Genomic DNA, 121,052 nt, shown 5'->3' with positions numbered 1-121,052 from the left:
TGCTTATCTGCACTGCATACAGGCTTAGTGATCATCTTATTGTTTTATGAACTGTTATTTTACTGTTGTTTAAGCTCCTGCAACAAAGCTCTTCAGTCATTGTATGCCATAAAACAATTTAAACAGTTCACCGGTTACACATTAGACAAATGATCAAAGCATTTCATGATCATTTAAAAAAGAATGGCAGCTTTGGGTTACAGTAAAGACAAATGTTACTGTAAAGATGTTACTGCTGATGTAGTTTGGCAGGTGGAGCTCAGAGTGGGCCTTCCTGGAAGCTTATGAGAGAGTTTTGTTGCTGGAAACTCTGATATGTTTGGCATTGATGGCCGTCTCCATTGGGGATGATGACGCTGGCATTTTAGAGTCAGTGCAGACATATAAAAGATAGACGAAGGTGCAGTGATAGAGAACCAACACCATGGATTATGCTGTAGGTTGAAATTGTTTAGTTTACTGGAACCTTTCTGTACTCAAAGTCAAGCACTACTTTCTTTATATAATCCAGTGGGGGTTTGTTTTTGTTTGCACAGAAGAATAACATTTACAGTTTCAGTCTGCAGAGAGAATCTAATGATACATCACTCGTGAGTGAAGGCCTGCTTCCTGACCTGACCTTGCAAAGGCCCATGTGTATTTTGGCAGCTGGTTGTGGCAAACGAACCTGACGTGTCTCTGATAAGAAATGTGTCTCTGCATGTGCCACGTTGTCGAACAGAAAACAGGCTTGTTGAGTCAGACCCCCTCATTCATCTCTTTTTGAACAGAAACAGCAGGGGACGGCCGATGTGAGCCATGTCTGGACTCAACGCATCTCTCGGATACTTTGTGGCCGTTGTGGTCTTCGCAGCCTCAGTTCGAACGCTCCTCAGGAAATGGCCAAGGTTGAGCTTCATGACAGAGTTTGCTTCCGCTTTCATGCTGGTGGCATGTCGGCTGGAGGTGCAGACCATTGTGGAGGTGGGTGAGTGGGCTGGAGGCCTCGGCCCCGATGTGACTGTGACCATTCTGTTTGTGGTGCTGTTGACCCACGGTGTGATCTGTGGTGGCGCCACAGGGAACACCAACCTGGTGTTGCTGAAGTTCCTGCAGATGGACGCCACCACCCTGCCCACTCTCCTTGCTGTAGCAGCCCAGTTTCTCGGGGCCTTCCTTGGCCTCCTTGCAGCTGGATACTACTGGGGCCTGGAGCTGACAGACATGCACATGATCAAAAACCTGATGGCGAGAGAGTGCAGCACCTCCCTGCAGGTCTCTCTGCTTCATGGGTTTTTCACTGAGTTTGTTTGCGCGCTCATCTTTCATCTGATCCACTTAAACCTGGAGCGCAGATCCGCTTTGATCCAGGTGCCCCTGATCGCTGTCCTCCTCACTTTCCTGTCCCACACAGGTAAGTTTGAGGTGAACCAGGCCCCACTTTTAACAACCAAGAGGCTAAAAAGTGAACAAAGAAAACACTCCAAAAAGAAAAAAAGGGCAGTAACAAATACAATTTTAATTTTACAACTTTAAAACATAAACATGTGGAAGCTCACTGGGATATCAGGGCAACATGACACCTTCTCATTTTGCTATTGATCAATGAATGCACAGTATCATCTGTGGTCTGCACAGTCACTGTAACCTTGCAACATCTAGCTGACTCACCAATCATGCATCTCTTTATGAATTTGGCCAAAGAAAGCTGAAGGGATATAAGAGAGGGAAACAGTGTATCGCTCATTAAAGGGGCAGCATGTGGTTATGGAGAAGAAATTCAAACTCAGAGTTTTAATACTTACAACATCAATGAGGTAATAATGCAAATTCATGAATATTATTTTTTTTCCAAAGCTGTTCTCAAGAGGAAAATAAGGTCTAAATGAAGCTAGAAAGGTGGCAGGGTCCGCCACATATAAACAAAGTAAAACAGTATGAAACTGTGTCATCCTTTAAGGTCAGTTTGTTTATTCAGTCATGAAAAATTAAGAGTTTGTATTTAGACATAAAAAAAAAAAAATAAATCAGTCAACGAAGGTCTTTCTCTTCTGATTAAGTATCTCCCTCAAAGCTACACATTGCTCCTTTGGATGGTATTTCATTGATAGTCTTTGTTGATCATGATCAGTGTTTCTGCTTGTAAACAACACTAAATTATGAGGTCATGGAACTCCACCTTGGTATAACTCATCCTCCAACATAACATTTGTTGTTGTCTGTTGTCTTATGCAGGTAGAGGCTACACCTCAGCTTACATAAATCCATCCCTGGCCTATGGCCTCACCTTCCATTGCCCTGGATTTACCTTCACAGAGTATGCTGTGGTCTACTGGCTGGGCTCTCTCACAGGTAAATTACATTACGATGAAACATACAGTATGTGCATTCTTTGAACCAGCCCTTTAAAAGTGAACACACTGAATGTCTGTTTTCCAGGCATGACACTGGCTCTTCTCCTGTACATGGGCCATATCCCGAGGATCTTTGCCAAAAACCTGCTCTACAGTCAGAAGACACGTTTCAGAGTGCCAAAGGGGGACAAAGGAGAAAAGAAGAAAATGTGAAAAGAAACTACAAAGTCTACAAACTCTTTTAAATCAACCTTCATGGGAAAGTATTTGGCAACCAATTGTTATCGGTCAAAAGATGTTTACTGTTGCCTGTACAGAAAATGTAACATATTAAGCATTAAAGAAAGGCAAGTTAATGCATTTTCCATTCTTGTTGGCAGTTTTTAATAAAACTATTGGTATCAATGAAGTTTTCCTTTAAAAAACACCCCCCCCCCCAAAAAAACACTACATCCCGACCAACATTTTCTTCCTTTAACTCTGTCACACAAATGCTGCCATCTGCTGGTAGCACCAAAAATGACACGCTGACAAACGGATGAACTTAAAGAGAAAAACTAAAAAAGATCTCTCAGAGGCCAAAAGCTCACTGAATCAATAAATTACTAAAATACAGAAGTGAAAAGTCTGGATTCAAATATTATCAGACTGCCTCCTCGGATACTGGAGATAAGTAACACAATAAAGCTACAAAACAAAAAGGATAAATATCAGTCCTTCATATTTCACAGTGAGAAGAGGGGAAGTGCTGCTAGGTGCTGGTGCTGCTCGGGGCAGCGCTGGGCTTAGAAGAAGGAACTGAACCATCACGCCTTTTGACTTTCGGCTGATTCTTACGAGAAGGCTCTGTGGGTGAGAGAGAATAAATAGTCAGAAACGTACATTTGCCCTTTTTCCAAGTCATTTTGGTCTTAATGGGAGTTGAGAAGTCTGAATTTGAGGCTTTTTAGGTTCCAGATAAATCATTCAAATTGATAACAAAAAACCTGGTTTCACACCATGAATCTTGATGCCTCAATGCAGAGTACAGTTTAGATATTCATGGTATTCGTATGGAAACAATCCTCTGTGATGCTGCTGTACAGCGTCGAGTTGAGTTCTTGTCACCTGGCTGCTTTTGTTGCTCCATCTGAGCCTCGGGACGGTCCACCCACAAACTGTAGTCTGGATTATTCAGTAACGTCTTGCTCTGCCCACAGCTGAGGCACCTCATGACCGTGAAGCGAGTCTTGTTTTTTTTCCCTGATGAGAAAAAAAGGAAGTTCAATTCAGATGAAGCACATACAGCAACAGTTTAACATGTACTGAAAGGTAACATGGGGAAAGTAAACATCAGGAGCCGGACCGTCACTATAACATGATCAGTGACTTACTTCGCTGTCTTGTCGTAGCAGTGACACCTGGGATGAGCAATGAGCAGCACTTCTTGCATAATGTTCTCTTCACTGATGGATCCCTGCAATCAAATTAACAATTCACTTAATTAATACAGCTTTTAATCCTGTGAAAAGACCAAAAACAACAGTATGTTAGTCCATCTGTCATTGTCTCATCCCACAGCCCTTTGGTTTGAACTGAGTGGGGCACTGTGGTCTGGAGTAAATGTTTGTCAAACAGGAGAAAGTAGAGCATCTGCTGAGGACTATTTTATATTTCTTATCTATGGATTCATATACATTTGATGCTCAAGCGAATATTAACAGGGTGGTGTATGTGACTGACCCAAATTAATCTACAATGCTCAAAGCTCACTCATTTGTTTTTAATAGTTTTTGAACAGAAGGAGCTCTAAGGGTCATAGAAACATGATTCATCAGGCTGTGGCTACTCAGACATTTGTGAGTTAGCTCAATTCATTGTGGGTTTTGGTCTTTTTCATGGGATTTGTGGTTTAAATCCACAAATCCCATGAACAGTAGGCCCATTTGTTGCATAAAAAAACATTAAAATGTCACCAGTTACGAGCTCATCAAAATAAAATGGGGGTCCCAATAGCTTTATTAAGCCGCGTAAATGCTCATGTATTAATAAATCCCTTGGCAACAATGGAAAACAACAACAAATAAAAATGTGATGCAAAACAATTAATCATGTGAGACCGACAGGCCCTGCTGTGACTCTGCCTTCAAAATAAAACTAATACTTGGTGACATACACGCCTCTTGATAATACTGACACATAATTAACTTACTGCCTGAGGACTAATCGTCTCGCAATAGTCTTCTGTGTGAAGCAGTAGAAACGAGCCAGCTCCACATTCTCCGGGTTTTGCGACAGAACACAATGTGCAGCCTGTGGAGGGATAACACCGGTAAAGAAAAGTTGTTAGCCAGGTAGCTAGCATGTTAGCCATGTGACTACTGCCGATGACATCACGACAGCGAGTAGCTTTTAATGTATTCTTCACTTCCCACCTGGTACAGATAGTTCAGTCTTTGGTAGGCTTCTTTGTCTTTCATTTGGGCTGCCATTACACACGAAGTCCAGACAAACAGAACAGAACCGCAGTTTCGTCCCGGTGACTGCTTTTTACAGCAGCCGGAGATCAGAGGAACACTTCCGGGCAAAGACTTCAGAATAAAAGTACACAATTAAATCACCAAAATATTTTCTCACATTTAAAAAAAATGCTTTTCCACTTAATAATACAAAATTTAAAACAACCCAGGCTCACTACAAAGCCAACACTGATATTAAATGACTTCCAATATGCAGTAAATAAATAAGAGGTTTTTGATCTTATATTGCATCACTTTCACCAAATATACATGTAAAAGGTTACTGATGTTATATTGCATCATTTTTTTCAGTCTAGTTTCATGTTTGTTTCCCTGTGTGGCTTCAGATAAGGTGACATTTCTGCACACCAATCATTTTTAGACCCAGATCACAAAAGCACAAACAGTTGCATTTATTTGAGTGTGCAGACAGAGTTGTTAGTCATTCAACGGAGAAAACTAAACAGTCAGCAAATTGTCCTTACCATGCCTACGACTGCTAACTATCATGATATGGCCACCCTATTATTTAGTACACAATATACACAACACGGGAAAAGCGCATTTGTTTAGTCCAGAAGAACACAAAGGACAGAGTTCGACATACAATACTCATTTTTAATAACAATAAGGAAGAAAGTATAAACCCTGTCAATCTAACATTTAAATTTGCCTGTAAGGTGCACCTCTGGTATCAGAAGACTAATGATACAGGGGAAGAACTGGTACAGTAGGTCTTTTGTCAGCTGTGGCAATCGAAGGACGACACGATCACAGCAAATGTTCATAATGACGACTGTACTGAAATGTTTCCTATAAAAACCGGTCAGAGAAAATGTCCATAAAACACGAGTCAAATGTGGAAATAGCAAGAGTGTTCATTAAATGAGACCAACTATATAACAAGAAGGGGGACACATGAAATTCAAGTATCAAAATAACTAAGACACTGACGAGCTGAAAAGGTCAATTACAAAGGTAGTAAAAATCATGGGAAGAGAAACACTGACACAATCAACAATACATTAGGCAACATTTTGCATTTGTTTAAGGCAGTTGATTAAAAAAAACTAAGTAGAACTAGGCATCTTCTTCATTCCAAGTTAAATACAAGCCTAGCCCTAACTAGTCACCAGGAGATTCGTTGTACAAAATAACTACGCCCGACTCTGAAACTACGCACTTGAGTTTGACTTGTCTTCTGACGTCTGAGTGACAAAAGAGTTCATATGGACAGCGGTGGAGTTGTGCTCTAGATTTTTGGTCTTCTTCACAGTGAGGTTTGTCAGGGCTTATAAGGCTGGTGCATCAAGAGTGGCGAATCACTCTCAGCCTATTGTCTGGCACGAAATCTAAATGGTTGGCACGTATCTGTGCACAGCATGGGAAGGCAGGGTAGCTCTTTATCACCAGCTAACGGTTGCCCTTCATGGCCTCCTTGGCTGCCAGGATGAGAGGTGTGAGACTGGAGAGGGGCTTTGCCAGCTTCAGGAACGGATGCTGCACAAAGATAAGAGAGGATAAAACCAGTGAATTGTGTGTCGATTTAATCAAAACACAAGAGACGTTCAATGGAAAAAAACACTGAGGAGACTGAAGAGCTGTATAACCTGCAGCAGCTCTTTGCCTCCGCCTCGTTTCTCTACGTCCATTTCCAAGCAACGGTTGAGGAAATCTCTGAAGACCGGAGACAGCTTCTCAGGGTTCTGAAGCTCGGGTGTGCCGTTTGTGGCAATCAGGTATAACGCCTGCCAAAGGGGAAGAGACGACAGAAAAGGGAACATCAGGAACTGTCAAACCTAGTTTCAGGAAACAACCCACTTGCAGCAACTGAATCAGGTCTAACAAATAATTAGTCTGATCGGTTTAAAAACTATTAATTCTGTTGTATAAAATGCACACCATTTTCCAACACAGCGTTCACATAGCCATCACATTGTCCTTTCCAGCGCTTCATTACAGTTGCATAATCCGACTTTACAGAAAAACAGACAGCAAACTGTAGGTGATATCAGATAACACTCCCTGGGGCTAGTTTTTTTTTTTTTTTTTTTTGAATCATTATTTCCAGATAGAATGAGTGTGATCTGTAAACCAACAGTGCGTTTTGGTCCAGTTCCTTGTATATGTAAACAAAGAACGAATCAGCTGATAAAGCCGTCAAACTGGACAGAAATATGTGCATCTTGACAACTTCAACTAACAACAAGTCAGCTGTGTAGGGCCTGGCTGTTGTGAGTGCATGTGGAGAGCAGGGTGATCTCTCATGGGACTTGTCCTGCTTCTGTGTTGAGTCATCACAGTTTGAGGAGTGCAGTTTTTCAGCAACTTTGCGCAAGTCTGACAAACTAATCCATGATCCAATTAATCACCTTTTTGACCTTTTAGCTGTATGTGAATTTGTTAAATAAATGTGTTCACTGTACAGTTGGGAGAGTTTCATGTCATAAATTGTAAATAAACGACATGTAAAGATAACTAAAATAAACAGAGGAAAGTTTAAGAACCAAGAGGGTTCCAACTGTTATCACTCACTCGTAGTGGGTTCTCGTTCAGGTAGGGAGGCTCTCCTTCAACCATCTCGATGGCCATAATACCCAGTGACCAAATGTCTACTTTAGGCCCATAAGCCTTTCTGGTCACCACCTCAGGAGCCATCCAGTAAGGCGTGCCTACCATGGTGCTGCGTTTACTCTGCTCTGGAGTGATCTGGGCACAGAAGCCAAAATCGGCTGTTGAGGAGATGGATAAGAGTAAATACACAGTTATAGTGAAAGGACGTTTAACAGGCTGCTCATGATAACATCAGTACAGGACTTACTCAGCTTGACAGAGCCATCCATTCCAAGCAACACATTGTCACTTTTAATGTCTCTGTGAATGACCTGGTTCGCGTGCAGGAACTCCAACGCTTGTAAACACTGCAGAGGAGATGGAGAAGTAAGCTTTAGTTTTGTCTCCAACTTTGACACAAAGGATCTCAGATTTGATATCTTTCATGTGGCTCCTGTTGCAAAGAGTGCAGTGTACCTCTCTGCAGACAGCAGCTATCTGGGCCTCGTCCATGCAGGTCTCTGTAACCACATCTGTCAGCGAGCCACCGGCCAGATACTCCATCACTACAAACAGCTCCTCCCCCATCAGGAAACTGACATACGAACACAAACACACGCCGTCACACACTGGTGTCCATCCATGCTTTTGTGACAACATGTTGGATTTGTTATATTTAATATGAGATGTTATGCTGCAGGTTTACTGTGAGTCTTACCTGTCTAAAAAGTTGACAATATTGGGGTTTTTCAGCTCCTTCATCACTAGAATTTCATTGATGATCAGCTCCTTCTTCGGCTGCTTTTGTAGGTTGATCTGTTTAATGGCGACCTTTAAACGGACAGAGAGAGGGAGAGAGATCAGAGATTCAGAATGACCAAATCTGACAAATGACCCCAGAGACCATGTTAGTATAAAGATCTTTTTCCTTTGTCTTTATTATGACTGCCAAAGTGTTATGTATTACAAACTTTCAAACTGCTTTCTCTTATTGACTCCTCTCTTTAATGGTGCAGTAAGTGATTCTAAAGAAAGATGGCAAAGGTCGTCAAATACTGATGTTGAAGGTATTCAACATGTGTCAGTTTATTTAAAGCAAGACTAAGTTACCTTTTACAGAAGAAACAGTCTATTTGTCTTGTTAGAAATGAAAAGTTGAACTCACTGAACTCAACACACCCTTACCAGTCTAGTATGACTTATGATGACTATTGTTAGCTAATGTCCGCTCATGTTAGCCAACTTAAATAACTATTGTTGTGTACTGTTACTCACAGCACTGAGTCATTTTGCTAATCTGATTACTCCTAATGTTAGGAGTGCTACTGATACAGCAAGTTTTCAGTGTCACTTGTGGCCACAGTTGCAGCTGTTCTGCAGACATTACAGACTCATTTTAACTGCTGCTGTATTTCTTGTAGAAAATGTGTTATATTGATAAAGCATACTGTAAGTTAAGTGTTCACTTTCATGTAGTGAGCCCTACAACTCTACTCTGTACCCCGTCAGTCCACATTTCCTCATCTTTTACTCAGTCACTCTTTACCTCTTGTCCTGTGGCAACATCGATGGCTGTGAATACTGTTCCTGATGCCCTGTGAGAAGAAAGAGATTAGCAATTTACCTCGATGCACATTGTAACAAACAGTCCACTCAAACATGTCTGCAAAAGTATTACACACAGACGTATTCATGTTGCCACAATTTCACACAAAAGATGTGATTCATCTAACAGAGTCATGACAAGATGCTTTGTTTGTATGTTACTGACTGAGAAACTCGAGAACGATTCTTCAACCGGGGATCTAGGATCTATCTCAGAACATACTTAGGGTTTCACTGAAGACAGCTTTTTTTTTTAACCCAATCAAGCAATAACTTATTCACATATTCTGCAAAAAAAACTTTATAGGAATCAGGAGGGCATCATTACAGTGTTTCTGACTGCTGAACAAGTTGACTTAATACAAAAAAAAGAGCAGATTTTGTTGAAAAGGTTGAGACAATTAAGAGCTTATCGTTACTATAAATGCATTATAACATAGCATAGATAAAAACTTAAATCCCAACATGCAACAAAAGGACCCGCACTCACCCCTGACCAATTTTTTCATATCTGGTGTACTTCTTCTTGGGATCTCCAATGCTGACGATGGTTCCTGTAAGCCACATAACAATAACATAACATGAAGGAAACAGCTGGGGTTTAAAATGCTGTTATGTTGTGACAACAGATTTGTGAGATTATTTACTCAGTTTGTCCATGATCTCCTCGTCAGACATCTTGCCCTTCTTTTTCTGTCTGTCTGCAGCCTTGGAGGCGACGTCTCCGTCCACACACGTGCTCGGAGCAGGGATGGGGTCAATAACGGAGCGAGTATACACCTGCTCCACACGACAATAACGTAAGTCAAACAAAAAAAGTAAATACAAGTTCGCAAAGAAAGCTAGCTGTATATGAATAACCATTATGCCGTCAGGTCTACTTAAAGCCGGTGACTTACACTCTTTGTATGTTCTGGCCTCGGTGCCACAACAGGAGGGGGAGCTTCATCATCGTCATCATCATCAATGGCTTTGATATTTGGAGAAGAGGGTTCGGTGCCTTTTTTGACAGGCTAATATGGGGTGAAAAAGAAAGTTGTTAGCTTTTTATAAGACAAAACACTTATTACAACAGTTTAACCAGTCTTAAAATACTCACCGACTGTGGCCCGGGGGTGAAAGCGTCTTTTTCTGTGAATGAAAAAATAAAAAGGAACAGACTGAACAGTGTTCAAAGTGTTCATGAAGGATTCAAAGCTGACACACTGAACTGTTTTGTTCATTGTAACACCTGATTGATTACTGAGTGTTTTACAGCAGATCACATTGATTAAATTCCTCTTCATGAGAAGAGAAAAAATTTTATGTTAATAATCAACTTTCACCTACAAAGACAGCGCAGACTTTGAATTTGAACTTAATGTCACAAGTTAACTCGGGGCCTCACCAGAGGATGAGAAGCTGAGGTACTTCTGGCGACCATTGCCTGTGGAGTCGTAGAACTTAAGGACGTCGAGCACAGCCTGCGGGTTTTTCTTCTGCTCTGACTTGGTGATGTTTGAGGTCTGGAGCAGTCGAGCCCATTGCTCTGGCATACCCTGGGTTGGACAAGGATGACATGGTGTCAAACTGTTATGTAAATGTGTGTTTAAGTTGACAGTCAAGTGTCAAAAAGCAGGGGTTACTGGCAGAGAGAGAGAAAAAAAAAGTGTCAGTGCCAACAAACTCACAGTAAACTCCCCCGTGACAGCATCGAAACCAACGTGTATGGTGTGTTCAAAATCTGAAGGTGGTGAGATCTCTGGTCGTTCTTTGTCTCGATCTTTCTTTCGACCACCTGAAAGAAACCAAACCCTCATTAGAATTACACAACTACATAAGAATGACTTTAAAGTTAATACAGTTCCCCGTCGAACTCTTCCTCTCACCTTTTTCAGCCCCAGAGAAGATTGAGATGATCTTATTACGAGGTTTTCTCTCCTCGGGCACAGACGGCAGAGGTTTAGAGCTGTGGTTGGCTGACAGCGAGTCTTTGCTAGAGCCAGTGCTGAAGATGGTGCTGCTCATCCTGACCGGAGGGGCTGGGGGTTTATCCTCAGGGTCTCCGTTATCACACATCGCTATAGGTTGTAGTTTGTTGGGAGCCTAACAGGGCTAAAAGGGCTTGGGGAGCACAGCGGGCGAGGATGGACAGGGTGACAGACAGACTGGGGAGCGAGGCAGCGCTCACATCAACACAAGGCACGGGTGTGCTCATGCGCCACGGGATGATGTGCCGAAAATGACAGCAGAAGAGAAAGGAAGAGGTACCTGGAGGAAAATCAGACACTGATAAGAATATAAATTACTAGTGTTTTAATAAACATGGAACTCCTTTCTACTATGAATCAATACCATGCAGCCCAACAATGTAAGGGACTGTTGGAGGGTTATATATGTAAAAGTAGTTCAGTAATAATGAAAACAACATCATCTTGGGACTTGATTGTTTGGGACAGAAATCTAACTCAACACACAGCCTGCAATGTTCAGTCTCATCCCTTTATCTCAGCATTAAAAACTACATTCTGACAGAATTAAAAGCACAAAAAAACTACAACAGACCAACAAGAGTGGATGAGAGGGTGAGGAAAGTAGTTGGCAGTATGTAGCTAACTAAGAGCTAATGAAGGGGAGAGCAGATACTGTTACACTTGAGTAGGTAATAGCGGAACAAAAACAGTCACCACAGCTTATTTAGACAAATTACTCGTCCTCTCAGACCACAGCATAAGTCTGAGAAATGTAAAGAGCATTTTCAGAAAACGCAGTTTCTTCTTTGTGTCCCATTTCGCAGCTAAAGAAGACTGTAAAGTAGCCCAGATGAGGATAAAAGAATAATGCAAGTTCCTATTGTGCTGGTTCACATGGTACAGAAAAAAACAATGTGGACACTTCAGTTGTTTCTTGTTAAGATAAATAATGCCAACATACCGAAATTCAGCCGATTATCTCCCCGTATAACTGTTCTGTCTATGCAGAAGTGTCCTTCAAATGAGCAACAACAGGGGCGGCTAGCAAGCTAACGTTAGCATTAACTACTTGGCCAACAAGTGTGCTAGCTATAAGCTAGCTAAGGTTAGCACGACAAGCTACCATAACGCTTGCTCTCCCAGGAGCTCGGTGATAAGCTCTCAGCTAACTAACGCTACCGAGCCTGCCAACAAAACTTAAAAGGTGTCCCCGGAGAAGTTAGCATTGCTAAGAGTTGGTTTAAACGACACTACAGGAGGCTGCAAAGTGCCGAACGGTTCGGTAGCAGGTTGCTTTATTTGCGGGCTAACGAAGACGACGCAGGAGCGGCGGAGCTCACCGGAGGTTCCACACCACTTAAACTTGAATAGAACTTGACTCCCGGACGATCCTCGACGGGCAGGAGAACGACTGTAAATCCGTCAAAAAGTACTTCATCTGTCACATGGGGCCGTGATGGTACACGACAAGTACAAATAACTTAGTGAAAACGTGACTACAACTATTTACAATGCAACTTTTCTTCTATCTTTTCGGCCCTTGGATAATTCCGCTATGGCGAAGGGGAAGCGGAACTACCGACCCAGCCCTGTTCAATAAGTGCTTCAAATGAATGGTGCGTGAAGTCTGTGTGCTGCCTGCGTCCTGAGACCACAGCCAGGGTGCAAACTGCACTGCTGATAACTAGAGATCTATTAACACTAAAAAAAAAAGTGAAAGAGGGGGAAAAAAAACTGAGACTTCAGACACTGGAAGTTACAAGTTGTGAATCAGGTCGAAAAGCATTTTAGGTAATGTAGTTCAACATTTACAGTATGTGAAGATCAGGCTGATTGATACACACTCATCATCAGCTGACTTGGGGCTTATCAATGAGGCATTCATCTACATTTATTTCTGTGTGTGGATATTTAAACCACTTTTAAACCAATGTCCTTTAATTCCGTCTTAAAGGTGCACTATGTAGTTTTTGAGATAAAATCTTAAACAGCAGATAAAAATCTTCATTTCCTGATTCTTCACGTTTAAACAAACTCCCTCTCTGTTTTCACAACTGTATAAAGTGACTAAACAAACTGACCTTAAAGGATAACACAGTTACATACTGTTTACCTTGTTTATATGTGGCGGACCCTGCCACCTGCCTAGCTTCAAACAGTCTTCTGGTGACCTCATCTTTCCTCTGGGAACAGCTTGTTTATTCACTTAAATAAATATTTCTTAGTTTGTGTTATTACCTCATTAATAGTGTATTAAATGGATCTCAACCGGAATCAGACGTAATGGGTCTGAACAATGTGCAGCTGCCAGTGGTGGAGGTGTTCAGATATTTGACTTTAATACAAGTAGTTAAGTGAAGTGTAAAGTGTAAAATTCCTGTTAAAAGTGAAAGCCCTGCATTCAAAATCTTACTTTACTGAAGAATGGAAGTGTTGAAATCAAAATACACCAAAATAAGAGGAGTTCTGTATGTAGAGTGGAGCGTTTCAGAATAATATATTTCATATTACTGAATGATAAACATCAATGCGTTAATGTGGAAGAATCGGTCATGTTGCACGTTGTCATGGTGGAGCTATTTTATAAACTCAATCCATGATAATGCATCATTATTAATCAGTTGATATATAGTTTGTATTAAAAATACAAATCTGCAGTATTATTTACTGTATTATTGCTGTTTACTACGACAGCAAATATGTTTAGTCGGGTAAAAAGTACAATATTGACTTTTCACAATGTAGTGGAGCACAACATGGAGATACTCTAGTAAAGTACAAGTAGCTCAAAACTGAAGTTGAGAACAGTACTTCAGTAAACATTTCACCATTGGCAGCTGTACAATATACTTTGGTACTGACAGACTGTAGAGGTTGAAGAAGGTAATCTGATTACTGCAATGATGTAACACAAGTGTATGACTTGAACAAACTTCTTTACACCCAACATCTGCACCAGTCTACATTATCTGCCCAGTCTCTACTCTGGAGGCATCTGGTGTTGTGCTGGATGTCAAAATGAAATATTTAATAAAAGGACACAGGAGTTGATATCAGGCAAGTATTTTTAACTAGTCCCATCTGTGGTGTGGTGTTTATATGCACTGCAGCTTTATGAGCCTGCAGTTATACTTTTACACAATAGAGTTTTAACACAATAGAGCAAAACTTTATTGCCAGTACAAGACAGGAAAAGTCTTTAGTTCAACAAGACAAAAACCAACACAGATCTTTGCTTTTTTATCATTTGGAGTTAAAATTTATTTTGCAGTTGAGTTAAAAGATGTCTGGCCACAGATGCTCTTGAGTTAAGTGTCTAAATAAATAAATTAGTGCGTCATCTTTCTGGGCTTTGTTCAGATGACAGATCCAAGAAAAACAGAACATTATGAACACAAATTAGAGGACTAACCAAAACAAAGGTTTAGCTGTTTACTTACAGTAACTGAGGCATATTTCAAGAACAAGGTCAACTGAATTCAGAGTAAAACCAGGAACCTGGACTTAATAACAGACCTGAACTTGGTTTATGTCACCTCAGAGGATTCAAGTGATGCCAGAATTAAACCTGCTATCAGACAAAACTGTATAATTATAAGCTCATGAGCTCTTTAAAATATGCTACGCCGACCATCACAGTTTAAATGATTCGATGTTTCCACATGTACTTTGACAGCGCTGCACAGCAGATCATCGTGACTAGAAGAGTTCCACCGCAGACAGGCGTCACCAGAGACCCGTCACCAACTGGAAACTGTAAACTCACTGGGCCTTGATCCTACAGTTTACAAGATATTTTTGAGTGGCAAAAGAAGGAGAATAATAGACATTTAGCATCATAAAGAGATGGACTTCTTTTTTTCATTTAATATTTGAGAAGACTCAGAAAGAACCACCTGCTGATGCTGGAGTTTAACCCATGAACATGTGCTTGAATTGTCGGGAGTACAGGGGGCGTCGACGACAGTATGTGGCTCTAAGTCTTTGAGCTGTGTACCTGGATGGAGGACAGAAGTTTAGATCAAGACAAAGGGTGGCATAAACCTTATGAAAAGAGACAATAGAAAAAGAAATCCATTTACATTTTTCAGTCCGTAGCAGCAGCTCTGGAGCATCTATGTCAACTGATGTATATGTTTTCCCATCAAAAGAAGGCTCATGGTAGCGACCATGTATGGGAATAGTTACTTTTATCAGCCTTGGAGCTGGTCCATCAGGAGTGGGATACACATAGGTGACAAATCCTGAAGCCTTGTGAGCTGGCACCTCGAGGTCAATGGCTGAATCTACTAATATCTTAGAGGTAAATAGATAAATAATTAGTACATACATGGTGTACACAAATGCGGTTCGTAGTGCTTATTTCCACAAACGTGTGAGTCTTACCTGCCAGTCACTTTGATCCCTCAGAGACGCGAGCTGGTACGGATCAACAAAGACGCCTCTGGGCCATCTATGAAGCAGCAAAGCTCTGACACCACTGAGCTCACCAGGGCTGAGCTCCACCGTGGTGACCACCTCCCTGTAAACACATCAGAGATCCCATCCTCTCACTGTGAGCCTTAAAAGACGGTTACTGTTATATGTTTGGAAAAGCAGTGTTGGTACCTGTGAAGACCCTTCTTGTTGATTTCCACTGAAAGTGATGTGGATTCGAGCAGCTGCTTCAAAAGACCACAGGTGTTCTCATTCTTTTCAACTACAAAAATATTACGATTTTATTAGGCAAGAGCACAGGACTACACATAGCAGAGCTTCAGGTGTAACTGTCAAAATACATTTAGAGCATACTTATCTTTGTTAGTTCTAATAAAACATCATTGACACCTTTCATTCTAAACTTAGGAACTTTTCCCCCATTCAGTTCAAAGCTTTGGCGACACACAAATCAGTTTAAGCTAGGAGGTCTAACAATATACCTTACCTTTCTCGGTCAAACAGTGACATCTCGATAGAAAAGCCAGAACAGAAAACAGTTCAAAATACATCAAACCGGCAACGGTGAACTACAACAAGCTTAAAACAGCGTGTGTAGTCTGTTTATCTAGCTATTAGTGTGACACTTTAAAGCACTCTTTCAAAGTGTTTCCGGAATAACAATCTGAAGGACCCTTTTGTAGTTCCAGGGAAGCTTTGACGGTGCCGGACTAGAAAGAAAAATAAACGGACACTGTGGGAAAAGTCGAAGGGGATGATAATGTAAATTCAACGGATGCTACAACAAGAAATCATTAAAAATCCCGTCAGTGTGATCGAAAAATAAGACTTTAATGTTTTTGCTCGAATTATAGTCAGGCTTCGGTGAAGACAGACAGGTCCGCCACCAAGGTAACGTCCAGGAAGCTTCACTTCACATCATCTCCGAAGCTCACAGCCAGTTTCTTAAATTCAGGCTAAATTTCCCAACGTCCGTAAATAAATACATTAACTATTGTGGTTTAAGTTATGTAGTCGTTTGTCTCTGAACTCCAAGTGGAGACCAGTTGATAAATAGTTTGCTGCAGACAGAAACAGAGGATGAGTTTCGAGGCAAAACGATGTGGAGTGCAGTTCAGTCCTCCCTCTATAGTGTTAATTTATGAAGACAAGGAAACCAAAAGGGTTCGAAAAAGAATAATACCTGTGAGGAACTTCTCCAAATATTCTGGTAAGGCGAGACAATTATTTTGTGAGTCATACACGCTCAAAACCTCTTTACTTTACTCTTTACCTATTTGGCAAAATTGTGGTATTATTGTTGTCCAGGGTCCAGTACCAAAACCCTGATTAGTTTGATTGATGTCTGCTGTAAATCTGTGCTCAAATAAGCCATGTTTTCTGGGGTCCTAGGGGAAAAATGAATGTGCCAATTATATTCAGTAATGTGTACTGGACCTGTTGGCTTCTTAAAGAGTAACATCACCAATTTTAGTGTGTTCAAAGGTCTTTGGGAGTTTTACTGAGTAGGTTTGTAGTCTGAAAAATTCCCTCCACAGATGTCACTCAGTTGCACTGTAGGTAATGAAGGCACCGGGTTTTGAAAAGTAGTCCACTGGTCTCGCTTTGCACACCTAGAAAACTGTTGGAGTCGTTATGGACCCTTTCGAAACAAATAAACAAAAACGTGAACAAGCAATATGGCCCTCATTATTCCACGTGTCCTTTTCTTTTTCATAACCTGGCTCCTACATTGCCCACAATGCAACATAACCACTGAGTGACATCACTGGAGGCAATTTATCAGATTAGATTAAACTTCCTTTGGAGCCAAAAAAGGCTTAATACTACTTTTTTTCCCCCTCATATTCAGAAGTGCTTGCCCCGGCCTGTAAACACAATTTAACATGTAAAATTGGCAGCATGACCCTTTAAAACATGACGGAACATAATGGGGGTCAGTAAGGGCTACTGCAGATTCATATGACCCTGTAGATTTCTGCCTACACTAAGCAGTTTAAATCCTTGATGCCCTCTCCACTCTACCTGCAGACCACAGCATGGCCGCTGAAAGGCTGAAGAACCACCCCCGGCACAGGGACTACCTGGAGGGTGTGTCCCAGAGCCAGCTGGAGAAGCTCCACATCATCCTGCGAGATCACATGCAGGGCTTGAGCTTGGAGGAAAGCCTGACCTCGTTCCGCCTGGACCCCGACGAAGACCTGAACAAACTAGACGATGAGAAGCTGGCTCGCAAGAAGGGCCAAATGGACGAAATGTTTGAGAGGAACCGGAGGCACAAAGATGATCCTGACTTTGTTTACAACGTGGAAAAGGATTTCGCCAAGACGACTCAGGAAAAGTGCAGCTGGGATGAGGAATCCGATGATGGATTTTAACACTGTTCTCTGACCTTTCAGAGTTGAATTTGCAGCTGACCTTAGCTTCAATGATACATGTGTATCTCAACTCACACACAGATGCTGAAAATAAAAATATAGTATTTCTAATAGCAGTAAAATATACACACTTGTTTGCCTGTTGATTGGGTACGCGGTCTAAAGTTTGTTCTGTTCAGTGCAACAGTCCTGCAATAAATTCTACCTTCATAAAGCTGTTAATAGTCAGTTTTTGTTGAGGTAGTTTTGTCAGAGAGGTGTTGATTCAAATGTCTTTTTACAATAGTGATAGCACTGTTGAATTACACCACGTTATACCGATAAATGTTGCCATTACTTTGCCTAAATAATAGAAACACCACTTGGTGTGACACCATATAATTCAAGCACACTGCAGAATAGCCTCCAAAATGCTGATAAAGCCGATCCAACACCTCTGAGACAGTAAAAAAAAAAAATTTAATAACATAACCTTCATGGAGGCAGAATTTAGTGCAGCACTGTTGTATTGGACCTAATTTTATGTTTTTGAGACCAATAAACTTGACAGCTGAATGTATTGCAGCAACTACAATCTTGGATGATTTAGACTGGATAGTTAGCAACAGCCACAATAGCAGCAGCTGAACAGAAGGAGAGTAAAGAAAAACAGTTTTCTGCACCCACTTGACTGCATTCTCAGACAGCACATACCATTTTTCAGTTTTCATAATGGTTTGGCATTTCACTGGAAGCAACAATAGTATTCCCAGTTACCATTCATTATAATCTAGCTCACCTTTTAATAGTTTTCATTGAGAAAATGTAAAGTTTTTGTACTTGTACTGTTAGAAACAAACCAAATATCATTTGCTTTAATACTGAAGTGGACACATCAGACGTCTCTACATCTAATAATATATAGTTAAGATAGCACTGGGGTAAATGGGGAAAATGTGTAAATCAGGTCATTTGTGTGTCCTGTGGTCATTTCAAAACACATGTTCCATTTCACACTGCAATGAATGAAATAATGCATTATTAACAGTGAATATTTATTTGTTATAAAATACTGAATTTACAAAATACAAAGACTTTGGCTCTTTTATTTGTGGCTTACACCTAAATGAGTGATATTCACAGTTGAATACAAAAGAAGAGGCTATAATCCTATTAAATAAAATTTGAGTGCACACCAATATGTAAGCAATACAACAAATATCTTTGGAAAAAAATGTGTCCACAAAATATTGTTTCATATCATACAAAACATATATATATGTATATATATTTCCATATGGTTTAAAGTGAGAGAGTTTTAAATGAGTTAAACTATATCATAAAACCAAGCCTGACTTATCAAACCTCTTCAGGGGTAAATTTCATTCAAAGTGCTTAAATACCTCTTTCAGTTGACAAGAGACACTGACTGACTGACCATTAGTACCACGATACATTCAAATATGTCGCAGGTATTTTTTTCTAAAAAAACAAAAAGAAACAGATCGACATTGCTTTGCTTGTTTGGTTCACACTGATCAAAACAGGTTTTCACACTGGTATCATTTGCAGTCATTTATGCAGTGTTGATGTATTCCCTAAGGAGGTAGGTAACTGAAAATCTGATACATAATTCATTTTACCACCAAAGCTTGGTAAGGACTCAGGTGTTTTAAATTGTAAATTCTCAGCAGGCTATTTATTTAAATTGTTTAAAAAATAGATCTTTATAAAATTGACATTTCAAGTATGCTAAAGCCACAATCCAAGATTTCTGAGTATGTTAGTAATAATATATACACTATATGACTTTAAGAAGAAGGACTTTCTGATTGTTAAGAATTTGTGCATTTTTTTTAAACCCCATTTGCCCGGACTAATTTACCCAGAATACACAAATACAATATAGATCAATTAAATATATTAAAGCTATTAAGACAAAGTCTTAAATCCAATGACACTGGGATTTAACGTCTATAGAAGGGATCTAATGGTGCCACAAGTGTAGCTATACTCCAAATCCAGATTAGGCCTTTAAAATAGCTTCATGACCCGCCATTTCTATGGAGAGTTATAGGAACTGAAATATGTATAGATGTATAACACTATTAAACTACACCAAAAATACATACATTATTCGGTAAGTAGTTCTGAAAGTAATAAATCTCATTTCTTCTTCTTGTCTTGGGTGCACCTCGGACAAAACCTGAGAGATTTAAAGAGAGGGGAGAAGAAAAGATGTGAAGGCCCCGAGGACAAGAATGATGATCGACTCTGGGTTAACATCCTGTGAAATAACTCAAAGTTCTTACCATTTTCCTTTGGGTTTCGTGGCGAGATCAACACAAGCAAAGTGGAACCACTCAATCGGACACTAAAAGAATGAAAAACAACATCAGTAATAAATTCTCTATTCAGTGCAGGCTGTTAAAAATGTGTTGGTAAAGAAACTAAATGTAAACCAACATAAAAGCAAAAACAAAGCACTGTGAAACATACATCCGGGTTATCGCATCCAATCATCTCTCCATATGAAACCTGATGGCACAGGCAGTACGTAGGCTCGTTGGGATCGACCGGCATGTCCAAAACGTCTGATGGCTGCATTGGCAGGAGAGCATCGCTCAAGTCTGGGCTGTAATACAGAGAGCATTATTAGATCTAAACATGATTAAATAGGGTGCAAATCAATGAATCTTTGGTGATCTGAACAAACACTTGTATGGTAACACACCTGTTTTTCATCTTCTTCTTTCTGGGAGACTCTTCATCAGAACCTTTCCTTCCTCTTCCCCTGGATCCACGCTTCTCCCTCAGCCCCCGGGTCTCACCCTCTGTGAAATGTATTGACATGTTTAGATGCATGATCTCTGTTTTGCAATGTGCTAAAATGGACCCCATCAGTAAATTGACTTACTTTTCACTCCTCTTGCTTCTGCACTTTCATAGCCGCTCAATTCCAATTTCTCCTTCAGCTCATTCTCGAACCGTGCCAGATCTGCATCTAGTCTGCGGATATGTTTGTCCACCTGCAGTAAGAGATTTCATGTTGATTAGTGTGTATGGTTTAATTAACAATAAGGAAACAAATTAAGATCAAGAACATGAAACTTTAAAATCCCTTCCCCAACACGCTGACTGTATAAAACTCCAATAACTGTGACAGGAAAGACACAGATATGACAAGTGAACCAAATACCAACAGGTTTGGACTGACCATTTCATACGTCTGCATTGCGAGCTGGACTTTGTCATCACTGAACTCTTTGCACTTGCTGTAGGCATTTTGGATCTTCTGCAGGTGTTCCACTCTCTGTTCTGAGGCCAGGTTCTTCACAGTCGCAATGTACTCTTCAGCCAGTTTGTCGATCTCTACTTTCTTTTCTGCACAACAACATAAATATCACAGTGTTGGAAACACAGTATTGACTGCACAAAACTTAAGACTATTGGTTTAAGATGCTACACCTAGAGGCCTTGAGCACACTCTCAACTGTTTACAGTTACTGTAGCTAATAGACATTTTGACATGTAAAAGCAGGACAGGCACAATCATTTAATACAAATGAAAATAATGACTTTATGAGACTAAAGTTTCACCTTCAGTCCTGTTGTCCAGGTCCCGCATCAAAGTAAAGTTTCTCTGAAGCTCACATGGCAGGTTTTCAATACCTAGAGAGGAGGTTGACATGAAGATGAGCGAGGATAAAAGGAGAACCTCCTGCCTAAAACTTTGGTTATTTATCCACTTCATTGATGTAGTGTCACTGCAGTTAAAATGCAACCAATGTCCATGGGTTTTGGATTTTTTTTTATTACTTTTCTATTCCCATCTATTCCTGTCCAATTACTTAATCAGCGAATTGATTGAAGCAACACGCAAAATGCAGAATTTCCATGTTGTTTTTAATTTAATTGTGAATAAAATAATGTCAATCATACTCTGGTGTGTGCTTAAATATTGAATTTTCGGCTCTCAATAACTAGTACGTTGATGATGAAATTAAAACAAATGACCATGTGATGTAAAAAGGGTTATTCACAGTGCCAAAATCAACCAATGTCGCAGCTCTAAAGGGCTATAAAACCTATACAGCAAGAATCTGTGCAGCTTAGACACACAGCTGCAACTGAATGCTTAAAAATTAAATATGAAAATTGATTAATGCAGTTTTTGACAACACAAGACAATAAGTCAAGACTTTTATAAGATTATTTGCAATGAGCTGTCACTTAGATACAAAAAACATTATTCTACAGAAATGAAATGCACTGAAACTTCAAATAACATGAATATTCTCTATTATTTACTGCTTAAAATATTTGTGTCTTATATATAAAAAAAAAAGAAGCAGTGTGAGGATTCTTCTTCAGTATCTTACAACATATCAACCATTATTGACATTTAACAAGCACTTAATTTAAGGAGGTACAATGTAGTTTTGGGGAGAACGTTTTAAACCAGAAGAGAAAGATCTTCAATGACTGATTTTATGCCTAAAGTAACTTAAACAAACGATCTTTGTATTCATAACTGAATAGGACAGGAAGACATCATCCTGCATTTGTTTATGTTTGGCGGACCCTGCCACCTTTCTAGCTTCAAACAGTGTTCTGGGGATCTTGGTTTCCTTTAGAGAACAGCTTGTTTATTGAGTTATGGAAAAACAAATATGTCTGAGCTTGTATCATTACGTCATGGATAATAATAAATTGTAAATAATACCATTTTGAGTTTAAACTTCTTCTCCAAAACTGCATAGTGGCTTTAAAGATATGGCTATGTGCAACCAATAAGCTCAAGCCTGACGTTGAATATATGCAAGGTGAATGATGCCATGGTGAGTCCAGTGTTTACCATAAACAGGCATAATGGGAGAGCTTTCCCCAGCTCACAGTGACAGGAACACTGCCCTCCCTCTCTGTGTGTTGTGTGCCTGTCCTTACATTATGTGACGCACTTTAAACACCCCGCCCCGGCGCGTAACTGCTTACGGGAAACGCGGTCACCAACAGGTTGCAAATGCACGATGTCCACAGACATGTTGACCAAAATGGGCACGTTTTAAAAATTTTTTTAAAGCTGCGTATGACATTAACATTTTAAAACAACGTTAACAAACCACTGCTGGTTGCTAACACACCTAGCTGCTAACAGTTGTGTGTGACAGATCGCGAACCGCTAACTACAAACGGTTAAGGCTTGATAAAATGCTCCACTTGTCCAGCTAACGCCAACACTGGTCTCTGGGGGAGTTTAACACCACACATGGAGAGTTTGCCCAACTTTATCCCAAAGAAGGCTTTGCCGCTATGCTAATCAGTGAGCTAACGAGCTAGTGACCGCACAGATAGCCTAGTTGCTAACTCACTGTAATGCTACCTGTCAGTCAGCCGCCAAGAGGGAGAAAAAAAAGTCGTCGATACTGTAAAAACTAAACCTCAAACAGACGTAAGATGCTCAAACTGTTCCCACCAGCTCAGTATATCCCAGGATACTCACTGTCAAGGTAATGTTCCAAGTATATTGCCGTCGCCATTTCAGGTTAGCTGTGTAGCTTCTGCGTTGTTTTCGCTAGCTGTGACAGTCCTGCAACTGGCCGGAGGGTTTGTTTTATAACCCTGGGTTGCCCGTCGGTCAGTGGCTTGCAGACCCTTGTGTGGAGTCGCAGGCACTTCTTCTGTGGGCGGTAATGAAACGACGCTCGCTCTCAGTCAGTCAAGTCAGTCACTGCTGCAGAATCAGTTTCCCTCCAACAACACACACGCACATTGCACTAGGAAACTGTACAGGATACAACTTTTCTGCTTGTGTGAGCTTGTGACTCGCATGCGCAGCAGATATCCGCACGTTGTGTGCACCGCACTGTTTGGATCAAATAAAACCTCACTGTTGACGTCAGTACACTTATTGTCTCCATGGCTACATGGATTACGACAGTTCTTGCAATTTATTCCCTTAATTTAATTTAACTTAATTTAATTTAATTCGCACAACTAACCCCGCCTTTGTGTGCACTTTTACTCGACTGGCAGTACATTTGTTTCACCGCGCAGAAGTTAGCTCACTTAGCTATGCTTGCAATACACCACCGGAACAGCTATACGCTGATGGCTTGACGGCTGTTAAATTGCCTTAAACCATGTTGATCACAGATATTCACCACCCTGCACCCTGCCATGTGAGCGCGGAGGGGAGACAAGCACAAGCGTGCCCTCGCTGCGTTTACTGGCACTTTCCAGCGCTGTCAGCTGATGGCTTACGTCATTCAAAACAAACGCCTCCCTCTCCAAAGAGACTGAACGCTCGTGAAGATGCTCGGTGGGCGGGGCTAACGGCAGCTGTCGACCGGCACCCGTGGCTGTCTCCTGGATGTGTCCACTCCGTTCATTGGTCAGGCTTTTTTTGACTCCGAGCAGGGCATCGTCTCGTTCCTTTAACATCCCACTTCCGTGTTTGCTGTAGCCTCACTAAGCCTCACGAAAGAATTCATCTTTTCTGAAAACAAAGCCTTAAATAATCAAGTAAGTAACCTAAATGTACCAATTTATGTTGGAAGAAGCAGCATTAGGTGTTTTATTTACCTATGAACGCTGTGACGTGTGAACTAGCAGGTTAGCTGCTCGCTACTGACACGTTTAGACAAACAACGTTAGTTAAGGCTAGCTAACTTCGACTGCGTTGTTATCAGAGAAGATACACACAAGTCAAACTTACATTTGGTTCAAGTGATGTGCTTGACGTTTTATAATCAGTATTTAACACTTTGCCTCCATTCTTACTTGTATTAATATGTTATGAGGATGACCTGTTCACAGCTGGCCTACTGTTGCATGAAGCCGTTATCTGTTACCGTTAGGTTAGCTAGCTAACATGCTGTGACAACCACAATAACTGACCAACAAATCGATTCGTTAATCAAGAAATAAAAGCCAATTAGTTATCCAGTTTTAGCCTTAGCGTTGTAATCAATAACAACATATGATGCAACGTTTGTTATCATGAGATCATGAAGTTGCAACGTCTAAACTCGTGATAAGGTTTTTTTTTTTTTTTTTTTTTTTACAATGATTTTAATCTTAGAGTTTAGATAATTCAATAACGTGTCAGACATCTGCTGAGGAGATCCTTGTGTTCACTTCCTTGTAGCTTGTCCATTTTCTTCTGCAAATGTGATAGTGGACTTAAGCTGAGTGTCAGTGCTAGTAGTCACGAGGTTTGTTTTGCTTCGCCACACCCAGTCACAGTCCAAGTTTGTTTGTCTTCATGTGTATATTTTTATTGTTCTAGGTGTTTGCCTTCAGGATGGCTATGGTAAAGAGTGGCTGGCTTCATCGACAAAGTGAGTAGCCATGGATAGCCCTGACAGTTTTAACAGCATTTAATAATCTACTTTACACTTGTAAGATGCTGTTACATAGTATCAAATCCTGTATGAATACATTTAGTTTGAGCTTGATTATAACATATTGTGATTTTAAGGTACAATACTGCGCCGGTGGAAAAAGAACTGGTTTGACCTGTGGGCTGACGGACGCCTCGTCTTCTATAATGATCAACAACGGCGTGACATGGAGGATGACATCCACATGAGGGTCGACTGCATTAACATCCGCAACTCTGCTGCATGTCAAGGTGCTTGTCATCTGTTGCATGATGATGTCATTGGCTCCCATTTAGATATAAACCAATTTTTGTTAATATATTTTACGTGTGTCACATCTCTATTTGTCCCGCTTGTTTGTTTCTCAGACCTGAACCCACCGGAGGGGAAGAATCGTGATGCCTTGCTCCAGATCGTGTGCAGAGATGGACGGGTCATCAGCCTGTGTGCAGACAGCGCAGATGATGCTCTGTAAGACAGCACATACAGTTCATGCTGAGTTATTATATCAATTTGATGATTTATTCTTGTCTCTCTTTTTTTTAATTTCATGATGGTGAAATTAAGGTTTTGGATTTAGCGATACTGTGTTTATATCTTCAGAATAAACATTATGTTACGACCAAGATGACATATGGTTTCTACTTTGTGTTGCAGGGCATGGACCATGGCACTTCAGGATGCCAGAATTAATACGGTGAGCTACTTTTGATTTGCTTACCAAAATAAAACATAAGACTGGAGGTTAGCGATATTTCACCTACTTGCCTACATGTGGCACAACTTTAATATTGTGTATTTTCTTCATACATTTATGATGGCAACCTGAATGCATTAGAAAGAACTGTCTTTATGTGGGTTTGCCAAATTTATCTCCTATTTCCGTTCTTCAAAAAAATCAAACAGCTCGGTTTTTGTTGGTGTTCGTTCTCAGTTTTCAGGGTGAGTTGGCCTCATTTGTGTTGTATTCCTTACTAAGGTGGTCGCTACTCCTCAGATCGGCTTTGCACAGGAAGTGATGGCATCTGCTCCTCCTCCGTATTCGGAATATGCTCCCCCACCTCAGGTAAAAGGCATAAAAAGTATGCATATGATTAAGCATGTATTTTTTCAATACTGTTTTTTTTAAAAAAAAAAGCTATTTGAAATATTCCTGTGAATTTCAGGTATCAGTATTGTTTCCCCCCCTCAATAATCAGTTCTGTACATATGATTAATCTGATCTAGTTTATACCTACAAAAGCAAACAAGTATTGTAAAAGGATACAAACTGGAAGATTAGGCTATGTACACAACACGGCCTGGTTTGACATGATGCTTCAGGGAAAACTGAACTAATGAGCCGTGTAAAACAAACAAAAACAGATTACTGTATGATAAGAGTTGGAGCTTACTACCATCTACTGGTGGATGTGTTTGAAACCTCCACCAAGCAAAGTAAAAGACAAAGTATCACTGAATCAACTGACTTGCTAGTACTGGCAGCCCAGGGAGGATCAATTGATTATTTTTGATCTTCTTGTCATTTCCTGCAGGCTTACGCCCCGGGCCCGTATGGAGACTACGCTGCACCTCCACCACATGCTACACAGATCGTATACTCTGCTGATGGGCAGCCTTACGCTGTAGCATATCCTTATCAGTACCAAGGTAAATAACTGCACAGGTCATCTCAGGCTCATTTAATGCTTTGACAAACATTATTATACCGTCTATATTTTACTGAATTGTTGTTAAATGTGAAAAATCAGTGAACCTAAACTCTTAGTAATGCTGAAACATGACTTTTTCATGTTTTTTGTGAAGTTTGATTGTCACCAACTAAATATAATGAGACATCTTGTGTCCGATGTTGTGTGCAGGTGGGTACCCTGCTCCTGGAGTGAACCACGTTGTTATCCGGGAACGCCAGCGCGAGGACGGTGGGGACGTGGCCCTGGGCATGCTGGCTGGAGCAGCGACCGGTCTGGCCCTCGGCTCTCTCTTCTCAGTCTTCTAGTGTTTTTTCATGCACATCCAGTAACGCACCGTTCCCCCTGTATTTGCAACATTTGGCTTCTTCTCTGCGCCATCACATGAGTTGGAGTGAAATGTGTCTGTTGGGCTACTTCTATCTATGAAGCATGATTGTGATGGACAGTGAATTACTCCGTACGTGTCCTATAGCCTATAAATATATATAAATATATATACAGTAAGCACTTTCTTCCCACCCCGTTTGTGTTGTCTGAATATGAATGTTCTTAACCAAAAAATACAGTTACTCAGTTTTTATTTAAATCACAGGAAAACACTCCTTTTATGTTGATTTCAGGTCCTCTCAGTATTTCAAGGTTGTTTCTGTTTCACGGAGCACGTTTGTCCTCTATATTTACAGAGTCATCTAAAGAGTTATCTGTGTACTGTACCTCTACTTTGTTTTACATGTATTACTGCCTTTGTTGTGAATAATGCAGTGTTTCTCCGGCTCCTCAGGATATTTGTGGTGGAGGCAGACTGAGGTGGGAGTGCACACACACAGAGCAATAATCACTCACATTGTAGCATTTTGACCGATCCGTTTAGTGGAATCTGGTTGTGAAGGATGTCCGAAGTTTGCCACCACTACAAATAAGTCTTACGTTCGGGGAAACACTCGCATTTACATGATGTGCTTTGAAGTGAAAAGGGACATCACTCCTCCTTACTCTGTTATTTATGTTCTTTTTTTTTCATTGGCAGCTGTTGAATCACACTTTGCATTTGATTTGAAGCGCTTTTGAAGTTATATTTTGGTCTTAATTTCAGCAGGCTTTTTGCAGTATGCACAAATACCAATCAGGTTATCAAGTCTCTTGAGATGTAGTCAGATATTAATTGGCCTGGACACTATTTATTCACTCCAGACTACTTGAATATTGTCAGATTTCCCCATTTTACATGTTAACTATAATCGTTTGTATTCACTTCTGCTCAGTAGAAAAACATTGTATATCTGCCTTTAAACAAACAAATTGCATATCTCTACCAATGACACTAACAGAAGATGTACGACACTTGTATTTCCAAATAATTTCATTTTAGCAAATGATCAGCTTGTCCGAAAAACATTGATGTCATTTTTCTACAGGTCCTAAATTGTATTGAATTTAATGTGAAGTTAACCTATTATATTTCTCTTATCAATTGTACTAATTAAATTATGATCACACTGCATTTAAAATAAAAATATAAGACAGTTAACTAAAAGATGTATTTTAACAATTAAATATATATATATTCACAAAGTTAATAATGACTCCTGTTTGTTTGGTTTTGTGTTGTTTATTTAACCCTGAGACTTTCGTTCACAGAACACGTCAGGTAGGAAACAGCAAAAGAGCAAATGACCACCTTAATAAGTTTAAGTCATGTAACCAGTAAGTCACATCTGTAAACCCCACAAGAAACTCTTAAATAAAGACATATTTCACACCCAGTGACAACACAGATTGATAAGATCTACAAGTTATTCAAACCGTACAGTAACCGACTACTCTAGTCTGAAAGTTGAAACAGTAGAAGTGTATAAAATAAAACTCTCTGGCCAAAGATGATCAGAATTTAGAATAATGCTTTTAAAGTCATTTAACTTTTAACCATAATTAAGTGACTCGATACAAACCCACATGGCCCCTTTAAAGCTGGTATTGACAACATTTTATGTCGTGAAATTAAATAAGTTCACCCAAATATGAAAATTCAGTCATCATCTACTCAGACTTATGTGGATGGAAAGTCTGGTGAAGTTTCATCATCCACAAAACATTTCTGGAGCTTCACAAAGAACAGCTTTGCTGCAACTTAAGTAGATGGGGACTTGTTTTAAATGTTAAAAAACAAATGTAAAATGGCTCCATACTGCTCATGTGGTGGAATCCAAGTCTCCTGAAGCCTCGAGATCCCAAATTGATTTGAAAAGATGTTATTTTTTAAAAGCTGAAATCTTGTAGCTTATCACTGTAGCTGCTAAGCTATAAGCGTTAGCGCACAAGTTTGACCCAGGTCGAGGACGCAAACAATGTCTTTTCAAATCAATTTGGGATCTCGGGGCTTCTGGAGACTAGAGGTTACATCAGACGAGCTGTATGGAGCCATTTTCATGCGTTTTAAAGGGATATTCCGGTGTAAGTTTAATCCATGTTCTAACACACCGTGACACCGAGTAGGACCCCCCCCACCCAGAGATAAAGTTTGCAGACTGCTAGTTGCGTAGTTTTAGCAACCTCAGAAACGACCGCACTACAACAATACATTGCAGTAAATGGGTCCAAGTATAAACCACCATCAAAAAGACACAAATAATGCTCAGAACAGCACCAAACTTCAGCCGAGTGCAGTAGAGTTCCACAGCTCAATGATGATCATTACTGCGGGACTCTACTGCACTTGGTAATCGACTTACAGGGCTTCCCTAGGGCTTGATGGCGGCTTATACTTGGACTCATTTACTGCAATGTATAGTTGTCGTGCAGTCGTTTCTGAGGTTGTTAAACTACGTTAGCTAGCGGTCTGCAAACTTTATCTCTCGGTGTCACGGTGTGTTAGAACACAGATTAAATTTACACTGGAATATCCCTTTAAAAGAAGTTCCCTACTTCAGATGTTTAAGAGAATGCGGTTTTGACCCGAAGCTCCAGATGTGACTACAAATTTGATCTTTTGTGACTACAAAACCTCACCAGGTTTCCATCGACATTGGGCTGAGTAGATAATGACTGAATTTTCATTTTTGAGTGGATCTATCCTTCACATAACCCTGTAAAAGGTAGTTTACATGTTTAAAACTGTTTTTTTCTAGTATAAATTCCCATTTATAAAATCCCTGATTCTGTTTAGTGCATTATAACCACCCTTAGACTATATTAAGAGGTATGTTGTGTTGAAAATGTGCGTGTACCCACTACAGCATCACCAACGAGTGCTCATATTCTAGAACACTGATGGTGCTACATTTGTCTTTAAGAGGATAACGATTAGTGTCACTTTCGTTTGAGATGTTTAAAAATAAGATAGAATCATTAAGTAAAAGAAATATTAAAACTTATAAATGTAAACACTCACAGACAAATAGTGCTGAAACAGTTGATCAGTTAATTAGTCAACTGGCAAAACAAAGTTAAGATTTTGATCATTGATTAATCATTTTAGTCTCCAGATAGAACAGGAAACAATAGCTGTTATGGCATTTTAGTCTATTGCTTGCTTTCTGTTGCTGAACATCTTTGAGTGACATTTTCTATATTTTTGATGGCTAATCAGATGAATATGAACTTTTAGCTCTCTATGATGGACTTTTTTTTAGACACCTTTGGACCAAAAGATTGATCGAATAACCAAAAGCAGAGCTGACAGAGAAAGTAAGTGTTAGTTGCAGTCTTGGTCATGAGTAGAGTGTTATTAGCCTTCTTGACCGAAGTCCTCAGTGAACTTCTTCAGCTTATCCAAGTCGTCCTCGTTCACAGTCGGCTTGGTGCTTGTCAGTGACCTCAGCATGTCAGCCTGCACGCAAAAATATCAGAGTCGTCCGTGTTTATCAATAATGCTGACCCGCAGATGAAATTCTGTGAAATATGACAAAGCCATTCCTCTCACCATGCACACGACGGGCTCCAGGAGTTTCTCTCCAGGAACGTCCATCCACGTCATCGCCATGGCGTTGGGATCACCCGGCGAACACGGAGTCAAGAGGTCAACCACCATGACGTCGGGATTATTCCATGATGAGCCGCGAACCTTAGACACAGAAAGTCACAAAGATCAATATTAGATAGATCATTAAGAGAATTTTGTTGCGTCCAAGCTTCATTTTAATTTACGGTGAGAATGAGGAACTATTTTAAATACCGCTTTGATAAAAGTGTTTTTAGTGTCTCCCAGTGTTCCTGTATTGCAGTAACTGTTCCACTTGTGAGCATTAATATCTATATTTATTATCTTGTTACAAAATAGAAAGTTATTTTTATTGTATATATTAATACCAGCATGGGGGCAGGTGCACTGTTCCTGCGTTTTTACCTTTTTGAAGTGAGTCGCTGACTGAACCTTCCTGACCGGCTGCATGAGGGCGTCCCTGACGATAACACTGATGTCCGCTCCGGAGTAGCCCTGTGTCTTCTTGCCCAGAGTGATGAAGTCAGCCTCCGTCAGGTTGTTGGGGGTGGAGCCCAGATGCAGTTTGAACATGAAGGAGCGGGCGTGCTCCTCTGGCAGAGGAATGTAGATCCTCTTTTCAAACCTGAGACAGACAAAAGGTTCAATCAGCCATTACGAATCATTAAACCTCTTACATCCTCAATGTTTTCCCATCTATTTGCAGTTATGACATTATTTATTAAACTAGTTTGTAACACTCACCTCCTCCTGATTGCTGAATCCAGTGTCCATGGTATATTTGTGGCTCCCAGGACCAGGATCCCTTCATTATCAATTCCAACACCTGAGAGGAGAAGGACATTCAAGGCAAGTTCTGTTGTTCAGCTCGGAATTTCATGCGATCTCTTTTTGCTCACCCTGCATCTGGACGAGGAACTCTGTCTTGATCCTGCGCGCTGCCTCGCTCTCGTTCTCGCTCCTGGAGCCACAGAGGGAGTCGATCTCATCGATGAAAATGATGGATGGCTTGTGTTCGCGGGCTAAATTGAACAGGTTCTTCACCAGCCTGGAGGTGGAGAACAGTAGAAGTTTATTGGCATTTTGTTAGATTCCCAGTTTTATCATCATATAAGGAAGCTGGGCCTCACTTTTCACTTTCTCCCAACCACTTGGACACGAGGTCGGAGGAGGAGATGGAGAAGAAGGTGGAGTTGTTGGCTTCTGTGGCTACCGCCTTGGCCAGGTAGGATTTCCCTGTTCCTGGAGGGCCGAACAGAAGGATCCCCCGCCAAGGAGTCCGCTTTCCTACACAAATAAATACTTTATTATCAAAAACTCTTCATGTTCAGGAGGTTTAGAGTTCACTCTTGTTTGTCGGTACCTGTGAACAGGTGAGGGAATTTGATGGGCAGGATCACAGCTTCTTTGAGGGCTTCTTTGGCTCCCTCAAGTCCGGCGACATCGTCCCACTTGATGTTTGGTTTTTCCATGACAATGGCACCTGTGAGAGAGAGGTGGGTTTGATAAATATGTTGTAGATCAAAGCATGTATTATTTTAGGAAATGTCAAGCAATGGTATGTTGTTCACAGGACGCTCATTTACCTGAGAGTTGGTTTTGGAACTTCTTTTTCTCTGCGTCTTCCCCTTCATCATCCCTGAAATTAAATGACAACAGTGAGCAATAGTTTGTGATTTTTAGTAGTATGCCGTAACACTTTCTTCTACAAAGCACACTGTTTCTTAAAGGAGACACATTATGCTAATTTTGAGGTTCATCATTTTATTTTGGGTTACTACTAGAATAGGTTTACACACTTAAATGCTCAAAAAACATACCGTCCTGTACGATTTCAGTAATAAATGATTGTGTGAGGGCTAAAATGTCAGTTATTCCAATCATTAAGATTTTAGTCTTTTGGAAATAAACTTTTTTTTAATGTTTTTTTTTTATGTTTTCTGGCATTGTTTGCTCTGTCTCTGAACTTTGTCTCTGTTTTGCATATAATTAGTACCACATTACTTTTATAAAGAAATGATTAATATACTTCTCTAGGTAAACTGTAGAAAATGGTCCTTATGAGCCTAAAATTTATAACAAGTCTCCAGAGCAACAACCACTGCCATAATGACTCATCCCACAGTCTCACCCTTTGTCATCAGACTGAGACTCTTTGACAGGTTTGGCTGGAGGATTCTTCTCCTTCTTACTCAGGTATTCCTTCAGCTGCTCGGCTCTGTCCAGGTAGTCTTGACACTTGGCCCTGATGCTCTGTGCAGCTCGCTGACCCTTGTTCTCATCTGCAACACAGGAAGTAACTTACACATTGGTGCTGTGTTGAATTTTTAACAGTAAATGTCACAAAATAGGTGTAAAATAAATAAATAAATGACACAGTGATGAAATTCACAAATCAAACTCCTTACACTTGATAACATGAAGGAAGTATTGTACTGCACTCTGATACAATCTGAGGGCCTCCTCGTAGTTTTTGGCTTTGTCCTCCTCTGCAGCTTTACTGGCGAGATCAATGGCTTTCTGAGAACGACAGGTAACATTTAGCAAACCACCACTTGAAATACATATTTAAAGCTGAATTTTCATAATAAATATTCATATAAATTAATAGTAGCAGTAAAACAGGTGAGTCCTGGGTCACATGGCATGGAAGTTATTGCTGAATTTTCATTATAAATATTCATATAAAATAGAAAAAGCAGTACACTGCAAAAACAACTGGTGAGTCTTATTTGTCCTATCTAGTTATACAATTCGGCATTGATTTGGCGTCATTAGGTCACGTGACATTGAAGCTATTGGAAAATACCTGCTGAGTTTTGATTAAAATATTGATATAAAAAATAAGAAACAGTAAAATCCATTAAAAAGAGGTGTGTCATATGTGGCTGGTGTAGTGATATAATTCGGCATTGTCTGGAGTCACATTTGTCACATGATACGGAATCTAATGGAAAAAATGCTGGATTTTCCCAACAAATATTCATGTCAAATAACAGAAGCAGTAAAATCCATTAAAAACAGGTGAGTCCTATGTGGCCTATGAAGTGATACAATTCGGCATTGGTTTGCGGTCACTGGGTCACATGACATGGAAGCCATTGGAAAGAAATGCGGAATATTCATAATACATATTCATATAAAATAGGAAAAGCAGTACACTGTAATACAAACAGGTGAGTCTTATTTGTCCTGTTTAGTTATACAATTCGGCATTGATTTGGCGTCACTGGGTCACGTGACATTGAAGCTATTGGAAAATACCTGCTGAGTTTTGAATAAAATATTGATATAAAATATAAGAAACCGTAAAATCCATTAAAAAGAGGTGTGTCATGTGTGGCTGGTGTAGTGATACAATTCGGCATTGTCTGGAGTCACATTTGTCACATGATACGGAATCTAATGGAAAAAATGCTGGATTTTCCCAACAAATACTCATGACAAATAACAGAAGCAGTAAAATTCATTACAAACAGGTGAGTCCCATGTGGCCTATGTAGTGACACAATTCGGCATTGATTTGGAGTCACTTTATTGATCGTCCCTAAATCTGCCTCCAGCGCAGCTCGAAGTTCCGGGAGGTGAGCTAACCGTCTTCCTGCTGCCAACACTGGGTGAACCTGAGTACGAGGCGCCGCTGGGTGTCTCCGGAGTGAAAGTCTGTCTAATATAAAAGCTAACTTCACCTCGGTACCTCTAACTGCCAAATATAGTGGAGTTAACCTACTTTATTTCCCCCCTCAAGTTTAGCATTGAAAAGAAGTAATCACGCAAAGGGCTTTTTTTTTTTTTAACGACCTGGCAACCCAAATGTTAACGTCCAGTTTATTCGTAAAACATTAGTAAGTTATTTAATAACCATTAATGACGTCCTTAGTAAGTACATAAAAAAACTTTTACTTCCTTATTACATTTAAATTGACGTACTTTCACTCGCTAACTTATCCAGGAAACTGTCAACCTGGTGTTACATTATGTCACCGAGCAGCTACCAGCTTTAGTAAAACTTTATCACTCACCTGTAAAGCACCACCAGCCATCAGGTTTCGGTTGTCGGTCAAACTTTCGTCTGTAGCTTCAGATAAAAAAAACTTAAAACCCGCTGCCTCAGTTTTTCACTGTCTCCCTGGGTCTTTTTCTTTTAATCTTAGATCGACTTCAATCACAGAAACATCCTAAAGTTTGTCTCTTCCGCGTCAACAACTCGACTGTCACTTCCGCGTTGCGTCACGTGACAATGTTGTTGTTGTCTCATCAGCTCCAGGAAGGGACGGTGTTTTAAATGTCAGTCATGACTTTAAACAAGAGAGATAATAATCATTCAGGGTTACTACAGAGGTTTAAATAATTTTAATTTAATTTACTTTACTTTGCAGAAATTAAAATTATCTCAACCATAATAGAAGTGAGGTCAAGGTGTCAGACAGGTGTACATCAGAGAATACTGACTTACGGTGAGTGATAACTCCTATTTATAGCTAAGTCATATTATCATTTCATTACATAATTTCTGGCTATTACTTTATTATTCAAATACTTTTATTTTAATCTAATGAAAATCAGAACAGCTGAGTTTTCAAAATAAAATGATTCGATCCTCGTTTTTTTAAACAAACGTGCACGCTGCCACTTGTATTGCAAATCTACACTTTATTACATCTATTAAAAAGGCAAATAAAATGTGTGCAAAATATATAGAAATCTTACAACACCCGGGGTAAACAAAAATAAATGCATATACTGTGGAACTACAGAGTAATGGAGATGATGCACACGGCAGATGGATGAATTGTGGTTTGCACTCTGTGCTGCTCTGGAGTTAGTCCAGGTTTATTCAACATATGACAGCTTCTCTTTAGCCGCAATCAAAAGCAAGCACCATGTACAGTACATATTGTAGTTGAGTAGATTTGACACTGTGTTTTCTTTTGCTCCTCAGTATACATCATCAGTAAGGTACAGGCAGACGTGACGGCGGGAGGCTGATGGGACGGTCATCAGCTGTCTCCGTTCAAGATTTTTGGACGTAAAACATTTAGGATGCGATCGCTCTTTGTGAGATCTGCAGGGAGTTCATTATTCTGCAAGGCACAAACACATGAGAAAAATGTTCACAAGCTGAAGTCATCTATTTACGTTCTGTCTGTTTATCATCTTTCAGACTAAAGAATCTCACCTTGTTTGGTAGCGTTGGGTCTGCGTTGGCTTCAAGCAGCAGCAGAACAGTTCGAATATTTCCACCCATAACAGCAGCATGAAGGGGAGAGGAGCCATTCTGGAGAGAACGAATCAAGATATGTATTCATAATACCTGGAGATGTATTCTCCAGTCATTAAGAAATATCCCCTTATTCCCTCTGTTTCCCTGAATTAAACTAGAGGATCAATACCACTCTTGTGTCTGTATGCTACATAGGAGGCTGGAGCCAGTAGCTGATTAGCTTAGCTTAGTATAACAACTGGAAAAACAGGGAAACGATAAAAGAAAAATAATCCATCTTCCTGCATCTCTGAGATTCAATAGCTCTTAATCGACAGGTTGAGGTTTTACGGGAGGTGATGTGCCAAACATGTGACTTCTTGGAGTCTTCTCGTATGCTAAGCTAACATATTCACCATACAAACATGAGAGTTGTAATGATTTTGTTCATTTAACCCCTCAACAATAAAGAAAGCACTTGGCAGCGTCCTGTACCTTGAGAAGGCCAAGAGAAGGAGAAAACTTGAGGAGTTCCTCGATGACGCTGTTGTGTCCTTTAAAAGCGGCTTTGAATAACGCTGTGGATCCATCCTTGAAAGACAACAGAAAAAGCAAACGATTACTTAAAAAAATCTCTTCTCTTCCCTCTGTTTTTATCCACTTGCTCTGAGGCTTTCAACTATATCACATGGTTCCCATCAGCAGAAAATATTTGCTTAGCTGTTGTTGAACTGTGGATTAAAACCTTGAGCAGACAACTCTCAGTAGGCACTTTGGACAGGAGCGCTTCCCTCGATCAATAATGTGCACTTTAACGATACTAAATGTTCAAAGCTGTACACACTTGTCTGTCAGCGTCCCGATCGGCCCCACGCAGGAGCAGCACCTTCACCACCTCACTGTGACCCATCTGAGCTGCCATCCACAGGGGGGCAGTGCCATCCTGGAGGAGACATGCAATGAGGAGGGTGGAACGCAGTGATGAAGCACATAAGATGGAGGAGGTGAAAAGAGAGAAGGGGTGTGAGCTAAAGAGGGAGAAACTCTGCGACTCTCTGTCCTTTAAATCTCTAATTATGCTAACGAGGTGAAGACATTACCTCCCTCGACTGGTTGACTTTGGCACCGGAGGACAGCAGCTGACGAATCACAGTCACATGACCCTCCTGGGCTGCAAGGAACAGAGCGGTGGCACCGTCCTGAAACGTAAATTAATCATTTCAGCTGCACTTGGATTGCTGGAAACCAAGGCCGAAAAGCCTCCAACTAAGCATTAAGTGTGTTACTACCATATGACTTTGTTACAACTGTTTTATAATGTATGTCTGTGCAGGCAGGTTGTTTTACCCGGCCTGAGGACAGACTCTAATCCTGCCAAATGTCAGTCGTGCCTGACTCAGCAGTCTGCAGAAACCTGAGCGGCAGGATTCCAGCTGCTGGTACATTGTGTGCGACTAACTCTCCTGTTCCCGACGTGCTGAGTGACAGCAAGGGGACACGGCTGGTATAAAAGAGGCCAAAGATGTGGCAGCAAAAGGGGGAGCTCACGTTCAGCTGGTCGTGAACATTGGCTCCATTCTTCAACAGGGTGTCCACGACCTTCGTGTGTCCGTACTGAGAGGCGACAGTGAGGGCGGTGCCGCCGTCCTGACACAAAGACACACAAGAGGAAACAAGCCGGCAGTGTGAGGGGAAGAGTTGTGTTACATACTGCGGAGAGAACAACTCTAAAGTAGCCTGAGCTGCATATTTCGTCCCTTATCACTGCACGAAGCACGCCTGACTCTTTGTCAGAGATGATAGCATCGCAGCGGTATCAGTCACACCCAGAATGTCATCACGCGTCACCGTACCCGGCTGCATACCTTCGTCCGGAATTCGGTGGAGGCTCCGAATTCAAAGAGGAGTTTCACGACGTCATTATGACCCTGCTGTGAGGCGAAGAACAAGGCAGTGGAACCTGTCTGGAGCAGACGATGAAAAAAAGACAACGCTTTTATCATTTTCCAAAGCAATAACCTTAAATCTTTTCTATTTGATGTGTAGAATATGAGAGGAAATAAGATGTAACTTTCCTAGGCTTAACACATGGAAGTTTGACTGGCAGCTAACCATACAATCCTGTTGCTCCCTTTGAAACTGTTTGATCTCAGCACCACAAGATGTTTAAACTCATAATTATCCCACAACAGAAGGAGATGAAAACACACAATTATTCTCATTTCCCTTGCAGATTGTCTAGACACGGTGTTAAAAATTTGGCTACATTTAGACGACATCTGGCAACAAACTATGTGTACTGTTGTGTTTTCTTATAGCCATCTTCCTTCAGAACACAAAACAAAGATTTCAGAAGCTTTAGTTAGTGGAGAAAAAGCTTTTTCACACCTTCTGCTCAGAGTTTGATGAGAAAATTGATACAATTTTCATCTCTTTGCACTAAATTTGTCACCACTACTAGACAACTGTTAGTTTAAATATCTGGCTACAACCAGAACAGTTGACTTGGTTATGCAGCTACAACTAGAAGACAATTAGCCTAATTATGTAGCCCATGCCAGCAGACATTTGGCTTAAATATATAGCTACAACCGTTAGAAAATTTGCTTAATTATGTAGCCCATGCCAGCAGACAGTTAGCCTAAATATGTAGCTACTGCCATTAGACAGTTAGCTTAAATATATAGCTACAACCGCACAACAGTTAGACAATTGGCTTAATTATGTAGCTCATCCCAGCAGTGTTAGCTTAAATATGTAGCTAAAACAGCAGACGATTAGCTTAAATATGTAGCTACGGCCAGAAGATAATCAGCTTAATTATGTAGCTATTGCCAGCAGACAGTTACCTTAAATATATAGCTACAACCGTTAGACAATTTGCTTAATTATGTAGCTCATGCCAGCAGACTGTTAGCTTAATTATGTAGCTACTGCCAGCAGACAATTAGCTTAAATATTTAGCTACAACCAGAACATAGTTAGCTTTTGCTGACCACAAATACAGGAAACTTGTTTGTATTATTTTTACAAAAAACTAAAGTGTGATAACAACAGTTTGCTGTATTTTGGGGGTTATATGCCAGATTATTCTTGGCTGGGAGCAGTGACTTCTCTGGTGACTTCGCTGGTTAGCTTAGCTTAGCACAAAGACTACAGTGGGGGCAGCAAAAAAACAAGTGTAAAAGCAACAATTTATGTTTTTGAGAGCAACTTGTGCTTTGGACCATCTCTTGGCGTCTTCTCACGATGCCTCTCAGTTAAACAAGACTCCATCTTGACTGTGTCTTTCAGTTTAGTCGTACAAAGTCTCACACTGTTTTCCCGCCATACCTCTCTCTGGTAGTTGATGTCGGCTCCCTGCATGATAAGGTCTTTGACACAGTCATAGTGGCCGCTGTACGATGCCACCATCAGCGCTGTCGTTCCATACTAGAAAATCAAAAAAAGAAACATGGCAACAATTAACCAGCAGCCTTGGGTGTTTTGTTGTGGATGTCCTGCTTAAAATCACTTTACATGATGTGATGAAACCACTTTATCCTGCATACTTTCCCAACTTAGCACATGGGACCCTCGCCCCCGACTATGATGGGGGAATCAGACATGAAATGGTTGTGAAACTTGTGACGGTACACATGCACCACAGAGGTAAAGGCCCTCGAAAGCTCTCTGCGCCCCTACCACAGGTGGGTTATGGGTAAAGCGTGCAGCCGAGCGGCCGGGACATGCAGCGTCCGTACACTGTCTCTGCAGTCTGCGTCCACGCGCCCACTGTTGAGCAGCAGCTGAAGCAGGGCCAGGTTCCCCTTCCTCGCTGCCCAAAACACAGCATTAGCCAGGGGTGTTTCCTTCTGGAGAGGTAAATACACACAACAAACACCCTGAACTTAAACACCACCATTATAGTATTACAGTACACACTGACAGCAGAGGAGAAACAGTACAGAGGTGTATAGGTTTATAGGTTTAAAGTATCTGGGTGTGATCAGGAGCACCAATAAATAAACAATCACAAACACACACACACAAAACAAACAAACATCACTTTCAGATTCACACATTCACATGATACAGGTGTGAAATTAAAGGAGGGCCATATGATATCCCTATTAAATGTACACACACACACACACACACACACACACACAGCCAGACTGGTATGATTGCATCAAAGCACACAGACAGATCCAGGTCCAGCTCACACCGGTTCAACTTAACAATTAAATACATCACAGCGCTGAATAATCCCTGAAAATGAACACACGTGCACAGGAAGCAGGTGTAATGTGTTTGTGTCCGGAGGCCCGATGCTGCTGCTGCTGCTGCTGCTGCAGGCTGATGATGAGATGGGGAGTAAAAGGTTGCTGCGTTACCTTGAAAGACATCCTGCAGACCTCAGTCGTGACTCATGGTTCTCCTGCGCACTCATTCATTAGACCCGGTAATGATGCTGGGCCTCCTCTCGCCTCCCGGTTTCTTTTCTCTCTGCCGCACTGTGTTTGGGGTGTTGGCGGCGCCCGCTCGCCGACATAATAACAGACAGTCAGCTGAGCTCATCCTCCGCAGTCAGAGGGGCTCGTCAGCGCCGCAGCAGGCCGCAGGAGGGCGCTGCTGAGCGGACACGGTCCTCTGTGAGCGGAGGGGTCAGGTGGAGGGGCTCACCGGACGGGACTGATTTCAATGTGTGTATACATTAGTATTTCTTTTTTATTGCACTTTCTACTCCACTGCATTAGTAAATAGTTAATTACTAGTAATAAAACTGCACCGTTACTCCTCGATACCTCAGTATTTTACTTTATGTCATAGTTACTTAAGCATTTTATTGTATATAGTATTTAATTTTTATTTTTTTTTGTAAATTGTATATAATACTGTATTGTTTCTATATTTGCCCTTGTATTTTGATTGTACTTGTACTGAATGTACCTGCTGCTATGATACCCTAATTTCCCCTCAGGGATTAAAAAAGTTATCTATCTATCTATCCTTCTATCTATCTATCTATCTATCTATCTATCTATCTATCTATCTATCTATCTATCTATCTGTCTATCTATCTATCTACACTGATAGAGATTAAACCAGTGGTTGTGAATTTGTTCAGTCTCTCGTCTCATTTCAGATGAAATCTTAACATGAGTCCTGTTGAGTCCTTTATCTCTCTAAAGCTTCACACATGGTTTCAGTTGTCAGACGATTCATTATTTCACAAAAGCACGAAGATTAGAAAACACAAAACTAATGCAAAGTTATGCACCAGAACCTTTTCTTCTCTTCCTCTTTAATTAAAAACAGTAGCACTGACGAAATTTACATTCAGTGCATCAGTTTGATATCTCAGCTACTCGGCACAAGTCAGAGAGTCGATTCATTTCTGATTAGTTCTTCATAAAACTTCTGTCTGCAGTTTAGAAAGTGATTTCAGTGGAGATGTTTCTCCTCTCATCGCTCACCCTCATCGCCCCAAGTGTGTATTTAATGATCTTGTTGAAGACTTCTGCATCTGAGGTACAAAGACTTACAATCACATTGTAATGCGTAATAAAAGTGATTCTAATGTGTTAAATAATGGTCATAATGTTTAACACTATGAAAATTTTAATATGCTATGATCTGTGCAAAAAACAGTGACAACCAGCAACAATGAAGTATTGATAAATAGTTTATATTTTATAATTATTGAGGCATTTGAACATTTAGTAGTTTATATTCTTCTGTTAAGTGTGCTACAACTTATTGCAAGTTTGTTTTTAATGACTTCGATTTTTTGCTAGGGAGCGTCATAATATTCATGAGTGCTTGCAACTGTGATGACACATACATTACATATTTCACTTTTCTGTCATCGTGAGTAGTTTTGGAAAATTAGCTCACAACACTTTTACCTGAGTAGGCTTCTGAATGCAGGGCTATAATGGAGTTCTCTTTTTTTAAACTTTAAGATATCGACACGTTGACCTCGGTAAGTGGTCTGTGTACTTCTTCCAGCGTTTGCTTTTGGAAAGTTTGATGTCAGGTGTTATGCTCAATTATAAACAGGTATTTGAGGGATTAACAATATTGCAGCTTTAGCGCACTCTAAATGATAATAGAGGTATTACCGAGGAGGAGCATCTTTATTTTTGTCGACTAATGTCCCTCTCAGCTGCTGCCGTAAGTGTTGATTTAGGGGATTCGGCAAAGTATAGTGGAAACATGCACTTGTTGCACGGCTACATAAGGACGGCTGACTGTGAGTCTGTTGCAGTTTGACTGTCCAGAGTCACTTTCAGAACCATGCAAACAAAACAGACTCACAGCCGTGCAGGTAAGCTGAACAGGGCCTCTTTATTTCAGGAGTCTTAGAAAGAATCTTCAAGTTTATCTTTTACTTTAAAGACAATGTGCTTTGTTGTATTGAATGTCATGAGGTATGATGATATGTGGTCAAGAAAACATGTGTTGTGGCAAGTTTTACTGAAGCTTGACGAGAGAATATCGCCTCAAAATCAAAATAAGGGAAGTATTTGAGTTTAGAGGACTCTGTGCCAGCAGTCGGATTAGATTTTAAACATACTGAACCTTTTTACATTGAGAGTTCAGTCGTAGAAATAAAGAACATGGACTTCCAATATTAGGGAGCATGTTAGTAATGTTTTGCAGATGGAGGCCTATAAAAGAGTAACTTCTGTCTCAACCAAACTTTAGAAAAAGAACATCATGTTTTTCACTTTTTGAACAAACCCCCGTGGAGCTTTGCAGCAGGCGGTTTCTGTCTCATGTCTTTGCTCGGAGCACATTTTATTAACAACTGCATGAAAGTTTCCTCTTTCTTAGCCTTTTATTCTTCACTATACAGCTAAATAAATATTGTAAGAATGCCATGGATACAAGTGTTAGCATTTGTAATTTAAAGTTCTCACATGTAAGATCTTACATCCTTAGAAAAATGCATTTCAAGAATGTTTTTATTTTTTTGCCGTTGATTGGCTAAAATGGTATATTTTGGTCCAGGCAGAAGTTTTCAAAGGATGAAAATATAGCAGTGATGCCAGAATAATTGCTGCCACTCTGCATGAAATTACTTTAAAACAAAAAAATCTTAACAACTATTAGGATTACATGCTGTGAAATGAGTGGTTCTAATTGTGTGCTCAGCTCAGTGTAACCTGTACTGAACAAAGGTTTCCGTTCATATAGTTCCTGATCACAAATCCAAATGTATAAAAAAAACAAACAGTAATAATTCTACACAAGTGCCCCAATACTTATTCTACTGATGATGACTTTGACCATTTGATTATTAAGTACAAACAGAGAGGTGTGATGCTCTTGTCCACAGTGCAGCAGGCCGGCCTCCTGCTCTTCGTCCTGCTGTGCTGCCCGCAGCACGCAGCGACCGACTCGGACGAGGCCATCCTGTCCGAGTGGGAGCTCTGGAAGACCAGCCATGGCGTATCCTACGAAGAATTGGTGAGACTGACTCCACACATCTAAAAATACCAGCACTAACAGCAAGTGATTCACCGCGCTGTGTTTTTGTGTTACTGTGCAGGATGACTTGCAAAGGAGGGTCATCTGGGAGAGCAACAAGCGGATCATTGAAGACAACAATCAAGGGTTTTTAATGGGCATGAGGCCTTTCACCATGGCCATGAACAAATACGGAGACCTGGTGAGGAGTTGTGTTTTTCCTTGCTATGTTAAAGTCTCAACGCAAGATATAAAGAGCAGCATTTTAAGTAAATACAATGATTTCACAACATTAAAAAACGAATCACAAGTTTAGAGAGAGAAATCAATGATTGACTAGATTTAAATATCCCAATGGCAAAATTTTGGAAAAAACACTCATCCAGGAGTCAGACCAGAAGATTGATACCTCTTTCATAACTGCTCACATCCAGCCAGCAGTCAGTTGGCTTATTTTAGCATAAAGACTGGAAACATGGGCAAAAGAAACTAGCCTGGCTCAGTTCAGAAGTTCACTGCTCCGACACACAACCTCACTCAAAACCATAATCTGCTATTTTGTTTTTGTTGTTGTTTGGATAAGATGAACAACTAACAACACGTTCAGAGATGCTAGTAGGTGGATTTCATATCCTTTGGACAAAGTCAGGCAAACCGCTTCCTCCTGTTTCTGGTGTTTGTGCTAAGCTAAGCTAACCATCTTCTGGCTCCAGCTACATATACACTCTACAGATAAAAGAAAGTGGTTTCAACCAATCAAGTGAGTGTATTTAGAAATGTATTAAACAATTCTTAAATCATTCTTTGCTTGTTTGATTAAAGCTGCTGTAAGCATTGTTGTTTTTGTTTTGTTTTTTTAGCTGTTCAGCAATTTCAGGAGCAGACAGGACCGTCTCTTTAAATTGTTCTCTGTCCTGATTGGATAAAGTCAGCAGGGCTACCAGAAAATGAGTTTTCTCTGTTATTGCAGGGGAAGGAGAGGAGAGACCCTCTATAAAGTGATTACTGTTGGAATATAGCACTATTCAACCCTTACTTTGAGTTAATGGACTTAATCTCGTTTATGATCTCCAAATGTAGACAAGTCGAGAGTTCAAGGTTTTGCAAGGCGCCAAGATAAATGCCCAAGTTGTGAAGAGAGGGAAGATCATCTCGTCCCGACGACTGCGTCACAATGCTCGCTTGTTGGATGCTAAAGCTGTCGACTATAGCAAGCTGGGTTTTGTCACTGAGGTTAAAGACCAGGTAAGATATTTCTAACTTTAGCTTTAGACAGTTTTATCCAGACTGAATCGTGGCCGCCTTCAAATCTACGACACGTTTTAAATGTGCTTCACAGGGCTACTGTGGCTCCTGCTGGGCCTTCAGCACTACGGGAGCCATAGAGGGACAAATGTTCAAGAAGACGGGTCAGCTCATATCTCTGAGTGAACAGAACCTGGTGGACTGCTCCAAATCTTACGGTACTTACGGCTGCAGTGGTGCCTGGATGGCCAACGCTTACGACTACGTGGTCAGCAACGGGCTGCAGGCGACCAGCACCTACCCGTACACCTCAGTGGTGAGGCGCCACCTGCCGGCTCCGCCTCCATCAGGACAGTCAAAACAGTTCATTACTGTGTTCAGCCTGCCATTAACTCTAAACTCTGCGTTTCTCTCCACAGGATACCCAGCCCTGTTACTACGACAGCTCACTAGCCGTCGCCCATATCAGAGACTACAGGTTCATAGCTAAAGGAGACGAGCAGGCTCTGGCTGATGCCGTGGCAACGATCGGTCCAATCACCGTGGCCATAGATGCAGATCATTCCAGCTTCCTTTTCTACAGCTCAGGTTAGTTATCTTTATTAATGGAGATGGTATTACCTATTGAATGATCAGTAGTAATTCAGGAAGAATTTAAAACGCTGACTACATTTCCCCCCGGTTCTACAGAGCGTTGTATCATCTTTCAGCTCATAGTTTTGGCAAAAAATCTTTTTCTGTTGTTGGTTTAGTCTCACAGCTCTCATGAGCTTTGTCTCCAGCTGCAGCAGGCAGATTTTTACAGCTAAACAATCAGACAAAACAACTGTCCATGACCTGCTCAGCATTAAATGATAGTCACAGTCATCAAGTAGCTCTTGAAAGTGGGGTATTAAGCGGATAAAGAACCACATATTTCCCTTTGGAGTTGGTAGAGAGCAAAACAGATGATAAAGAAGAGTGTATACCTGGCTAATGGTAGGTGTCCACATCTCACGTTGCATTTCAAAGGGCAAGGCTTCATAATGCCTGCTTTAAAGTTAACATGGAGGTTACTGTCCAGCACGACTCGCCGCCTCTGGAAAAAAAAAAAAAATGCCTTAAATGTTTTCAGAAACATGAGAGAAAGTTTCTGAACGAGCCACTATGTTAGTCTAGTTTCGTATCCACAAACCTCCCAAACCTGACACGAATAATTTATGACAATGTTGCTCAAAGTAGCCAAACAATTAATTAATGCAATTCATGCTTTTTCAGGAATCTACGACGAGCCCAACTGTAACCCAAACAATCTGAGTCACGCAGTCCTGCTGGTTGGCTACGGCTCTGAAGGAGGTGAAGACTACTGGATCATTAAAAACAGGTCAGAAAATCTGCATCGGTCGAACACTACGTCTTATTTTACTGTATTTATGACCTGTGGAAGTGTTTCTTGTCATTTCAATAAGATGTTTAATTCTGTTTTAGCTGGGGCTCCAGTTGGGGTGAAGGCGGCTACATGCGAGTCATCAGAGATGGAAGAAACGCCTGCGGCATCGCGAGCTACGCTCTGTACCCCATCGTATGATTCTGACAAGCTGCCTCAGTTGCGCGTCGGTGCTCAACTCTGACGCTGGACTGTCTCAGAAAACAACATCAGTCGATGCTGATACAGCCCATGTCTTCTCTAAAGCACTTCTATCATCCTCATTTTCTGAACCTTCTGCTGAACCTTTCTGACACCGTAGATAATGTTCAAAGACTCATGTAACAGTGAACACATTGCTTCTCTCAGGGACGTATTGATTAATCCATCAAACATGAAAAATGCTAGTTAAATAATTGAAATGAGACTGTAATGTAATGACTAATGTGACTTTTGGACAGAAGTAATAAGACATTACTTACAAACACTTACAAATACAAACTAATTTACAACCATTCTTTGGCCTTTAGCTTATGGTGGCTAATCTTGGCTAACGTTAGCACACATACTGCAGCTGTGTAACAGACATTACTATACCATTAAAACCACTTGTGCCAATGTTACACTAGCTTAGCATTTTAGCCAAATGCTAGCAGTTCAGCATTTAGTGTTATCCCATAACGGCCCGGTCACACCAGCTTTAGCTACTGCAGAATTAAACGCTAGAGTGAATTGATCCAGTGGAATTTTTGCCATTAGCCTGCTGGATTTTAACTTAAAGTTAAGTACAATTTGAACAACGTGTTGGTTAGCCAACCAAAAGGGGAAGTAACAAAGTCCCTCATTAATAAAACTCCTGATGAAATTCCACTAATCAGCTCAGTAAGGAGACAATAGAGAAGATCCTGTTGTGGCTAACATCTGTTCCTGGCTGCCTATGTGTTAGCAATTAGCTCGCCAGCTACAGATGTTCAACCCTGGAGGATTGATTTCGTCCCTTACAGCTGTGAACAGGCCTTAGCTGTAACTCTGTAACATCACGGTGGCTGCTGTCCCACAAGTTACATGGCCTTCTATTTAACAATTAATTGAGTAATACTGTAATCATTTATAGCCATAATGCAACCCAATGAATTTTGTTTAGACTTTGCCCCAAAAAGAGTAAATCAGGGCGCCCTGCATGTGAATGTCACTGTGTGTGTGTTTTTAACGTATGTTATATCTTCAGACTGCAAACCTCTTTTTTTTTTATAACAGTAACACTGATGGACTGGGTTGAACTGCAGTGACGTATTGAGACGGAGGGGTGGGATGGAGGGGTGTTGGGGTACACAAGCCTGGTGATGTCAGTGTTTCAGGCCTCAACGTGAATCTGTTTGAAACAAAACAAATAAAATGGTGCTTTGTGTTTTCAATGCAAACAAATTGTTTCAGTCCCTTTTTTTCTTCCTTATTCTTGCTTATTTTTCTACCAGTTTCTAGACAATATTTCATCAGCTACTCACTGGAGGTCTTAACTTCTGGACTTACTCATAATAAAGTGATAGAAATTGTGTTGTGAAGAGTGTTTGTCACTGCACATGTTCTCACACACCTGCTCCACTGCCCCATGAAGACCTTAATGCCTGCGAGTTCAACCACACCTCACTGAACCTTGAGCCGGTGCGACAGGTACTGTACAGCTTTTCTTCATGTGCCTCACATAAAGAACTCCAAGGTTCACCTGCTCCAGGGTTTACCTGTGAGGAGGAGGAGGAGCCTTCTGGGAAAAAGACAGGGAGACTGCTTCACCTCCAGACTCTTACTGCTTTTTCTAAACGCCTCATCATGCAGCAGAATATGTCTTTGCTTTGCAGTGCGGTGTGGCTGTTTTTGGTTTACTTTGCTCGGGTGTGTCCCTCTGCTCACAAACATTCAACGTGTGGGCATGACAGACACAGTCAGATCCATCACCATCAGAAGACGTTTGGTGCAAGAAAGTTTTGCGATCCTTCTTTCAGCAGCCACACAGCAGGTGCTATCACGCAGGTAAGGCAGCTATTCGTTGGGTTTTCTGCTGCAGGTGCAACTTATCCTCTGACACTTAAGATTGTTCTGACTCATTTGTCCTTTACTCTGTTTCATTGCATTCAAATATCAATCCTAGGCCACATGGAGTACTTGCATATTTCCATTTTTAAACAGGAATACTCTTCAGTGGGCATATCGCCACACGTGTCTCCATGTCACACCCTGATTTACAAACTCACACCAGGGTAGAAAAAAGCATTTTCTCAGTGACGAGTGTGTAATAAATAAGATTTAAACACACATCTTGCTGAAGTTAATCACTTTGTGGCATGATTACTTAGTGATAAAACACCTCTCTAAGCAGGTTGGTGGCGTTATAGTGTTTACTTTTTGTTAAGTGTCCCACAGTCGACTGTTCAGCTCTCTGTGTTCATCATACAGAAGTGTGGCTCCGGCTTCTACAGAGAGCCAGCTGGACCGTACCGGGGTCAGTGTGTGCCATGTCGCTGCAATGGACTGTCCAATGAGTGTGACGAGCACACGGGGAACTGTGTGGTTGGTGTACACACACACACACACACACACACACAAGCACGCACGCACAGATAATGGTTAAATTGTAGGCCGAACTAGACACGAAACTCCACATCATGTTCTGTTTCATCTAACTGACCCCCAGAACTGTCAGTCCAACACCATCGGGGACCGCTGTGAACGCTGTAAAGAGGGTCACTATGGAAACGCAGCCAGCAGGACCTGTCGTGCCTGTCCATGCCCCTCGACAAGGAACAAGTCAGTGTCTTCACCTCACCCAGCTACAATTTAATTTCCAAAGCTCTGCATCAGTATGGAGGTTTTTATTCCAATCTCTCTGTGTAGCTTTGCGTTGGCCTGTCTGGACATCGGCTCAGGAGTAGTCGAATGTTTGTGTAGACGGGGCTACAGTGGAGCCAGATGTGAGAGGTGGGTCCCCATCGCATTACAAGATTGTCATCAGTGCACCAAAGTGTCAGCATGTAGGTGTGGAGGCTCACAAGGCTCGATCTCTTTCCTTTTCTGTGTTTCCTCCCTTCATCAAGATGTGCATTCGGTTACTACGGCAATCCAGCGGTGCACGGCGGCAGCTGCAGGCCCTGCATGTGTAAGGACGGCACCTTGAACATCTGTAATTCTCTGACCGGAGGTAAATACATAAACACAAAAAAGAGTTGAAGAGAAAAGGCTTGCGGATGAAGATCCCCTCCACTCATGTTTTAAGGCAGACATTAGAGTTTGCTAATGTGTGTCTGACAAGTAAAATTACCACGTTAAAATCCTTAAAACGACACCGACTCCATCTCGCTAACTGAAAAATAGATGATATGAATATGCAGATATTTTTCATTCCCTCATTCACTGTGAGGTCCATTCAGTGTATGCCAGGATTGACTTCCAAAGTATCTGTGATGTCACAAATCATTCTCGTAGGCTCGCATCTTAACATCAGATTTTGAATGAACTCAGAGCAGCAAATGTGAAAACAACCTTTTAGTGTCAATCAGAGCACATCCATCATTCCACACAGTGAAGCTCAAACATTTAACTGTAGGAACAATAAAAACAACAACACTTTTTTAGCTGTAGAGTCGCATGTTTACCACTAACCAAGAGATGTCCATTACAACATTTCATAGTTGCTATATATTGGATTTCGGTAAAGTTGCGAGACTCCCAAGAGACAGAATTGAGAAGAATGAATGGCGAAATCAAGGAAATCTTTGACTTTCAGTGCCCAGGAGCGGACGAGCTCCAAAAACACGTTTATTCCAGGCCTGATAAATACTTATGTGAACTCCACGCTCCACTTTGTAACACACGCTTTCAGGTATAAACTAGTCTCCAACCCCAAGCTGAGAAAATAACCCCTGATGGAGCTGGGGCTATTTTCTCAAGACCTTACAACCAGGACATTATTCAACTTAAAATATCCTTTCAACTTTCCCAGAGTGCATCACATCTGGTGACGGCAGCGGTGGTAATGGTTGCCATGGTGAGTTTGTGTTGAAAAATTCATCTTGCAGTCATGTTTTGAGCGCTGGAGATGTCACCTAACGAGGAGTTTCCTTCACTCCTTGTATATTTGCCAGACTGTGACAGCTGCACTCTCACCTCACTGGTCGACTTGGAACAGATGGACGACTCTCTGGGTCGTCTGGAGAAACAGATGCAGAACATCACGACTGGCTCCGGTTCACTCTACAGGCTGAGCCGCCTGAAGGCTAACATGTCTGAAATCAAGGTGCAGCTCATGCAGGTTTCAGATATAAAAGAAAGTTTGCCAAAAGAAAAAAACATCCCCGCCTCTGTAATATTCATATCACACACGCCAATATTTCTCCGCATTCAGTGCACTTCTCAGCTCCCCTGTTTGTGCAGATTCGGGTCGGCAGCTACAGCACTGCTGTGACACATCTGGATCCAAAGGTGGAACAGCTGGAAGCAGATGTGGATGTCGTCGGAGATGAGTTCAGTCAACTGATTGACAAGGTACCTGCAGTGAATTTTCCTCTGTTAATCAGACTGAAACTTCATCAGAAGTTTTGTTGTGTTATTGCAATTTTACTGAATTATACATGTGGATTATTGCTTGAATGCTGCAGGAGGTGTTTTTTTTTATAATAATATAATATATAATAATATGTGTATGTATAAGTGAGGAACTGTAGAGCTCTGAAAACACATGAGGAGCATTTATACAATATTTAAACTGTTATCCACCTTCCAGGCAGTTCAGACTGGATCAGACCTGGAGACGGTCCTGCAGGATGTGAAGGGAACAAAGTTAAAGGCAGAGGATGTTCTCTCCGAAGCCGCAGCTCTCCTCACGGCCACACAAGGTCAGAATATACCAATGTGTTTTCAGAATGTAAGAAAAGCCACCTAAAATATTAGTCTCACATTAACAAAGTAATGAGCTGTTATCAAGTATCACAAACTTTAATCATTCTTGCTCAGTAACGTCCGACCAGAGCAGCAGGTTCTGTGAGAAACTGGATGAGCCTCGGCCACAGATGCATCATTAAAAGCGGCGTCTTTCTTTCTTCCTTTGTCAGATTTGATAAAGCGGCAAACTGAAGTGAAGCCCGAGCAGTCTGCGCCTCTCTCTGAAAACAACAAAGCCGGGATGACGGAGGAGGCTCGGCGGATGGTGCAGGAAATGAGAGAGATGGGCTGCTCTGTTCACAGAGACGATGCTGGCACAGAGCGAGAGGAGAAACACGCATGTGAGATGTTTTTTTTTTCTTTCTGTTTGTTGGTTTATTGATTAAAAAAAAAAGCAGTGCGGAGCTACTTTGATGTTTTGGCTACCTCACTCTCAACGCCAACCACACGATGTGAAGTAGATGGTGTTTCATAGAGGGTCCTCCACTCTCACGACTCACGGCTCTCTAACTTTTAGAAGCTGAAACCACCAAAACAAACACAAATGTTTTTTTGTTTTCATCACTTCTCTTTTGGGTTTGATCAACACAAACACAAGAAGATGTGTTAGCTTCTCACAGGCACTTTAATGCAGGAAAATAACTGTCATTTAAAAAGACAGAAAATGTTGATTTTGAACTCCCAGATAAGTCTACCCTGACTTCTGGGAAAAAAGATGTATTTATTTTCAGTTGGAGAGTTAGATGAGAAGATCAACAGCACAATAACGTTCCCGGCAACGCTGTAAAAAGGAGGAAACCGATCAAGTTGGCTGAATTGCAGTTACATGAAACTTTATGAAGTAAAGCTTGAAGAACAGAAAGAGGCAAAGAGAGCTGCCCCTGAAACAAGGAAAGGAGTTGTGCGGTTGTGGTGACAAAGAGAGTTTTTAGTTGTTCTTTTAAAGATGCATTTTTCACACGACTGAACAATTAAACAAAATGACACATGGGCCTCCAAGATAAAGTATAATGTAAAGTTATTGATGGACTTCCATTATGTCAGAGACGGATGACACCGATCGGCCCGTATTAATAAATCATCATGATGTACAACAACCCTACAAATGAACACCAGTGTAACTGTGTGAATGTGTGCGTTCTCCTCAGTGTTCATCAGGAACATGGCGGTCCCTGTGGAAACCAGCCCGACTGCAGACTCTCTGATGGAGTCCGACTCCTCTCTGAGGGACGTGGCTGAGCTGCTGTCAGACGCAGAGGACACGGTCGACAGGACGCAGGGTCTTAACTTAAAGAGCCTCACTATGCTACAACAGCTGGAGGTGATATTGAAACACATCTGGCAGTTTCCTGTCATATATGCCTGATATAAACACTATATTGTTTTGCTGGTAGTTTCACTTCTGTTTGTATCATCTTCTAGCATCTTCGCTCTCAGCTGCAGAGAGAAAACCGTACACTCCATCCTGTGACTGAAATGGCCAAAGATCTGCTGAAGAACATCTCAGACATCTTTTTAATGCTGGAGGAGAATAAAAAAGTAAAGAGAACAATTTTACAACTGTGATTCCATGAGACAAGTTTTGGAGCGTGCAAAGTGAGTTTATTGTGTGTCAATTGCAGGAGTTTGAGAATCACGCAGCTCAGCTAAATGGTGCCAAGAGGCAACTCATCAAGAATCTAAACAACAAATATCAAATATTGTCCAAGGTGGATAAAGTGACCAAGGCCGAGGAGCACGCAAGGGAGCTCAGCATGTTGGCAGCAGAGCTTCAACAGTGAGTGTGAAGCAGAGGAACTATTCAAAATGGATGAATGCAGTTTAAAGGACCTACCTATTATGCTTTTTTTTTCTTTCGGTCAGTATTTTATATGTTCTTGTGCATGTAAAAGATCTTTAAAAATCAAAAAGGTCAAAGTCCGCACCAACAGAAGCTCCTCTCTCCCACAGAAAACACTGCTCCTGAAACGCCTCGTCAGTAGTCCCGCCTTTAACTCTGAGACTTTGTGACATCACGCATCATCACAATGTCACACATTTGCATAACTGATGTCTCATGGCTGGTTTTGCTTGCCAGAATTGATTTCGCACAGCTGCTTTATTGTTGTTATTGGTGCTGGCTCAGGCGTGTGTGAGCTGACCAATCAGAGCAGACTGGGGTTTCGGGAGGGGGGGGGGGGTTAAAGGCCCCCACACACCGCCCATACGTCCAACTGCCTTATCCAACCACTCTCCGACCACTCCGTTGCCTCCTGTCTGACCCGTTCGGCAGAAAAGTTGCATTGAACACACCGCTTCAATGTTCTGCCTACTCCACAGTAGCGTGTACGTTCTGCGCTTGCGCGAGATGCAACATGCGGGTGACGCTTGTGTTGTGAGTTGTAAACGAGAGGCTTGTGCACGCAACTCTCTTTACTTTCGATCAAAACGAAACTTAACTATTTCAGACAAAAACAGCTGCATACTAAACATGCAGCAAGGCATTACCAAACGAACACAGATTAATTCGTCCTGAACGGACATAATACCAACTAGTCTGGTGCCACTACTGCAAAACATGAAAACAGGGAATGACGGAACTGAGTGCATAGAAAAACAAAGCGCACACAGTATTCCACCCCTCCCACACACCGCGCTGATTCGCTAGCACACCGCCAATCAGAACGGCTATTCAGCTGGCACACAACCAATCAGAGGATCCAATGGCTCAGACGTCCGATGGCCCTCCTCCTCAGACTTTGCATGCTCAGTCGGATCCGACAACGTCCGCGCGGCTCCGAAAGCTTCCGACGCAGCTGAACACACCAAACATATGTGTTCCCGACCTCGTCCGAGTCTCTCCAAACGCTTCAGACGTCCAACGGTTGGGCTGGTGTGTTCCTGCCTTAAGAGACAGTAGCTAAAACAGAGCGTTTCAGACAGAGGGGGAATACAGAGCTGCAGCACTGAACAGTATGAGAACACTAATGTGTTTTTTGAGCATTAAAGCTTGTAAGCCTGTTCTAGTAGTAACCCAGAATAACATTATGCACCTGAAAATTAGCTTAATATGTCTCCTTTAAATAAATACTGAATACAACTGTGTTTATGTTGACATTAATACACAATGCTGTATGTTATTGCAGAGTGCTTCATAATGCCACCAACAGTACCGACCTGCTCAGTGCTCGGGGTATGGGAGCTCATAACAACATCATACATACAATAGAAAAGGCAGAGATGGCAGCAAATCAGTCCAGAGAAGCCGCTGATCAAGCCTTACAGGTAACTATTAGTGATGCTTGATGCTTGAACCTGAGTTCTTGTCAAAAAATATTGATACGATCCTGTCACAATAAATCAGGATGTGGAAGAAGGTCTAGTCAACGGGGCAGAAGGACTCAAAGACAACTCAACTCGTTCATGGAGAGAAGCCAACAAGACTCAGAGTAACCTACGATGTGAGTCAACAGCATAATATACTGAGTCGGATCCATTATACTGACGTTAAATGCACAAAAGTGAAAAGCTTTTCAATTTCTTTCAAACAGCGCTGTCACAAACAGTGAACACCCACAGAGATCGTGTGAATAAGCAAAAGGAAAAGGGAGAAAAGCTGAGAATGGACATCTCTGCCGTCAGCGACAACTTCAAAAAAACTAAAAGAGGTTGGTGGATTGTTTGGAATTTGTATGAGGAGAAATAAGAGATTATACACTGTAGATTATCTTTGTTTCTTTGTTTTTTGATTTCAGGTGACACAGAAGGCCTGATAGAGTCTGCGAAAACAGCTGCCTCTGCCTCCAACTCCTCTGTCAGTAATGTAACAGACAGACTGAAAAATATCAGCCAGGAAGTGGAGAAAATAACTTTAAACATTGTCAATGTGAATATAGACGATATTTTGATTGATGCTGACCAGGCAGGTGAGTATTTAAAACAGACACTAACTTTAAAGGTTATAGAAAGGATGGTATCCTGTTGTTTTTGATTATTAAACATGTCTAGGTGCTTTATGAAAACTGTTAAAGTATCAAAACACTCGATCCAGGGAGAAAGTACACACAGTCCATATTCAGAAACTGAGCCTTCAGTACTTCTGTAAGGTTGTGATGTCACAGCTACACAGTCACTGACATCAGCCACACCCCCCAGCACCGCCACCACTGAAACACAGTGGGCGGGGCCTGTTCAGGCCTGTGAGAGCTGACCAATCAGAGCAGACTGGGGTTTTCTGGAGCGTTCAGATGGAGGGTGAATAGAGGTGCTGCAGTAATGGACAATAAAAGAAAAATAATGGGACTTTTGAACATTTAGTAGACACCGAAAAGGAACTATGACCCTGATAATGAGCATAATATGGGACCTTAAAGTATAACGTTTTCATTAATGTCATGTTGCAGCTATGTTATACGATTCTATAGTTTGATTTGTGGTGTTTTTGTTTTTTGGTTTCTGTTTCAGTGAAGAACTTGAGCACAGCTCTTCCGGCCCTGAAAGACAAAATCAGACGAGTTGAGGCTCTCAGTGGGAAAGTGCCTCCCAGCGCCAACATGACAGAAACCATCACGGGAATCAAGGATGTGATCGAGGAGACAAGAAACTATGCTAACAGGGTAGATGTACAATTGTTGTCAGCTTTGACATAAAGCTGCTGTAATCCATATTTTGGAAGACAAAAAGATGTCGCTCATAGTGAAGAAGAATATCAGCTGACTGACTGCCCATTGCTCTGATGGCCAATTATCCTGACACCCCCGAATAAAAAAAAAAATGTCTTGTTGTGAGGAAAATACACTCCCTGAAGATTTTAGTTCACTGACTGCCGCCCCTGTTCATAGTCCTTGCAGAGGTTTGGTCCCTAGCTGTTATTTTAAGGTGAAAAAGTTACATCGTGTTGTTTTAACAGGCTAACTTTGTGACCTTTAACAAAACAAGCAAGAGTTCAGTGTCATGGAAAAATGTCCGGAGTCGTGATAAACCAACAACCCACCACCGACACAAGTGTTGTACGGACCAGACAAGGTAGCTAAAATCAGACATACAACAAAACATCAACATTTAGGTGAAAAGTCGACTCAAGTCAGCAGAAGCAGACTGATGGAAAACAAATGCAGAATTACTTTTTTAGAGAAAAAAGATTGAGGTTGGGGGAGAGTTAGGGGTTAGGAACCAAGACGTGCAGGGAGAGTATTTTCAGAGCAATATTTTCATGTTTTCATGATAATGGGCTGTCAGACAAATGGGCTTTCGGTCCCATGGGCCATTTTTCGGGGGTTAGGGTTAGGGTTGGTGTTTTGGAATAATGGGCTGTCGGGACAATGGCGCAGCACCCTTTAAAACATCTTTCAGCTTATTGTTTTGGCTTATGACCTGAAATGTCACTGTTTTGGTTCAGTCTGACAGCTCTCACAGAGCAGAAAAAAGCTGTAAAAACCCACTGTACACCCACTGTGCACCAGAAGCAAAAGCACGTAAGTAGCTGTGGACACAATGGAGCACTTAGGTAGATTTTGCCCTCAGTAGTTGGTAGAGGTGGTGCCACAAACAGAGGTGAAAAATCCAAATGAATGCTGATGTCAAAAGGTGACAGGACGTCAGTTCTCGTCAAATCAGTTACTGCAGGTTTAACAAAAAAGCAACACGACAGAACTTTTTTTTTTTTCCATAAAAACACATTCACATTAATGATTTCCACCTTGGTTGAACTTCTCGTAGCTCTCGCTTGCCACCACCTTCAACGGAAAGGGTCATGTGGAGCTCCATCCGCCGAGAAACCTCCCAGACATCAAAGCGTTTACAGCCGTCGATCTGCTTCTCAATCGCCATCAAAACAATCCCCACGAGGCCGACCACAGACGTAGGCGACGCCAGCACAAACGCAGAGATGCCGACTCCTTTGTTTTCTACCTGGGCAACAAGGATGTGAGTGTGCCTCCAGTTTAGACACAGAGATATCAGCAATTTTAGTGATAGAAATCTGTTATTCTCAGTTGCTTCTCGTGATCTTTTCTTTTACACTCAGGCGTCTGGAGATTACATTGGGATGGCGATTAGAAGCAACGTGTTGTTTTGTGTCTACAAGTTGGGTGGAGTCGTCCATGAGGTGGAAACCGTCCAAATAACAACAACTAGCAATGTGAACTCCTCAGACTTTGACAGGGTCGTCTTCCATAGGTACTCCAAACACAGAAGGAGAAAAAGAACACGGACATTGTCTCTAAAAGTTTCTAGGGGAACTGAGCCGCACTTTCCTCCTCCACCAAGTGTAATCAGAAGATTATCTCTGTGTGTGTGTCAACACTTTCTGCAGAGTTTATCAAGATGCCGAAGTTAAAATCACGCAGCACTTCACATCACAGGAGAGAGTCAGCCTCTATCCTAAACGTAACCTTCCAAACACAACGACTGGCGTCCTTCAACTGGATCCGGAGAGTCTTGTTTTCTACGTGGGCGGCTATCCTGCTGACTTTAAGGTACCCAGTCACTGCTGTTGTTTCATTGTACCTGTATTTATTTAAAGGTCCAGTGCAAAGGATTTTGCTGTAAGAGTTTTCTCCTTCTTTTGGTTCGTGTAGCCTCCAGTGGAGCTGCGCCACCCCAAATACAGAGGAGCAATGAAACTCTCCTACATAAACGACAAGCCCGTCGGCCTGTTCAACTACAAGCGAGCGGTCAACATGGACGCAAAGCAACCTCCTGTGACGTGAGCGTTTAAAAAGTCTCACACAGTTATGATGTTTGGAAAGGTCTGTGCTAATAATGATGACACGATTCCATATTTGTTTAGAATCCGCAGGTCAGAGTTGCACAGTTACTACGATGGAACGGGCTACAGCATGGCGTTCATGAAGGAGCCGCACAGGATCAAAAGAAGGCAGCTCAAGTTTCACACGAACAGCCGAGAGACAAACGCCCTGCTGCTCTACATCGGAAATGAAGTATGATGTTTTCTAAATCAGGGGAGAACAGGTACAGCTGTGACATGTGACTCCTGTAACAGCTTGAATACGTCCAATCAGAAACAGGCTACAGAGGTGTAACTCTCTCTGCACACGCTCAGTTAGATTGTCTTCTTGCTGACAAAGAAGGAGCCACGTTTGAAACGTCCGGAGAAACGTACCAGCAAGAACTTGTTTTTGAGGTGAAATCATATGTTTAGATAACAACATGGCTGATTCAACGATGGTCGTACAACTTGTTACAAGCATCGCTGAATCATCCAAGTTTGATTTATATTTTTCAAACCTAAAAGCCCGATAAACTAGCTAGTGAGCTAGATGGATAGATAGAGTTGTAAATATTAAAAAATTAGCATTTCCAGTGAACTCTGACATATTTTCAGAAATGTTATTAACGTGCATCGTATCCCTGTAAAATAAAGTAATGAAAAAATATAAATACTACCATAAATGTGCTATTTAAAAGTGACATGTCAGAGGATTACATGCTAAATTAATGATAACTGTCAGTGAAAATGCAAAACTGACAATCTTACGGCTTCCCACCTTTTGTAGGTAGTAACTGTTTTTACAAAAGACATGAATAGTCACAATTATCTGAATTAGATAAATTATCTTCTGTCATTTCATTTGACTGATTAATATGTATATTTTAGTCATGTTTACAACCACCCTGTGCAATAGGAGTGGAGTGAGGGTATTAAAAACTATTTTGCAGCCTGTACATATTTCATAAAGCCACTTAAATACATTCCTACACATTTAAGTTAAAAATATAGTAAATTGGCTACTACGGTGTCAACAGTTTTTGAGTTACTGGGAAAATTACGAAAGTGTTACCACCGTCCCTGGTCTCAACAACTATCAGTAAACACAGTGGAGGGGAATGTGTGTTAATGTGTCTTTGGTATGAAATGTGATGTGATTTGTGTTTGTCTGTCACAGGAGTCTTTTTTCTGTGTGTTGGTGGAGAGAGGCTTCCTGGTGCTTCATGGACGGCACGCCGGCCGACAGCTCAGACTTCAAAGTGCTGAACGACTGTCTCTAGTTGTAAGCTGGTTAATTATAAATCTAACTGACTTTAAAAATTGAACATCAAGCAATGCAAGCTTTCTAAACTAAACTTATTGTCTTAGGACACACAATTTGCAGTCACAATTGCAGACAAGTTCACGTTGTACTACGGACGAAAGAATATCTCCACAGATCACAAACAAACAAACTACACGGGTTATTACATCGGGGGTCTGCCGGCACCGCTCAGACAGAGGTAACAAACAGATACAAGCAGATTTCACAGTTCACACTGCTGCTTCAGCTCATCAGATGAGCCTTTTGTCCCTTTTACTTTCTATTAATGTCTGTGAATATTAGGCACAACATCACGGCTCCACCGCTGAGAGGATGTGTGGATTACCTGACAGCCGACTATGAGATCGTCAAGTTCGACGTGGCGATTGGTGTCAGCGATGGATGTCCAGTCTCACTGCTGGTAAACCGCCACGAACAGATGACCAGGAGACACGGCTGCTTTGAGTCTCTTGCATATTAATAATAGGCTCAAATCTATCCATCATTGTGTTTGAAAAAGAAAAATGTGATTGTACTTGACACGTTGTACAGTGTCATCAAGTCATTAAACTCAGTCATTTCAGTTTTACTGACCTAAATGTTGCTAACTCTAGCTAATATGCTCTAGCTAATATTAGCCACTCTAAGCTGGCCAACAGGTTTCCAACCTGGGCTTCCTAAACTTACCATGGCCTTCTTGATTTTAAGGGATGTAAGAAAACATTTTTTGAATTCCTTCTGTCCAAAGCAACTTACAGAAATTCGTAAATACATTCATACACTGATTGCGTTAGCTGCCATACAAGGTGCCAACCAGCACATCAGGAGTAGTTTAGGGTTCAGTATCCTGCCCAAGGACACTTCCACGTGCAGACCAGGGGAATCGAACCAACGAACTTCCGATAACAAGATTCTGGCTCTACCTCTGAGCCACAGCCGCCATAGCTGCCCACATATATGCTATATCAGATATGCAGCATTTCATTAATTACTATGAGGAAACAAATTAAAGTACAATTTTTAAAGTTTGGATTATTGTTTTAAGGGGCTCTCTTATTAAAACTTTTTAATTGGGCATATGTGATTGTAACATATGTCTATATATATCCATATATATATATACATATAAGTTGTTTAATGCTGCTGGACTGTGGATGCCTTTGTGAAGGACCCTGGTCAGGTTTTCTGCAGGTTTTCGAGCGCCTGTCTCTGCAGCGCTACCAGAGAGCAAAAGTAGCTAAGTCAGAAATGGAGTCTGCGAACATAAACTAACGACCGGCCTCCAGAACAACACAGAACGCCCTCAGAGACCCTTTTAAGATATAAACCTCACAGGATAAGGACAGGGCACGGACCTGAACACAAGCCTTTATTCACAGAGCCTCGACTAACAGAACAATGGCCGAACGTTAGCGAAAAGAAAACACTGAATTTTGCAGAAAAAGGAAACCTGAAATACAGATAAATTCAGGGGGAAAATATTCTGCTCGAATTTTAGGTAATTTCACTTTTGTTCTCTGCTGTTATTGTCGCGCATTGAATATATCCATAAATACGTCACTTAGTCAGGGGTCGTCAGTTTCCTCAATGATAGAAAATGGGTCTGTGGATGAAAACGGTTGGAAACCACAGAACCAGCCCATTATTCATACCAGAACAAGTAAAGCTGTAGCAGCAACATCCCTGAGTGTAATGAAAGGAGGAATAGTACATTATTATTTCAACTAAAAGAGGAATTGGTTTAACTTCATACGTTTTGGAATAAAAGGAATAATGTGCAACTTATCTTTATCTTATTCGTCTTGCTTTGAAGTAAATAATTGCGATGACAAACTTCAGACAGGAGCCTGACACTGATGTGCTTCTGACTTGCAGGGCGTCCGTTCAGCCACGTTGCATTCAGCTCTGCCCGCTGATCCTCTGTTTGTCGGGGCCGAGCAGCCACTCAGGGTCTCTCTGGGCTTCAGGAGCACGGACCGACATGGTACTCTTCTCAGGAGCAGCTCTCAGGTAAGACCCGGCATGACTCACATCCAGCTTTCAAAGAGACTGAAGAGCCAAAGACGACTCTATCAGTATTCTCCGATTTTCTGCAGGGCTCCACCTCTGCCCCTGACCTCCAGCTGTCCCTGGATGATGGCTACGCAGTATTAAATAGTGATAATTACACCTTGAGGTCGGATAAAAGGTACAGTGATGGAAGCTGGCACTACATGTCCGCAGTGAGGAGTTCAACCGGGTGAGACACGATGACCTCCTTTTGTCTGCAACCGAGATCTTCATCTCAATTAAAATGCAGTAAAATCACACAACTTGCCTGTGTTGACTTGATTTTCTCAGGCTGGAGCTCAGCATCGATAATATGAAAGTCACTCAGGCACAATCGTCCAGCAGCAGGACACTCCGGAAGAAACTGAAAGGAGGCAATTTCACTGGCTGCATCACTAACCTTTACACAAGGAGGTCTGGAAACCTTAGAAATCTGTTCTCACATCGATGATATCCGCCGGCTTTTTCTAATAATAACATGAATTTATGTTTTTTAAAAAATCTAATCCGACACAGGCCTGGGCAGAGCTTCATACCTGTCGATCTGAGCACGTATTCACTAGCGGAGGACCGAGGCCTTGGCCCGTGTCGTCTCCATCCCCAACCACACACTGAGGTTTTACCAGCACCTGCACAAAAAATACCCGAGACACAAAAACCCGTAAGCGCAAAAAAGCCTTTGCTCCTACAGGATCATGATAATTCGTCTCTTGGGTTTATGATTAGTTACTGATGCAGGTCATTCCTCCGCTGTGTGTCAGACTCCGGCTCCGGCAGGCAGCCAGTGTAAACACCAGGGAGCCCAACAGGGCGAACACCAGCTCTCTGAGCAACACAGCTGGCTCAGTTACACCGTGCCGCAAGAGGACCTGAATCACAGGTAATGGTAGATATGTAATAAAACACCTGGAAGATGTTTTATTCATTCGTTCATTAGAACATTAACACTCTCGGCTCTCGTGTCGTCTCAGGCCTCACTTCTCCCTCGACATCAAGACCAAGTCGTCCAAAGGGCTGATCCTCCACGTGGCGGGGACAGGAGTCATCCCGCTGCTCGCCGTGTACTTGGCCAATGGGAAGATCAGGATGTCACTTGGGCGGGACCGAATCATCCAGCACAAGGAGAAGAGCAACGACGGGAACTGGCACAGGGTAACGGATCATTAGCCATCAGTATTTAAAATGAAAATGGTTGCACAACTGTTGTATCTGTTGGGTCCATTTTCCGCTTCCTTCCAACATTCACAAAGTCACAGTCATTTGGTGTCTTCAATTTAGTTTTACTGGTTGAGGTCTTCTGGTGTTGACAGGTTGTCTGTGTGTGTACAGGTTGAGTTCAGTGTGGAGAAGAGCACTTTTCACCTGCTGGTCGATGGAGTCCGTGTGACTGATGGACTTCTGCCAAACAACGAGGGATCGTCCTTAGAGCTGCGCAACCCCGTGTATCTGGGAGGCGATCCGATCAGCAGAAACACAAACGTCTGTATCAACAGCCGCGTCACATATTTTCCCACATTTGCTTGTGTACATATTGACCCTCTCCTCGTCCTCCCCCAGGGACACAACGTTCCCATGGACAGTGTCATTGGATGCGTACGGGATTTCAAAATGAACGAGGAAGTTATCGAGGGCCCGAAGGCAAGCAGTAAAACTTTACCCTGCTCTGATAAGCTCACTGAGATGGGAACATACTTCGGTGGCGGTCACATCATCTTAGGTTTGGCAGTTTATATAGATCCTAATGCATCATTTCATGTCCCTGTTTACTGTGTATGGGTGCAAATTACAGCAAACACTGACCTCAAACCTCATGAAACCTCATGTCTGTTTGTAGATAATTACTTCAACGTTGGCTCCCAGTTTGTGTTGGCCTTCGAGTTTCGTCCTCAACACCTGACCGGTCTCTTCTTCCATGTGCGAGGTCACAAGACCAGACTTGATGTGTTCTTAATGGAAACCAAGGTGAATCTGTCTGGCAATTTGAAGCTGTGTTTTGTGATCTGTTGTCTGGTTTTGTGATCTTTTGTTGTGTTTTGTGATCTATTGTGTTTTGTGATCTGTTGTTGTGTTTTATGATTGGTTGTGTTTTGTGATCTGTTGTGTTTTGTGATCTGTTGTTGTGTTTTGTGATCTGTTGTGTTTTGTGATCTGTTGTGTTTTGTGATCTGTTGTTGTGTTTTGTGATCTGTTGTGTTTTGTGATCTGTTGATGTGTTTTGTGATCTATTGTGTTTTGTGATCTGTTGTGTTTTGTGATCTGTTGTGTTTTGTGATCTGTTGTTGTGTTTTGTGATCTATTGTGTTTTGTGATCTATTGTGTTTTGTGATCTGTTGTGTTTTGTGGTCTTTAGTTGTGTTTTGTGATCTGTTGTGTTTTGTGATCTGTTGTTGTGTTTTGTGATCTATTGTGTTTTGTGATCTATTGTGTTTTGTGATCTGTTGTGTTTTGTGGTCTTTAGTTGTGTTTTGTGATCTGTTGTGTTTTGTGATCTGTTGTGTTTTGTGATCTGTTGTTGTGTTTTGTGATCTATTGTGTTTTGTGATCTATTGTGTTTTGTGATCTGTTGTGTTTTGTGGTCTTTAGTTGTGTTTTGTGATCTGTTGTGTTTTGTGATCTGTTGTGTTTTGTGATCTGTTGTTGTGTTTTGTGATCTGTTGTGTTTTGTGATCTGTTGTGTTTTGTGATCTGTTGTTGTGTTTTGTGATCTATTGTGTTTTGTGATCTATTGTGTTTTGTGATCTGTTGTGTTTTGTGGTCTTTAGTTGTGTTTTGTGATCCATTGTGTTTTATGATCTGTTGTTGGGTTTTATGATCAGTTGTGTTTCCTGATATGTTATTGTGTTTCGTGATTTGTTGTTGTGTTTCGTGATCTGTTGTTGTGTTACGTTATCTGTTGTTGTGTTTTGGGGTCATGCTAATATTATATTCAGTTAAAGATGTATTTCAAAACATATGAAAATTGACACCAGTTTCAAACACAAGCTTGTCAACTTTCCATATCATTGCAACTACGAGGTAAAATACCACTGTTTAGTTGATAAGAATTATGGGTATAATATAACAATAAGGGTATAATCTTTTACCAGGTGGGCGTCAAAGTGAAGGATGGTAGCGGTGCTGTCAGTGTCTCAGTGACTCCTCGTGGAAACCTCTGTGATGGAAAGTTTCACGTTGTCACAGGTATGAAGTCTCATTCTGACATCATTACACAAACTGCTCAATACACGTCTACTTGAAAATGTCATATTCTTGTGTTGTCGTCCTCCAGTGTCCAGACAGCTTGAAGTCATAAAACTAGCGGTGGACTCCACGTCTGAACAGAAAGCCGCCCCCCGTACACCCACCTCAGACTCTCCACTGGACACACTTTACATCGGAGGTAGGATCCATCATTCTGTTTTTAACCCGTGCAACAAGACATGCTGAAGAAAAATACTACTGCTGGTGTATTTGTGAGTGTGTACGTGAAGATGCCTTTCCTTTTTTTTCCATTCAGGGACAACAAAGACAAACCGGCTCTCTGTGTCTTCACCATTTGTGGGCTGCCTGCGAAATGTGAAGCTTAACGGAAAGCCTGTTTCACTTGAGAAGGGATCCAGGAGGGGCGGACCTGTGAGCGTCCATAAATGTCCTGCATACTGAGGACATGTGATTAATGGGAGACACAAACACCAATGTAAATTCTAATGGTTTATTGTGAGTTGTTCTAAAAAAACAAATTTAAAGACACAGCGTATTCGATTTTTTGGGTTATGAATGATGGATTGTGTAATCTATAGTTTCTAAATGTCCCCAAAGATGTTTAGGAGCTTCACATGGAATCCAGATGTTTTCAGTTATGGTTTGATTGATTGAAAAACACCATAAAGACACTTGAAGGTATTTAAATGTCGCTGAACAAACAGCCGGTACACATGTAACCCACAGTGTCAGACCTCGGAGCAGCGTTACAGCTCAGCACGCTCATCAAACGGCACTAAATTAAATGTGTCGTTCTACTTCTGACCATGAGATGGAGTGCTTAACCTGATGTCATGTATTCGGTCTCAGTGCGCTCCTATTTCACTCTATGGTTTCCCCTGTATAGATTTTAATCACGTCTCCGTCATCCTTCTAGTCACATCAGTGCCTCATCACAAAGCAACAAACCATTATTATTATATTGTTTTTGTTTTTTTGGGGGGGGGCTGATACCTGTGGTTAATTTCCCAATTAGCACCGTGTGTCAGCTTAAAGTTTACGCAATTTACTCTCTACATGCTGTTTTTCCACCTCAGCACTTCCTGTTTTTTACTATTTTATATGCACAAAGTTAATGTAAGTAAGAATTTAAAGGACTATAATGAGTTAAATGCCCCTGTGACTCTCAGTCAGGGTGTTCTGAGGTCACAAAATAGCTTTTTTTTTTTTTTTTTTTGCAAAGCACATGAATATTTCATCAGAAAAACAAATGTTATGTGACCATTTTCAGTGATGTTGTTATTAAATTAAGTTCAGTGTGTTCACATTTCCTATATGTGAATGACAGATGCACTTAGAGAGCTTCTGGCTGTTCAGGGGAAAAAAAATAAAGACATTAGCCTTTCAAAAGAGCCCAAAACCATTCCTGTACTCCAAATGGATTAACAACAGCTCAGAGTTTACTCTGGGAATAGATGGGGATACGCTTTTAAGCATTACTTTACATACAATTTCAGGAATGTTATAAAAAATGCCAGACATTCACTAATTTAAGAATTATCAAATGTGAATGTGAAGACAAAAAAGTCTAAATGGCACAATAAATAAGATTTCTGCAGTACCTGTGTTGTGTTTTGTTGAGTTATGTTCCTATATTATCCCAAATGTTTCCAGCAATATTCAAACACATTTGTGATTTTATTCAATGTAGCAGTTTTTCATTTGGTCTCCCGTTGCGATCACTTTTGGGAGAGAGTCAGAGAGTGAAGGGGGAAGTCGGCGACTGTAGATCACCTCGTCTGTATTATTTTGCCTGAGTCACATCAGATAGATTTTCATTGGCAACTGTGGTTGTCTAACAATAAAGACAACGACTCCCATGATCCCACGCTGCTTCATTATGTCATCAAACTACATCTTTGCCCAGAAGTTACATACTGTGTGTTTTAGGTCACATCAGTCTCAGTTCTGAAGTAATTAATGAATACAAACTCCCTGAAACAAAAGAAAAAAAAAAGAAAAAGGTGTTTCTGTGTTCTGTTGGGATTTTGTTTTACAAACCGAAGCTACTTAAGTCCCACAAGTTCTTGATTATTAATGTTGTGTACTTCATTTTTAAGCCCGAGCCTCTTTTTCTTTTTTTGATAGGGCCTGTAGACAGTGACGCACACCCTCTTCTTTCATTTCTTTCTTTCTTTCTTTCCAGCAATTTAAATCTTATTACACTTTTTAAAGGCTTAACTTTGGAAATAATACAAATGTGTGTAGTGTGTTCTTTTCCACTCAGCATCTTTAATGAATCAAATGCTAGCACACAATCAGAAATGACCTTGAAACTATGTTAAAAGTTTAAATCTTTAAATGAGGCCCACAGTCTATCTAGTCTCTATTTAATACTTTGCAACTTGAACTGTTAAATTAGTTTTCACTTTTTTCGGATTCCTCTGAACTTTGTCTCCCAGGCTTACTTTACATGAATGGTGAAAACACACGAGAATACACTGAAGTGCTTTATTTCGGTTTCCAATAAAATATTTTCAACAGTCTATATTGAGGCAAAACGCTTAGTTTTTTTTTTTTAAACATCATGTGACCTTCTAATCTGCACTCAGCCTCGTCCAGTCTGCGCTACAGGTTGTATGATACACACATTTTAGATTTTCAGCAAAAATATTCATTAACCTCTTCACAAAGATCAATTGTCGTGTTTGCTCTATGAAATACTGAACACGGCAGACAAACCAGCGAACAACACGAGGAAAACAGGAACAGAGTATTCTTAGTGTAAGTGTGATATTGATATAGAAAAGACACAGTATGATTTCTTATGAAGGCTCATTTTTGTACAAGGCAGAAAACATCGGGAGAAATAACATCCACATGAACCTCATTATTAACTGACTGCGAGTGGTTTTGTTGAGTTTGGGGTCCAGAGGAAATGCGAACGACATGATGAGGTCACTGAAGGTCGGAGTTTTTCTAAAGTATATATATATATATACACAGATATACAGCCAGGATCAAAACATTATAATGAACATTTAAAAGAAGAGAGGACACTAAAATCATGAACCCCTTGTGCATCAGCAGCTCCCCGCTGTGCTAAAAGTCCATCGTGAGCAGAAACAATCCCGTCTCAGTGTGAATACAACGGCTCGTCGACAGACATCTTTACATTTCAGAAATGCTAAATGTGGATTATTGACATGTTTACGCACAGTTTTACGATCATAAAGTTGATTAAGGCCACGCAGTTTAGGTACAATGTTTGCATAATGTATTGTAGCTATTCCATTTAAAAAACAGTCAATGCTGCTCCGTACTGAGGACACTGTGCGGTGCAGAATTCCCTACAGGTGCAGGAAGTGTCCTTTAGTAAATGTCTGGCAGCTGGCTGTACTTCCTGTCCCAGTATCCACCGCAAAAGAGCCAGTCCTGGGCGCTGGTGTGTGGGTTTTGGCCCTGCTGAAACCACCTGAAAACCACAGCAGAGACGCATTAGCATTCAGTTTAAGCTCCAACCAAAAATGACACCAGCCAGATGATCAGAACTAACACAAATCAGAGAAAAGGGAGGGAGGAAGGTCGGGCATGCTTCAACACAAGGTTGTGGGTAATTTGCATGGATGTTTACCTCTACTGGTTGTTTACTTTGTTAAACATTTAATTTCTAGAAGGAAGGGACATGATTTTGGAGGGGGGGTGGGGGGGGATTGGACTCCTGTGGTGTTTTTATTCCATCTAGTGCCGGGAAGCGGAGCTGCCATGCTGGTTTGAGAGCAGATTAATCACATCGTCTCCAAACTGATTCCTTCATCAATGATTCTCACATCTTAACAGACAGCAGTTATAGGGGAGTGGATTCAAAGTCAAAGAAGGATATAAACGTGTTTGGTCACAAGATCACATCACAGCACACGACACATTTCAGGCACGTCATTCAAGCAGCTCTAACCTTGGACCCAGGGCAGGACTCCTTCACATCACAGCAAGGATGTGACAGAGAAAACGAGACAAGATAGATAAAATGGAGATTTAGCTTGAGTATTTCAGAACAACAAGGCATGAAACAGTAGAGAAAGGAGTGGAACAAATGCAGCATTAAAGATATGAACTGTATATTTAGCCACAAAGAAGAGCGCATTAAAAAAACTTATATTACAGCTAACCTTCTAGTCGACCTGCTAGTTGGGTTTAGCACAGAGAACAGAGGAGAACGTGAGCAGAGAGGAGATTTGTACCACCCTCATGTCTATATGCTCAACATGAAGCTACTGACAACTGCTAGTTAGCTTAGCTGAAACTGGTGAAATGGCTAGCTTGACCCCATTTAAAGCGTACTATAATCTAAATGTCAGATCTTGTTGAGCTGTCTAATTAACTTATTTACCGTTAAAATTGATAAATAACTAAATATTATAAAAAATAAACCTGACTGCTGGTTAGCTGTTTACCCCTGTCTCCAATGTTTGAGTGGAGCTAAGCTAACTAGCTGCTATCCAGCTAGCTTTACATTCAGTGTGCCAAGTACTTCCTCAAACTTTGGACAATTACTTGTAAAACAGAGATAACATTTAGGTACAATGAAAACTGAATATTAAGTAGAGATCTGGCAAATCTAACAGGATAATCTGAGTGGACGATGTTCAAACTTTAATAAAGAAAAGAGAAATACAAACAGGTTTTCTTGCTGAGGATGAGATGCAGACATTGATAGCACTTCATGTCTGTATGGTCAATACCAGTTAGCTTAGCTAAAATAGGGGAAACAGCTAGCTCGACTCTTTTCGGTAAACATACCAGTCAGCATCTCTAAAACTTTTGAATTAACCTTTTTATATTGATAAATAAGACTGCTAGCCAGATGTTTATGTCTTTCTCCAGTCTTTGAGCAGAGCTAAGCTAACCAGCAGCTAGCCAAAACATGTACTTCCCAAAACTTCAAACAATTCCTTATAAAACAGAAATAAAACCTGAATATAAAGTCAGTTTAAATGATTATTGTTGTGTCGTGCTCAGGAGCAGCAGAGTTGGGTATCATGTGGAGCCAAAATATTTTCACATCTTTCTCAGTTTATGTGTCAAGTTGTATTTTTATGTTTATTCAGGAAAGCATGTTTAATAAATCTCACAGCTGACACTACAAGGGCTATCAGACTTTAGCCCCTTTAGGTAAAATGGCATTATCAGACAGGACAGGCCTTGGCTAGCTGGTTAGCATGCTAACTTTGACATAACTTTAACAGTAAGAGAGGAGAACACTTTGACTCTCACCTCGTCTTCCACTCTTCATCAGATTTGGAGCGGTTTTTGCGAGCAGCTCTCTGCTTCTCCTCAAGCCTTTTCTTCTCCTCACTGGCAAGGTCTGTTTGAAATATATAACATTGTGGAGATTCAGATGCAGTGAGGGTATTTTTATTCATTTATTTATTTATTTTCTTGTGAGCGATTATTACCGATGTCACCGTTCTCCATGGCTCGAATATCGGGTCTCCGCCTGCAGTCGGTCTGAGGAATGACTCCCTCCATGTCCCCCCGCATCTCGTTCAGTTGCATCGCAAAGTTGGTGAAGCTGTACATCTGCAGGTAAACATATCAGAGCAGTTCAAACTCAAAACACATCCTGATTTTAAGACTACGCTCCAGTGTTATCTTATGGCGCACATTAGTCGGTCAGACCTGGGTAGAGTTGGCCGGTCTGGGTGCGATCCTCCACAGCAGCTGGCTGCCCGGGATCACCTCCACCGTGTCTGCAGCTGGAGAGGGAACCTCCTCCTGTGCCTCACTGCTCGCCTGAACACCAGAAACAGAAATCACGCTGCACTGAAAAGTCTACATATCAATCGTGTTCTCCGCAAGATTCATTTTTACAAACTTTTTATTCGACTCCATGTCTTTGGCAATGAAAAATACCCATATTTCCATTCAAATAAGCCACGAAAATCACATTATTGACGTGCTGCTTGAAAAAACTCATCAGTTCATACCGCTTTACTGCCTTTCTTCTCTTCCGCCCCCCTCTTGTCGTTCTTCTTGTGTGCCTCGAATCCAGCGGGGTCAACGACATACAGGCACTCCGTCCACTTCCCGTAGAGAGCGCACAGCTTCTTTTTGCTGCGGGGAAAAAAAAAAAGTTTGGTTGGTTTCAACTTCAGAGCTTTGACAGATAAAAAAAAAACAACGTTCCGGTGCTTCCGCTTAGATAGATAACAAAAGCCCATCAAAACAACAAAAAAAAAGGCACTTTCATGTGTGGCGACATGCTGGTTCATTGTTCAAAAATTCAAATTCAGCCACACAAAAACATTCTTGGTTAAAAAGACCTTTAAATGCCACGCTCAGGCAAAATTAGACGTCACGCCGAGAGAACAAACAAAAGTTCCTGTTTCTCCTTTTTTCCTCCGAGCCTCTTAATGTCTCATGTTACATGTTCCGTATTTTTCTCGCGGTCAGACACAACTTGTGTCCAGTCATCCACGCTGAGTCATCGGCCCTGTTGTGCCAGTGACGGCTTGTATTATTTGATTCAACCATCTGCTCTGCTTTGTTGTTTTTGTCTGCTTCAGTGACATTTAAGGATTAAAAATAACCAAAGATAAGTAAAATTGCAACACTTTAATTTTTACTTTTAATTCTGAGAGAACAGTGCAGGATAATTCTCCCGATGGCATAAACTTGTGGCTCGTAAATCTGCGGCTTAAAGTAATATTTGTCACTGTTCATTCATTCATTTTTTCCCACTCATCCGTTAGAGAGTCTGTGCACGACACTGCTCAGTGTTTATCAGCCTCCTGATGGGGATTGATGCGTTGTGACCTCCGTGACTGACAGAATAAAAATCTACTCGGCAGATTTGAAAGAACCTTTCCTTCAGAACTTTGCGTGTCTCCGGGGCGTCTAAAGATTGTTCAAATATTCTTACTGCTCTCAAGTTTTTCTGCCCATCCAAGGTTTTGATGACTTAAAGGAGAAAATAGTTTGAAGAAATTGTCATAAATTTGCAGAAATTCAGGAGGATTGTGACGCCGGGAGGAAATCAGGAGCAGGCAATGAAAAACGGGAGTCACCTGGGAAAAAATCCAGAGGGTTGTCCACTATTTCCCATCAGCATTCAAGACAAGAATATTACGTTACTTTGGCGTTTTATTTCAGTTTAAGACGTACCTTTTATCCAGAATATACCCTTCGACCTTGTGCAGTTCTTTGCCAAAAAGGCCACACGGTTTGAAATTCAGGCAGCACCTTTCACCAGTTCTGGGTGGAAAAAAAAAGGAGAAAAGCTGCGTATCATCCTCTCACTCTCTGCTCGCTGAGTCACGCAGGACTTCCTCATCTGCTCTGTCTATTTTCCCTCCTTGTTGCTCAAACTTCCTCAAAGTATTTGCAACAACTGTGCGGGGATTGTTCTACTAGATTCATATTCAGTGTATTTGTTGTTCTCTTACTTGTGGTTGATCACCTCCACGTTTCCATACTGCTCGATCCACAGCTGGCCCACGATGATGTTGTGAACACAACATGTAGGGTTTGTCCATGTGTAGGCTTCATTGTGCCTGGAATAAAAAAAAAATAAAGACTTTAAGGTGAATTCTCCCTATTTTTTCCACATTAAAGCTTGTTTACAGATCTACAGATATCACACGAGTCAGTGTGGTTGGGTCTGAAGACTACAGGTTTGAAAATGGAAACATCTGGGGGTGTGGAGTGAGGAGGAAGGGTGCTGACCAGATGTTTGAGGCTCGCAGCTCGAGGTTACATCAGCTGCTAATAGCATGACACCCCTGAATCTTTGACAGAACTCTCTGCGGGAGCATTCTGGGTAACGTAGTCACCACATTTCAACAAGGACGAGGAATTTGTCTTTTTTTTTCAACTGTTGAGAGTCCAACAAAGTTATGGTAGCATGATGCCAGATTGTTGGATTGCTTTTAAGCAGAATGCACACACTCTAAATACAACTGACACAGAGGAACTTTATGAACTTACAGAGACGTGATTCAAAAAATGACATTAATGCTCTTTTTTCAGCGAGAAGTTCTTACTTGGGCAGCTCCAGCGTGATGATGCCTTTCGGGTCCGCTTCCACGCTCTTGCCCCAGAACTTGAGCTTGGGGTAGATGGACCCGTGAAACACAAAGTCTTGTTCCAGGCCTTCAGCGTGGAAGGCGCTGACCGGAGGATGGTGGCTCACCTGCTCCGATATGAGCCTGAAGCCCAGATCGTCTCTGGGATGAGCGGGGAGACGGCAGGAGTGGAACGTTAGAGGATGAACAAAAAACAACAGCCGTGTTGGATTAAAGAGCAATGTTAGGCTTTTTCTTTTTTCCCCTACTTCAGTCTTTTATAAATGTTCTTGTGCATGAAGAAGAAAATATATATTGAAAGTTGAAAAATTCAAAGTCCACACCAACAGAAGCTGCTTTCTCCCACAGAAAACACTGCTCCTGAAACGCCACGTCTGTCACCCTGCCGTTAATTCTGTGACTTTATGACATCACACTACGTCATCATGTCAGATTTGCATAATTTAAACCTAGTAGCAAGTTTGTCACGTAGGAATTGATTAAGAACAGCTGCTCTGTTGCTTTAGGAGGTTCTGGCTCAGGCGTGTGTGAGCTGACCAATCAGAGCAGACCGGGTGTTCTTAAAGAGACAGGAGCTAAAACAGAGCCTTTCGGACAGAAGGGGAATAAAAAGCTGCTGCACTGAAAAGTATGGGAAAACTGATGTTTTAGCATTAAATGAGCATGATTTGTCTTCATTATTTTATTGAGTATATATATATATTATATATTCTATAATTCATCTTACCTGACCAGTTCATAGGTTTCTCCCAGCAGAGGGTTGAAGGGTTTCCCCGTCCGCTCCCACTGGGAGGCCACAGCCGACACCGCAAACGCAGCCACACACTGCCAACAGCCGAGTAAACACACACTCCAATTCATACAAGCTAAACTCAAAAGATATACTCCAGTTAAAGTACGGTTGAATTTGAGGCAATTTAAGTCATTTGTAGGATGTTACAATGCACATTACCTTCATCCTCTCAATTGAGTCTGAGGAGGTGTTGGCCCGGTGGATGAGATAAGTGTGTTCCATGTACTCTGTCAGGCGCTGCAGAAAGCTGAGCGGCTCGTTGAAAATCACCGGCATTGTTATCTTGGAGAGCTCCTAAAAAAGACATTGAAAGGAAAAGAGGGACCGGGTTTCATAAAAAAAAAAAAAAAAAAAGTCATTCATGATGGGGTCGAAAAGGCCGTTGGGAATATTGGTCTTCAAATCTCTAGTAAAGTTCTGTTCCACAAGAGTCTGCCAATGAATACATGTAACTGCAGGGTTTTCTCCACTGTGAAATCCCATGTTCAAATATAAGATTAATAGGAATAATAGGTTTTTGACATTCCATATGCGGATTATGAGCTCGAGCTCTTTCTAATCTGCAGGTACAGAAACGTACACAGTCATATTCTACAAGCTGCTCAGCACATTTCACATTTCACTCGTATTCTCTGAGAAGCTGTTGAGCAAAAGAGTCGACAGCCATGTTTCCTTTTTGATATTGTACTTTTGCGGATCTAAACACTAAAGCAAGCATGTTATCACAATGACAGTGCTAACATATTAAGGTTAAACAGGTATAATGTTCATCATGTTCACCTTTTCAACTTGAAATAACTGATTTGTTTGGCCACCTAAGGCTGAAGAAACAAATTAGCTAAACTTGTTAGCATACAGTCATGTTTCTGGCTTCTTGATCAATCTTGGTCCAATATCAACTCTCTTTTGTCTCTGTTTTTGGTTTCTACCATCTCCCGATGGAAATATCTGGCTCTTTAGCGGCTAAAAGCTTCATTATGTTCACCTGCGAGTTGCTGACTATATCTGTCTGCTGTTTGGTGCTGAGCAGGTAATATACAGAGGATTTTTTTGTTGTTGATATTTTTCACTGAAAATGAGGGAGGTGAACTTTAAGCATGAGTCAGTGCAGAAAAGTTGTAGCCATAACGCTAAACATGGAGCTTAAACTTGTTACAAAGCTCCTGAAAGCTGAGGAAAACTGCAGTTTCAGGTGGAGTGACCTCTTATAAAAACACAGATAAGACACACTTATTTGGTCATAAACCAAAGTAGCAGACAGTTTACAACTTTGACCTGACATTAGGTCTGGATACAAAATCACTTAAAGGGGTAACTCTGCTAATTTTTTACCATTAAAGTGTGTTCACAGGTCTCAGGAGAGTACTACTGCAAATGTGAAAGAAGTAGTACTAGCATTTTTATAAGGAGGAAGAATGCATGAAATACAATAAAAAAATCATATTTCTGGTATGGTTGATTTGATAATTTGTTTTTTAAACTGTCCAGTGTCAGTGCTAGACCAGTAACCTGGTGCTTACATTACCCACAATGCCACTGAGGTACATCATCGGAGGCAATTATCAGATTACATGCAGCTTCATCTGGAGCAACAAAAGGCTTTATACTACTTTTTTCACACATGCAACGTTACTCCCAAACACATGTAAACACACTTTAATGCGTAAAATTGGTGGCGTTACCCTTTAATCACCAATGTTGGGGGACATCCTGAGGGGGATCGGGTTATTTGAACTGAATTTCATGACATTTTACTTGAAAGTCGTCCCGAGTTTGACCTCAAAAATCACACAACAACCAGCTGATGGTGCTAGAGTCATCGTCATGAGTTATTAAACAATATTAGGAGTCATCCTCTGGGGACCATCAATGATTGTGGTCAACCAACTGATAAAAATGACATACGAACATAAATTATACATCATATATTCTCACCATTCCAATGCAGTTCCTCAGGATACTCCAAATACTGAAGTCATTTCTTGAAAACATTGGTGCAGGTAAGCTGGATCTAAAATAACACACACATTAACACACAGTTGGATCACTTCTATAAGGTGTGTATAATGCATCGACTTCGTCCTCCGGCTCTAAAAATAGACACTTTTCATTAGAGTTAATGCATCAGACATATAATAGCTGCAGGCATCATATCTTATTCAAGTGAATATTGTCAACAAAAGCCTGTAATGTATTGTGTGACGGACTGGAACAAAGCCCAGAGAGACAATCAACACCGGTATCAAAGGTGGTCAGCAGCCCTGGAATCATCCATTAGAGGCACTTACGGATGTAACACAGAAGCAGCCGGGTCAAACTGTCTTACTCCAGTTAAACAGGTCTGTGTTAGGATTATATATTTAAAATCACAGAACATAGAACATGAGAGGGGTTGATATGATAATAATTCAATTAAAAAAACATGCAAATAGTCTGAACTGCACCCCAAAGCTGCCTGGAGGGCGAAGCCAGCGTGGGATAATAGTGCAGGCTGATTATTGCATTGCACTGTGACCTTATCAATATTTAACAGCTGAGTTCTTTCAATACACACTCTTTCTTTTTGTTTACCTGACCGGGCCCGACTCTAAATAATTCACACTATGAAGTGGAAAAGACCCGAGGGATGACATGAAAATACAAAAACAAAGATCATTGAGAAAACAGAGCGAGCAGGTTGGGGAACAGACCGCAGCCTGAGACTAATACATCTGGGTTACATGACAGCAAGAAAGAAAATGCAAGAATAACAGTGCGATACGAGGAGACGAGCCCTCTGTCGGGTTTGTTCATCTCGTGATGGGGAGCGGATAAAAGCACGGGTGTTTGGGGGGGGGTCAGCAGTCCATTCAGAAAAAAGCCCCGCTGCTGACCTGTGCTTTGTGATCCCGTTGGGTTGAGCCCCATCCTTGTCTCCATGGTGATCCTCCTGCAACATGCTGGTGGGGCTGCTGCAAGGGCTGCTTAACATGACAGAGCCTTCGTCCTCCTCCTCGTCCTCGTCAAAGGAACGGCTGGCCACCGTCTCGAAGCCACTCAGGGAGAGCTCAGAGTCCGATTCTGTCGTGGGCGGACACATGGAGATAAGTCAAGAGTTGGACTCGACGTGTTTTGAAAGGCTGATTCGCTACGTTTCTGGTCAATGTTCAAACTGGTGGTAGAAGAAAACGACTGTTTTTCAGCATTCAGCATGTTGTCATGTGATAAATAACAACATTCAGTTCAGAACAGACAAAGATACGTCCGAGTTAATATCGAGACAGTTGTCATTACGTACCTGACAGCAAGTTTATTTACCGCTGTCAGATTTACTGCTGAGCACACGTCTTTGTCATAAAAAATGACGCCCCTCATCAAAGATGTTTGTGCATGTAACATGTTTCATAGACAGATTAAAATCGACCAATGAACAGTTTTTTGTTATTCTCAAGTATCAATACTGTGTGAATGACAGTAACAGTCACTGAACAGCATTTTGCTTCAGATAAAAATGTATGTAATGTAACAATCATGAACAATCATAATTTTTCTGACTTCTACTTGATTAGTATAGGAGATGAAAAATGTAATCTGTAGGGACTCTTTAAAAGACTTATAGAATATCATATCTTCACAATACTATAATAATAATGTGTTTATTTGTATGGCACTTATCAAAACCAAGTGCTTCACAATAAACACAAAAACAAAGTAATAAAAGAGAAATAAAAACAATGATTAAAACCATAATAACACCAAAATAAAAACGTTTATAAAGCAAAGGGTTCATTCAAACAGAGCCATGCGAGAGTGCAAGTGCAATGTCGGGAACGAAGTACAGTGTAATTAAAAAGGAGAGTGGTGAAAATACGTCTTTAAAAGTGATTTAAAAAAATAAACTAGCCTCGAAATAGTCATTTCAATGTTAACTAACAAATAATTGCCTTCTAAACTGTTTATTATGCTATAGTAAGATATTATATACATGACTTATAAACATCACTCGCAACTTAATAAAGGCTATCCAAATGTTTATAGAGGAACTACACATGATTTATTAATCATTTACAAAGAATTATAAACATCAGATGCAACTTAACAAAAAACAATTTCTTTATAAATAGTTTTACTTAGTATTACATCCGTTTGTTAAGAGTTAAACAACCATTAACTTAAGTTAAATTAAACATAAATGAACCATTTATTTATGACGGTTATCATTAAGTGTTACCAGACTGGTAAATGGTATTTCTAAATATCTATACCGATATCGGCATCAAGTGTCAGACACAGGCCGCAATGGAAAGACCGGACACGACAACAACAAAGCAGTCACTGAATCAAACCTACACAAATGCAAAAAGTGGAACTTTTCTTAGTCCTAAAAGTATTCAATTTAATTAGTAGTGGAAAAAAAATTAAAAATATTATTTGCACAAAAACATATTCACAATCAGACTCTGCAGATCTATGTATGTTAGCATTTTAATTTATATTTAGCATTGATATATCCGTGCTAACACTTCATCTGTAGAAAAAGTGACATAAATCGTGAAGCTGATAAAATCAAAGTCAAATTTTCTGTCCCGGGGTCGAGCTTCAACAAATGTTACTACACCATGCAGGTAATCCACACCAAACACACTCATTCACGTGAAAAGCCGTCAAGTTATTTCAACACAACCAGGCGACACTCGCGCTTACGTCACGCTTGAGGAGCGGCAAAAACATACCGAAGACATTCACCGGCGGGTAAAAGTATTCCAGTGTCCTACGGGTGAATGACAGAGCGGGCTGGTGTGAGCGGGAGCTTGTCACAGAATCTCCTGCGTCCTCCTGAGCGTGTGCGATCACTTGTCAACTCACCAGACACGGCGTCGTGGAACTCATCCTCGCTGAGGGCGCTGCGCGGCGAGGATCCCTTGACGACGGATTGCTCAAGTTCGTGGTGCTCCGTGGCGAGAGTCTGCAGCGCTTCGGAGAGGATCTTATTCTTCTCCACTTCCTGCTCCAATTTCACACTGCGCACCTGAGCTCAGCCACGCACACACACACACACACACACACACACAAACACAAACACACACACACACAAACAGTTAGAGACTATTCACTCTTGGAAACACAAACCAACATACATTTTCCCTTCAGTTAAGGCATATAAGTGTTTCCATAGCGACTGACATTTTATTCCCATTCGCTCATTACAAAGAGACAAATGTGTGTGGCTGTGGGTCTGGCTGTGATGGCAGAGGGTCTGCAGATAAAACAGCCTGTTGACTGACTGATCCACCCCTCTGCGCCGTCCTCTCATTATCAGACCCACGGACAGAGAGACGGGGATGGAGCTGACAGGGATGAGCTGTGTTTATCTGTAATGGAGGACAGCTGCCTCGCCTCGCCGCTGCCGCCACCGCCACCGCCGCCTCAGATGGCCTGCTGGAGGAACATGACTCCCGTGGACGAGAGGGGATCAAATGACGGGTAGTGGACTCAGGTATAAAACGTCAGAAGGAGCTGCCGCTAACACGAGACATGAGTGTTGATGTTATGAAAGTCGCTCATTTATCAGCTGAAACTTCTCCCTCGTTATTTCTCTTGATAGTCTGAGGCCACAGAGGAGGAAGTGTTTCTACTCTGGACTCTCAGACATCATGATAACCAGGACCACAGCAGGAGAGGTGAAGCCGGGATAAGTGCTGCATGATAACAGACCACAGACACTCCGTCACTGTGCAATCCTGAACTTTAAAGCGGAAATTCCCGCTGCTTGACCCCCCCGACACGGTTGGTTCAAGAGCTGGAAGTGAGTCGGCGTCTCTCCTCTGCAGCTTCATTCAGAGTGTATAGCATAATGTGCACACTGAGACATACAGTGCACGTTTGAGTTATTCCTATTGAGGCCGGGCCTATTCATGGCTCGAGCGCTGAGATCCTGCGCAGCCCTTTCATCGTGCGCTCTGCCTCTGCAGATCGCAGTTCAAAAGGCTGCACAGCTGAGCGATCGAGGCCCTGCACAGGTGTGAGCCCTGAAAGCTGAAAGCACTGGACGGGCTGTTAGACCGAGAACATTCAAATGGGTTTTGGCAGCTGCTGGGCCCGACGAGCAGCAGAAATTCCCATCTGTAGTTCCAAGGGAAATGTGAGGGTAAAGTTTTGTTACTGAGGACACCCTCTGGTTTCAGTAGCGCTTTGGTTAATTGAGAAATTTGTCCGCGTGTTCGGCCACGTGGGGCTGCAGACTCCTTGTTGTAGATGCGGAAAACGGCCGTCATCAAAGAACGGCATGTGTAAATAATGTGTGCATTGATCGTTCTGTCTACACATTCAACAACTCAATCGCTGCAGTAATACGCCGCGGCGCATCAAAAGCAGCAGCACTACTATATGTCAGCTTGATCAATGAGCAGACAGCGGTGATGACTGATGTGCAGATCGAAGTCTGGTTCAGAAAGGGTTGAAAATAAATGAGCAGGAGTCATTTATGTCAACATTAAGTGTTTAACCGTGCTAGTGATGGCTCTAGTGATAGCAATGTTGTTCCGAAACTCTCAACGACTCGCCTGTCGGATGAATTTTGATTACATTTTGTTCATTGTCCCCCTAAGGGCGAATCCGTATTACTTTATTGATCCCCCCCACCTTTTCCTCTCGGGCCACCATGAGGTTCATGAATCATGGGTGAAATGTTTAGCCGCTGGATCTGTTGCTGTCAAATGTGGTCCTACACGTCCATGATCCCCAAGGAAGAGTTGCTAAGTACAGCCCCAGAAAGCTGCTATCACGGCCGTAGACTCTTGGGCTTGCTTTGCCATTTTTGCATCAATATGAGGCAATATCTTAATTCATCAGGCAGGGCACAAAATAAGCACCATCCACCATCCAAACATCATTAAAATATGCGAGTTGCTGGGAGATTTTCTTCACCAATAGCCAGAAAAATAATGGCCATCTGACGTGGCTGGTAAAATTAATTCATTTCACAAAACAGCAATTTCCTGTCTGGTTGTTTGATCCATAAACACTCACAACAGCATCATTATCATACTGGTGAACACTGGTGGACACAGGGAGGTGATCGCCCCTCTTGGTTGCCCTTCCGGTCGACAAAATGTGGTGAAGCTTCCTCTGTTCACCAGAAATATATCCCAACTTTCTCCCCGCTGGTGGCCCTTTTAATTTTTTTAAGTCCACCACTGTCTGCTGCTTAGTCCGACAGCAACTTGACCGCAGTGCTGCTGGGCTTGAGGTCAGCGTGGTGAAGTAACCTGTGGTTTTACATGTACAGCGTGGTACTACTGCCATTTCACTACAAAGAATTCCAAGGTCAGAATCCATCTCTGGATGAGCTTCGAGTTTACAAGCTATTCAGACATTTTCACACGAGAACAAGCGTGAAAAGTTCCCTCCAGAAACTCAGATGCAGAAACTGTGTTCAGTCAAGTGCTTTATGCATTATGGTTTTCATTATTTCAGACTTTACGTATAGGCTCGGCGGTTGTTATGAGCTATAAGTGGCGCATCTATTTTCCTTCGTGGACGGACGTAATCGGTTCACCGAATCCTTCCATTATAATCAAATCCATTGAATCACACACAAAGAAAACCCATCTGACAGCTTATAATCACCGCACGTCACCGAGCTGCTTTCATGAGATGGTGTGAATTGTGTCGCCACTTTCTTATGAAACACTTTTTGTTTTTACATGTAAATCTCATAAAAAAAAAAAAACATCAGTATATACCTGAGGGTCACGGACAGTAAGGGTGCTGCTGATTACAGTATTTCTAGCCTGCATCTTTGAAAGAGACAGTTTCTCTCAGATCACAAAGAAAAATATTTTCTTTCTCAGCCGCCACTTGAGAATAAATCGGTCTCTGCAGATCTGTCGAAACGATCTCTGATATAAGGACAAACCGTTGAGTTGAGTCATTTGAGGGAAATTGCACAATAACCTGAGTTCTGCTGCAGGCCGTGGACTGTAAAATGCTGATAATCAATGGCGTAATAGATAAAAACCTGACTGAATGGCTGCTGACAGGCAGTCAGACACTCACCCCTTCCTGTCTGGAGAAGAAGCCGAGACAGACGCTCAGGCTGGAGCTGGTCTCGCTGGACAACTCGTGGATTTCTTGCATTTTCTGCAGCACTGCAGATGGAAACCCTGAGGGGGGAAAACGCACATCGATGAAGGACCACTCGCACAAAGTAACGACTGGGATGAAAAAGTCAAACGAGCTGCTGATGAAACAGAAATAAACAAAATGACGTTCAAGTTGTCTTTTTTCACGCACAGGCACAGCAAACCTCTAATGACAGAGACAGATGGTGCAGAGTGTTAATTATGAGGATTTCAGGCATCGTCTCTTCTACACCATGTATTAAATGTGCTTGATGATGCTTGTAATTTTAATCATAGAGTACAGTTCTCATTTCCACTCTCGAATGGTTCCTAACCGTGAGGTTTCTCCACAGAAAGTATGTAAAAAAAAAAAAAAAATACAAACAAAATACTGAAATGAGACGAAGAAATTAAGTTTTTTACTTTCTGCCAGCCCGTCATTTTTCAGCATGGCCACGAAAGCTGCCACCTCCTCTTCCAGTTTCCTGTGGCTGGCCTCGGCTGCCTGGAGAGAGGAGAGGAGATGGCACGTAAACAACAGCAGCGGCGGGTGGGCGGACCGAGAGGCTCTCTAGTTCAGAGGAAACACTACTGATAATTACGCCGACGTGCTAATTATGGATTTTCTTGTTTACAGCCACCTGTAGTGAGTCTGTGAGCTGCCCGAGTGACATCACTTCCTCTTCCTCCTCCTCCTCGCTGCCTTGCTCTTGGGAGCAGTAGTGTGTGCTGAAGGCCGAGTGCTCTTCCAGAGAGTCCAGCCAAGCCTGGAAGACGGGAACACATTTTTCTTCGATTGGTCATGAAACTCAAACACTCATTTATTTAACACAGCATGCCCCGGGAATTATACGCCTCCATCTCTGATCTGAGAGATTTCACAGCCTTGACAACACAGATAGCTAAAACTTAGACCAGGATAGGATGTACCTTTACTAATCCCCCGTAGGGCAAATTTAATTAACAGGTATTATAAAAAAAACATTATATCAAAGCTGAACCTGGGACCGAGTCTGACTCAAGTCTCACGTTTTAAAGCAAAAGTCCCAGGTTATGTGTCATTTCCTTAAAGGGCATGTTCAGGTCAAGTCTTTGAAGCAAGTCAAAGTTTAGTCTCAAGTTAATTTTAAAGTTTTACACCAAGTCTAAGTCAAGGTTGTGGTCTTTTAAAGGGATAGATCGGTGGGTTGTTTGAGATACTTATCCCTTGTCAGTGTTTAGCCACCTGAAGGTTTAAGTGAATGCTATATTTAGAATGTATTTAGTACGAGTTCCACATTCCTATGCGGGAGTGCAGCTGTGACATCAGCCGACTGTACTTTACGCCACATGTACAAGGAACAGCAACACAAGGCGCAGAGGTCTCTCAGGCAGCTATAGGTGCTGCTGGCTTCACCTACAGCGTCATGATACTCTGCTTCTGTGCCAGTACAACGCAGAGCCAGAAAAAGACCATCATCTTTAACAGGTAATAAACTAGGGATAAGCACAAACCCCACATCAAAACACCCAAACTATGCCTGTTAGCCAAGCCTCAAGTCTTCTGGAGAATGTCCGGGTCAGGTCTCACGTCTTTGACTCGCCAGTCAAAAAGGATCAATGGACTGGAAATGGCGTATTTGGTGGCCATTTGCAAGTAAAGACTCAAAGCATCTGTGTGTGTCAAATAGATCAATGAGACTCAAAACAAAGATGCTACTGTGCAAAAAGCACCGTGATGAGTTCCCGTCTGTTTTTTCACCCCTGCTCCTTGTTAAAGTCAGGAGCACTCCTGATCCTGGATGCGACTACGCTGCCTCATCATTAGTGCTTCCGCAAAAAGTACAAGGATTAGGCAGAATGGCGCAATTAGAGATCTGATGTGAAACTGCTCTACTGAAAAAAAAAACCACACAAGCATTAGTGGGAGTCAGGCTTAACCAGGCACAAGCGTGTGTCATGTTAGACACAGAACCTTAAGGCCTCAGCCCTCAGAGGAAACTTGTAATTGGCTCAATAAAGAGTTAAACTTCAGTTTTAGTGCTGTAGCTCGATCGCACTCTGAGGATTATGGAGCGTAGTGTCCCTGCTGTGTTAACAAGACGCATGCACCACTGCGTGAATGACAGGCGTCACCATTAAGCTGCGGGAACATTTGCACAAAAACACTTTACAGCTAAAAAAGCCAACCTCTTCTTTAAAACTGTGCAGAGGGCATACAAAAAATATTTATTTATGAGAACAAATAAAATAGACAAATGAAGACATAATAACAAGAATCTTGAATATTTGAGAAAAGACTAAAAGGAGCCTTGTTGATGATAAAAGCAGGAGAACCACAGAAGCACACAAATAAACAGTGCTGGTGATGGTGATTGTAAGTCAGCATCATTTGCATGGCTGCAGGCAGGAAGATAAGTGATATGCTGATATGAAGAGGGGGACCTACCGAACCACTCGCTTGCACACATAGACTAATTAATTTGATAATCAAAGGCTAATTTCTGTCTGAATTTATTCTGGCGCCAGCTGTCACAACTGAAAGCGGCTTCAGGTTATGAAAACATTGCAGGCACACAATGTTAATGATTCCTGACAGTTTGGCAGAGCCTCAAAGGGCAAAACTCAACAAACATTATTGCGTTTTCACAGTATTAGTGGGACAACAAGTCCAGTCTCCTCAGCTTTTTTTTTTTTTTTTTTTGCCTTCAGGCCTCAAGTAACTTAATTCCCTCAGAAGATGAGTCTAGAATAATGTTGTTGTTGAAACAAGTGGAGAGTTTCATTTTTTGTTTAACTGATGTCAGCGTCTTGAGGTTACAAAACTACATTGAGCAACATTTCCCGATCTTTTAAGCTCTTTAGCCTCCTGCAGAGGCAGTGTGGTAAAGAGGTGGAGCCTGATTGGTTCTTCTGCGTTCATCTCATCACTCATTGGTGCTACAGGTGGAACCTTCCACGACAAATCCAGAGAATGACTAACTTGGACACATAGCAATGCAAAATTTAACAACTTTGTCAAACAAGCTCAGGAGACGATGCAATCTTTTATTATTATTATTTTTTTTAATTAATCGTACCTTTCTCGTCGCCTCCGGGTCGTTTTTAGGCGACACTTTGAAGTGATGCACGCTGTCATCGAAGCACTTGAGGGTAAAAAAGCAGCTGTCTTTGGCTCGAATCTGAACAGATGAGAACAATTGAGAATAATCTCTTGTGGAAAAATTTCACTCGCACAAAAGCAACACATACACACATTTAAAACAAATGAGTGTGGTTCTTAAGTGTTGACCTACCAGACAGTGAGCGCCTGTGAGCGACTTACAGCCTTGTCTCCTGACATTAGCCGCTGCGTCCGACCTTCAAACGAGACAGACAGAGGTTACGTGACACATTTTCAATAGAGGGTATTGAAGACCCTTTATGTTCTGACTCATCTGTCACTTCCTACACTTTTCTAATCAAAAGGAGCACAGGACTTCAATTTATCCGCCGCCGAGATATTTCCAAAAATGTCTGATTCCAGGAGCTGAAAGATGGCACCTACTGTTTTGGGTACCAGGATAAAACCCCGTCTTGGAGGACGACCCAGTAGGAGCGCCAGCCGAAGAATCGTGAACTCTGCAGGATGACACAGAGCAAACAATCACAGGTCTGATTTCTTTGCTTTATTGTTCTGACCGCTATAACTTTAGTGGTGGCGGCTGAGAGCGAGAGAGAGAGAGAGAGAGAGAAAGAGCAGCACCTTGAGAAAATACAGCAAATTGGGAAAAAATCCACTCACACCGCATATAAAAACACATTCCAACCGCTGAAGAGACAGAGACACACACACACACACACACACACACACGAGCGAGCCGTGTGGGTCTTTTGTCCCAGCTGATTATCTCAGCAGGTAGTGGGAATGAAGTCAGTTTTTAGGGTTTCCCAGTGTAATTTGGAAGCTGCAAATAAGTGCCAGGTTTTGACGTTTAAATAGCTCTCAAATCAGCATCCAGGCAGTAATTACAACTGGGACTGTACTCGACTGTGGATTGATAAACATTTGGTGCGCCAGGGCAATGGAGCTCTGTAATGCAGAGAGATACAGGATGAGTTGTTGTTTTTTGTATCCTTAAAAAAGATGCTATAATCGATATTCTTCTTTCAATAATGGCTCATGAGTCTATTTATACATGTTACCGGTCGCTACTAGTCATAAACCCAAAGTGTATTACCACTTCAGTCTGCTGTTCCCCTCAGCTCTAGGGAGCATTTTAGCGTCTTTCAGCAAATTATTTTTGTTTTCTGGGTTACTGCTATGCAATAACAACGATATCCTTTCTTTGCCAGTATTTTATACCCTCTGTAGCTTTTAGACTGCAGGGACCTCCTGTCGTTTGAACGACAGCACGCGAGCTGAGGTCTAGAAGGACGTAAGTGACTTTCCCTCAGTCTGTGACAGTGATTAAAGTCGCCAGCGGCTACACACACACTCTCTCTCTACCTGGATAATACCTGTCACCGCTAAAGGTGATTAAAATCTGTCTCGCCCCTAACAGAACATTTCCTCTCCTCTCCTTCAGACCGCCGCTGCATTGCCTCAACGTGCTCTGAGTTGTGACACACAGCGCCGTCGCTGCTGGGAAATCACACTTGAGCCATCATGAATATCAACTCCCTGTCGGTGGCAGAGGAGGAAGTAGGGTCCTATCAATGAACTAGGTATCTTGGTGATAGGGTAGATATTTTCTACTGTGTCCTCGTTGTTGATAAAGCACACATTTACCCAAACTAAATGAGTTTATTAATAAATCTTTTTATATGAAAATGAAACCTTCAACAAAATAGTTTGGCATCAGAGGTAGCGATATTTCTGGATTGATCCGCACACCACCAATTACTACGAATAGCGACTTTCTACTGAACGTAGTGAGTCATTTAGCTGCTAAAGAGACAGAGCTCGAAAGAGAGCGGATATTCGACTAACATACATGAGGTGGACACAAACACCACTCCAAATTAATGCTAAAGATGCTGGTTTTATGCTGGTTATAAAAAACTGCTCAGTGCTCACTAACACTTTAGCCACAACCACTAAAAAGGTGATGATAAGTCAATGTTACGATTGTTTAATTACTTCTGCACAAAGTGGCCACAGAGGATTAAGTTGACCTTTAGCAACAACAATAGTATTAACTATAGTCATCGACCAATTGCATTTCTTTGTAAAGCAATCACAATCGTCTTGGGCAGCACTGAACAAAGGATGTAGTGATAGTGCCCGAACGGTTACAGCTGCTAGCTTGTTTATGTTCGTACCATTAGCAACCAGGTGAATGTTAGAGTCACTTGCTAATTTCAGAGTGTCCGTGCTAGCTCGGAGGTTCATGTCTGTTGTAGCGACGGTAACCCTGCCTGAAATAGGCGCCAAATGACCGACTTTATAAAAACAGTTGACAACCGGTGAGTCAGACTTTTGTTAGCTTCATCACTTCGTAGCGGCTAAAAGGCTTCATTCAGCAGCAAATGTACTAGTTTTTTTTTTACTGCAGATATTCTGACACATGATGGCAGGAAAAGCACAGGTGGGATTAACATCATTAATTATGCCTGCCTTTATTAAGGTTATTAGTAACCCTTGTGCTACTCCCACCAAAGTGTCAATGCGTGCTGTGAAACAATACCGCCTGCTGTCACGCTACGTCTCGTTTGTATGGATTATTCTTTATTTCTTTTTTCATGGATTTTTGGCACAACAGCCCCGCCATCACTTTATGTTAATGTCGCTCGCCGAAGCCTGTTGTATCTTACAATGCTGATAGGACATCCTCATTGTGCCGCCCGTGAATCATGGTGCAGGTCACTGACTCATCATTGTCCCGGTGTTTATTGAAGCAGTAAACTAATCAATGTCCAAATTCAATCCAGTGTGTAGTAATTCATCCTCCTCTGAACAAGGTTTCAGATCCATTTCAGCTCTTTCTTTTCAATGACGGGAACAAGCTCAAGACTGATTTTTTTACACTTTTTTTTTTTCAAATTTAAAAGCATTGTTTCTTTTTTTATTTTTATTAAAGCAAAGGAAAAAGGCACATGCGCCTGTGATGGTCAGAGATTTATCCTTAATTTATTTCTTTGTAATGGATTCTGGTTTCTCTCAGCCACCGGTCGATATTAACTACCCAGACTTTACCTTAAAGAGAAGTCCCTCGTACTTCTTGACATGGCGGGTCATACCCTAAAAGGGACACAGATGAGAAACGTGAAGAAAGTAAAACACAAATCAAAGAACAAATCAAAGTAACTAAAGGAAGCCGACTTGTGATCGGAGCACTCACTCGATGAACGTTGCCTTCAAGGACCTGCTTTATTGCTGCATCGCTCGCAAGGTCAAACACTGTCTGGCCTGTGAGTTATGGACACACGAGACAAGACAGGCTTTAGTACAAGATATTGTAAAATCAGTCCCCTCAACACCGGCTTTAAAGAAATACGGAGAGGTATGTTTTGTTAAAGGATTAGGCGGTATTATTCTTTTTTTTTCGGACTGAGATTTTTCATTGCAGATTAACAATTTTTCACTCTGAGTCAGAGTCGTTCATGACCGCCAGCTCTGGCTTTTTACCATTCTTGTTTCTGATGTCGGGGCTGGCTCCGCTCCTGAGCAGCTTCAGGGCACACTGCTTCTGGCCTCGATAAGCTGCAGAGTGCAGCGGAGTGTTTCCCAGCAGATCTGTGCAGTTGATGTCTGGAGGCTTTTTCCTGCTGAGCTGCAGCAAATGCAGAGGAAACAGACAGATGGCTTGTGTGGTCCCAAATGCAGCTCTTTAATATTCTGCTAACAACAGAAGCATGAGGCTTTTTTTTGATCTCTCACTCTGTACCCAAAAGCTGGAAGAGTTTAGGCCGCAATGGCTTTCCAACACTTTTAACTGCAGTGTTTTGAAGACTCTTTTGGCGAATATTGCAGTTTCTCTCCCGATGAGGTTTTTCGAGGACAGCTGGGATTTAAAAGGCGTAGTCGGCTGTGAACTCGTCTTGACTTGTGCATATGAGAGGATACTTGCCACGCCAGTAGTTTTTGCGACGCTAACATGCTCACAGGGATAATGCTAAGTGCTAATGTTTAGCAGCTATAATCTTTAACACATTTAGTATCATAGCTGAGCTTGTAAGCATGCTATCATTTGCAAGTTATCAATAAAAATAAAGCACAGCTGAGGTTGATGGGAGATCATTTCAGATCAAAGTTTTGAAAACATCATATCAGCGTCAGGAAATGGGGATCCGGTGGTGAGAAACGAGAAGCTGACTAGTCATTCGACTAAGCGGTAACGCTTGTATCTAACCTAGGATCAGCTGCTGCCTTGGCTGGCTGCATTAGCTACTGTTTGGGTGCTCGTCTTCTTCTTCTTTGGTACTTCTAAAGCAGCATGCATTACCGCCACCAACTGTACACAAACAGGACCGCTCAGTTTATTATTATTCTTATCATCATCAGCTTTGACAGCCGATTCTATACATTCAGTTGATATGTCCCACTGAAGTTATCGCTCTCTCCCTATTCATTGAAATAGGAGCCTGGTCGGCCCTGGGCCCTTTCCAAGATGATGGTTGTGTCGGCAAAGCTTGCCTGAAAGGAATCTGATCAGATATCAGCATCTGGCACTCACCAGCTGAGTGAGAGTTGAAAGGTTTCCTTCTCGAGCAGCTTCCAGAAGTTCCTCCTCCAGCTTCCTCTCCTCTGTTCTCTCGGCCGCTGATGTCAGTAGAAGTGTGAGATTGACAAGAAGACACGCAGGATGTGTCTTTGTATTATTTAGACAGATTGTACGCATGACTATTAAAACATTCAACAGAGATTGTTTCCATGAATTCTCTTAGATGACGACGCGTCTCTCTCACCTTCCAACATGCTTCTGATCTCTGGGTTTTGAGTGACATCTTTGGGAATCTGTGCTGTCCCATTGATGACAGTAGCACATGCATCATAGTGCAGCAGCAGCATGACAACCTCCTGATCAATACGTGATTGATTGATTGATTGATTGATTCAATGGATGATTAAATGCATGCACAAAGCCATACTATCACCAAAGACAGAATTAAAGTAGAGAGAAACTTAAAATCTGAGAAACACATGAGATATCCAGGTACCTTTCTTCCCGTGAAGGCAGCTTTGTGCAGCGGTGTGTCTCCGATGTTATTGGGCAGGTTGACGTCGGCCCCAGCCTGAAGGGTGTAAAAACACAGATGCATCAGCCATGCAGTTATTCAAAGACTAAAGTAATTGTTTTTTTAAGAAAAGGAGAGCCTACCTTCAGCAATTCCTCCACTACATCTTTGTGTCCAAAGTAACAGGCCAAGTGAAGAGGCGTCCATCCCAGGTTAGACTTCTTCTTACCTGAGAAAACAGTCCGCCCTGTGTTACACCATACACTACACACTAATAGAAGCTATCCCCATGCGTCACTCACTCATGTGTACCTTTGCAGTTAATGTTGATCTGCGTCTCCTCCCTTATCTTGGACATGAGGAGCCTCTGAATCCCTGGCAGATCTCCATTCCTGGCATACTGCAGGAACTGCTCCTCTGGCTCCAGCTCCTCCATGGACCCCTGCAGGGGAATTGCAGGGGAGAAATGGCTAAATGCATGAAAAGATGCTTTTTATTATATTATTCTTTTCTGTGAGTCAACTGTAATTAAAGAGGAGCTTTCAGAGGCACACGTGCACCGAGTCACTGCAAAGAAATGCGCTATAAAGCTATAGGAGGGCGATGCTTATTACTAATCACTTAGAGCTTTCAGCGAAATGGCATGAAAGCTGATGAGCCTATGGGTTTTTCAGTGGCAGCACACTTGTTTTTTATCAAGAGGCAACATTTGAGCACTATGTAAGAAAAACTTTACAAGTAAATACTTGCAAAAAACATGAATATACAGTATTTGTATATATACTGCCATCAAAATAATATAAATAATTAAAAAAATGCCATAAAGGCTGGATTATCTGAAGTATAGTCATGATCTTTTCTAAGAATATAAGAATGTCTAAGTTTTCTGGCAGCAGTTGAGACTTTTGGGCACTAGCTGAAAAGACATGTTAACTTAGAACGGAGGTAGCAGGGATGGAGAGGTATGCTATCTTCGAAGAGGTTGAGGACCACTGCTGTACTTTGGCAGAGTCGCTGATTTTCCACCACAGAAAATGGCTCCATACGAGAGAAAACTCATCATTGTAGGCCGAGAAAGTCACAAGATTTTATGGTTTCGACCTCCAGAGACATTGACTCCTACATTTCCCATAATGCACCTGCAGAGTATCCTTCAACAGACCCTCCCTACCTGGCAAACAATGGCTACCTTGTAACACGGGATTTAGAAGTTTTAAAATCCCAAGCAGAAATAACCCTGATGACATCATCGTGAAAACATCAGGATTATTACTTTAAGGATTTGTTCTCAGCAATCTGAATTTAACGTGTAAAATCAGCGTAGTGCACCTTTAAAATGACTTCTGAGTTCAGCTTGGACGAGCTGCCAGTTTAATTTAATAAATGCGGTAACTGTAGTAGTACTGTGTATTTCTTTTAAGGGCTAAAAGTTGAGTAATCAATCATTATCTGGTCAAGTGGTTGATAGCAAAAATAGTAAAAAAACAAACTAACAAACAAACAAACAAACACCTGGTGATCTTTGAAAAACCCAGCAGGCCGTGTGACGAAAGAGTCACAAGAGTCGGCTTATATCCAACAGGAGGAAAAAGCAACTGTCAACCAGGAGGAGAGAAAGATAAACTTTTACAAAAAGGGGCAGTGACCAGACCAGCTTTAAAGGAAGGAAACATGTCCCGTCTTTCCCCTTTATACAGCGCGAGTCCACATGACGGTCTGTATTTGCTTTCAAAATGCTGCCGCGTGACGACACGGAGAGAATACTTGAAGCAATGTTGTGGCATGTCACATGGCTATGAGGATGATTAATAAACAAGATGACAAGTCAGGGCACTGACAACAAAGCATCACCTGAGGCTGAAACAGGTTTACCTGGGAGTGGACAGCATGTGACACTAACGGTTACTCAGCCTGTCTTTCTACTGTCTGCGTCTAGCTGCAGGAAACACCTTCAAAACCCTCTTTATAGACTGGAACTGTATGTGGTTGCAGTAACATCAGGACAAATGCAGAGTTCTCTTTGAGGTCAATGTTGTCACTTTTTAACATGTACTTTTATTTATTTATCAGGATGTTAAATCGGATTGCTACAGGCTTACTTTCAACTTTAACATATCACACTGTAAGCTTGTGAAACAGATCTTGAGGAGATCCTTTACATTTCTTTTTGTAAATACAGCGATGCGTTTTTATTCTAAGGGCTGAAAGTTAAATAATCAATTATTACCTGGTCAAATGGCTAACAGACCTGTTTTTATGGTACATCTTCTAAAAATGATATTAAGTCGATGTCTTGCCAGATAAGTAGTTTAATTATTATCAAACACATATGGTTTACACTGTTAAGAACCCAACGAGTGAAAATGATGCACATTTTTCTCTACAAACGCGGTTTTTAAGAAAATGTTTGAGTTCCTTGTGCTTTATTTTATTTCATGCTACTGTAATCCATACTTCAACTCCGCCACATGCCCAGTGGGAATATTCTACCATTTTCTCTGAACGTTAAAGAAAATCAGCACTTTCTACGTTGATCTCCCAGTTAGCAGTCACACACAGAGGCAGTTCCCCTCGAAACTTCTCATATTGTGTTAATTTTAATAACTGAGGCCCAAAGCCATCAAATGACCAATCACTTCCTCTCCCCATCATCTCATGACCCCTCAGATGTATCTTGTGACCCTCTGGAGGGGGTGTGACCCACAGTTTAGCAACCAAACAGAACATGATGACAAGCAAAAACACGAGACAAAAAATATCAGTAACATGTCATCTATAATTACGATGGAATTTCATTTCAGAATGAGCATTGTGTCTTCTGAAATTTTGAGAACATGGTGCTTACATTACTTCTGTTGGCCTATTCTTTACTTAGGTTACAGTGTAAATGCAGAACTTATAACAGAATACATTACATTCATATTTTAATAGAATAAAGGATCTTATTGGTTAGCTTTTAGCAACATTTGCATTTCCATATTCTGACTTAAGAAGACATTTAGCTTCCAATTGTGTTAAGCAATGCCAGGTTCAAGGCAGCTGTTAACCCATCAGAAGAGATCCGGACACTTACCGCTCGAACCGGTCCGGTCCCGTGAAGTCAGATCCAGCTGCTCCGTCTCACGCGGGCCCTCTGTGGGGCTGCATGTGACGTTTTAAGCCCCTCTGAGCCGAACTTCGCTACTGCAGCACACAGCGCGCGGTCACCATCACCCGACACATCACACCGTCACGCACACACCGCACGCCCCGCATTTATCGTCTACAACGGACGTTAGCTGGCTGATGGCGAAATACAGCTGTCTCAGTCTCACCCACTCTAGCTCACACACACCCAAGCACACACACATTCTCTGTTTTCTGTTTACACTGACATCAGCTGATCAGAGCGGAACTCGCTCGGGCACAACGTTTATACGCCTTTCAAAATAAGAGCACCAATCGTTATTTCAAACGGAGAGTAAAAGCCAAGCGGGGTGACGTAGAGGTCACGCGTCCTTTTAATCATTACCAGAAATCAAAACTTGTGAAATTACAATCAATTTAGTCGTTACATTTCGTCCTCTGCGTTGTCTATGTCCGAGTGTTTTGCGTTTTAGTTGTGTGATAACGCAGCAAAATCCGGAAGCCGAAGCACACGCGCCTCATCAGTTGACCCGGAAGCAGTTAGACGTCCACATTCAGGCTGGAGCTCAACATGTAGTTCATGTGCTGTAAGTTTGATATAATGTTGTTGTTTTTTTCACTGACTCATTTAAGTGTCTTTATTAACTGACAGCTCATGATAGATTAAACGAATGGCCGACATCATACATCCGGAAAGTGAAGGAGATCTTCAGGCTCAAGTAAGCTAATTTATGCTAGCTTTGGCAACCTCTGTGATAAAGTTCAGACAGCCTGGAAAGTTGTGTTGTGCTTTACAGCTACAGTGTAATAGTTGGTGTTGTTGTAATATATGAATGCTGTCTGCAGAGAGCGTGTGACACACAAACAGAAGGTCTAGAAGCCCGACATCAGACAGTTTACAATGGTTTAGTATTCAGCACAAACATCACTGGGAGCTCATCCTGGCAGGCTCACAATTCTGGCACAAACAAACATGTCTCTCTGTTTCTGTATCTTGAAAAACACAATGGAGGTTTAATTAAATTGCTAGAGCAACTAGGCGTAGAACATAAAATAAAGAGGAACACACACACACACACACACACACACACACACACACACACACACACACTGGAGGTTGCTCCCAGGGTGTCCCTGGATTCATTAACACATCTCTATGTGATGTTTGAAGCTCAGCAGGTGTTGGGCACACAGAGGCCACACATTAACACAATGCAGCCAAAAAACAGCATGAGGAAAGACAAAAGATGGACACAAATTAACACCATCACAAACACTTATTATCAAACTTATTTTGGCATGCTAAAACAGAGCTTGTTTTAACCTTGTGTCATTGTTGTAGTTTAGCCCCAATTAGTAGCTGTTATCTATCACTATTGCGTTCAGGTCACAGTGCAACGTCCAGCTTTCCAAGAAAAAAAACAAAACACCTAGTATTCTTCAAATAATCCAGAAGGTTGTTTGACAACACCAACTGTGATTCTGAAGGTATATTACCTATCCCAGAACACGCATACGGATAACTCGTCCGAATGAAAAACATTTTTTAAAGTTTCATGAGTTGTGGTTACATTTCCTATCCAGGTAGCTCAACATGTCTAGTCTCTTTTCGGGTTTTGAGTGACACAAATAGTATTAAAATGCGTTTACACAAGAAACAAAGTACAAGGTACATTCATTTATTATTTAACAACACTGGGGTTGTAAAATGACACTAGGTTTGAGTCCTTTTATACTTTTATCACAGAAAAACAACAGGTGTGATTTCCAGCCACCATTATTGTTTGGATAAGGAAACCTTGGCACAACTCCAGACAACATGTCAGAAGCGTATCTATGTCCCCAGGGTCCTATGTTCCCCAGTTCAACATTTCGTTGACTCACATTCAACTTCCTTTTGTATTTATGTCAAATAACCCGAACCCTCAACCTAGAGCTGAGGAACATAGAACCCTGAGAGGGAACACTTATGTAGGATAAGGGAACATAGGACTCTGGGAATGCAAGACAAAAACTGGGAACCGAAGCTCACTAATTAAGACATTCAACGTGCTAGGCAAGCAGTGGAGACTCCAGGAAGATTCTGCTCCCAGTCAAGATATAGTCTCAACACAAAACCTCCCATAAGACAGCATTTTTCATTTTCATAGTCTGTTTTTTGTATGGGTTTAAACCACCAGGATATAATGTGTTAATTAATGAGCTTTTGGTGCTAGTGGGGGGATTTTGTACGTCTTGTACCAGAGCCAGGCTAATTGTTTCCTCTCTTTTCAAGTCTTTATTCTAAGCTATTTGGCTGCTGGCTAAAAAACAAATAATATTTCACAAAAGTGTTGAACTATTGCTTTAGATGCATGGGTTTTTTCTTTCTGTGTTCTTTTTTGTTTTGGAAAAATACAGTGTTTAATTCAGTTATTTCAGTTATATGTTGATACATAAAAGGCACAAACTGAGGCTATTTGTAGTTTTATACTGATTAGTTTTGATGTGCAGTTGGACTTTGTTGATAAAGGGACAGAGTTTGCTGCCTGCCACTGTTCCAAATGCTGAAATGACTTGATGAATGTATAATTAATGGCAACAGACTGCCCAGTATTGATGTTTTGTTATTGTTCCTCCTTGTTTAGATTGAAGAGGTCGAGGCGCTGTCGTCCATCTATGGGGATGAGTGGTGTGTTATAGATGAAGCATCCAGAATATTTTGCATCAAAGTATCCAACGACTTGGAGGAGCCAAAACTTACAGCATGTTTGCAGGTAGAAAAAAAGAAAATCTTGCAAGTGTCATGCGGTGCAGTTTGCCTGTAATGCAGTTTTATGATTTTTTTTTCCTTCTCATTGATCAGATAATTCTCCCACCTGATTATCCGAGCGCATCGCCCCCTATCTACCAGATCAAGTAAGTCTATTTGCCTTTCAAATTTAATCTTGTACTGATGTGCTGATTTGATAGAACAACATCCCACTCAAAAACCTACTCCTCGTCCTACTCAATAACCCTCCATTTGTTCTCGGCTTTTGTAGTGCAGCGTGGTTGCGAGGCCCCGAGAGGGCCAAATTGGCAAACAGCCTGGAAGACCTCTATGTGTGAGTGCTTCTCATAATTTCTGACTTCACAAAGAGGTACCTTCGAGTGATATTAGCCACAACAAAAGCTTTTCATGGTTGTTTCCTCGGTGCAGTTTCTTTGTAGTCTGTGTCCCTTGGAAAATCGACCCTCATATGGAAATATTTAAATTTCAACAGGGAGCACATGGGAGAGAGCATCCTTTACCTGTGGGTGGAAAGAATTCGAGAATTCCTCTTGGAGAGATCCCAGAGCTCAGAAACAGGTGAGGTGTGAAAAATGTAATTCATGCTTGAGAGGCACACTTACTTTAGCAATTTGTAATGACTGAATTTTGAACTTGATAGATTTTCAAAGCCCAGGAAAGGCAAGGGCAGGCTTATTGTATTGCTATCATTCAATCACTAACCCCAGTTCCCTTTAGTTACCGTTGCTATGTTGTAATTATTATGTAAGAAAAATTGTGATTCAAATATAAACTTGATGGTTGTGGCAGAAGTTTTCAAATTTTTAAATGTTATCAAGTAAACAATACATTTCCCTCAGAATTGTTGTAGAGTAGAAGTGTATATATAGTAGCTATAATGGAAATTCTCAAGTTAAGTACAAAATAAAATTACCTCAATATGTACCTGCTGTAAGTGCAATACATCAGTAAATGTACATAGTTACAGTCTTAACCAACAGATACTTGGTTAGGTAACACATAACAAAGAAAGCAACATAAACATTGTGCGTTTATGTGACACAACCGGATGATAATTTTTTTTAGGATTTCAGTAGTCCTGTGGTGTGAGCCAAGTTTCAATGTGCAGAGCCATGAAACTAGAGTGCTAGAGTTTCTGTTTGTTCAAAATGTATTGATATGAAATTGCACCAAAATTTGGACACTGAGTAGTAGTATCAGATGAAGGGTTCTTGACATACGCGAATAACAGACAGACCGAGATTACATGCTTTATAGTTAGACGGATGAAATTAAGGTTGAGAATAATTGAGTTTGGCAAACACCGTCTTGATAAAGTTCAGTTGGGGCTGCTGGAGTGTAATCTTAACCCAACCATTTAAAATGAGGACAGTGCCACTCGTTATCCTCTAAACTTTTTATGTTTTGGTATTTTTGTAACATACCCTGTTAGCACAAAGTAATATATTTAGCTAATGACATGCCACTCGCCGCTAACAGTCGCTATTTGTAAGCTGCTGGAAATCCAATTTCCTTGCGGGAGTCATCCCAAAAGGATCAATAAAGAGAAGTCTAAGTCTAATCTTGCGTTAGAGTAGCTCAACACATTATATAATCCATTCAATTCAGTTTTGCTATTTGTTATATATTTTTTAATATTTATATACATCAATAGAAGTTTATTAGAAGGATAAACCCCTTGAGATGAATCATCTCGTTTTCAAGGGGGTCCTTACATACATACATACATACATACATATACATATATATATATATATATATATATATATATATATATATATATATATATATATATATATATATACACATACATACATACATACATATATATATATATATATATATATATATATATATATATATATATACACATACATACATACATACATATATATATATATATATATATATATATATATATATATATATATATATATATATATATATATATATATATATATATATATATATATATATATATATATATATATATATATATATATATATATACACACACACACACACTACTCACAATAAGTTAGGGATATTGTTATTTACATGAGTGCTTTTCCTATTTGGTCTGAATTTTAATGAAATAAGTAAAAGTTCCCTTTGATATTACTAATAATGAATGAGAAGAAACACCATTTTCATTAGTTTAATATTTATTACCCCAAAAATTTAGACAATAACAAGGATAGCCCCAAATAACAAAAATTGACAATGTCAGTAGCGGGTGTTTCCACCATTTGCCGCAATGACAGCTTGACAGCAACATCTCATGCTCCTTACTAGCCTCATGATGTTGTTCTGAGGCAATGCGTTCCACTCCTCCACAAGTGCTACACGCAGTTCTGCCAGGTCATGTGGGGGTGGGGTACGATCATCCAGTCTCTGCTTCAGCTGGTCCCAGACGAGCTCTATGGGGTTCAGGTCAGGGGACATTGCTGGCCATACCATATGAGGCACTCCGACTTCCTGAAGTCGAGCTGTGACAATTCTTGCACGATGTGGTGGAGCATTATCATCCATGAACAGAAAGTTGGGGGTGTGCTGGCGGAATTAGGGGGAAGATGATGGGTTCTATGATGTCTATGAGGTAAGAACGTGCAGTGACTGAGCCATCTACAGTAACCAAATCTGTTTTGCGCTGACTGGTGATGCCTGCCCAGACTGTTGCACCTCCTCCACCAAAGGGAACCCTGGGGACCATGTTGACCTCGGCGTATCGCTCACCTCGCCTTCTCCAGCAACGCTGACGACCATCATTTCTGTGCAAGGTGACCCGACACTCATCAGTGAACAGGACGGTAGACCACTGCTGCATTGTCCAGGTCACATGGTCTTGTGCCCACTGCAAACGTTCACGGCGGTGTCTTGGTGTCAGTGGAGTCACCTGCAACGGTCGTCTGGCATTCAAGCCAAAGCGGTGGAGTCGGTATCGAATGGTTTGTCTGGAAACCCTAGTACCCCTCACATCTCGTAACTGGGCCTGCATCTGTGTGGCACTTGCATAACGATGTCTGAGTGCATAGGTCCTTAGGTACTGGTCATTGTTGCAGTCTGTCACTCGTGGGGCTCCACTCCTGGGTCTGTCACGAACTCTGCCAGAAGTTCTGTGTCTTGATGCAAGTCTGCTGATGACACTTTGAGACACACCAAGTTCACAAGCAACATCTGACTGCCTGCCACCGACTCAAAGGCGCGCTATGGCCAGGTGGCGCTGCTCGTCCGTTAAGTGACGTCGTGTGTTCATGGCTGTATGAATGATGAACTTGGAATGACTTACTGACAATACCAGCTTTTTATACCCACAGAATGTTGAAATTGATGCCACATTGAAAAGGGTTTTATTTTTTTGTGTGTAATACTTAAAGAAATAGACTGTCCTCCAAATTCTACAAATGCCAAGTATAACCCTAATGGAGCACCACACACACTTCAACAAGAACAAATCAGAAGCCTCGCCTGCATGTGTCTTCTGCTAAGATGCCTTTCCATGAGTGATACAACTACCTGATGTGATCTGAAGTTGTAATAAGATGAGCACAATGGCCTGTAGGGGCATTGAAAAATCCATCTGTGTCTGACTTTGAGTGACTGCATCGAATTAAGATCGATATCTATCTAATGCCTTCTGTTACCTTGGCAGACTCTTTTGAAGTGTAAAACGAGACAACGCTACCCAAATTAAAGGTATTCTACAGGTGTCACCGTGCAGCAGGGTTTTCTCTGGGAGTCTGGTCCGTCTCTGTGATATAGAGCACAGCAGGATCTATTATCCAGGCAGTCGGTTTCTTTTGAGCAACAAGGCTGAGAAATATTAACTGCCCTCTCCATTGTTGTGTGGCTTACATTATCCTCTCGCCGCGATTCATGTGGTAATAAGTATAACAGGTCACAGCTCTTAAATCCAGAGGAGCGGGATTGACGACTTATTCCCATTCAAACGACGGGGGGAGCGTGGCGGAGACGGGGGAAGAGGGGAGGATTGATAAGGATGAAGATGCAGTTTTCAGCAAAACAAAGGAAATGAAAAGGGAGTAAACATTAAAGAGAGGACATGAAAAGTAAAGACCAATAATGGGTCTGATATTGGATATGGTTGAATGAGACCAGACGGAAAGCAGAGGATGAAAAACAAATGTTTGACCCGCCTAAATATGAAGTCCCATTAACTTTTAATCAATTTTGGCAGTGCCTTTATGTGTACAGAATACAGAATAAACACTATAGGCCTCACATTGTCGATGCAGGCTTGATGGTAGAAACATTTGGTGTAAGTGTGGTGGGATTTTTCTTTGTGTCAGATCTCCCAAAAAATAACACAAGTATTGTCTGTGTGTCCAAAGCCTGAAATAGTTTATTTATCTCCTCCAGGGCTACATTTGATTGTTTCTTTGTGCTTTTCATAGTAATGGTATAACAAAACTTTGAAATGCTATGTAAGCCTCTGTATTGTGAATGCATTTATTGCAAATATTTTTTTGTTTACTTTATGGATTTGTGAGAACTGTTGATTAAACTATTTAAGTGGCAACAGACCAAAACCCCCCCACCCTTGCCCCTCGAGTTTCCAAGCGGTATTATTGTTGGTGTCACTGTCAAGACAACTGGTAAAGACAAACCTTGCGTTCATTCATGCATTTGGTCTGTAATGGCGATGTGAAAGCAGATGGAAATGGTGCCAGGCTGCCATTTCTGAATCCACTGCCAGTCAGCCTTCATTTTGCTGGGAGATTTCAGCTGGGCGATGTAGCCCAAAACAACATTTTTAGGTTAAATCCTGTATATATCTACCAATATATATCTTGATATTTTGAGAGCTCCTCCAATGTACTTAATAAATGAAAAATAAGTAATTGAATAAAAAGGCTTGAAGGTCCAGTGTGTAGCATTCAGGGACATAAATGTAATATGATAAGAACAAATTCCTTTAATTAGTGTATGATTGCCTGAAACTAAGAATTGGTGCGTTTTCGTAGCCTTAAAATGAGCCCTTTATGTCGGAGCTGGACAAAACCAAATACTGATTGTAGAGAGGGCATCTTGTTTTTCATGTTTACAGCAGCCGTTGTAGGAAACCGTTGCAATCTGCAACCTCACTGCTAGATGCCACTAAATCCCACACGCTGGACCTTTTTTAAGTAAGAAAATCAGCCTGAAACAATAAAAGTGAGTAAGCTGAAAAGTTAGGGGGGCATGTCTGCATCTCCAGTGGATAATATGTCGTTGAGTGTCACACTGTGACTCCAGAGTAACAAACATGTATTAATCCACAGCTGAAAATAGTCCGGAGCAAATCAACTGATCCTCATATTGCCCTGTTTGAGCAGCGTTTGCTAAAAATTATAGATTATTTTTGTCTCATTTTTAAAAGAGTTATATCTTCACTCATAACTCCTGGGGTTGAGACTGAGAGGCACAGAGAGGTTGTGGAAGTGAGACAGTATTGAAAGATGGACTAACACATTGTTAGTTTGGATACTTTCATGTGATTTATCAGCGGCCTTATTGTTTGACATCTGAATCTTTGCTACTTTATATTCCTACAGAACTGTACTGTAAAAAAGCGTCACAATTGTATAGTTTGTCCAACAAGTTTTAAAACCCTAATTTAAAGAAAAATGTCAGTTCACCTGTTGATCTTTTGTAACTCATCCCTCTGCAATGGTTACACTGAATAATGTGTATCTACAACACTCACTCACTAACATGGCCAGTTTCTGACGCTGGTACTGTTCTTTCGCCGTGCGTGTGCTGCTCAGAAATGTGGGAACTGAGCATAATATGTCGTGATTAACTGTCTGAGAAAAACAAACACAACAGACGTCACTCAAGTGAAAGCTGGCACTCTGCTGAGTGAAGTTTGTGTGATCATTGCTAAAAGCACCTTCATTGGCCCCAAATCTGTAGTATTAGTCAGGCTCTGGTGATTGGTTTTATTCAGCTGATTTATTCGCAAGCAATCACCAAATAAAGATATTTTCAGCTCACACACGTCCCGTTATTGTGACCCATGAGTGCACACAATTGTGATCACTTACACTCTGTGATGCCACACAGTTATCGTTGCCAACAATCCAAGATGTCCGATGCTTATCCAGTAGTACTGATTTAACGGCAAAATGTTTTCTTCAAGTTTCAATTAGAAAATGTGAGGAAATTGCACACGTGAATGAACTTTTGGAGATTTTGGAAATTCTGCTCTACAAGTGGAATTTGGCAGCCCCCACACACGTTGATCGGCAGTCGTTGTGTGTGGTTTGGACCGGGAGAAGTGCCACAGAAAGCTCCAGGGCTGCTGGCAGCTGCAGGAACAGTCAGCGCCAGCCAAGTGGTACCTGGCTCTTTGTCATCCCATGCTCCATTCACTCAGACTCAGACATCAGAGGTTCACTCTTGTAAACCTTTGACAACTTGACATACACAATCTTTTGTATTAGATTGTCCAAGCCTGGAATGGATGCTTTGTTGGAAAGATGGTTTTTAGGGGTGACCTTCCCACCTTTTGTAGATGCACCCCTGTTGTTACTGATTATTTATAGTCTGTGTTGGTATAATAGGTCATTAAACCATGTTTGTGTCAATTTAAAGGTCATGCCTTCTTAATGTAGTGATGAGATGCTCAGTATGTGTAATTTTGATGACAAGCTGCCTGGCTTGCAGAAAACTCACTGAAGACTTTTAGACGAAACAACAAATTGTTTTCTTTAAAAAAAAGTCTCAACATTTCTCACATGTCCTGTTTCAGTGGATCAACCAGAAAAGGTGAACATGACGGCTGAGGAGGAAGTGGACGATGATGAGGACATGCCGGACTTCAGAACTTTCAAACTGAACACAGAAGATGCTCATCTCTTCATTGATCAAGGAAATGGTAACGCTCATTACAGCTTGATAGAAATGGTCAAAACTGAACAAGGATTATTATATTATTATATATTGAGGTATGATTTTGTCCTGCAGATGAAGAGTCACCTCCTATAAAACATGGAACTACCATCACAGACCGACGTAGCACCTTCCAGCCTCACTTAGCACCTGTGGTGACCCCCAGACAGGTAAGGAACATGAATACATATCAGTATTTTACATCCCCAAACAAAAGAGCAGAAGAAAGTCCTATTTGTTAAAATATGAGAAGGTACCTTTTCCCCCTCTAACCATGAAGACGTGGTTCCCAACAGCTCACGCAAGCAATTTTCCGAGATTGAAATATCGTCTTGTTCCTGCGTGCTAATCATACCCTCTCTGGGCTCTGAGGTAACATACTGATCCGTCTTAAAAGCTTCCACCTGCTGTGAAGTGTTATTTAGACAAAAATATTTATAGACGCAGCTGTCCTCCAGAGAGCAGATGAACTGACACCTGCACACCGTTTACATATTTTCTTGTAAAAGTTTGTAAATGTTCAGTTCAGCCAGAGACAGAAATGAGTAAAAGACTCCGATATGCTTCAGTCTGAAGAAATCTGAGTCTTGTGTTTTCATCCAGTGTAGCTTTATGAACAGTGTGTGTTAATACAGAAACTGTATCTAGCCCCATATAGTTTGATATTAAATGATTTGATAAGACGTGTTGAAGTGGTTAAAAAACTATTCTGTTAAATATATAGATGGACAGAAAAGATGATTTAAGGAATTATTAAAACAAATTATTATTTATAATAATTATTATTTATAATTTCTGTTATATTGGTGTTAATAATGATACATTTATTTTTATCTGTATAACATCTTTATTGATAATGTTACATTTTATTATATAATGGCAGGAAATAAAATGTTGCTAGTCACCGCCCCCCTCAGTTTTCAGTCAATCCCATGTCCCCTGTCACCCATTACACTGATCCATCAGTTAATCACCCATTGTGTATTTAAATCCCCGTCTTCCCCTCTCTATTTGTCATTTCGTCTGTTTTGTTTTTTCCTTGTGTTCCTGTGTCTCCCTGTCCCATCTTCCAATCATGTGTTTCTGGCTTTTGGTTCCTGATTCCTCGCGTTATTTTTTTGTTTTGCGTCCTTCCTTTTGCTGCTACATTTTTGGATTTGGATTTACAGCTTTTCGCCATTAAAGCTCACTCTTCATTAAGTTACTTTTGGTCACCTTTGTGTAACGTGACATGGAATTTCTGCTACCGTAGCTAACAGGAACTAGCAGGCTAAATCTGGTAGCGGTTGTTCAGATTGGTAGCTTAAAAGTGGAACATTATTAAATCAACTGCATGTGGCCTGGTTGGTATTGCTGGCGATAGTAAATACAAGTCAAAACTGGCAGTGCTGATATGTTCACACAGCCTGCTATACTGTGAGAATGTTTTATGCACACAAAATAATGATTTCACAAATGTGTTTAAAACCTGCTTGAATGAGCACTCCACCTGACAGTTGTAGCGTATCAGGATGCTGTATAAACAGCATGGTTTGTGCCCTGGTGTTCATTGGGTTGGTCCCAATGAAATGCCACTCTAAAATGTGCAGTTTTATCACACAACACATTCTCACAGATGTCGTAAGTAGCATGCTGACGGCAGGAGTGTCCACCAGAGCTGTTGTTTGTGAACTGAATGTTCATTTCACTCCGATAAGCTGTGTCCATTGTCTAGAATTTGGCAGGATATCCAACCGGCCTCAGAATCGCAGGCCATGTGTAACCAAGTCAGCCAAGGACTTCCACATTCAGCTGATCAGCCGAGATAAGGTACCTGGACACAACGTGGGTGGACAGGCTCACCTTCATCGGTGTCTGACCCCTTAGAGAAATATTTTCTTAGCGGATGAAACCTGCTTTTCTCTGTGCCAGACAGATGGAAGATCCCCTGTATGGTGTCATGTGGGCGAACAGTTTGGTTATGTCTACGTCGTGAACCAAGTGCCTCATGGTGACTGTGAGGTTACAGTACGGGTCGACACAAGCGACCTGGAAGCTGTAAACATCCCAGTTCTTGAGTGGCCCGCACACTCACCAGACATGTCCGCCAGTTAGCATGTTTGGGTTGTCCTGGATAGACGTGTACAGCAGCGTGTTCCACTTCCTGCCACAGGATATTTCCCGCAACATCTCGCAACTTCATACAGACATTAAAGTGGACAAACACTTAACAGGTTACAATTACTAACCTGACCAACCCTGTGAGACCAAGATGTGTGTGTCTGCATGAGGCAAATACTGGTCACCCTCAACCAAAAAAAAGTAGCCCAGTGAAATACTCAGTTAATGTTCTCCTTCTTCTGTTTAATCAGCATCTTGTTATGCTACACCTGTCAGGTGGATGAATTTTCCTGGTACAGGTGAAGTGCTCGTTAACAGAGATTGTCACAAAAATAAGCCCTCAGTGTGCACATAAACGAGCAAAGAGCTTCTGTTTAATATTCCGAAAAATGGAAGCGGAAGTGTTGCATTAAAATTTTTGTCCAGGGCAATTTGATGCTACATTATACGTTACATACGATGGTATAATTTTGGGCAATGAATCTTCGTTGTGACTCTCAGTTTTCCACGAAGAAATAATGTCAAAGCACACCTTTTAAACCCCTACAACTGACAGAATATTCTTTTGTCATGATATCATAAAATTCGAAACACATAATAAAACTGATATACCATCACATTCTGATCAGTCATAACGGTGATATGACCAGCTGAACGCTGCACAGCCCTGTGCAGGAGAGCAGATCTAATTAGCACTGCTCTATGAATAGAGGATGTTTGTCAGACTGCTGTTGAAGAGAGCCTCATGTTTCGTCAGTGCTGTCAGTCCTTCATGCAGTGACTTAGATTATAAAAGAGCTCAGATATTTGCTTGAATTTCAGTTTTAAAAAAAAAAAAAAAATCTGTCATCATACCATAATAAGAATATTCAAGTGTAGGGCTGTTGATCACTAAGAAGACATGCTGGAAATGTTCCAGCTAAGGCTCGCTTTGAATGAAAATGATCATCGTGATGACTTAAATTTATTGGAAATGACTTGGAAAACACATTTGTTAAAAAAAAAAAGGAGTTTTAGTTTTTTTCCTGTCCTTCAGTGTTTCTTAAAGGTTCTTGTGCATGTAAACGATCTCGTCTCTGAACTATTCAATCCTATTTTATTTTTATATGATTTTTCCTCACAAGCAGGTGACTAATGCTGTTTTTGTGCATTTCTCAGCAGCGTCAGGCAGCTGTCGTGCACATATACTGCATTATTTTCAAATTGCTATGGTTCAGAAATGGACTGTCTTTTCACACACATCCGGCGTGAAAGCGGTTTATAATAAACACAGCTTTTTTTTGGGGTGTGTCAGCGTTTTTCATTCATAATCGAGGTGTAATGGCATGTGACAGTGAAGTGAGGAATATGTCATGGTGTTTATCGTTCCACCTGTTTGTGTGTTGCAGGTAAAAATGGTCCTGGAGAAGCTGTGTGAAAACAAGAAGATTGCTAGTGCCACTCATAATATTTATGCATACAGGTCAGTGATATGGTATAGGATCTCACATTTATCATGAATTTATGATGCAAACCATGTTAACTACAGTACCTGAGCTTAGTGTTACAGTGAGTCTCATTAGTGGAGAAGATCATTAAGTGAAGACTCGAGGCCTGCCTTTCTAAAGGGCACATTACTTTATTAAAGGTCAAAAGAGCAGCAGAGAAAATAACAGCTGCTTGATAGTATTATGTGTTTTGTGAATAGACGTGTTTATATGCCTGCCTATGTGACTGCATGTGCAGTTTTTTTCAGTGTGATCTAATGAGGTCGATGTCAAGCTGCTGATGCACAGGCTGGGTGGTCATTACCGCTGACATTTAGAGTGCTTAAAAAAACCTCTCCCGCTGAAGAGGCTGCTGGTGTCACAGCGTCATTCTCAGACCAAAATGTCTTAATGCTCTCCCACCTCATGCCAAGCTGTTGCCATTTTTTTCTTCCCTAGGATTTACTGCGAGGACAAGCACAGCTTCCTGCAGGACTGCGAGGACGACGGAGAGACCGCCGCGGGGGGGAGATTGCTCCATTTACTGCAGGTTATTATTTCATTAAGGAAACAGACCTTGACCCGACTTACCACTCTCTCAGCTGTGTGTTAAACATTTGTCAAAAAGAAAAACACACCAACTGAACTGATGACTGAGTCAGCACATGGAGAGCTCTGGCCTAGAATTGATACTGCAAACGCAAAGCAATGCTGTTGCTTGTTGCATCCAACTCTCTCTTGGCTTCTGCATGCGCAGTTGGTAGCTGCCTTGTTCATTTTCTTAGTCCAGACAATTTGGCATCTGCTGTGGCTTTTAAACCGGGATTGTTATGAGTACGGAGCTTTCCACAGACTCTGGCGTTAAACTAAAACCTCTTGTTTTCTATCAGTACCTCATCTATCGTAAGCTTTTGGAGACGTGTTCATCATAAAACAAACACATGGTATATGTACAAGATGTAATATTAATGATCACAATCTTGTTTGAAAAATGCCAGTTGGTCTTTGTACAACATAAATGTAATTTTACTTTCAGATATTTACGGGTCTTTAATACACCATCTGTCTGCAAGTCTGTGAGATGACAAAATGTGCTGAACAGAAAAAGAAAAGCTGTGTCTTTATTCCATACTACACACTAATTCTAAACAGGTTTTGATTATATATGTAGTGTGTTCATACTGGATGAGTGACAAGTGACAGAAAAAAATGTAAGTTACTTGTGAACGGTGACAAGCAACTAAACCAAAAATAATTTTAAACCCACAGAGTTACTCTTGTGGAAAGAAACAAAACATTTAGCTTCAGTTAAAAAATCCTATCAGCTCTTTGTCGAGGGAAACAGAGTGATGCAAACTTCAGAGTTTGTAGGATTTTGGGAGATCCTGTGGCAGAAATTTAATAAAATATTCATAATTATGTTTTCATTCATGTTTAATCACCTAAAAATAAATAAAATAACTTAAGAATAAGTTTTTTTTTTCAGAGGGATGGTGTCCTCTTATGATCTGTCTTGATGCTTTGGCATGTTTCTACAGAAGCCCAGAACAGACAAAAACCAAACACTGGCTCTAGAGAAGACCTTTTATGTTTTTCGTGTTTTGTTGCCTATAAATCCCACGTACTGGACCTTTAACTGACTTATGTGTCAGTCCCATGAGGGAGTGTGAGAAAGTGTTCCTTTAAACGTGACTGGGTTTGTACCAATGCCTGCGCCACATGAAGAAGAAAAATCGAAAATCATTAAATCTAGCAATGCCACCAGGAATTGAAGCAGTATGCTCAAATCTCACATCACCATCGTGGTCCGTTCCGAAGTAAAAATCCTGATGTTGAGATGCTGAAATTGCTCGTCCTGAGGGCAGAGCCAAACACTAATTGAGGTAAGTTTACTTGGAGAGACAAATCTATCTCCACAGGGATTGAAACTTTAGGGTCTTACATGAGGAAATGACTTCATTAGTGTGACCCACACCACTCGTATTTACCTAATGTGTAAATTTCCACTCCGACGCTCTCCAGAGAAGTAGTTCACGATAGTGATTTCACACAATTAATCCTCTCATTTCACATCTCAAATACTCACTTGTCACTGGTTTGTGCTGTCAGATGGCACTATGATTCACACACACACACCCACATCACACTGAAATGTCCAATTGTCCACACACTTTGTTTCGCCAGTCATACTGGCTGAAAGCCAGTGAAGGGTTTGTGACAAAAGCAAAGGTTTGCTGTGATCAGAGCTCACCGCTGACCTGTAGTAGTCCTGTCGTACTCATTCTGAGTAGGTGCCGAGTCGTATTAGAGCTCCACCAGATGAGATCCATGACTCATGTCAAAGTTCATCCTCGTTCACAAGCTGACAGCAGGCGTCTGTGCCAGTGTGACCCCGTTAGAGTGATGAATCGGTGTGAAATGGGGCATCGGACTGGTGTGTATGTCAGAGACTGTGATCTGCTGTGTAGAATCCGGAGTAATCGACAGTAATTAAGCTGTTTACGGCTAATGCAGTGTTTCCTCCCAAACAGCCAACCACTTCAGGAACACAGCACCCTGCACAGACAGTCCTGGCTGTAATTTACTGAAATGACTTTCTGGATCAATGAAAAAAGACTACAAACTTACTCAGTAACTTACTCTATTAAATATTAAATATCTTTAAATTAACAAGGGGTTCGATGACTTTGTGTAACTCACATAATTATCATCGGACTCTGCATTTCCCCTCAAGTGATCTTTACAGTGTCCTTTAGTTTATTGTTTTAGTTTTGCTTCACTGTTTTGGTTCAGTCTCAAGCTAAAGCTCTAAAAACGCCTGTAGGCTTCCTGATAAATGGACAGACACGACCGGAGGCAGAGCCCTGTTAATTCCTATCAAAGCTCCTCCATTAAACGTGAACTCAGCAGCTTCCCTTCATATATGCGGTATTTAACCCATATAATCCTGAACGACATACATCGGAGCCACTTCAAAGACGCACTATCCGTACACTTCCTGCAGCCTACTGACCTACTGTAAATTGGGCCGATTGCATCGGACCCACTGTCCTCCTGCTCATCCTTCTGAGCAACACGCTGATTAATCTCCTTCTTGTCACACTCTCAGCGTACCGAGCAATTTACATGAAGAGCTTTCTCCTTAATCTATTCTTCTCTAATCTCATCCCTCTCCACGAGCCTTTCTTCCCGTTTCCTCATTTAGATTTGTGCTCTCTGTCAGTGAATGGGGAAGTGCGAGGTGATGAATAAAGAAAAGGATCTGATTAATAGTGTCGCCAGCCAGATGTGGATGAGTCCCCCCTCCAATGACAGTTTTTGTGTGTGCTGCAGTGCGGAGCCGAATTCTCCGCTCTGTGATAAAGGAATAGTCCAGCATGGTGGGGAATTGGCTCATTTGCTTTTCGCTCGCAGTTTGAGGAGAAGACTGTCAATTAATTCTATGTACTCAGTAGAGAAAAGCAGGACGTGTCAGCTTAGCCCATCCAGCCAGCTTCTATTATCAAATGTTATATTTATCCAGTTGTTTTTGTATCAACACTTTTTTTTTCTTCCACTTTTTTTCTTTTCAGCAAACAAACTAGTCACTAGACTAACTAGACAAGACTGACTTTGGTAAGGTTTTGATGAAAGGGTTTTTGAAATGTTGCATTGTTGTTGGTCAAAAATATGAAGTGTGTTTACAGGTGTTGGGGAGTATATGTAAAAAAAAAAAAGTTTTAAAGATTTATAAAGTAAAAAGGATTTTGTAGGAAGCTGCATATGATGTGATAAATTCCTCCAGTGATGTCGATCAGTGGATAAATTGCATTGGGATTCTGAAGTGTCGGGCCATTAGATGTAGACTGACAGCTGAGCCAGATTCATGAGGACTCATCCACCACATCACATCTGGTGTGAAATATTTCGCTGCTTAGAAAAATGTTTTGCCAGTAGTATATCCTTTCACATTCACACTCATTTCACAGCTAACGCGTGTTTGTCTCTCACCACAGATTTTGGACGTGCGTAATGTCATGGTGGTCGTGTCTCGGTGGTACGGAGGTATTTTGCTGGGTCCGGACCGCTTCAAGCACATCAACAACTGTGCCAGAAACATCCTGGTAGAGGAGGGATACACTGCCTCCACGGTGAGACGCTCTCCGGGCCGCTTGCAAATCACTCTGCCATCTTCCATTGACACGTCATCAGTCAAACGTGACATTGCTGTCGGTTTTCTGATGCAGGGAAACACCTGGCGTCTTGTAGTTTTAAATCACTTTCACCCACATGTTCCTCTGATTCCCTGAAAACAAAAGATCGGATTATTTTATTTTTTTTATTTGACAACCAAATTCCAGAAGTCAGAGGAGTTCTTCCAACACTGTCAGACAGTATATAGTTACAGGTCGTAGTGAGCCATAGATTTATTATAATAATATCGAGTGTCTGTCAGACTCGCTTTGTGTTTCCACAGTAACCACTTCAGTAGCTGTCACATTAGGGATATTGATTCATTTGAAGTGTCTGGTTGCCACATTTTCTGAAGATCAAACACTCTCTGCTCGCTTTCAGCAGCCTGAAGTTAGGTCCAGTCTGCTTTGAAGCTCTCTTTGTGCTTTGCGAAGTTATTCCATTGATAACACGATTGACCTCTGAGCTGCTGCCACACGTACAGTGCTGTAGATTAAAGGTACAGCAAACCAACTCTTAAAAGTGTCCGACTTCAAAACCCCATGAGCTGTATGTAAAAAAAAAATAAATAAATAAAGAAAAGAAAATGGGCACTTGATTTCATTCCCATCCGGGCAGCAAAGAGTCCGTTCCCTTTGGATGTGAAGTCTGGACTATATGAAATCCAATCAGAGTCCACCATCTGTGGATTGAGGGAGTTGAACGCTGTAGAATAGCTTGTGTTCAGCTCATGATGTGTAATCACTTTTTCTATAGTTAAATCTTAAACGCGCATAAAAATAATATTATAGTCGGATGAAAAATATCTTCCATACGGCTGGAATATTTAACACTACAAACAAACAAAAAACAAAAAAATCCTCAACGTGTGGGCTTAACTTGTACGAGCTGATGTTGATAACTTTCGTAGTTCTCGTTAACAATAATAAAGATCTTTTTTTCAGATACTTGAGATGTCAGTCACGTCCGTCCCTCATAGTCACCCAGCTGTCGGTACTCTCTCTGCGCAGAGGGTTTGTTTTTATCTCCTTTGCTCAACAAGTCCACAGTGGGTTAGTTGCACTCACTCTGTGCACTCAAGAGGACGCGGCGATTTTGTCTCTGCAAAATAAGAAAAACATTGGATTTACAGGATAAAAGCTGCAGGGCAGAAAAAGGCATGAGTGAGCTTGAAATGTGCGGCACAAACTACCTACTGGATTTTTTTCCCCATACAGTGTATTATTAAGACTATTTCAAGTAAAACACATATAAAAAGAATTTGCTATATTATTATTTTTATTGCATTTACTGGACAGCTGGCAACTGAGAGATGGCAGACAATAATGGGAGAAAGACAGGAAGTCACGAAACAGACATAAACTAAAGGACGTTAGCTGCCATAACATGGACAATATCTCTTCAGTCTGATTGAAATAAGTCTGATTAGAGATTTCAATTTAACTGTTCATGGACACTAAAAAGAGTAATCTGAGAAAGGTGTGTGTTTGAAAGCCCCAAACACTTCATCAGAATATCATTTTTTGACTCGCTCTGAAGCATCTTATCAGCTGGAAATATAACCGAGGAAGGTTCGGTGAATTCCAGCTTCCTTCACCTCTCCAAACACTTGCCTTCCAACCACTCAGGCGTCTTTTACTCCTTTAAGACCTCTAGCGAAGTAGTTATATTGACCTCTGACCAGTTTTGTTTTGCTCCCACTATAGTCATTGTGCCCCCTGGAAGCAACTTCACCTATTATGTAACCCCCTCGTGGGGCGAGCATGAGCAGAAAGAATATTTTCATTCCAACCACAGAGAAATGATTGGAATAAGCACTGACATGGTTAATATTTTCCTGTTGACCGGAGTATGAGAGGTTTACACCACCTCTTCAGATTTGATTTAAAAATTCATTCAGATCGGGCCGTATCAAATCATTCCTCTGACAGCTCGAAGAGTTTACATGAAGCATTTTTATTCTGATTGGGTGTTTATTCTGATTATAAGTGGAATGTCAGCGTCCATGTAAACAATTCTATAGTAGTTATAGGTTGGAGATTTAACCCTTACCCCACCAAGGAACCCCAATTCAGCCTATAGTTGCTGAGATTTTTCAGTGAAAGTGGTGTGTCGACCAACAGAGCAATGGTCAGTAACATCCTTCGAGTAGTGCTGGATGATAAAAATGATGAGGTACAATGACAGTGATTTAAGTGTCTAAGGACCCTCAATTGACCCTTGACGTACACCAGTTAAATCTGTGAAAAGATGTTGTTGTTGATGAAAACCGAGAACTTTTGATTGTCCGAGTCCGAGGTCATTTTCTGAAATGTTTTATTTACCAAATACAGCAACAGGGATTCTTTCTGTCAGCTAAAGTTTCAGGAAACTTTCAGGAAGTCGTGATCATTGTCGGTTCAAATTAAAGACTGACTGGTTGACAGCTCCATCACGAACACCTCGTTTTCCTCTTTGCTTCTTGCATAATCATTTTTCCCACATGTATTGCTCTGCTCTATGAATCCAAATGATCATTATGTTTATTTTTTTCTTTGTTTTTTTTTTGTCCAAGCTGTTCAGCAGTTGGGAGATCTATGAGTCGGCAGACTGGGTTGTCAGAGTGATAATTAGTGGAGAATGTTTTATAAGAGTACTTCAGAATTCCATGTTTGGTTTGTTGCAATTATTGGAATACATTAAAACAGTATGGTGCGTGCCAATCAGTACATTGTAATTTGCACATTTCAGTAAGACAGGAGAAACACTGCAGGAGCTCAGGCAAGAACGTCTGTCAAATATTGAGTCAAGAGCTTTAAGGCTGCACTCAAACATTAAAGATGGAGGAAGCGGTGGCACCTTTTTAAGTGGAGCGCTAATGTAGGATAATCATTATTCTGTTCGTTCTCTAATCCGCTCCTCTTCTTTCACAGGATGAGACCGCCAAATCAGGAGCGAAGACCAAGAAGCCAAAAGCCAAGAAAACAAAATGAGTTCCAAAAAAAAAAAAAAAAGGACTTTTATTTAACACGTTTTCACAATATCGTTAAAAGGTTGTTTTTAGCTGATTCAGGAGTGTCTTAATACAGATAACATCTTTCTTAATTTCTGGTTATTATTATTTATTGAATTTAATTACGGTTGCTAAAGATGTTTGTAATAAAATTATTATTTCAGCTGATCACTTTAACTCTGTTACATCAGAGATTACATCAGTTTGACCGAGAAGCCTTGAAATGAAATGTTTACTCTAAAGCATGTTTTCATTAAACGAATCAAAACATGAGATTTGAACGCGTTGTTTTCTTAATACCCATCAGTCCCTGAGTAGAGTTATTGATCCACATTATTAGACAACAACACAGTCATTACACACTTCAGTAGACGATTGTGTTCTGGAGAATACAAATTACATATTTATGTCACCGTTCATTTGTAATTGTAATGCTCCACTCTGTCTTAATGTTAATGCATGAGTTCTTGTCCTTACAGGCGCTAATTCAGCTTCCAGCCAAAAGCTCCGCTCGTGAATTGAATTCATCCACAATTCATTCAGCGTCTCCCAAGAAATACGATTAGACATAAATGCTCGGAGGAAAAAAACATAGTTCACTGACACTCTCACACTCGATCGTGTAATTCACGTGTCCATTTTTTCTGATGCGTTTTTTGACATCCACTGCTAAATATTCAGCTTTTCACTCTTGTGGGTTTTCCTGGAGCATTTCCCTCACATTGGCTTTGCTGGGATTTTGCCTCACCTCTCCACTTTGGTGTCACTGGATCCCCGGGAAGACACGGTCTGCATATTAACCACTCCAGGGTTGGCTTTAGGTAGCAGAGGACTGCTTTCTAAAAATACCCAGGGCTCATCTGTGCACTTGTCAGCTTGGTTTTAACCATCACAACTCGACTGCTATAGGTGATGTGGGGGGGAGACTTGTATCTGTGTGCTGTATCTTGAGGGAATACAGCTGAAAGCATGATCCAAGGAGGACATTTGAATGACACAATATTGCGGAGATGTCTGAGATTTCCTCCGTGTCTTTGTGTGAAAGCAGCCTGCTCATTTTAGCCATTGAGAATAATTACAGCTAATCCACTTAGCAGAGAGTTGTTTGTCCCTGACAAGCGATCATCACACTGAACCCATCATCTCAGTCCTTAATCATGTTTTTTAGAGGCTTGCGAAGAACACATGGAGCTAAATTCATACTCGGCGCTGAGGAGAATAATTATCCCATTTAGACATTTCAACGATTTCATCCACACGGTTTTTCCTGCTGTTGAGTGTTACAACACTCCATAGGAGAACTTTGTTGTTGACACAAGACTTTCATAGTTGCAGGAAAATCCAGCCACGTAAATATCCTTTAAGGCAGGTATGGATGCCCAAAGCGTTAAATATAATAAGAATATTTTTAAATTAAAAACTACATCAATGATAAAATGGATACATTTAAAGCATCTGTTAAATAATTTAAAGCTGCTGTATGTGTTATTTTTTTAATAAAGATTCGTATTGAATAGCTTTATTTCCCAACAGCAATCACTGTTATATACTGTTTGATAAGTGATCCATGTCTCTCCTCCACCTGCCCACACAGTAAAAGAGTAGAAGACATGTCCTGTGTGTGTGTCTACTTATGGCTTTCGATGTTATAACATCATTCATCCTTTATTAGATATATTATGTTTAAATTCATAACAGAAATGATTCAAAAAGCCATTTTTTGAAAGTTTGATTTTATTCCATAAAGGTATTACTTACCATCCTCTCACCTTTCAGCCAATCACATGTCCCCTCAGTCTCCCTTTAGCTAGCAAGCTCAAAAACTGCTATCAGATTAGGTCAGTTAGCGCCTGTTAGCTAGACTGAACGACAACGACCCCCAATGGCCCCCTAACTACTCTGAAACTGAGAGTTGTCCTTAACGACCCTGTAAGGACACTCCCACACAGGGTTTTAAAAGCCTGCAACTCCCCTCCAGTTAGTTGGAACTGAAGAAGCCTCTTGGATGAGAGGTGAAACATCTTCAAGGAACTGAAACAAGTTGAGTTGCACCTCGAAATACCATGACCTGAACTTACATCAACCTATTAGCTAGAGTTAATCACAGTAACTCTGAATCAACGACGTGTCCACTGATACTCTTAAACACAAACACAGTATGCACGCAGCAATTAACCTCTTTTTTTATGTAGCTTAACAAGGCTGCACATGCTACCTACAGGTTAAGCTAACTAATTAGCAAGAGTTTAAGCAAAACTCTCACCAAAATGCAACCTGGGCTTTTTTTGTGAATGTACTTGAGTCAAACCTTCATGTAAAAGCATAATTACGACAAAAGAGGCACTTTACTGTATTCTCGTTTTTGGGTCAAACTCATTTTCAATGGGAGTGCTACAGGCACTACTATGATATCATCAAAATCGCTATTTTTAAAACACTAAGAAGACTCGACACAACATGATTCAATGCTCGTGTTCATGTGTAGAGACCCTTATGATACTACGAGCAAAGTTTCATGTTGTGTCGAGCCTTCTTAGTGTTTTAAAAATGGCGATTTTGATGCTATCGCTAAAGTGCCCGTAGCACTCCCATTGAAAATGAGTTTGACCTGAAAACAAAAATATGGCAAATCTTAAAAGTGCTAATGTTGTTGTAATTATGCTTTTACACGAAGGTTTGACTCGAGTACATTCACAAAAAAAAATCTAGGTTGCATTTTGGAGAGAGTTTTTGTTTTAACGGCAGCAACTAATGGTGCGTTCAATCTACCTTGGAAGCTGGGAATGATGTTGTTCCCGGTTTGAGTGCGTTCCGGCAGAATTTGGAATACCAGATGTAGCCAGGTCAGAGATCATTAACTATTGTTTACATACCAGTTGATTAATGATGCATTATACAGTGTTTTTCACACACAAAGAGTGACGCATCATGTCCACCGATAGACGTTTGACAGAGCTGTTTGTAAGACTGAATTAATGAGTCACAAAGCAGCCACCTTGGTTTTCGTGAGCTGCGTCCAAAAATTCCAACTTCAAATGGAACGCACCGTAACTGGATAACTCAGCGTTACCATGGTCGTGCTTTGCAGCCGCGCCGGCAACAATTTATGTTTTTGGAGTTGATGAACGTGCACGTGGAATCAACAAAGAACTGATCAGAATTGTGTTATTATAATTCTTAGTTATAATCCATTAATGCATCGGCTAATATTGACAACATTTCCCACAAATCCTAGGTGCTGTATCCAAGGCAACTGGACGTGTTTCTGTTTGTAAGTTGTAAGAAGTTTCACCTCTCCACCAAGACACTTCTTCAGTTTTAACTAACTGGAGGGGAGTTGCAGGATTTAAAACTCTGTGTGGGAGTGTCCTTACAGGGTCTTTGAGGGCACATGTGAGTCGTTAGGGCCACTTGTGGGCTGCTAAGGCTAGGTGAGCCCAGGTGTGAATGGTTGTTAAACTCTCTGGGGAGGAAACTCATTACTGCATTGTAGGTGGGTGAGTAAGTAATGTCTTTGGCCACCTCCTCTGTTCGAAGACGGTCGTTCCAGTTTGACAAAGATGGATTCTCTTTCTCTTTCTCCGGCCAAGATGTTTACTTCGTTGTCCTCAAAGGAATGATTTTTCTCCTTCAAATGTAAGTGGACAGCAGAGTCTTGACCTGAGGAGTTGACCCTCCTGTGTTGTGCCATTTCAGGTTGTTTTGTCTCCCCAGTCTACAAATCTGTTCAGTCATGGCTGCACTGAACAGCATAAACTACATTCATCTGTCTCTGCCTGGCTGTTTCCTCCTTAGGGTGGACAAGTTTCTGCCTCAGCGTGTTGGGAGGTTTGAAGTGAGCCAGGATCTGATGTTTATTGAAGATCCTCCTGAGTTTCTCAAAAGTTCCCGCGTCATAGGGAATAACAACGATGTTGTGACGTTTTCCCGTCTCCTCCTCTCTGTCTGCTCTGGATCTTTTAGAGGTTTTGACAAAGCTCCCCAGATGTGCTTCTGTTCCTTCTCCTTCCCCTTTTTTTCTCTGTGGGCGCGATCCCACAAATGTTTGATGAGAAAAACTGATGAAGTGATGACATTTTGTGTCCAGAAGTTCAAAAGTCAACTTCACTGTGACTTCATGTTGTTCTGCATTAACACTTCTCTGGCTGTGATTCAACGCCATAATTCAGAGAGGGAGATTGTGACCATATTTGGTACTGAACTGGCAACACTTAGCTGAAACCGTGGCGATTGTAGAGATCTTCTGTGCTGCTGGGCTGAAGATATATGGGAAGCATCCATGTTTTAGAATTTGTAGTTTCTTTGCAGCATCGCTCCTATTTGAAGCATTGACTACAACCATGGCTGGAACTTTGTGTTCCATCAGAATGGGAACACAAGTTTTTTTTTTGCTTCTCTCAATGAACTGACACTTTTACTGACATTGGGCTTCGGGTGATTGTCCTTACACCATGTGACGAGGCTTTCTATAAGTCCTCTGTGCTCCTGTGTAAAAACAGACAGAGTGAAAACAGTATGTTTCTATCTGTAAATCTTACATGTCCATATAGTGATAACTTCTATACTGGCAATAAAACCACACTTTTAAAAAAAATGCACGGAATACCTTTTTATTAAATTTCTGTCTTCAGTCCGAAAACACCGATCTGCCAAAACATTAAACCACGGAGAGGTGAAGTGTTTCTTTTACAAGTACCAACCGTCTAGACACCACTGCAGACAAAGTTCAACCCTTCAACCCGCCACACAATGAAAAACAATTCAGGAATAGCCCGAGGAACATGACACACAGCTCAAGGTGCCAACCAAGCTCTTAAATCCAAAAGGCTTCAATCTGCAAGATGGCAAAGGTGTACACAGAGGCATAAAATCCTAAAGCAGTGATTTTAGTTTGAAGGCTTAATTTTTTTAGAGAGAGAGAGAAAAACCTAACTGTCAGGATAAAAACAACAGCAGGGCGTTTCTCTGTGGTTGCTCTGGCTAATGGGATCCAGTAAGTCAGCAGCAGAGGTGATCGCCATTTGGTGTGCAAAGGTGAACAGGTAGATTAACTCCGCTGTCATGAAACAAATCGTGTCACTGCGGACGAGTGAAAAAATTAGGTATTTTGACATTACACATTCCTTGACGAGATAAAAACAAACTTTAGTAAAATATGAACGTAAGAATAGAATATTTTTGTAGGATAATGATTTTAGTTTGCAGATCATTTTTACACATATTCAAAGAGTTTTCCTAGAAATCAGAGAATGTGTTCGTTAACATGAGTTCTGATTGATAACCTTGGAGGAAAGAAAAGAAAAGTAGAGGCCAGTAACTCCTCATATCCTCGGTCTTTGTCAGCTGGACTCATCAGGACAATGACCTCTGAATCACTTGACTGAATCACTGAACTTGATGCTTGGTGTAAATATCATCAGAGCTGCTGCTGTTGATGATGGTGATGCTGCTGATGATGAAGATGAAGATGACTGGCTCCCTGCAGACATCCTGCCGGCTGCGGCTCAGATCATTTCATCTCAGCCTGCCTCATGCATGTCTGGTCCACTTCGCCGTGTGATTGCAGACTTCAGCCTTTGATCAGTCGCTGGGCGGACAAAGGAGCAAAACGTCAAGACAGCAGAAATCAGCGTAGGGGAGGACCGGAACTTGCCTTGCCTCCAAAATAAAAGCGTAAGAATTTGACACCTCTTGCATTTTCTTTGTAATTTGTCACACACACTCACGCGGGCACATTGTTCTGGTCTTAGATGGACTCCAACATGCTTGTAGACATTTCAACTGTCACGACAATATCGGCTGTATATTGGTGTTCGATATTGTGCTTCGCAAGGCGACGTGTTGAGAAGCTGTCACTGTAATCAAACACATTCAAATTGTTCCAAAAATGCAAAAAAAATTCGAACATTTGCGCCCCCCAAAACCAAGCTGTAGTCCTTTTATTTTGAAAACCCGACCGGATATAGTGTATATTATCCACCCCGGTTGTCTTGACGGCGGTAACAAAAGCAAGTGTGCGCTCCGCGGTACCCACACACACATCCAGCCGTGTTACCGATCAGCTGACCACCCAGAGGAGCTGCAATTAATTATTCCAATCTGAGCTTTATTTATAAACTTGTGGCCAATCACAGAACTCTTCTGAGGGGAACATGGAAGATTTGGGGAAAGTCCTCTCCTCCTCCACTCACAGGTCTCCAGTCCTGTTTGGCTCCTCGGTAAAGTGGAGCGGACCGCGCGGGCTCCTAATTGGACTTGTCGGTTGTGTCAGCGCGTGAAGCGAAAGCGATGCTCGCGGCTGTGAACTGAACTATGGGCGCGCACATCCTGGAGTCCAACTCCAGCGGCAACTTGACCCCCGCGGTGTCCGAGGCTGGGACCGTCCTCCCGGGCTACCTGGCGGTGATCCTGTCGGTGCTCATGGTGACTCTGGTCGTCGTGGTGGTGGCCGGGAACGCGCTGGTCATCATGGCTTTTATTGTGGATAAAACCCTGAGAAATCAAAGCAACTACTTCTTTCTGAACCTTGCCATATCTGATTTTCTCGTCGGTGAGTCGGTGCCTCCTCTTCATCATCTTCTTCTTCTTCTACTACTTCTTCTTCATCATCTCTCTGTCTGCTCGGTCTATGCGCTCAAATTTGGCCCTATTTCTTTTGTTCCTTCCAGTGAATGAAAACCCACTAGAAGCCTGTTTGCACACGCCCCTTACACACTGTGATTTCTCCACAGTGTAATTTTAGTCACTCACTTCTGTGAAATTGGCGAGTTCATGACACCTGCTGTATCCGTGCATTACATTTCCATGGAGCATTGTGCAAAAATGTGCTGCATCCCTCTATTTTATTCCTAAAAAGGGACTCCCACCCTCTCAGTGCGCAGCAGATGCGTTTCACCCTCCAGTGCTGGGTGCTTTTGTTCCTTAAAAATCTGTTTCACTTGATCTCTGCAGGGGTCTGTGTTAATGTCAAGCTCTAACCAGTCATTTGGTTGTCGCATTTAATGGCTCTCACATGTCAGGAGCCGGTTGAATCATCAAGCTGTGTGTGTGTGTGTGTCTCTTCCAGGTGCCTTCTGCATCCCGGCGTACATCCCGTACAACCTGACAGGCAGGTGGATGCTGGGTAAGGGTCTCTGCAAGGTGTGGCTGGTGATGGACTACCTGCTCTGCACCGCCTCAGTCTTCAACATTGTCCTCATTAGTTATGACCGCTTCCTGTCAGTCACGAGAGCAGTAAGTACGGGCTGCCGAGGTGCTTAATATCACACACACACACACACACACACACACACACACACACACACACACACACACACACCTGACACACTACTACAGGCAATTCCAAAATGTGCCACTCTCCGGATCAGTTTGCTCTGCAGTGGAAGTCGCTGAAACACACACACACACACACACACACACACACACACACACACACACACACACACCCTTCACAGCACAAAGCCCGAGTGGATTTAATCAATAAATTTGTCCAGTCAGTTTATGTCACACGTCGATGATCGTCTGGCTCATCTGGTAGGTAAACGTTGTTTTTTTTTTTTAATGCAAACAGCAGCAGGCAGCTCAGCAGTCTGTGCGGTGGATGAATATTCAGTTTAAAGGGGCACTCCGAAAGATTTTCTCAGACAAAGCAGAAGGAGTACAGTCTGTTCTCTGTCGCTCTGGAGGAGCTTCTCGAAATTTGACCAGGAATAAAAGACGATGTCTTGTGCCTCTGTCACACTGGCCATATGAAACACTCGAACCCGCTTACATCTGGCTTTTGTGTGCGGTGTGAATGTGAATTATCGAGTTTTACCCCCAAGGTCAGTTAACCCTGCAGCAGTCGCAGGTATTTATCTCCTCCAGATCGAAACAGCTGTGATGTGAACACCAGACCTGGTGCATTTGCCGATTTCTCTCTCCTTTTTCTGCCGTGATGCTATGAGGTGTGTTGAAGTTAAAGGGGCAGTATGTTGTTTTAGGGGGAGAAATTCAAACTCAGAATTCTATAAATTTACAATATTAATGAGGTAATAACACAAACAAACAAAACAAAATATACATTTTATTTTTTCACAACTGAATAAATAAGCTGTTCTCAGGAACATAAGATCCCCAGATCTATGTTTGAAGCTAGAAAGGTGGCAGGGTCCGCCACATATAAACAAAGTAATG

At 41.4% G+C, this 121,052-nt stretch overlaps 14 protein-coding genes across 20 annotated transcripts in view; 7 read left to right on the top strand and 7 right to left on the bottom strand.

Annotated features, from left to right (window-relative positions):
- Positions 1-732: 732 nt before the first annotated feature.
- Positions 733-2,742, top strand: aqp12 (aquaporin 12). The gene is made up of 3 exons (XM_030433504.1): positions 733-1,393; positions 2,215-2,331; positions 2,419-2,742. The coding sequence occupies exons 1-3, from the start codon at positions 799-801 to the stop codon at positions 2,544-2,546; spliced, it is 840 nt and encodes a 279-aa protein (XP_030289364.1). The 5' UTR covers positions 733-798; the 3' UTR covers positions 2,547-2,742.
- rpp21 (ribonuclease P subunit p21) lies at positions 2,615-4,918 on the bottom strand. Of its 2 annotated transcripts, none has more exons than XM_030433507.1 (5): positions 4,748-4,918; positions 4,525-4,625; positions 3,707-3,789; positions 3,332-3,575; positions 2,615-3,179 (listed from the first exon to the last, which is right to left on the bottom strand). In XM_030433507.1, exons 1-4 carry the CDS (start codon positions 4,802-4,804, stop codon positions 3,373-3,375), a joined length of 444 nt encoding a protein of 147 aa, XP_030289367.1. In that variant the 5' UTR covers positions 4,805-4,918; the 3' UTR covers positions 2,615-3,179; positions 3,332-3,372. The 2 variants fall into 2 exon arrangements, with proteins under 2 accessions (XP_030289367.1, XP_030289365.1); XM_030433505.1 differs by having other exon boundaries at positions 3,441-3,575; positions 4,748-4,917.
- A 302-nt stretch (positions 4,919-5,220) lies between these two features.
- On the bottom strand, positions 5,221-12,605 carry pak2b (p21 protein (Cdc42/Rac)-activated kinase 2b). 2 transcript variants are annotated; one of them, XM_030433502.1, is made up of 15 exons: positions 12,282-12,605; positions 10,858-11,239; positions 10,660-10,766; positions 10,377-10,527; positions 10,089-10,120; positions 9,889-10,002; positions 9,637-9,769; positions 9,480-9,543; positions 8,931-8,979; positions 8,103-8,215; positions 7,862-7,979; positions 7,653-7,752; positions 7,367-7,563; positions 6,442-6,579; positions 5,221-6,331 (listed from the first exon to the last, which is right to left on the bottom strand). In XM_030433502.1, the coding sequence occupies exons 2-15, from the start codon at positions 11,045-11,047 to the stop codon at positions 6,245-6,247; spliced, it is 1,593 nt and encodes a 530-aa protein (XP_030289362.1). In that variant the 5' UTR covers positions 11,048-11,239; positions 12,282-12,605; the 3' UTR covers positions 5,221-6,244. The 2 variants fall into 2 exon arrangements, with proteins under 2 accessions (XP_030289362.1, XP_030289363.1); XM_030433503.1 differs by lacking the exon at positions 12,282-12,605 and adding an exon at positions 11,903-12,275 and having other exon boundaries at positions 6,245-6,331.
- Positions 12,606-14,094: 1,489 nt separating this feature from the next.
- pigx (phosphatidylinositol glycan anchor biosynthesis, class X) lies at positions 14,095-16,057 on the bottom strand. Its single transcript, XM_030432341.1, has 6 exons — positions 15,866-16,057; positions 15,550-15,640; positions 15,328-15,463; positions 15,024-15,237; positions 14,838-14,938; positions 14,095-14,719 (listed from the first exon to the last, which is right to left on the bottom strand). The coding sequence occupies exons 1-6, from the start codon at positions 15,927-15,929 to the stop codon at positions 14,582-14,584; spliced, it is 744 nt and encodes a 247-aa protein (XP_030288201.1). The 5' UTR covers positions 15,930-16,057; the 3' UTR covers positions 14,095-14,581.
- A 165-nt stretch (positions 16,058-16,222) lies between these two features.
- On the top strand, positions 16,223-18,315 carry cep19 (centrosomal protein 19). Its single transcript, XM_030432344.1, has 2 exons — positions 16,223-16,588; positions 17,410-18,315. The coding sequence occupies exons 1-2, from the start codon at positions 16,459-16,461 to the stop codon at positions 17,754-17,756; spliced, it is 477 nt and encodes a 158-aa protein (XP_030288204.1). The 5' UTR covers positions 16,223-16,458; the 3' UTR covers positions 17,757-18,315.
- A 461-nt stretch (positions 18,316-18,776) lies between these two features.
- ing5a (inhibitor of growth family, member 5a) lies at positions 18,777-23,921 on the bottom strand. Its single transcript, XM_030432342.1, has 8 exons — positions 23,239-23,921; positions 21,336-21,407; positions 20,953-21,119; positions 20,653-20,764; positions 20,470-20,569; positions 20,235-20,370; positions 20,048-20,109; positions 18,777-19,941 (listed from the first exon to the last, which is right to left on the bottom strand). The coding sequence occupies exons 1-8, from the start codon at positions 23,273-23,275 to the stop codon at positions 19,902-19,904; spliced, it is 726 nt and encodes a 241-aa protein (XP_030288202.1). The 5' UTR covers positions 23,276-23,921; the 3' UTR covers positions 18,777-19,901.
- A 163-nt stretch (positions 23,922-24,084) lies between these two features.
- Positions 24,085-28,586, top strand: plekhb2 (pleckstrin homology domain containing, family B (evectins) member 2). The gene is made up of 8 exons (XM_030432343.1): positions 24,085-24,260; positions 25,027-25,078; positions 25,219-25,371; positions 25,489-25,591; positions 25,778-25,817; positions 26,100-26,186; positions 26,656-26,770; positions 26,983-28,586. Exons 2-8 carry the CDS (start codon positions 25,042-25,044, stop codon positions 27,117-27,119), a joined length of 672 nt encoding a protein of 223 aa, XP_030288203.1. The 5' UTR covers positions 24,085-24,260; positions 25,027-25,041; the 3' UTR covers positions 27,120-28,586.
- Positions 28,587-30,442: 1,856 nt separating this feature from the next.
- On the bottom strand, positions 30,443-34,980 carry LOC115590864 (vacuolar protein sorting-associated protein 4B-like). The gene is made up of 11 exons (XM_030432338.1): positions 34,774-34,980; positions 33,160-33,271; positions 32,883-33,033; positions 32,338-32,390; positions 32,115-32,234; positions 31,882-32,038; positions 31,651-31,799; positions 31,496-31,577; positions 31,157-31,376; positions 30,734-30,874; positions 30,443-30,640 (listed from the first exon to the last, which is right to left on the bottom strand). Exons 1-11 carry the CDS (start codon positions 34,792-34,794, stop codon positions 30,539-30,541), a joined length of 1,308 nt encoding a protein of 435 aa, XP_030288198.1. The 5' UTR covers positions 34,795-34,980; the 3' UTR covers positions 30,443-30,538.
- Positions 34,981-35,384: 404 nt separating this feature from the next.
- ankrd29 (ankyrin repeat domain 29) lies at positions 35,385-40,562 on the bottom strand. 2 transcript variants are annotated; one of them, XM_030432339.1, is made up of 10 exons: positions 40,331-40,562; positions 39,698-39,808; positions 39,288-39,386; positions 37,820-37,918; positions 37,503-37,601; positions 37,055-37,153; positions 36,799-36,897; positions 36,450-36,545; positions 35,931-36,029; positions 35,385-35,835 (listed from the first exon to the last, which is right to left on the bottom strand). In XM_030432339.1, the coding sequence occupies exons 1-10, from the start codon at positions 40,340-40,342 to the stop codon at positions 35,752-35,754; spliced, it is 897 nt and encodes a 298-aa protein (XP_030288199.1). In that variant the 5' UTR covers positions 40,343-40,562; the 3' UTR covers positions 35,385-35,751. The 2 variants fall into 2 exon arrangements, with proteins under 2 accessions (XP_030288199.1, XP_030288200.1); XM_030432340.1 differs by lacking the exon at positions 40,331-40,562 and having other exon boundaries at positions 39,639-39,808.
- A 1,625-nt stretch (positions 40,563-42,187) lies between these two features.
- cts12 (cathepsin 12) lies at positions 42,188-47,433 on the top strand. The gene is made up of 8 exons (XM_030432475.1): positions 42,188-42,267; positions 43,282-43,412; positions 43,495-43,614; positions 44,493-44,657; positions 44,752-44,973; positions 45,077-45,245; positions 45,915-46,020; positions 46,125-47,433. Exons 1-8 carry the CDS (start codon positions 42,237-42,239, stop codon positions 46,222-46,224), a joined length of 1,044 nt encoding a protein of 347 aa, XP_030288335.1. The 5' UTR covers positions 42,188-42,236; the 3' UTR covers positions 46,225-47,433.
- A 437-nt stretch (positions 47,434-47,870) lies between these two features.
- lama3 (laminin, alpha 3) lies at positions 47,871-65,856 on the top strand. The gene is made up of 38 exons (XM_030433009.1): positions 47,871-48,090; positions 48,514-48,627; positions 48,752-48,864; positions 48,952-49,035; positions 49,152-49,255; positions 50,057-50,101; positions 50,199-50,350; positions 50,488-50,598; positions 50,837-50,948; positions 51,165-51,335; positions 52,143-52,315; positions 52,417-52,533; positions 52,617-52,771; positions 54,120-54,258; positions 54,338-54,434; positions 54,525-54,641; positions 54,729-54,899; positions 55,438-55,589; positions 56,692-56,898; positions 56,999-57,150; positions 57,287-57,449; positions 57,552-57,679; positions 57,764-57,914; positions 58,881-58,985; positions 59,072-59,205; positions 59,310-59,427; positions 60,882-61,016; positions 61,103-61,245; positions 61,347-61,469; positions 61,572-61,716; positions 61,817-61,935; positions 62,027-62,207; positions 62,385-62,534; positions 62,613-62,772; positions 62,890-63,017; positions 64,142-64,235; positions 64,324-64,434; positions 64,552-65,856. Exons 1-38 carry the CDS (start codon positions 47,890-47,892, stop codon positions 64,695-64,697), a joined length of 5,121 nt encoding a protein of 1,706 aa, XP_030288869.1. The 5' UTR covers positions 47,871-47,889; the 3' UTR covers positions 64,698-65,856.
- A 651-nt stretch (positions 65,857-66,507) lies between these two features.
- osbpl1a (oxysterol binding protein-like 1A) lies at positions 66,508-92,752 on the bottom strand. Of its 4 annotated transcripts, XM_030433010.1 has the most exons (29): positions 92,427-92,752; positions 89,666-89,795; positions 89,497-89,582; positions 89,336-89,410; positions 89,084-89,195; positions 88,852-88,937; positions 87,804-87,948; positions 87,517-87,584; positions 87,372-87,416; positions 84,741-84,814; positions 84,490-84,553; positions 84,274-84,375; positions 81,856-81,981; positions 81,638-81,719; positions 81,150-81,256; positions 77,958-78,120; positions 75,986-76,172; positions 75,048-75,123; positions 73,272-73,406; positions 73,047-73,144; positions 72,278-72,460; positions 71,681-71,788; positions 71,400-71,489; positions 70,223-70,349; positions 69,915-70,028; positions 69,692-69,815; positions 69,510-69,600; positions 68,191-68,211; positions 66,508-67,710 (listed from the first exon to the last, which is right to left on the bottom strand). In XM_030433010.1, exons 2-29 carry the CDS (start codon positions 89,787-89,789, stop codon positions 67,608-67,610), a joined length of 2,916 nt encoding a protein of 971 aa, XP_030288870.1. In that variant the 5' UTR covers positions 89,790-89,795; positions 92,427-92,752; the 3' UTR covers positions 66,508-67,607. The 4 variants fall into 4 exon arrangements, with proteins under 4 accessions (XP_030288870.1, XP_030288871.1, XP_030288872.1 ...); XM_030433011.1 differs by lacking the exon at positions 68,191-68,211; XM_030433012.1 differs by lacking the exons at positions 89,497-89,582; positions 89,666-89,795; positions 92,427-92,752 and having other exon boundaries at positions 89,084-89,137.
- A 184-nt stretch (positions 92,753-92,936) lies between these two features.
- Positions 92,937-113,150, top strand: impact (impact RWD domain protein). The gene is made up of 12 exons (XM_030433014.1): positions 92,937-93,066; positions 93,142-93,198; positions 95,107-95,235; positions 95,325-95,377; positions 95,503-95,565; positions 95,725-95,810; positions 102,007-102,132; positions 102,222-102,316; positions 105,635-105,708; positions 106,172-106,262; positions 109,708-109,842; positions 112,798-113,150. The coding sequence occupies exons 2-12, from the start codon at positions 93,151-93,153 to the stop codon at positions 112,855-112,857; spliced, it is 960 nt and encodes a 319-aa protein (XP_030288874.1). The 5' UTR covers positions 92,937-93,066; positions 93,142-93,150; the 3' UTR covers positions 112,858-113,150.
- Positions 113,151-118,856: 5,706 nt separating this feature from the next.
- The window catches only part of LOC115590786 (histamine H3 receptor), a 5,487-nt gene continuing 3,291 nt past the window's right edge, over positions 118,857-121,052 (top strand). Inside the window, exons 1-2 of the mRNA XM_030432200.1 lie at positions 118,857-119,427; positions 119,944-120,110. Coding sequence (XP_030288060.1) covers positions 119,190-119,427; positions 119,944-120,110 — 405 coding nt within the window. The 5' untranslated portion in view covers positions 118,857-119,189. The remainder of the gene's footprint in view (positions 119,428-119,943; positions 120,111-121,052) is intronic.

The sequence above is a fragment of the Sparus aurata genome, chromosome 11 (assembly GCF_900880675.1).
Source record: "Sparus aurata chromosome 11, fSpaAur1.1, whole genome shotgun sequence".
Lineage (NCBI taxonomy): Eukaryota > Metazoa > Chordata > Actinopteri > Spariformes > Sparidae > Sparus > Sparus aurata.
The sequence above is the reverse complement of the archived record's forward strand: the minus strand, read 5'-3'. Positions and strand labels throughout refer to the sequence as shown.

Bases quoted from the DNA above. Each gene is read 5' to 3' on its own strand.
- aqp12 (XM_030433504.1), top strand. From the start codon at position 799: ATGTCTGGACTCAACGCATCTCTCGGATACTTTGTGGCCGTTGTGGTC. The intron at 1,394-2,214 runs GTAAGTTTGAGG...TGTCTTATGCAG, and splicing joins CACTTTCCTGTCCCACACAG to GTAGAGGCTACACCTCAGCT. The intron at 2,332-2,418 runs GTAAATTACATT...TCTGTTTTCCAG, and splicing joins CTGGCTGGGCTCTCTCACAG to GCATGACACTGGCTCTTCTC.
- rpp21 (XM_030433505.1), bottom strand. From the start codon at position 4,804: ATGGCAGCCCAAATGAAAGACAAAGAAGCCTACCAAAGACTGAACTAT. The intron at 3,790-4,524 runs GTAAGTTAATTA...ATTTGATTGCAG, and splicing joins AGACGATTAGTCCTCAGGCA to GGATCCATCAGTGAAGAGAA. The intron at 3,180-3,440 runs GTGACAAGAACT...TCTCACCCACAG, and splicing joins GGAGCAACAAAAGCAGCCAG to AGCCTTCTCGTAAGAATCAG.
- pak2b (XM_030433502.1), bottom strand. From the start codon at position 11,047: ATGTGTGATAACGGAGACCCTGAGGATAAACCCCCAGCCCCTCCGGTC. The intron at 9,770-9,888 runs GTAAGTCACCGG...CGTGTGGAGCAG, and splicing joins GGCCAGAACATACAAAGAGT to GTGTATACTCGCTCCGTTAT. The intron at 8,216-8,930 runs GTAAAGAGTGAC...GTCCGTTTAAAG, and splicing joins ATGTTGCCACAGGACAAGAG to GTCGCCATTAAACAGATCAA.
- pigx (XM_030432341.1), bottom strand. From the start codon at position 15,929: ATGTATTTTGAACTGTTTTCTGTTCTGGCTTTTCTATCGAGATGTCAC. The intron at 14,939-15,023 runs GTAAATGGATTT...TCCTCCATCCAG, and splicing joins GCTGCTACGGACTGAAAAAT to GTACACAGCTCAAAGACTTA. The intron at 14,720-14,837 runs GTGGTTCTTTCT...TGTAAACTGTAG, and splicing joins TTAAACTCCAGCATCAGCAG to GATCAAGGCCCAGTGAGTTT.
- cep19 (XM_030432344.1), top strand. From the start codon at position 16,459: ATGAGTTTCGAGGCAAAACGATGTGGAGTGCAGTTCAGTCCTCCCTCT. The intron at 16,589-17,409 runs GTAAGGCGAGAC...CTCTACCTGCAG, and splicing joins GAACTTCTCCAAATATTCTG to ACCACAGCATGGCCGCTGAA.
- ing5a (XM_030432342.1), bottom strand. From the start codon at position 23,275: ATGGCGACGGCAATATACTTGGAACATTACCTTGACA. The intron at 21,120-21,335 runs GTGAAACTTTAG...GTTGTTGTGCAG, and splicing joins CCTGGACAACAGGACTGAAG to AAAAGAAAGTAGAGATCGAC. The intron at 20,765-20,952 runs GTCAGTCCAAAC...CTCTTACTGCAG, and splicing joins CAATGCAGACGTATGAAATG to GTGGACAAACATATCCGCAG.
- plekhb2 (XM_030432343.1), top strand. From the start codon at position 25,042: ATGGCTATGGTAAAGAGTGGCTGGCTTCATCGACAAA. The intron at 25,079-25,218 runs GTGAGTAGCCAT...TGTGATTTTAAG, and splicing joins TGGCTGGCTTCATCGACAAA to GTACAATACTGCGCCGGTGG. The intron at 25,372-25,488 runs GTGCTTGTCATC...TTTGTTTCTCAG, and splicing joins CAACTCTGCTGCATGTCAAG to ACCTGAACCCACCGGAGGGG.
- LOC115590864 (XM_030432338.1), bottom strand. From the start codon at position 34,794: ATGGCTGGTGGTGCTTTACAG. The intron at 32,391-32,882 runs GTGAGACTGTGG...ATTTAATTTCAG, and splicing joins TCTCAGTCTGATGACAAAGG to GGATGATGAAGGGGAAGACG. The intron at 30,875-31,156 runs GTAAAAACGCAG...TCTGTGTCTAAG, and splicing joins CAGCGACTCACTTCAAAAAG to GTTCGCGGCTCATCATGGAA.
- ankrd29 (XM_030432339.1), bottom strand. The intron at 37,602-37,819 runs GTATGCAGCCGG...TCTTTGTGTCAG, and splicing joins CCACCGAATTCCGGACGAAG to GACGGCGGCACCGCCCTCAC. The intron at 36,546-36,798 runs GTGTGTACAGCT...TTGTCTTTCAAG, and splicing joins ATCGGGACGCTGACAGACAA to GATGGATCCACAGCGTTATT.
- cts12 (XM_030432475.1), top strand. From the start codon at position 42,237: ATGCAAACAAAACAGACTCACAGCCGTGCAG. The intron at 42,268-43,281 runs GTAAGCTGAACA...TCTTGTCCACAG, and splicing joins ACAGACTCACAGCCGTGCAG to TGCAGCAGGCCGGCCTCCTG. The intron at 44,974-45,076 runs GTGAGGCGCCAC...TTCTCTCCACAG, and splicing joins CCTACCCGTACACCTCAGTG to GATACCCAGCCCTGTTACTA.
- lama3 (XM_030433009.1), top strand. From the start codon at position 47,890: ATGCAGCAGAATATGTCTTTGCTTTGCAGTGCGGTGTGGCTGTTTTTG. The intron at 54,259-54,337 runs GTAACTATTAGT...ACAATAAATCAG, and splicing joins CCGCTGATCAAGCCTTACAG to GATGTGGAAGAAGGTCTAGT. The intron at 62,208-62,384 runs GTAACGGATCAT...GTGTGTGTACAG, and splicing joins ACGACGGGAACTGGCACAGG to GTTGAGTTCAGTGTGGAGAA.
- osbpl1a (XM_030433010.1), bottom strand. From the start codon at position 89,789: ATGGAGGAGCTGGAGCCAGAGGAGCAGTTCCTGCAGTATGCCAGGAAT. The intron at 73,145-73,271 runs GTAATGTGCATT...GGCTGTTGGCAG, and splicing joins ACTCAATTGAGAGGATGAAG to TGTGTGGCTGCGTTTGCGGT. The intron at 69,601-69,691 runs GTAATAATCGCT...TATTTCAAACAG, and splicing joins CATGGAGAACGGTGACATCG to ACCTTGCCAGTGAGGAGAAG.
- impact (XM_030433014.1), top strand. From the start codon at position 93,151: ATGGCCGACATCATACATCCGGAAAGTGAAGGAGATCTTCAGGCTCAA. The intron at 106,263-109,707 runs GTTATTATTTCA...CTCTCACCACAG, and splicing joins GATTGCTCCATTTACTGCAG to ATTTTGGACGTGCGTAATGT. The intron at 109,843-112,797 runs GTGAGACGCTCT...CTTCTTTCACAG, and splicing joins AGGGATACACTGCCTCCACG to GATGAGACCGCCAAATCAGG.